This window comes from Oncorhynchus keta, chromosome 22, assembly GCF_023373465.1.
Source record: "Oncorhynchus keta strain PuntledgeMale-10-30-2019 chromosome 22, Oket_V2, whole genome shotgun sequence".
Lineage (NCBI taxonomy): Eukaryota > Metazoa > Chordata > Actinopteri > Salmoniformes > Salmonidae > Oncorhynchus > Oncorhynchus keta.
In genome coordinates, this window is record NC_068442.1 from 40,675,146 (window position 1) to 40,782,943 (window position 107,798).

The 107,798-nt window shown below is 42.4% G+C and overlaps 5 protein-coding genes, 1 long non-coding RNA gene and 1 other non-coding gene across 13 annotated transcripts; 4 read left to right on the top strand and 3 right to left on the bottom strand.

Annotated features, from left to right (window-relative positions):
- Window positions 1-5,786: 5,786 nt before the first annotated feature.
- LOC118401487 (thimet oligopeptidase-like) lies at window positions 5,787-18,378 on the bottom strand. Its single transcript, XM_035799036.2, has 14 exons — window positions 18,246-18,378; window positions 17,048-17,254; window positions 15,448-15,596; window positions 14,825-14,932; window positions 14,487-14,589; window positions 14,012-14,169; window positions 13,549-13,684; window positions 12,737-12,879; window positions 9,313-9,536; window positions 7,780-7,981; window positions 7,230-7,416; window positions 6,928-7,056; window positions 6,641-6,777; window positions 5,787-6,382 (listed from the first exon to the last, which is right to left on the bottom strand). The coding sequence occupies exons 1-14, from the start codon at window positions 18,256-18,258 to the stop codon at window positions 6,221-6,223; spliced, it is 2,058 nt and encodes a 685-aa protein (XP_035654929.1). The 5' UTR covers window positions 18,259-18,378; the 3' UTR covers window positions 5,787-6,220.
- Window positions 14,317-14,442, bottom strand: LOC118401611 (small nucleolar RNA SNORA16B/SNORA16A family). The gene has a single exon (XR_004829303.1). It is a non-coding gene; the product is annotated as a small nucleolar RNA SNORA16B/SNORA16A family (small nucleolar RNA).
- Window positions 18,371-28,019, top strand: LOC118401488 (small glutamine-rich tetratricopeptide repeat-containing protein alpha-like). Its single transcript, XM_035799037.2, has 12 exons — window positions 18,371-18,530; window positions 19,156-19,304; window positions 19,430-19,533; window positions 19,616-19,706; window positions 20,447-20,546; window positions 20,713-20,817; window positions 20,932-21,067; window positions 24,792-24,854; window positions 26,507-26,544; window positions 26,706-26,906; window positions 27,083-27,205; window positions 27,348-28,019. Exons 2-11 carry the CDS (start codon window positions 19,205-19,207, stop codon window positions 27,192-27,194), a joined length of 1,050 nt encoding a protein of 349 aa, XP_035654930.1. The 5' UTR covers window positions 18,371-18,530; window positions 19,156-19,204; the 3' UTR covers window positions 27,195-27,205; window positions 27,348-28,019.
- Window positions 28,020-29,662: 1,643 nt separating this feature from the next.
- LOC118401489 (zinc transporter ZIP3-like) lies at window positions 29,663-37,367 on the top strand. 3 transcript variants are annotated; one of them, XM_035799039.2, is made up of 3 exons: window positions 29,663-29,738; window positions 34,543-34,874; window positions 35,253-37,367. In XM_035799039.2, exons 2-3 carry the CDS (start codon window positions 34,665-34,667, stop codon window positions 35,988-35,990), a joined length of 948 nt encoding a protein of 315 aa, XP_035654932.1. In that variant the 5' UTR covers window positions 29,663-29,738; window positions 34,543-34,664; the 3' UTR covers window positions 35,991-37,367. The 3 variants fall into 3 exon arrangements, with proteins under 3 accessions (XP_035654932.1, XP_035654933.1, XP_035654934.1); XM_035799040.1 differs by having other exon boundaries at window positions 29,707-29,750; XM_035799041.2 differs by lacking the exon at window positions 29,663-29,738 and adding an exon at window positions 32,009-32,193.
- A 1,498-nt stretch (window positions 37,368-38,865) lies between these two features.
- Window positions 38,866-59,381, top strand: LOC118401490 (excitatory amino acid transporter 5-like). Its single transcript, XM_035799042.1, has 11 exons — window positions 38,866-39,449; window positions 41,484-41,563; window positions 42,231-42,446; window positions 51,201-51,243; window positions 51,387-51,594; window positions 53,092-53,191; window positions 54,147-54,380; window positions 55,699-55,893; window positions 56,877-57,011; window positions 57,284-57,386; window positions 57,699-59,381. The coding sequence occupies exons 1-11, from the start codon at window positions 39,204-39,206 to the stop codon at window positions 57,861-57,863; spliced, it is 1,725 nt and encodes a 574-aa protein (XP_035654935.1). The 5' UTR covers window positions 38,866-39,203; the 3' UTR covers window positions 57,864-59,381.
- Window positions 59,382-69,726: 10,345 nt separating this feature from the next.
- LOC118401491 (multidrug and toxin extrusion protein 1-like) lies at window positions 69,727-95,520 on the top strand. 5 transcript variants are annotated; one of them, XM_035799043.2, is made up of 17 exons: window positions 69,729-70,058; window positions 70,288-70,389; window positions 70,640-70,708; window positions 70,913-71,061; window positions 84,107-84,149; window positions 84,249-84,293; window positions 85,984-86,081; window positions 86,184-86,281; window positions 87,860-87,973; window positions 91,522-91,589; window positions 92,123-92,231; window positions 92,576-92,651; window positions 92,814-92,883; window positions 93,748-93,880; window positions 93,975-94,069; window positions 94,214-94,277; window positions 94,400-95,520. In XM_035799043.2, the coding sequence occupies exons 1-17, from the start codon at window positions 69,885-69,887 to the stop codon at window positions 94,612-94,614; spliced, it is 1,722 nt and encodes a 573-aa protein (XP_035654936.1). In that variant the 5' UTR covers window positions 69,729-69,884; the 3' UTR covers window positions 94,615-95,520. The 5 variants fall into 5 exon arrangements, with proteins under 5 accessions (XP_052331207.1, XP_035654939.1, XP_035654936.1 ...); XM_035799045.2 differs by having other exon boundaries at window positions 69,735-69,930; XM_052475247.1 differs by lacking the exon at window positions 70,288-70,389 and having other exon boundaries at window positions 69,727-69,930; window positions 84,238-84,293.
- Window positions 95,521-97,889: 2,369 nt separating this feature from the next.
- Window positions 97,890-104,542, bottom strand: LOC118400793 (uncharacterized). The gene is made up of 2 exons (XR_008075592.1): window positions 104,293-104,542; window positions 97,890-98,335 (listed from the first exon to the last, which is right to left on the bottom strand). It is a non-coding gene; the product is annotated as an uncharacterized LOC118400793 (long non-coding RNA).
- Window positions 104,543-107,798: the final 3,256 nt, after the last annotated feature.

Sequence of the window (107,798 nt, forward strand, 5' to 3'; positions counted from 1 at the left end):
GTAGAGGTCCTGGATGGCAGGCAGCTTAGCCCCAGTGATGTACTGGGCCGTACACATGACCCTTTATAGTGCCTTGCGGTCGGAGGCCGAGCAGTTACCGTACCAGGCAGTGACGCAACCAGTCAGTATGCTCTCGATGTTGCAGCTGTAGAACCTTTTGAGGATCTGAGGACCCATGCCAAATCTTTTTCATTTCCTGAGGGGGAATAGGTTGTCATCTTTTTATTATTAAAAATAAATGTTAACCTTTATTTAACTAGGCAAGTCAGTTAAAAACAAATTCTTATTTTCAATGACGGCCTAGGAACAGTGGGTTAACTGCCTGTTCAGGGGCAGAACAACAGATTTGTACCTTGTCAGCTCGGGGATTTGAACTTGCAACCTTCCAGTTACTAATCCAAGGCTCTAACCACTAGGCTACCCTGCAGGTTGCCGTTGTGTTCTTAGACACAGGGACTATGGTGGTCTGCTTGAAACATGTTGGTATTACATACTCAATCAGGGACATGTTGAAAATGTCAGTGAAGACACCTGCCAGTTGGTCAGCACATGCCCCGAGCACACATCCTGGTAATCTATCTGGTCGCGCAGCCTTGTGAATGTTGACCTGTTAAAAGGTCTTACTCACGTTGGCTACAGAGAATGTGATCACACAGTCGTCCGGAACAGCTGATGCATGCATCTCATGCATGCCTCAGTTTTGCTTGCCTCGAGAAGAGCATAGAAGTGATTTAGCTCGTCTGGTAGGCTCGTGTCACCGGGCAGCTCGCGGCTGTGCTTCCCTTTGTAGTCTGTAATAGTTTGCAAGCCCTGCCACATAATACGAGCGTCGGGGGGTGTAGTACGATTCAGCTGGCGGTGGAATTGCAGCTGAGGCTCACCTTTAATGACATGGGGGACAAGGGACATTTTAATATGTACTATCATTGTTTCCAGCTTTCGCCAATTCCTTTTAGGAGCTGATGGGCTTGATGCCACTAGTCAAATCAATTATCAGAGATCTCGGAAACTGAGCTTTCCCTTTACCATGTGATAGGGATGAACATTTTCCTGAAAATCTACCAAGTTTCTATGCTAGGAGATATTCATATCTATCCGAAGGGTCTGGGGAAATACAGCAAAATCAGAAGTGCCCATTTAAAACATTTAAAACTAAGATATGGTCACTATGCCAGAATTCTCCCCGGCTTGACTGTGCCAAAGATTTCAGAGCAAATAAAACTGATATGTAATAATGGAGCCCCACTCGTCTGAAGTCAGTAACGTGGATGTGCCAACTTCTGTCTGTAGCGTGGAAACATTTGGGCTACAAAATAATGACCAGTATGGAAAGATGAGATTCTCATGAACATGGTGGTGTTCTCTGTTTTCTACATCTCCCACAAGTGTCACAGGACTCGTCTGATGGTTGTAACGCCAGATTTCCTCCTCTTCGTCTGAAGAGGAGTAAGGATCGGACCAAGATGCGGCATGGTAAGTGTTCATGACGATTTTAATAAGAAAAGCACTGAACACTATGAAATACAAAAACAATAAACGAATGTGAAATAACCAGACCGAAATAGTACCATGTGGCGAAAAACACACACACAGAAACAAACACCCACAAACCAACAGTGAAACCCAGGCTACCTAAATATGGTGCTCAATCAGGGACAACGATAAACAGCTGCCACTGATTGAGAACCATATCAGGCCAAAAACAGAAATAGAAAAAACATAGAAACACAAACATAGACTGCCCACCCCAACTCACGCCCTGACCATACTAAATAAAGACAAAACAAAGGAAATAAATGTCAGAACGTGACAGAACCCCCCCCCCCCCCAAAGGTGCGGACTGTGGCCGCAAAATCTGAACCTATAGGGGAGGGTCTGGGTGGACTTCTGTCCGCGGTGGCGGTTCTGGCGCGGGACGTGGACCCCACTTCCCCATAGTTCTAGTGCGCCTCTTCGCCCGCCTCCGTGGCCTCTTTAAAGCGGCGACCCTCGCCACCGACCTTTGACTGGGGACCTTAGAAATGGGTCCCGAATAGACGGGAGACTCCGGCAGCGCCAGACAGGCGTGAGACTCCTGCAGCGCCAGACAGGCGGGAGACTCCTGCAGCGCCAGACAGGCGGGAGACTCCTGCAGCGCCAGACAGGCGGGAGACTCCTGCAGCGCCAGACAGGCGGGAGACTCCTGCAGCGCCAGACAGGCGGGAGACTCCTGCAGCGCCAGACAGGCGGGAGACTCCGGCAGCGCCAGACAGGCGGGAGACTCCGGCAGCGCCAGACAGGCGGGAGACTCCGGCAGCGCCAGACAGGCGGGAGACTCCGGCAGCTCTGGAGTGAAGGGCGATTCTGGCATCGCCTGGCTGGCTGACGGCTCTGGCAGATCCTGGCTGACTGGCGGCTCCGGACAGACGGGAGACTCTGGCAGCGCCGGACAGACGGGAGACTCTGGCAGCGCCGGACAGACGGGAGACTCTGGCAGCGCCGGACAGACGGGAGACTCTGGCAGCGCCGGACAGACGGGAGACTCAGACGGGAGACTCTACCGTGCAGGCGCACTGGAGCTCTTGAGCACAGAGCCTGCCCAACCTTACCTGGTTGAATGCTCCCCGTAGCCCGACCAGTGCGGCGAGGTGGAATAGGCCGCACTGGGCTGTGCTGGCGAACCGGGGACAGCATGCGTAAAGCTGGTGCCATGTATGCCGGCCCAAGGATACGCACTGGAGACGAGATGCGTAGAGCCGGCTTCATGGCACCTGGCTCAATGCCCACTCTAGCCCGGCCAATACGACATAACACGGTGCCTGCCCGGTCCCCCTCGCTCTCCGGTAAGCACATACTAAATAAAGACAAAACAAAATAAGTCATAATACACATAAAACCTAGCAATCAAATAGGGAAATGGTTCCAATCGTTTTTCCACCATTCATTGTTCCCATAGGGGATTTTAGAAACACTTGAAATAAGGGCTGTGTTTCATGTAGGCCTACCCTGGCATGACGTTTCATGTAGGCCTACCCTGGCATGACGTTTTGATAATCATATTGTATATCTCTCTATGTGGGGCTCTATGGGACAGACACTTCAACATCTTATTCCTTATACTTTTGAATTGTGTGTTTTGCCATTTATGAATGTGTTATTCAATGTAAACTGAAAAATGGGCTTCAATCAAGGCCATCAGACTGTTAAACAGCCATCACTAACACAGTGGCTGCTGCCAACATACAGACTCAAACCTCTTGCCACTTTAATAAATGGATTTAACAAAAGGTATCACTAGTCACTTTAAATAATGACTCTTTAATAATGTCTACATATCCTACATTACTCATCTCATATGCATAAACTGCATTCTATACCATCTGCTGCATCTTGCATATGCCGCACGGCCATGGCTCATCCATATATGTTTTTTGTACATATTCTTATTGATCCCTTTACATTTATGTGTATACGGTAGTTGTTGTGAATTTGTTAGATTACTTGTTAGATATTACTGCACTGACATAACTAGAAGAACACATTTCTATGGGCTACAGTAGTAAATGCCAAATTCAATATTTAATAAAATATTTTGTTTAAAAAATATATATATATACCTACAGGGATCCAACAATTCTAAATCCAATATCTAAATGATCCACATGGTCTGACCATCTTAAAACTATTCCATAAAACTCTTCTTTAGAAATACCCATATCTACTCTCATGCTGTTGCTGATCACACATTCTTTACAGAAGCTCTTATATGGGCGAAAAGTATGAGACAGGACAGAGAAGCAGGGGAAATGTTATAGCGGTATTTTGACATGCATAGTCGAGAGACGTGCTTTGATAATCCAACCTATGGATTCTGAAGGCCGACCTTCAAACTCAGTGCCTCTTTGCTTGACATCATGGGAAAATCAGAAGAAATCAGCCAAGGCCTCAGAAAATAATTTGTAGGCCACAAGTTTGGTTCATCCTTGGGAGCAATTTCCCAACACCTGAAGGTACCATGTTCATCTGTACAAAAAATAGTACGCAAGTATAAACACCATGGGACAACGCAGCGATCATAGCGCTCAGGAAGGAGACACGTTCTGTCTCCTAGAGATTAACTTACTTTGGTGGGAAAAGTGCAAATCAATCCCAGAACAACAGCAAAGGACCTTGTGAAGATGCTGGAGGAAACAGGTAGAAAGTATTTATATCCACAATAAAGCGAGTCCTATATCGACATAACCTGAAAGGCCGCTCAGCAAGGAAGAAGCCACTGCTCCAAAACCGCCATAAAAAAGCCAGACTACGGTTGGCAACTGCACATAGAGACATGTCCCCTGGTCTGATGAAACAAATATAGAACTGTTTGGCCATAATGACCACTGTTATGTTTGGAGGAAAAAAGGGGAGGCTTGCAAGCAACAGAACACCATCCCAACCATGAAGCACGGGGGTGGTAGCATCATATTGTGGGGGTGCTTTGCTGTGCAGGAGGGACTGGTGCACTTCACAAAATAGATGGCATCATGAGGTAGGAAAAGTATGTGGATATATTGAAGCAACATATCAAGACATCAGACAGGAAGTTAAAGCTTGGTCGCAAATGGGTCTTCCCAATGGACAATGACCCCAAGCATACTTCCAAAGTTGTGGCAAAATGGCTTAAGGACAACAAAGTCAAGGTATTGGAGTGGCCATAACAAAGCCCTGACCTCAATCCCATAGAAAATGTGTTGGCAGATTTGAAAAAGCATGTGCGAGCAAAGAGGCCTACAAACCTGATACAGTTACACCAGCTCGGTCAGGATGAATGGGCCAAAATTCACCCGAACTTATTGTGGGAAGCTTGTGGAAGGCTACCCAAAACATTTGACCCAAGTTAAACAATTTAAAGGAAATGCTACCAAATACTAATTGAGTGTATGTAAGTAGGCTAGTCCCCTTAGTTCATGTGAAGGGAAATCTTAAAGCTACAGCATACAATAACATCCTAGACGATTCTGTGCTTACAACATTGTGGCAACAGTTTGGGGAAGGCCCTTTCTTGTTTCAGCATGACAATGCCCGTGTATAAAGCGAGGTCCATACAGAAATGGTTTGTCGAGAGCTGTGTGGAAGAACTTGACTGGCCTGTACAGAGCGCTGACCTCAACTCCATCGAACACCTTTGGGAGGAATTGGAACGCCGACTATGAGCCAGGCCTAATGACCAAACATCAGTGCCCAACCTCACTAATGCTTGTGGCTAAATGGAAGCAAGTCCCCACAGCAATGTTCCAACATCTAGTGTAAAGCCTTCCCAGAAGAGTGGAGGCTGTTATAGCAGCAAAGGTGGACCAACTCCATATTAATGCCCATGATTTCAAATTGGATATCCAACGAGCAGGTGTCCACATACTTTTGGTCATGTAGTGGACACTCAATGGTTTCTCTAACGTGGCTCGACTGATCAATCCTCAGAGATATGTTAAGATTATAATTATAACACAGTCTTAGGACAGTGTGTTGTAACAGCTTTACGGTAGCGAGTGTAACAGTTGTGTTCTTAGGACAGTGTGTTGTAACAGCTTTATGGTAGCGATTGTAACAGTTGTGTTCTTAGGACAGTGTGTTGTAGCAGCTTTATGGTAGCAAGTGTACTTCAAGTGAAAGTCTAGAGCCTCCTTTTACCAGACTTTTACCAGACCAGAATGAGTTTGAGGTCCCATGCTCAAGGTACGGTACATATTGCAGCTCTGCAGAAACTGGAGAGCTACTTCTTCTGAGAAAACTGACAGAAGTCAACAAATGCAGACAAAAGGGTCAAGTCAATTCTTTGTTAGTGTATTTTGCTCTTCCTTACTTGAATACAATTGCAGTTTAAAATATACCTCCAAACTCAAAACACAGCACAAAAGGGGGGAAACTGGCTGATATTGCATGCAGAGCAATCTTTCCCAAACCTGGTCAGTACACATTTTTAATGTAACCCTGGACAAGCACATCTGATTCAACTCATTGAGGGCTTGATGATGAGTTGACAAGTTGAACGAGGTGTGCTTAATAAAACTGTGTACTGTTGGGGTACTGGAGGACCAGGGTTGGGGAACACTGCTGTAGAGCAGCAGAAACGGGAAATTCTTCTCTTTATCAATTCTTGTCTTCGTCTGGGTTTTTTGTAGTTGAAAATGTAGGTCACTTGTGCCTGTGTCTTAAGTGTATGATTGGTTGGGGATGTTTACACTGAGCTGGCTGTGATTGGTCAACAGGCACATGGAGTGTCCGCCTCCAGCTCAACCGTTAGTCCTTTGCTCAGAAGGAAAGCTTCTTGCTTTGGCTCCCGCCCTAGGAAGTTCTTCAGCATCAGTTCAGCATCCTCCGAGCCTCCGGGCTTCAGGATAAAGTTTCTGTAGTCAAGCCCCACCTGGGAGAGATGGAAAAAGATCTCGGCATTAAACTGGAGGCCATTTTAGTCAAAAAACAATTACATTTATGTGATGGTGAAATCTTTGGAGCTCAAAAACCAAAGTCAGATGACATGACTCCAGACCTGGAGGGATGCAGGCAGTCACTGCTCACTAGCATCAAGAACCAATGACCGCTGATATAAATTACTAGATAATAGCTGAAGATGGTCAAGTGTAAAAACAGCATTGTAAATAACTAGCTCAGCTGTGCCAACCTTTGGGTTCATGATGCCCTCCTGCTTGAAGCGGGCGTAGAACATGTCCATGGAGTAGACCTCGCTCCAGAGGTAACCGTAGTACTGGGCGTCATAACCACCTGCCAGGTGGCCAAACGTGGCAGGCATGTTGGTTCCTATGGGCACAATGGCAAAGAGAAAGGATTGTTTAAAAGCAGTGACAATGACCATAGGAGTTGGCAAGATGGCACAAACATATCTGGGACCAGGCTACCAAACTACAGCTGTGATGGTGGTCTGGCTCATTAGTTGAGGTTGTCTCTGACCTGAGGATGCGGGCACACCCAGGATCTCCAGGCACAGCCGGGCATACTCCTCAGCTGGGTCCAGGCCATTCTTGGTGTGGAGTGCCTGGTCCACCTTGGCCAGGACAATCTGACGCAGGTTAAACAGACCTGCATGGGAGGGAGAGAGTTAACACAACACACTGATGATACCTGTAAACCAGGTAGTTCATCAGGAGTCTGGTTGGTAACCACAGCCCAATAACCCAACCTCCAGCACTGGTGTACAACGTGTTAAGGGGTGTTCTATTAAGGAACCAGGACATTTTTTCGTGGTGACCCACCCGTGTTAGCCAGCCGGGACTTCATGAGTTTATCCAGCAGGTCGTCGGGGATAGGGGCGCCCGTCTTGTAGTGTTTGGACATGCGCTGCAGGGGCTCTTTCTCCCACACCCAGTTCTCCAGCATCTGGGAGGGCGCCTCCACAAAGTCCCGCTCCACGTGAGTCCCGCTGAACATGGCAAAGTCCGCCTGGTAGCAGCAGAGACAGAAGAGAGATGGGTATCTGTTAATAAACTAATCCTGAGGTGTAGTAGGTTTTAGTAGTTCATATCAGTCTGAATAAAAAACATCATGCATGTATAATATGAAATAGATATTTTAGATTGAATGATCAGAGGAGGACAATGCCCTCTCAGGCATTAAAGTGACATGTAAGAAGTCCTTGTTACAAAGTCATTCAGGTGGATTTGACAGGAAATGAACAGCCAGAGAGGGAAATATATTAACCATCACACTAAAATGCCTTTATTCAGACAAACATTAATTTCAGTGCACAGGAACCGAACAATGCTGTATACTAGTAATGACACACACACAAGCACACACACACACCTGAGCGCAGAGCTGGTGCATGACATGGCCAAACTCGTGGAAGTAGGTCTCCACCTCGTCATGCTGCAACAGGGAGGGGGCATCGGCCGTGGGCTTGCTGAAGTTGGCCACCATGGCTGCCACCGCCATTTGGCGGGTCCCGTCCGACAGCAGACAGCCGGGCTGCAGGCCGAAGCAGGCAGCGTGGCCGTACTTCCCTTCTCTGGGGGGAGGGGGGGGAATTAAACACAATCACCATGACTGTTAAACATGACTGGCTAAATCTTTTTTTCATTTTTTTATTGTCTCCCTCATTATGTTGATGAGCAAAAGGTGAGTCTGTGACGGCCCTGAATGTTTCTGAACCGTCTCAGTGCAGCTCCTTCCAATCGGGCGCTTTCCAATTAATTCCCAATTAAATAGCCAGCATCAGCTGCGCAAAAGTGGGGTTGTGATGGAGACGTGAATGAGGATGTGTTCAACCCTCAGTTCCAAAGCTTCTCTATTCGGTTTGTTTTGTTGCCATTTAAACATGTGTTTTGTAGCCTAAGAGAGTTTACCCAGGATCGGATCCACTCTTTGCGTCCGTGGACTACACCTCTCTGTTCTTCGTGGCCTTTCTCAGCTGGAGATCTGTTGGCGGATTGGATTGTCTGACTACAACCTTTTTGTATACGGTATTTCATTTGTTTTGATGTGATGTATACTGTGATTTATGTAGTTAGTTCTGTGGTAAAATTATTGTTATATTGATTGTATGATTAATACTGGGTTTACGCTACACTGAATGAACGGACAAACATTGCGTGACAGAAGTCACTTGAGTTCCCTGAACTCTACCGGGCAGGACTCTTTTTAGGCCCGAGGTACAGGACATTTCTGGAGGAACCAGAACTCATTGTGTTATATTATTATATGTGTGTGTAATCATTGTTGTTGCTAATACAACCCACGCAAAAGAATATAGTTTTTTTTTAAGTTCTTTCCAATGCTTTAAGGGTTTATGAAAAGTTTATTTCCATCCTGACTTTTACATAAGTCCTTTGTATTGGTGTAGACTTGACGGACCAGATGGGACTCATTCCCTCCCAAACCAAAAGGAGAAACCAATGTTTTCTCTGGTAGGCACAACCTACCTGGCACCCCTATAAATAATAACCTCAAGTCAAAACCGTTACAAGCTCCTTCTCTAATTTAATTGCAGTTGAACTTAATTTACAAAATGAAACCGTAACTCTGCAGAGCAATGAAATACAGATTTCTTCCCTCCAAAACAAATGACAAAATCCTTATAAAAGATCGACATATCAAAACAACCGTACAAAACACATTACTTTGCTTTTCATGTATTGATGTGAATATTGATGTGCACATTGTTGTGTATGTATATTGATGTGTATAGTGTTTGATGTGTATACAGGGGGCACATGTTAAAGAGACCTTGGTCTCAGCATGAATCCCTGTTAAAATAAAGGCTAAATAAAAGAAAATAGTAAACCAAAGGCAGCCATCTTTAAAATCCTTTTCTATCTCCTCTGCTTTCCTTCGACTCACCTTGGGAAGAGGTCCAGGTAGAACTGGCCCACCACCGTGCCCGAGGTGCGGTCCTTGACGCAGTAGAGGGTGACGTCGTCGTGCCAAACTGGGGCGCCCTCCACCAGATCAAAGGTGAGGTTGAGCAGCTCCTGGTAGATGTCCAACAGGCCCCGGGTCACCACCTCCATCGGGAAGTACTCTTTCAGCTGGTTCTGGTCCACCGCGTACTGGGTCTCCTCCACCTAAAGGGGGGCAGAGCAGAGGAAATGGATTTAATTAAACACTTCAACTTTATTTATACCCCCAGGGGCAAATATAAATCACATAGCCGAGAGGGTCAGCTCCAGCGCCGCAGTAAAAAAATACAACAATGTTTAAACACACACACACACACACACACACACACACACACACACACACACACACACACACACACACACACACACACACACACACACACACACTGGGGAGAACAAGTATTTGATACACTGCCGATTTAGCAGGTTTTCCTACTTACAAAGCATGTAGAGATCTGTCATTTTTATCATAGGTACATTTCAACTGTGAGAGACGGAATCTAAAACAAAAATCCAGAAAATCACATTGCGTGATTTTTAAGTAATTTAAAAAAATGTTATTTATTTTACTAGGCAAGTCAGTTAAGAACAAATTCTTATTTTCAATGACAGCCTAGGAAGTGGGTTAACTGCCTGTTCAGGGGCAAAACGACAGATTTTGTACCTTGTCAGCTCGGGGATTTGAACTTGCAACCTTTCAGTTACTAGCTACCCCTAATTTGCATTTTATTGCATGACATAAGTATTTGATACAACAGAAAAGCAGAAATTAATATTTGGTACAGAAACCTTTGCTAGCAATTACAGAGATCATACGTTTTCTGTAGTTCTTGACCAGATTTGCACACACTGCAGCAGGGATTTTGACCCACTCCTCCATACAGACCTTTTCCAGATCCTTCAGGTTTCGGCGCTGTCGCTGGGCAATATGGACTTTCAGCTCCCCCCAAAGATTTTCTATTGGGTTCAGGTCTGGAGACTGGCTAGGCCACTCCAGGACCTTGAGATGCTTCTTACGGAGCCACTCCTTAGTTGCCCTGGCTGTGTATTTCGGGTCTTTGTCATGCTGGAAGACCCAGCCACGACCCATCTTTAATGCTCTTACTGAGGGAAGGAGGTTGTTGGCCAAGATCTCGCGATACATGGCCCCATCCATCCTCCCCTCAATAAGGTGCAGTCGTCCTGTCCCCTTTGCAGAAAAGCATCCCCAAAGAATGATGTTTCCACCTCCATGCTTCACGGTTGGGATGATGTCATTGGGGTTGTACTCATCCTTCTTCTTCCTCCAAACACGGCAAGTGGAGTTTAGACCAAAAAGCTCTATTTTTGTCTCATCAGACCACATGACCTTCTCCCGTTCCTCCTCTGGATCATCCAGATGGTCATTGGCAAACTTCAGACGGGCCTGGACATGCACTGGCTTGAGCAGGGGGACCTTGCGTGCGCTGCAGGATTTTAATCCATGACGGCGTAGTGTTTTACTAATGGTTTTCTTTGAGACTGTGGTCCCAGCTCTCCTCTCTTCAGGTCATTGACCAGGTCCTGCCGTGTAGTTCTGGGCTGATCCCTCACCTTCCTCATGATCATTGATGCCCCACGAGGTGAGATCTTGCATGGAGCCACAGACCGAGGGTGATTGACCGTCATCTTGAACTTCTTCCATTTTCTAATAATTGCGCCAACAGTTGTTGCCTTCTCACCAAGCTGCTTGCCTATTGTCCTGAAGCCCACCCCAGCCTTGTGCAGGTCTACAATTTTATCCCTGATGTCCTTACACAGCTCTTTGGTCTTGGCCATTGTGGATGCACACATATATGTATATATATATACATACACTGCTCAAAAAAATAAAGGGAACACTTAAAAAACACAATGTAACTCCAAGTCAATCACACTTCTGTGAAATCAAACTGTCCACTTAGGAAGCAACATATGCTGGTGCGGTTGACCTGGCCTCCAGAATCACCCGACCTCAACCCAATTTAGATGGTTTGGGATGAGCTGGACTGCAAAGTGAAGGAAGAGTAACCAACAAGTGCTCAGCATATGTGGGAACTCCTTCAAGACTGTTGGAAAAGCATTCCTCATGAAGCTGGTTGAGAGAATGCAAAGAGTGTGCAAATCTGAAATCAAGGCAAAGGGTGGCTACTCTGCAGAATGTAAAATGTACAGTCGTGGCCAAAAGTTGAGAATGACACAACTATTAATTTTCACAACTATTAATTTTCACAAAGTCTGCTGCCTCAGTTTGTATGATGGCAATTTGCATATACTCCAGAATTTTATGAAGAGTGATCAGAGAGAAACTTCCCCCTTAACCATCCCGGAACAGTTTGGTGACGAACAATGCCTTTTCCTGCATGATGGAGCACCTTGCCATAAGGCAAAAGTGATAACTAAGTGGCTCTGGGAACCAAACAGCGATATTTTGGGTCCATGGCCAGGAAACTCCCCAGACCTTAATCCCATTGAGAACTTGTGGTCAATCCTCAAGAGGCGGGTGGACAAACAAAACCCCACAAATTCTGACAAACTCCAAGCATTGATTATGCAAGAATGGGCTGCCATCAGTCAGGATGTGGCCCAGAAGTTAATTGACAGCATGACAGGGCAGATTGCAGAGGTCTTGAAAAAGAAGTGTCAACACTGCAAATATCGACTCTTTGCACCAACTTCATGTAATTGTCAATAAAAGCCTTTGACACGTATGAAATGCTTGTAATTATACTCCAGTATTCCATAGTAACATCTGACAAAAATATCTAAAGACACTGAAGCAGCAAACTTTGTGGAAATTAATATTTGTGTCATTCTCAAAACTTTTGGCCACGACTGTATTTTGATTTGTTTAACACTTGTTGGGTTATTACATGATTCCAAATGTTTTATTCAATCGTTTATGTCTTTACTATTATTCTACAATGTAGAAAACGGTAAAAAGTAAAAAATAAAGAAACCTTGAATGAGTAGGTATATCCAAACCTCTGACTGGTACTGTGTGTGTATATATGGTGAAGCAACTATTTAATAGTTTCAAGTTTTATTAGTCATATGTAGGGGATACACATGGTTCCTTCTCAACAATGCAACAATAATAAATAATACAAAAATAAGAATATGAACATAAAGTAAATGGCTCTGAATATAATAAACATTTTAGCATGAGTATAATACAGGAAATCACAATTTATAGTCCAATAATTACACGGGGGATTGGGGGGAAATACAACAGAACAATAATCTTTGCATCCTGCAACTCTGATATCATCCCACACCGATGTATTGATGTGTTAAATAAATCGCTGTTGTGTCACTGAGCATAACAGAGTTGTAGACATTTGTCTTTTTTCCCTCCTCTGCCCTACCTGGGTCATGAAGTAGCGCGTGTCCCAGGCTTGCAGCTCGCCATTGAAAGGCAGGCTCCTCTTCTGGCACTCCTTCTCCTTCAGCGCGAGGATGACCTTGCGCTCCTCTTCCCCCAGGGGCTTCAGCTTACGGGCCAGCTCCTCTGTAAAATAGAAACATTACCTTATTGTCAAAGGTACACAAAGGATATGTGTATCCTCCGAAAGACAGACAGACGTTGGAGCAAAGTGGTGGTAACTAGTGTGTGTGTGTGTATTGTTTTTTGCAATGTGAAACATTTTGTGTTGTAGCAGTTGTGTTTGTTAATGCATAGTTGAGTGTGAGCAGTGCCCTTAACAAATACAATATGACATCAAAACTTTGACTAAAATGGAACAGGGTGGTTACGGCCTCTGGGGTCAGGGGAGTATAGGGAAGCAGCTGCAGCACACACACTTCTACATTTTTTATTGTCACATACACAGGATAGGTGCAGTGAAATGTGTTGTTTTACATGGTCAGCCAGAGCATTACAGTGCCACTGGAGCAACTTAGGGTTAATTATTACATATTTTTCACATTGTCGGCACAGATATTCAAATCTGTGACCTTTCGGTTAGTGGCGCAACACTTTAACTGGTAGGCTACCCGCCTTCCCAATACTTTGTTTCTGATAGAACTGACAGCAGCCTCTGCAGCTAACAATAGTAAAACATAAACAACTAGCCAAATTGTACACTGGTCAGTTGAAAATGGAATCGCGGACCATAACAACCTTTCAATGAGTTGTACGAACTGAACTCCTTTCTCAACCCCTCTCATCTCGACCCACCTAGGAAGCCAGCCACCTTCTTGCCAGACTTGGCCATGTTCATCTCCAGGACAAAGTCAGTGTGGGTGGTGAAGCCCAGCAGGGAGCTCTTCTGAGCCCTCAGCTGCACCAGCTCTTTCAGGATGGCAGAGTTTTCCTACACCAGGAGAAAATTACAGAGGTTGGAATCTGAAATGAATTCGAGGGGACCATTTTTCGGGTTATACTTGGTGCTCAGAGAAAATAAAAAATGTGGAGCTGAAACGCACCTTTGTTGTCTATCATACATTTTGGCTGAAATAAACTTAATGGCACATTTCCGTGCAGCAGTTTGACTTTATCTGAGAGGGCTCAGAAATGTTCTTGCTTCGAATACTTTCTCTGGCCATTGCCGTGTTTAAAAAAAAACATTACAGTAGGGTACCCAATTCTCTTCCAATACCGGATAGTATCTCTGTCTCACAGAGAACAGACAACGGCTTACCTCTTTGCAGCGAGAGTTGAAGGCCTCCTCCAGCTTCCTACGGGTCTCAGGGATGAAGCACTTCTTCATGGTGGGGAAGTAGTGAGGGTACTTGAGGGTGATCTTCAGCTTGTCCCCGTCCTTCTCCAGCGAGCTCAGGAAGTCCTCGGGGAGACCGCCTAAAGTGCATCGTCATACATGTCAAAAGTCATATTTCTGGATTTGCTTTCAATGATAGAGCGCTTGTTGCTTCTTTTTTAAGCAATTCAATTTGAAACCTGAAAACTGGACTAGAAACAGATATCATTTTCCTGAGTACAATTTACAGGTATCTTTCCCCTGAATCAGTTATTGCCGAACTGCACTGCCACCGTCGGTGAAAGTTATGTTTTTGGCATTCTTTTGACCGTGACTTCTACAAAAGAACAGGGACCGCTTTGATAGGTGTCTGACCAAAGATCAAAAATCAGACCAAATCTATATCCTGTGAACTCACCCAGCTCCTCTCTGGTGAAAACCAGACTGGTGGTGTCCTCGTTCAGGTGTTTGTTGAAGTCAATGCACAGGTTGCTAAGCTTCTTCTTAATCCTTTTGACTTCCTGTTTTGAGACCGAAGTAAAACAATGGGTTGACAATGACCCTAATGATCAGAGGTAGAGCTGGGTTCAAATACTATTAGAAATAATTTCAGATACTCTAGCTGTGCTTGTCTGAAGCACTACAGGCAGGCTAAAGCAATCGCTCAGTATTGGAAAGATAGCAAATAGTATTTGAACCCAGGCCTGATCAGAGTATGAGCTTTGGAATTTAAAACCTTTCAGTAAAGTCCCTTACATCCTGTGTCTCTTTGGTCAGGTGGAGGCCATTCCTTTGGCCCAGCTTGATCAGCCTCTCCATGTACCTCTTGGATTCATCAGTGAGCGTGTCAGCGTCAAGCTTCCCCTGTGAGAGGACAAAAAGCAGAACTCAGCTTTGCATAGCCATAGGATAATTCTAAAGACAACATGATGAGGCAATAACATATGAAAACATACAGGTCTCACCTACTGAGATCCTATCGGTACATTGCAACATTTTCCCCTTCTTTATTAGTCCTGATCCCTCAACAATGTATTTATCAGCTGTACTGATCTGATGAAGTGGGCAGATGAAAGCACATCTACTGAGTGTGTTTTCAGATCCGTTTTCATCAGTCAGACTGCAGATGAAGAATAAATAAAGAATAAATCAAATGTTTTTCTTCCCCTTAATAGCTTGTACCTCACAGATAACTTCTTTATTGAGGAAAAATGTACTCACTACGACTGATATGTGGTTGTCTCAGAAGAATGCACTAACTAAGTCGCTCTGGATAAGAGTGTCTGCTAAATGACTAAATGTCAATATAAAGAGATGAAGACAGGAAGCCACTTCAGACTATTGAGATGGACCTCCTTTATTGACCTCTTCCTCCTCACCTCCAGTGCCACGATCCTCTGGTAGACGTCCTCCCTCATGCTCATCTCCACGTCAAACTCGGACAGCTTCTTGTCGGCGTCGGTGCTGGCCGTGCGTACGTCCTTGGAGGAGGACACGTGCTGAGGGAAGTCCAGCATATTGCGCTCAACTGGAATAACATGTCAAAATGCAAGAGTGAGTAGGTATTATGAGTGTCATTTTCTTTGCAAGTGATTTTTATTATTATTTAAAACAGGGAATCGCCCTGAGACCAAGGCTTCTTTATTATTTAAACAGGGAATCGCCCTGAGACCAAGGCTTCTTTATTATTTAAACAGGGAATCGCCCTGAGACCAAGGCTTCTTTATTATTTAAACAGGGAATCACCCTGAGACAAGGCTTCTTTATTATTTAAACAGGGAATCGCCATGAGACCAAGGCTTCTTTATTATTTAAACAGGGAATCACCCTGAGACCATGGCTTCTTTATTATTTAAACAGGGCACACAATAATACAAATTCACAATTCCAATGCAATAAAAACATGCAACATTTAAAAGCAATTTTTAAAAAGTAACTTACAAAGCAAGATCATGAAAAAAACATTCCTCACTAATAAAGTAATCAACTGTATCATGACGATGATTATATTTGGGGCTTTTTCAGTGCTCAAAGTGCTTTCGTTACTGAAAGAGGGGGACTCACCTCATCCTTTACCAATGTGTAGCACCCACCTGTAGTTTATAAATCCAGTCTAATGTGACAATTTTCAGCTTGAAACAAACTCAGGTTTTGGGAAATGTGCATTGTGATTAAACAGTTAATAAAGGGCCTAAAATGATGAGAGGCAGGATAGTGATAACAAAAACATGCTCTTTTGTACGAGATATTTTGCTGCACCGGGTTTATAAAAGACTACAACTGCATGATGTAACATGTAGAGCCCAGTGTCCACTGCCTGTGCCCTGGTTTCAAAACAATGCCAAAAACACTATTGTGGTGAGCCTAGGCTGGTCAGCTATTCTTTATGTAAAAAGTGCTGATTTGTCTATAACATTGCATACCTCTTTCCTGCCAACTCAGACATTTCCCCATCGCTTACAATGGCAGTGGAGTAGACGCTAGGTGTGGTTGCTATGAACTGCTGGACCGAACTGATTATATATCTTTTGTTTTGTTTTTGTGAAACCTGCCCATCAGCTACCAACAAAGTGCATGGACTTGTTCTTTGCCCTCTTCACACAAGTATATTGGTTCTAAGAACAAATTCTTAATTACAATGACGACTTACCGGGGAACAGTGGGTTAACTGCCTAGTTCAGGAGCAGTTACTGGCCCAATGCTCTAACCACTAGGCTACCTGCCGCCCCAAACATATAGGTTCCTACATAGAGGAAATTATAGGGGAAACCTGTTGGCTGTTGGGAAGCACTTGTCAAGTCACATACACTACCATCTAATTATTTCCTTGATGGCAGACAACTCTTTAAATAACTGGAGAGGTTGACACCATATTTTCACCGCACTGCTGTCACCTTAATTCAGTCATTTCAATTCACTGTCACAATAGAGGAAAGAGATTAAAGAAAGGTGTCTTTTTGGAGTATGAGTCTCACCCACCTGTGTACTCCACCTCTACATCAGCGAGGGATTTCAGGGTGTTCTCATAGGAAACACTGGCCAGGTCCAGGGCCCCAACACAGTCATACACCTTTTTGGTCTTGTCAATAAGCTCATCTGAGAGCTGATGGATTTGCTCGGGGGTCAGGTCCCAGCGCAGGCGGTTGTCAGCACACACTCGCGCACCACTGCCAGACGCCACCTCTCCTGTGGGGTGAAATAAGGAATGGTCACGAGTTGGATGGTTCGTCTTGGAAAAGGCCTAACTGCTGAACTGTGAGGAAGTGTACAGGTTATAAGGAAATAGCTTTTTTCCCACTATGGCGGCAATCAATGGCATTTGCTATAAACTATGCCTAGTTTCAGCATCAGCACTGCTCACGTGGTCAGAAGATACTGTGGCTGATGTACAATCAACACTACTGTGACCGTTTTTACACCCCATAAAATACTAGCTAGCAACAGTTCAGTGCTGCCCTTAAAACACTAGCAACCAATTGGCAGTATGCAAATGACAACCCATGATAGTAATAATAGTGTTGACATTTCTACTATTTAATCTATGGAAACTATGTGGATGTTCATTGTAGTAGCTAATCCAGTGATACTTTGGGGTTCAACACTGATTATCTAACACAATTAGCTAACGCTAGCAAACTATCGTTTAATTAATACATTAGGCGGTTGTCATCCTCCCTACTGAAATATATATATAGCTAGCAAATGTAAGAGGGCATTGTCAGTACAGCTTACTTTGTACTTCACAAAGATTGTAACATTTGGCAGGTTCCGGTTCATTATCAAAACGCGCCAGTGGGATTCTTGCCAATTTGTAATCACGCCTGGCTTTTGATCCAGTTGGCTAAGTAGCTAACTGAATGGGACGGATGCATGCTGTATTGTAACTAACTAACTATCAATCGTGTTAGTGCGTGGCTAAACTGGTTATTTAGCGAGATGCGATGAACCTGCAGGGATATGCTTGCTTGCTACAAACAACATTTTAATAGCATGCAATACATTTTCTGTTAAATAAGGTTAACGTTAGCTAACTAACGTAAAGCGTTAGTAACCAGAAAGCGTTATCAAGTCCAGCACAGACTGACGATTGAATATGCAAAACGTTGATCTTATTAATTTGACAAATACCTGTTACAAAATACCCAATGTAATATTAATGAATTTCGTAAAGACTCACCTGTCGGTGCCATATTTCAGAAATCTGAGAAGCAACGTTCGCGGTGAGTTTTACAGCCTGTGGTTGACGATGCCAATTCAGCGATTAGGGGTTTTGACCACTGTTGTTTCCCTTAGTTACCACAGCCACAAAGTCTAAATTTGAGGCACGCACACTGACGTAAGGACGCATGCTTCAGCCAACGCAGATATGACGCGTCACACATGCGACGAAAATCAACACATTTTTTCCCCCATCACCACCAGCTAACGTTAGTGCAAGGAACGTCTGAAGCAAAGGCAACTGGTAAGAGTAATTATTGCTAGTTAACACATTTGTATATGTGTTATATTGTGTGGCATAGCTGAACGTTCTTTAAACTACTTAGCTATCTGTCAGTTGAGTAAATCGGGGTAAAGTGCTCAGAATGCAATGTTATTGCCGTCATGTCAGTAATGCTAAGCTAGATAGCTACAATCAAGATACTAGTTAGCTGTAGTTAAGCTATCCACGTAAGTTTAAACAACTCCCTACACGTAAACAAAATTAGCTTGTCTGTTTATGTGGCAATACACCGAGTGCTTTCACATGGCAGGCCAACTGCTAGCTGTGTTAGCCGTATTAGCTAGCAGCCGACCGTAAGCAACTTACTAGAACAGTCTAGTTAGCAACGTCACCTGCCAAGTAAACTAGCTTGATTGTTAGCATGTTTGTTGTTAGTTTCGTTTCTTAATCCTAGACTATCTAGTCACTAGCGGACTAAACTCCACGTTGAACTTAAGTCCGCTATCGAAACAGATGGTAACGTATAGGCTTTTTTGTTATGTAGCTATAATAGAAATGTAAGAGACAATTAATCCCAACCAGTTGCCAGTTATTTACAGTGGATGTTTTTTTTATACATATACATCTCATTAACTTTCTTCTTCAGGGTCCCTCGTAATACACATTCTACAGAGAGGTTTGGACCTCAATCCAAAATGACAGACACAAAGCGTCTTGCCATCTCCATCATTCAGTTTCTTCATGATCAACTGGGCTCTGGGAGTCTATCGTCAGATGCTCAGGAAAGTTTAGAAGGTAAGTTGGAGTAAGGAAGCCAAGAGTCAGTCTGAGGAGATGGGTTCTCAGCCTACGTTGGACGATGGCCAGGGACTCAACTGTGTCCAGTCATTGCCATTCCTAAAGATTTGATTATTTTCCAGTTGCAGTCCAATGCCTGGAGACTGCCTTTGAGGTCTCGACCGATGACCAGACCCTATCTGTCACTCAAACATTACCAGAGATTTTTGCCTCTGCGACACAGAAGGTAGACTCAAGACATCCACTTAATATGAAGGTGATTGTGGCCAATAGGCCTTTGTCTCAGATGTGTTGACTGTCTGTTGCAGCATCCCGAAACCTCCCAGGTGAAAATAAACACAGCCACAGATTCCCCTACTGGGGAGGAAGTAGCAGAGGCAGAGAGACTCAAAACTGACGGTAGGACCTCCCCGTAATAGTTTGTGCATTACTCAGTCTTCACGATCAGCTTTAGTATTTTATTAGGATCCCCATTAGCTAAAGCAGCAGCTACTCTTCCTGGGGTCCACATAAAACATGACTTTATGGAACATTAATAGACAAGGACAGTACTATGTTCTTTAAAATAAGATTGTATGAAAATGTGCACTTATGCCTTGACATTCCATGCATTGTGTACTCATAATCATCATCAATGCTAACGGCTATACTGCTGCAATTCATTTCTCCCATGCATGCTCTAGTGCTACAACTGCTTTCTCTAAGCCGGCCCTGATATCCTTATTTCACAACACCAGAAAGAATCTCACAACATCAGGGGGAAAAACAGAAACAATCCCTGTACTTATACCTTTAGCAGTCTGACTCTAATATTATCAACGGATATGAACATTTGAGTCTAACATCCTCAACTTAGTACAAACACACTGGCAGAATCATGTGTTTACCATATGTGTCCTTCCATCTGACTTCATTGCTAAGCATAATCATGTGATGCAAAGATGCTATTGAATGTTAACACAACACATGGAAAAAGTTCAAAGTCATTTAATCCTGCTCAGTTCCCCTGATGTGAATAGATCCACATACCACACTGAACGTTGCACTCCCTCTAAAGTTCCCATGACGTGTACTTAGCTCTCTTCAAATCTAAAGAGCTGTTTGTAAGGCCTATAATATTTGTATTTTCTTTATGGCAGGCAATGATCAAATGAAGGTTGAGAAATTTGGGGCAGCTGTGGAATTCTACTCAAAGGCTATTGCCATAAACCCCCAGAATGCAGTCTACTACTGCAACAGGTATTGACCAACAAACTCCTGAACTTGGAGGACTCTGACAATTAGTCACACATTGTATGTCCAAATGCACATTTTGATGATTTTCACTCATGTATGCAGCTTTAGTCAAGCAATAAATCAAAGTTTTTGTGAAGTACTGCTAATTGTATGGAATTGTTTTTGCTAGGGCTGCTGCATACAGCAAACTAGGCAACTACGCTGGAGCAGTTCAGGACTGTGAACTTGCCATTGGGATTGACCCAAACTACAGCAAAGCATATGGAAGAATGGGGTAGGTTAGACACTAGCATTCAATATTACCGTGGACATGGGCTAGTGTGTTGCTGCATTGTTATTGACTGATGATTGTGAACATACCTTGACTTCAAACGTCCCATGCTTCCAGGTTGGCTCTAGCCAGTTTAAACAAACACACAGAAGCTGTAGGTTATTACAAGAAAGCCCTAGAGTTGGACCCAGAGAACGACACCTACAAATCCAACCTGAAAATAGCAGAGCAGAAAATGGAGACTCCAAGCCCAGTAAGTTGGTAACATCTCAAGCACAATGGAGAATATACAGTGCCTTGCGAAAGTATTCGGCCCCCTTGAACTTTGCGACCTTTTGCCACATTTCAGGCTTCAAACATAAAGATATAAAACTGTATTTTTTTTGTGAAGAATCAACAAGTGGGACACAATCATGAAGTGGAACGACATTTATTGGATATTTCAAACTTTTTTAACAAATCAAAAACTGAAATTGGGTGTGCAAAATTATTCAGCCGCCTTAAGTTAATACTTTGTAGCGCCACCTTTTGCTGCGATTACAGCTGTAAGTCGCTTGGGGTATGTCTCTATCAGTTTTGCACATCGAGAGACTGGAATGTTTTCCCATTCCTCCTTGCAAAAACAGCTCGAGCTCAGAGAGGTTGGATGGAGAGCATTTGTGAACAGCAGTTTTCAGTTCTTTCCACAGATTCTCGATTGGATTCAGGTCTGGACTTTGACTTGGCCATTCTAACACCTGGATATGTTTATTTTTGAACCATTCCATTGTAGATTTTGCTTTATGTTTTGGATCATTGTCTTGTTGGAAGACAAATCTCCGTCTCAGGTCTTTTGCAGACTCCATCAGGTTTTCTTCCAGAATGGTCCTGTATTTGGCTCCATCCATCTTCCCATCAATTTTAACCATCTTCCCAGTCCCTGCTGAAGAAAAGCAGGCCCAAACCATGATGCTGCCACCACCATGTTTGACAGTGGGGATGGTGTGTTCAGGGTGATGGGCTGTGTTGCTTTTACGCCAAACATAACGTTTTGCATTGTTGCCAAAAAGTTACATTTTGGTTTCATCTGACCAGAGCACCTTCTTCCACATGTTTGGTGTGTCTCCCAGGTGGCTTGTGGCAAATTTTAAACAACACTTTTTATGGATATCTTTAAGAAATGGCTTTCTTCTTGCCACTCTTCCATAAAGGCCAGATTTGTGCAATATACGACTGATGTTGTCCTATGGACAGAGTCTCTCACCTCAGCTGTAGATCTCAGCAGTTCATCCAGAGTGATCATGGGCCTCTTGGCTGCATCTCTGATCAGTCTTCTCCTTGTATGAGCTGAAAGTTTAGAGGGACGGCCAGGTCTTGGTAGATTTGCAGTGGTCTGATACTCCTTCCATTTCAATATTATCGCTTGCACAGTGCTCCTTGGGATGTTTAAAGCTTGGGAAATCTTTTTGTATCCAAATCCGGCTTTAAACTTCTTCACAACAGTGTCTTGGACCTGCCTGGTGTGTTCCTTGTTCTTCATGATGCTCTCTGCGCTTTTAACGGACCTCTGAGACTATCACAGTGCAGGTGCATTTATACGGAGACTTGATTACACACAGGTGGATTGTATTTATCATCATTAGTCATTTAGGTCAACATTGGATCATTCAGAGATCCTCACTGAACAGGGCTCCGGGCAGCCGAGCGGAAATGGAGGAAAACTCGCCTCCCTGCGGACCTGGCATCCTTTCACTCCCTCCTCTCTACATTTTCCTCCTCTGTCTCTGCTGCTAAAGCCACTTTCTACCACTCTAAATTCCAAGCATCTGCCTCTAACCCTAGGAAGCTCTTTGCCACCTTCTCCTCCCTCCTGAATCCTCCTCCCTCTCTGCAGATGACTTCGTCAACCATTTTGAAAAGAAGGTCGACGACATCCGATCCTCGTTTGCTAAGTCAAACGACACCGCTGGTTCTGCTCACACTGCCCTACCCTGTGCTCTGACCTCTTTCTCCCCTCTCTCTCCAGATGAAATCTCGCGTTTTGTGACGGCCGGCCGCCTAACAACCTGCCCGCTTGACCCTATCCCCTCCTCTCTTCTCCAGACCATTTCCGGAGACCTTATCCCTTACCTCACCTCGCTCATCAACTCATCCCTGACCGCTGGCTACGTCCCTTCCGTCTTCAAGAGAGCGAGAGTTGCACCCCTTCTGAAAAAACCTACACTCGATCCCTCCGATGTCAACAACTACAGACCAGTATCCCTTCTTTCTTTTCTCTCAAACTCTTGAGTGTGCTGTCCTTGGCCAGCTCTACCGCTATCTCTCTCAGAATGACCTTCTTGATCCAAATCAGTCAGGTTTCAAGACTAGTCATTCAACTGAGACTGCTCTTCTCTGCATCACGGAGGCGCTCCGCACTGCTAAAGCTAACTCTCTCTCCTCTGCTCTCATCCTTCTAGACCTATCGGCTGCCTTCGATACTGTGAACCATCAGATCCTCCTCTCCACCCTCTCCGAGTTGGGCATCTCCGGCGCGGCCCACGCTTGGATTGCGTCCTACCTGACAGGTCGCTCCTACCAGGTGGCGTGGCGAGAATCTGTCTCCTCACCACGCGCTCTCACCACTGGTGTCCCCCAGGGCTCTGTTCTAGGCCCTCTCCTATTCTCGCTATACACCAAGTCACTTGGCTCTGTCATAACCTCACATGGTCTCTCCTATCATTGCTATGCAGACGACACACAATTAATCTTCTCCTTTCCCCCTTCTGATGACCAGGTGGCGAATCGCATCTCTGCATGTCTGGCAGACATATCAGTGTGGATGACGGATCACCACCTCAAGCTGAACCTCGGCAAGACGGAGCTGCTCTTCCTCCCGGGAAGGACTGCCCGTTCCATGATCTCGCCATCACGGTTGACAACTCCATTGTGTCCTCCTCCCAGAGCGCTAAGAACCTTGGCGTGATCCTGGACAACACCCTGTCGTTCTCAACTAACATCAAGGCAGTGGCCCGTTCCTGTAGGTTCATGCTCTACAACATCCGCAGAGTACGACCCTGCCTCACACAGGAAGCGGCGCAGGTCCTAATCCAGGCACTTGTCATCTCCCGTCTGGATTACTGCAACTCGCTGTTGGCTGGGCTCCCTGCCTGTGCCATTAAACCCCTACAACTCATCCAGAACGCCGCAGCCCGTCTGGTGTTCAACCTTCCCAAGTTCTCTCACGTCACCCCGCTCCTCCGCTCTCTCCACTGGCTTCCAGTTGAAGCTCGCATCCGCTACAAGACCATGGTGCTTGCCTACGGAGCTGTGAGGGGAACGGCACCTCAGTACCTCCAGGCTCTGATCAGGCCCTACACCCAAACAAGGGCACTGCGTTCATCCACCTCTGGCCTGCTCGCCTCCCTACCACTGAGGAAGTACAGTTCCCGCTCAGCCCAGTCAAAACTGTTCGCTGCTCTGGCCCCCAATGGTGGAACAAACTCCCTCACGACGCCAGGACAGCGGAGTCAATCACCACCTTCCGGAGACACCTGAAACCCCACCTCTTTAAGGAATACCTAGGATAGGATAAAGTAATCCTTCTCACCCCCCCCCCTAAAAGATTTAGATGCACTATTGTAAAGTGGCTGTTCCACTGGATGTCATAAGGTGAATGCACCAATTTGTAAGTCGCTCTGGATAAGAGCGTCTGCTAAATGACTTAAATGTAAATGTAAACTTCTGGAGAGTTTGCTGCACTGAAAGTAAAGGGGCTTAATAATTTTGCACGCCCAATTTTTCAGTTTTTGATTTGTTAAAGTTTGAAATATCCAATAAATATCGTTCCACTTCATGATTGTGTCCCACTTGTTGTTGATTCTTCACAAAAAAATACAGTTTTGTATCTTTATGTTTGAAACCTGAAATGTGGCAAAAGGTCGCAAAGTTCAAGGGGGGCGAATACTTTCGCAAGGCACTGTATATAATTGTTGATCATGTTATTTTTTTTTCTTCAGACAGGAGGAATGGGAGGAGTTGATCTGGCTGGTTTGCTCAGTAACCCTGGTTTCATGAACATGGTGAGTTCCATGAAAGCTGAAATGTGTAACTTTTTGGGTGACCTGACCAAATACACATAGAGATAGGAGTTATAGATCTGTCATTGTCTTTGAAAGCCTAAGACGCAGTAGATATGTTGTGTGCTATCTCTGTGCTTCCCATTCTTACATTTCATTTTTGTATCTTTTAGGTTTTGTACACAAGCTCAAAATACAATATTTTTGGTTATGGGAAATATGTATTTCACAGCGGTTTAGATAGTGTAGAGAATCATTGTACCATCTTGTTTTGTCACACAAACTGAAATTAGGCACCCCCCCCCATAAAATGGCGGCGTGATTTCTGCGTAGTGCACCTTTAACTAAACTGGCCTTTTTCAAATGGAAAATACTAGGAATGACAAGAGAACATTAATTGGCTAATGGCAATCAAGCTGCGTCAACCATAAACAGAAAGTACAGCCATCATGCTCGTAAAACAATTTATAGTGTTTAAAAGCCATATAAAATGCCTTCAGAAATTATTCACACCCCTCAACTTTTTCTACATTTTGTTACAGCCAGAATGTAAAATGGATTAGATTGCGATTTATCTTGTCACTGATCTATGCACAATACCCTTTTTTTGTCAGAGTGGAATTCCATTTTTCTTTTAAACTTGTACAAATTAATAAAAAATGAAAAGCTGAAATGTACACATTGGATGTTGTATCAATACACCCAGTCACTACAAAGATATGGTCGTCCTTCCTAACTCAGTTTTCAGAGAGGAAGGAAACTGCTCAGATTTCACCATGAGGCCAATGGTTACTTTAAAACAGTTAGAGTTCAATGGCAGTGGTAGAACTGAGGATGGATCAACAACATTGTAGTTACTCCACAATACTAACCTAAATGACAGTGAAAAGAAGGAAGCCTGTACAGAAACATGCATCCTGTTTGTAACAAGGCACTAAAGTAATGCTGCAATAAATGTGATAAAGCAATTAGCTTTTTTTATCCTGAATACAAAGTGTTATGTTGGGGGCAAATCCAATACAACACATTACGGAGTACAACTCCATATTTTCAAGCATAGTGGTGGCTGCATCATGTTATGGGTGTGCTTGTAATCATGGTTCATTCTGCTATCCACCAGACACTGGGGGATTAATTCGCCTTTCAGCAGGACAATAACTTTAAAATACAAGGTCAAATCTACACTGGAGTTGCGTATCAAGAAGACTGTGAATGCTCCTGAGTGGCCGAGTTAAAGTTTTAACTTAAATCTATGGCAAGACCTGAAAATGGTTGTCGAGCAATGATCAACAACCAATTTGACAGAGCCTGAATTTCTTTTTTTATTTATTTTAATTTAAAGGATGATAGGCAAAAGTTGCACAATCCAGGTGTGGAAAGCTCTTTACCCAGAAAGACTCTCTGCTGTATTCACTGTCAAAGGTGCTTTTACAAAGTATTGACTCAGGGGTGTGAATACTAATGTCAATTAGATATTTCTGTATTTCATTTTCAATAACATGCTTTTAATGAGTTTCCCACTAGTTGGAGAGGCGTTCAACTGGATCTCTTCCCCCCCCCAGTCGTATTTATGGGATGTCATGAATGCAGCATATGTAGAGAAGGTTTACTGAATTAGAAATCATATTGACATTGTTAGGGCTGCTTTGTCCTAGGCGTCCGGTTTGATGAACAACCCACAAGTACAGCAAATGTAAGTTATCCATTAATTGTCTATCAAATACATTTTTATTTTTTTTAGATGTAGCACAAGGACTTTGTAAATTCACTCTGAGATTCCACAATTAGTTGTGAAATGTAGGGTGCTTTTAAAGTAAATGCATGTAGACCACCTTTCTTGTCTGTATTGTACAGGATGTCGGGGATGATGTCAGGGGCTTATGGGCCAATGGGAGCTCCAGCAGTGCCTGGGTTAGGAGCAGGGTCAGGGTTAGGAGCTGGACCAGGGTTAGGAGCCGGACCATTAGGAGCTGGACCAGGGTTAGGAGCCGGACCGGCAGCAGGAGTTGGAGTAGTGGGAGCTGGTCCAGGTGACATCTCTGGTCTCATCCAAGCGTAAGTCTACCACCAGCTCTACTCACTCTGTGCCAAATATTACTTGTCTATTATACCTGTAGCATCAGTGATAAAGACATACCATTTTAATGTGAGTATTAATAAAATGCATTGTTTTTGAGACTTGTACTTGGTAACTGCCATTCTATCACCTCGCTGTGTCCATGTCCATTTAGGGGCCAACAATTTGCGCAGCAAATGCAACAGCAGAACCCAGAGCTAATTGAACAGCTGAGGAGTCAAATTCACAGCCGGACACCTAGTGGTAGCAACGAAGAACAACCTTGACCCTCAGACGGGTAAGATTAACATTTTTAAATGGTTATGGGTTGGTCCATGTATTGTAGATTTGTACTGGGTTTTTGCAATGTCTTTATTCCCCTTTACAAATCGCACATGTAGAGCTAATCATAAAATTGTCTGCTCTCCCTTTTCTGACAGAGGAAGATTTGTGTGGAAGACATGTATTTTTTTTTCTATGTATGATTTGTATTATCTCCCAACTCTATGGACAAAAAGCTTTTCATCACTGAGTAATTATTGTATGTGTGCTCCACCCCCCTGTTTTTAAGGAAACTGATCAGCAAAACATTGCGGGAATGATGAAATTTGATAAACCTGCTGTCAACAGATATCTAGTCCGAAGTGTCTGCAATGTCACACCAGTTTAGCTCTTGGTTTAGCTGTTTAATGTTACTATTCCTTGCCAGTGAACTGTTGTCGGAACTGAACACCCCCCTCCTCCTCCTCCGTGAACTACATGCAGCTGCATCACTTGAGCTTTATCATTTCAGGTACACAGAAACACCTTGAGATTATGCGATGATACAGTTTAGCAGTCATATACATTTGAGAAGCATCTATTTGTACAATGAAATACTGGTTGGCAGGGATGGTATCTAGAGTACTGTCAATATTATGGGAATTTCAAATTAGCATATCAAATAGGACCTATTGGTGTCCTCCGTAATCCAGGAGTTGTTTAAGCATGATACACTGTTTTTTGTTATTCTATAATACGAATGTCAGTGTTACACTGTTTGGGTTTTTTTCTAACGTGGGTGGCTGTCTGTTTTTGTTCACAATCTTTGATTAAATCATACTAATAAATTACCCTAACATGTTTGCTTTTTTTTTTTTTTTTTTTTTTTTTTTTTCTCCCAAATGTGTTATTTCAATTTAGGAAATTTAAATTAAATTCCATTTAGAAAATATATTCATTCATTAGTTTTAACTTGATTGCATTGATATTGATCCATTTTGTACAAGACTAAACTCAGGAGTTTAGATTTAATTTACAGTAGAGAAACCTCAGTCATCTGGAGACCTCTGTTTACAAAAGCCCTTTCATTGAAACGGCATCACTTAGCTCATTGCAAGCTTTTGCTGCGCTCAACTTGTAAATTTCCAACTTCAGTGTGTTCAAAACAACTGGGAACTTCAGTAAAATAACGAGCCTTTGCTGGGAAAAGCGTTTTCACTGGTCATCCAACTTGGAATTCCAAGTCGGAAACTTGGAATCTTTATAAAACCAAAGATTATGGATGTACTATAAAGATGCATGTTTTGTTCTTCAAATTCGACACTCATTGCTCTCCATAAAAAAACACCCCAAATACAATAGGATTTTTAGAGTTCTTTGTCAGAGGCCATATTGTAGAATGGAAATGTTAAATGTACTGTAGAAGAAAAAATATTCTGGAATGATTTCAATTGTCTACAGTATGGGCTGGTTTCCCAGACTCCAGTCACACCTAGGCTTAAGACGGGAGAGGACGGAAGAGGGTGAGTTGGAATATACAATATTTAGCTTGTGTACAAGCATGCTAGGGGTTGGAATATACAATATTTAGCTTGGGTACAAGCATGCTAGGGGTATACCAGATGAGACGAGCTGACCGTGGCCCCTATTGCAGCATAAACACAGGGGTATCGAGAGACTGGCGCCGTCCAACGCCAACCCTGAGTGCAACAAGCCAGGGTCTCAGCCCCCTGTAATAGTAAGTGGTATGGAATCCCAGTTGAGATTGGGGAGTCGACCAAGCAGAGACCGCAAGGATGGTTCATCAGTCCAGTACCTTGGGACCTGATGCTTCTGCTTGGCTCTCAGCATTAGGGAACTAGCGTCCTCTCCAGAAGGTAGAGGATACTAGTACATCAAACTGCCTTACGTGACATAAACAGGAGAGGCTTCTGCCCATATGGGCCGCACAGACCAGGATTATTTATCCAAGGCTTAGCTACGTAATGTAATTTACTTGAATTTACAAGACTGAAATCAAGCCTGAGTCTCACATAAGAGGAGCTTTGTAGGAGAAAGCCCTGTATCCATTTGTTTTCTAAAATATTGGAGGAACAAGAAGTCCTGCATCTTGTGGTTCTCTTCTGCTTTCCCTTTAACACATACTCTATTGCAAGTTTTGACGATGCGAGATATGAGAAGTTAAACAAATGACAAGTTAGAATAGCAGTTAATTTTTATTGTTAGCTTGATGGATGATCTAACATAGATTAGCACACGTCTGTCTACTTATTGTAGCTATCTAACGTTAGTCATCAGAGTTAACTAGTTTACTAACGACCTTGACTAATATCACTCCTTTCTGTCCAGACGCTTTATCAATTTTTTTTACAACAAATGTGGTCCTTCTGTTTATAATGGTTCAGATTGTCTTCAAGAGGCTAGTAAAATACTTCTGCAGACGGGGCTATGACGTATCGTTTACAAAATCGATATCCATTCTAGCCAGTTGTCTTGAAATCATCTCCGCCAATCAGAAACGTTTTCGTCATGTGAACAGGAAGTGTTACGGGGTGGAAAAGCTGTGAAAGGTCAGTGTAGAGGTATTTCATATTTCTCGTCAAAATGCCCGATAGAAATTATTATGTACGTTTCATCTGCTGGGAAAGCTTGCAACGTGACGCAAATTAATATTAATGATAACTAGCACCCACTTAAAGCTTTGTTTTGTGAACTGGTCGACCCGATAATTTGCCAACGTTATGTTGACATGCGTGCTATTTTGGCTAGAATAGCTATAGGGGTCTTCTCATAAACTAGGGAAACGTTACCAGTGCGCTGGACAACTTTGTTACAGCTGTTGCTAAATCATTGATAATCTGCTTATTATTTTCATGTCATTACATTAAGATATGAGGGGCTATATAACTATAGCTATATAACGTTATATTCAATAATATTCACGAGTTTATTTAAAACCGACGTTTAACCCATTATCATTTACATTTAAGTCATTTAGCAGACGCTCTTATCCAGAGCGACTTACAAATTGGTGCATTCACCTTAAGACATCCAGTGGAACAGCCACTTCACAATAGTGCATCTAAATCTTTTAAGGGGGGGGGGGTGAGAAGGATTACCTTATCCTATCCTAGGTATTCCTTAAAGAGGTGGGGTTTCAGGTGTCTCCGGAAGGTGGTGATTGACTCCGCTGTCCTGGCGTCGTGAGGGAGTTTGTTCCACCATTGGGGGGGCCAGAGCAGCGAACAGTTTTGACTGGGCTGAGCGGGAACTGTACTTCCTCAGTGGTAGGGAGGCGAGCAGGCCAGAGGTGGATGAACGCAGTGCCCTTGTTTGGGTGTAGGGCCTGATCAGAGCCTGGAGGTACTGAGGTGCCGTTCCCCTCACAGCTCCGTAGGCAAGCACCATGGTCTTGTAGCGGATGCGAGCTTCAACTGGAAGCCAGTGGAGAGAGCGGAGGAGCGGGGTGACGTGAGAGAACTTGGGAAGGTTGCACACCAGACGGGCTGCGGCGTTCTGGATGAGTTGTAGGGGTTTAATGGCACAGGCAGGGAGCCCAGCCAACAGCGAGTTGCAGTAATCCAGACGGGAGATGACAAGTGCCTGGATTAGGACCTGCGCCGCTTCCTGTGTGAGGCAGGGTCGTACTCTGCGGATGTTGTAGAGCATGAACCTACAGGAACGGGCCACCGCCTTGATGTTAGTTGAGAACGACAGGGTGTTGTCCAGGATCACGCCAAGGTTCTTAGCGCTCTGGGAGGAGGACACAATGGAGTTGTCAACCGTGATGGCGAGATCATGGAACGGGCAGTCCTTCCCGGGAGGAAGAGCAGCTCCGTCTTGCCGAGGTTCAGCTTGAGGTGGTGATCCGTCATCCACACTGATATGTCTGCCAGACATGCAGAGATGCGATTCGCCACCTGGTCATCAGAAGGGGGAAAGGAGAAGATTAATTGTGTCGTCTGCATAGCAATGATAGGAGAGACCATGTGAGGTTATGACAGAGCCAAGTGACTTGGTGTATAGCGAGAATAGGAGAGGGCCTAGAACAGAGCCCTGGGGACACCAGTGGTGAGAGTGCGTGGTGAGGAGACAGATTCTCGCCACGCCACCTGGTAGGAGCGACCTGTCAGGTAGGACGCAATCCAAGCGTGGGCCGCGCCGGAGATGCCCAACTCGGAGAGGGTGGAGAGGAGGATCTGATGGTTCACAGTATCAAAGGCAGCCGATAGGTCTAGAAGGATGAGAGCAGAGGAGAGAGAGTTAGCTTTAGCAGTGCGGAGCGCCTCCGTGATACAGAGAAGAGCAGTCTCAGTTGAATGACTAGTCCTGAAACCTGACTGATTTGGATCAAGAAGGTCATTCTGAGAGAGATAGCGGGAGAGCTGGCCAAGGACGGCACGTTCAAGAGTTTTGGAGAGAAAAGAAAGAAGGGATACTGGTCTGTAGTTGTTGACATCGGAGGGATCGAGTGTAGGTTTTTTCAGAAGGGGTGCAACTCTCGCTCTCTTGAAGACGGAAGGGACGTAGCCAGCGGTCAGGGATGAGTTGATGAGCGAGGTGAGGTAAGGGAGAAGGTCTCCGGAAATGGTCTGGAGAAGAGAGGAGGGGATAGGGTCAAGCGGGCAGGTTGTTGGGCGGCCGGCCGTCACAAAACGCGAGATTTCATCTGGAGAGAGAGGGGAGAAAGAGGTCAGAGCATAGGGTAGGGCAGTGTGAGCAGAACCAGCGGTGTCGTTTGACTTAGCAAACGAGGATCGGATGTCGTCAACCTTCTTTTCAAAATGGTTGACGAAGTCATCTGCAGAGAGGGAGGAGGGGGAGGAGGATTCAGGAGGGAGGAGAAGGTGGCAAAGAGCTTCCTAGGGTTAGAGGCAGATGCTTGGAATTTAGAGTGGTAGAAAGTGGCTTTAGCAGCAGAGACAGAGGAGGAAAATGTAGAGAGGAGGGAGTGAAAGGATGCCAGGTCCGCAGGGAGGCGAGTTTTCCTCCATTTCCGCTCGGCTGCCCGGAGCCCTGTTCATGGTTGGTGTCTTAAAAACATTACTTTTCTGTCCTTGCATTTACGGCAGTGTAAATTGTAGTTGTATCAAATATTAAGCATGAATCAGTTAAATTAGACATTCAACTTGAACCTTGTAAGAATCCTGGATCTAGCTGTCGGAATGTTTTTTTTTTTTTTGTATAGAGATCACTGAAATATTTCATGTGATTGTAAAATCGAATGCTTCTAACCGAAAGTAACTTTACCCTGATACTTAACCCAAATCCTTACTGTCATTAACATGGTTCTTCAACAATTTAGCATAATACTTGTCAGATGTGCATTTGGTGTCAAGCTGTTTAATTACGTGGTAATAGTCTATCCTATTTTACACGTCATCATTTGATCCAGGAAGGAATTTTCTGAATGACAGTCAAGTGACGAACAGCTGTTGTGATGGTGCATACGATGCACCAGCAGACACAGCCTAAGTGCTTGAAAGAAGGTATTCGCGAGGAATGTCCAGAATATATTGGTTTATTCATTAAGCTGATGAAGACAGTTGTGCCTGGATCCCCATTGAATCTAATATCCTTAGGGAATTGATTTTGATCATGTGATTTACAGCGTTAGATTTAACAGAGAGTGCATCAAGGCAATGAGTTGGTAATGTTTTCGTGCTTCGGATTGGACACGGGATCTATTGTGCGCAATTGTGTAAAATAGACTATTGTGCAACACCCCACACTTATCAATTTTTCTGGATCTAATGACAAATGACATAGCCCAGTGGGCTTCTTCACCGCATGATTTGGTAATGAAATAACATGACAAATACATTTTGGTTTCCATGTTACACCTTAAATTTTAAACAATAGGCCTACAAGGGGCTTGAAGTAGCCTACTTGAACTTTAATTTGGAGCTCAGAAATTGAAGTACTAGTATAGGCGCATTGGCAATTTTAGCATGTACATTTTGGTGGGGCAACCCCCCCCACACACACACAAACAAACTAAATGTCACTACACAACGCTAAACAATACATTGATTGCACTATAACAGTGGCAAGCGGTACCTACAAACTGTTAGGTCCTACATAAAGCTGTCCCAACAGCAAAGCTTTCTTTCCAGCACAATGGAGTGAATCCTTACCACCACTACCCCTGGCTATCAGCGTAGCCTTGTCTGGCAGCGAAACAATTCATCCTGCCTTGTTTACTGCCTTTTTTTTAAACAGCTGATATGGCTGACCATATCTCCCTGGCATATTACATCATTTATGCAGCAGCTTATAAGACATTTTTGGACTCACCTTGTGTCCGGCAGTCCTTCGCTTGCAAATTTTGTCATCGAAGGAAGAGAGATTTACAATTCTGAGTCGGATGACAAAGCGTATTTTCCCAGTCTGACTTTCCAGTTGCAATGCTTGCGGTTTGCCACTGTCACCGATTCCTTCCAAACAACTCATTGTTGAATTTGCGATGGCTGATGAGCACCGATATGTTTTATCTATAATTTCTCATTATTTCTCTTCATATGACAAAGATTAAAAAGGATTTGCCAGTAGATTGTCTACTTGATTTATGATGACTGCAAGCTAAGCTTTTGAAATTAAGATGTTGACATGATCAGTCCAATCAAAGCTACTGTAGATATGTGATTTGACGTCATTTTATCTGTGGCCAATGACCTTCTTGGAAGGGCACTTCTAATCTAAGTCTATGGCTGAACCCAACGGGCTCACATTTTTTATATCTACCCTTACTAAAGGTGGGTTAAGTAGTGTCCACATGGTTGACAGAACACTGAGCCAATCACGGTGCAATGCTCCTATTTTCTGCTGGCCTGCCCCAGCACAAACAGCGCTGAGTTAGGCTGAAACACCTGCATTTTGGAGCTGCCTGTTTTGTATGTGGCTTTATTAACTTTTTTTAACATTGTCTGCAAACTGATATGTGACACGTATTAATTCCAAAATAACATGCAGAACAGGCAAGCCCCCCACATTTATTTTTTTGCAAAAAATCTGGGTCTCAAAATCTGGGTTTTGGTCGCTTAATCATTATGAAAAGAGTGATGGTACGATTCAAATGGTGAGATTAATTCTACCGCTATTCACAACCTTATTATGTGTGCCTGCAATATGGATTTTTGTCCATATTGACCAGCTCTAAATTATGCTTTGCAACATTCCAGATTGCATATCTAGCTATCACTGCTGTTATCATGTTGAATCAAACCAGTCAACAAGGTGGCCATATTAGCTTAGTTAAATGATAGCTAGCTAGCTGTTCTAGTTTCTGACTGATTGTCATGACAAATAAAGCTATAAAAGTTTGCTTGCACATCTTTGACATTTTTCTTTTTTCATTTGTTGTTCATGTCACAGCTGGAATTGTCTCTGGGACCATGATGACGAGACTCTCTGTGACCTGACAGAGAAAAGGAGCAGAAGAGGCTTTGAGGGTTATGTGCCACTCATATTACTGAGCAATACCATATCTGGACATCATGGAGCTTGTAGTGGCCAAGGTCCTTTGCCTTCTGGGAGTATTTGCCCTCATGTTGGCTGGGATTCTTGTCCCAGTGCGCCTAATGATGCAGGTGGATTATGAAAAATCCCAAAACTACAGGAAGGCTCTTGCACTCTGCAATTCTTTTGGGGGTGGTGTATTTCTGGCCACTTGCTTCAATGCTCTTTTGCCAGCAGTAAAAAACAAGGTAGGTAGCCATGTCTTATCAAAAGGGAACCATGGGGCTCTCTCTGAAGCTTGGCTGATGTGTAAAACCCATGAATTCAGACAAAGGAGTGTAATGAAGTTCGTACTCAAAAAGATGTCGCGTAAAGCTTACTTCATTATTCAATGTTTTTCATTATTTTCACTGCATCAGGGATAGCGTACACAGACGTCTCGGCTTTACAGCTTTCTTCGGTGTGTGTAGGTCTTGAAAACATGGTGTTTTACAGAGTAAAATGTATTTTAAATTAAAAATATTATCTTTTTAATTATGTTCCGATAATCTGTCGAAACCGCAACCATTTTGCTGTTGCAGAATGTTTATATGCTGATGTTAATTTATTGAGTTTCTTTTCTTTAGGTGGATGAGGTCCTAAAGCTGGTGAATATAACCACAGACTACCCCCTGGCAGAGACCATGATGATGCTGGGCTTCTTCCTCACCGTCTTTGTGGAGCAGGCAGTGCTCACCTTCAAGAAGGAGAAGCCATCTTTCATCAACCTGGAGACCTTTAACGCAGGGGTCTCCGAGGCTGGGAGTGACTCTGAGTATGACACTCCATTCATTTCACCCACCCGGGGCTCCCCTGTGGGCCACCACCATGGGCATCACCACGGACACCTCAGCCCCACTGAGCTAGCCAGAGCTGGGCCTCTACGGCTGGCCAGCCTGGTCCTGGCTCTTTCTGCCCATTCTGTGTTCGAGGGGCTGGCCCTGGGCCTCCAGGAGGACGGGGCCAAGCTGGGAAGCCTCTTCCTGGGGGTGGGCATCCATGAGACCCTGGCTGCCGTAGCTCTGGGGGTGAGTGTGGCCAAAGCTGCTTTGCCCATGAGGGATGCCATCAAACTGGGTGTGACGGTCAGCCTCATGATACCCATTGGCATCGGACTGGGCATGGGCATCAATAGTGCCCAGAACCTGGCAGGCAGTATTGCCTCTGTGGTGCTCCAAGGCCTGGCTGCTGGTACTTTCCTCTTTGTCACCTTCTTTGAGATCCTGTCTCGGGAGCTGGAGGATAAACATGACAGACTGCTGAAGGTGCTCTTTCTCATACTGGGCTATGGGGTACTAGCAGGCCTAATGTTCATCAAGTGGTGATGGGCAGAAGAGGCCTTTTTAATGCACTGAGATGTCTATGAGTATCTTACTGGCCACACTTTGCATTGTGTGCACACCTGCACTACCACAGTAAACTTTTTTTGTTTTGATAAAGGGGTAAGGTAAATCAAGTTTAATTTTTTTTTTTCTTTGCATTTACACGGGGACATGTTTGCTTACTAAGTAAGGCTACGTTACTGTTTTAGTTTCTGCCATAGTGAATACTCCCATGTTCCTGCCATTGAGTAGCAATAGTAAAGTCAGTCACTTTGACAGTATGCTTTTGCATGTGTTGCCAGACACATGATTACATCTCATGTAGAGATATCAGGAAAAGTACTCTATAGCATTTCAAGTAAAGACACTGTTGTCTTATTGGCATTTTGCAAGATCAGTGAAGTGACATACAACTTTATGTTATAAGTAGGTTAACTACTGTATCCCTAATCAAATATAAGAACCAGTTCCCTGGAAACCTTTTGAGTAGCCTGTTGTATGGTCCTGATATCTATCGTCCGAGATGAAATCCATGGTCTACTTTTCAATTGTTTTTGTATTTTAAACATTATACATTTTAACAGGGAGTCACATTGAGAACCATGTATCTTTTTATAAATTATGAGGTACAGGTTTTATGGGTAGTAGAAGGTCTATTATATTTCATATTTTGTTTTAATGATCATGAAGGATGGGAAGACCAATGTGGTCTCTACTGTACATTGTTGTCACATTCGTGCTGTTTGCAAATAATGGGATCCCTGTGACTGAAACCTTCAGACTTGGAGCTCTTGTTTGTATTAAGTGTTAGGTGTCTTTACTGCAGTTCGCTATGACAGATACATTTTATACAGCTTCTTAGATGTAATTTAGCCATTTTCAACTAAACACTCCTATTTCAAATACTGCCCAGGAGTATCCTTGTTTGTTTAATATATTTTTTTTCTCCTAATGTGAATGTGTAGAACTTGTTTTGCAGAAGCCACTTACTGAAGGAAGCCTACAGATAAAGGTACATTTATCAAGTTCAGAACTTGCTGCACTCTCTAAAATCTACATAAGATCAATTCAATTGTTGTTGGTCACATACACATATTTAGCAGATGTTATTGCGGGTGTAGCAAAATGCTTGTGATTATATAAACATATAGTAGGCTAGGTCAGTTTGAATTTGTCCATGTCAAATTGTGCTTTTAGGGACTTTAAACAAAAGGAAACATTAATTGCTATTTTAATGCTGTATTCCAAAATAAATTGTACTGCTAAATTATTCAGTGGCAACCAGATTTCCTTATATAATGAGCAGTGGAAATGCACATAAGTTATGACTTGTATTGCAACATGGTAATGGTTAAATAAACTACTTTATGTTAGATGAAATAGTAATCCTTCAAGGAAAACTGTTTGCAATGTTATGACAATTAATTTATTTTCCTTTGTTGAAACTATACCATGTTTTGGCAGTAAAAGTTTCCAGAAATTTGAATTCGATTGATTTTAGCACTAAAGACAAACCTTACCCACTCCTTGGCCAGATAAGTCTTTGCCTGAGGACTAGAATTGGCAGTACTAGAGTAGTATCCTGTTAAATACATCTAGAGGGTCAGAGGAGACATGGTTTTGACTCAATGCCCTGTTCAGCATGTTAAAAGTTAAACTTGTAGCTAATTACTGAGTGGGTATTACTGAAGGTTCTGAGTATTCCCCTACCAAAATAATTCCTATCAAAGTAAATGAACCATGGGAACAGTCAACAGTGATTCAAATCTACTACTGTAATAAATATGTTTCACATTCTCAAACATGATGGGATATAAAAACCAAGGGTATAGGGGGAATTCAACCTAATTACAAATTCACCTCACCATATTAATACCCAGAAAGACAGCAAATCATCATTCACTGACTCCAGGACCATGCTAGGTATCCATGAGATGTTAGCTCCGGCCCTCATAACTCAATGCAAATGGGTCCGTATAGATCAGAAACCTTTGGTGGCAACAGGAAATATTACTGCTGTCCTGTGCTGGACAAAAGTATACCAAAATGCTTAGGTTGTTATATGTTAATGGAATGTTATAATATGTTAATTATTATGTAGCAAAGTACGTCAATAGTTAAATGTAAATCCACAGAAAAGACATTCAGTGGCACATTAAGAAGATCTTGAATTAATTGAAGACCTTTTGGCACACACATCTAGGTCAAAATGTGGCACAACCTCTTCCCAAGCCTCTCAAACTAGTTGCATTAACCATTGCTTAACTGTTGGCTCACCTTTCCACCTACGCATCTTATATAGCCTGTGCGGGGTTAGGATTTGATTGGATTGCAGCCATCCCTTTGTTTTGTTATCTAGATAACAATGACGATCAAACTTTATAAGATTGACCTTAATGGGGATTAATCTACTGATTCTTAGATATTCGAGATGGGATCAGTTTAATTGGGATTCATTTAATCTCAGTTCATAAATTCAATTTGAAAGCACATTTTAAAAAATAATCAAGGATGCGAATGCAAACGTTTCTGAATGTATAATTTAATTGTGCAATGCTGAAAAAAAAATTGGCCTACAGGCGGCCATATTAGTCAGCTAATAAAGGACTAGTAAAAGCACAGTGCACTACTTTGTTATTTAATAATTTAAAAATATATATTTTTTATTATTCTATTTTTCAGGGGGTGCTGCAGCATCCTCAGCACCCCTACTTCCCACAGCTATGCCCTCAGTAGCCTATAACGTGTCCAAGAAAGTTAAAGGTCCTGCGAAAAGCAAGGTTGTTGCAGATTGCCTGTTACACCTAGAAGAGGATGGACCTTATGTTCTTAGCTTTGTTCCTCTCTAGGTTTTTCTCTAGGCCTCTAGGGAGTTTTTCCTGGCCACTGTGCTTCTGCTTCCACTTCTGCTTGCTCTTTGAGTTCTGCTGATGTCAAAAGAGCTTTATAAATGTGATGATTGATTGAGATGACAAGACATCAACAATGAAGAAGTACATAATCATGGCAGACGCCTAACAAGAGAGACTTGTTAGATTTTATTACACACTTTTAAGCCTCTTAGTCCCGCTAATTCTCCCTGACTGTGGGCTGTGGCTGGCAGGTGTTTACTCTACACAGCAATGATGGCTTAATCCCCATGTAGGCTATGTGGTTCCTCAGAATCGCACCACTCCAGAAGAATTTGACGGTCTTCCCAGTGAAGGAATTGGAACTATGGAGGAGCTACTACTGCCCACTGAACGCGAGGAGACGCGCTCCAACAATAGCTCATATTCTCCAAGAGGAGAAACCATGTACCAACGTGTCAATAGATTTCTCCATGGGGCTTTTGTTGATGACTTGAAACAGTGGTTAAGGGGCTACGTGAAGCGCAACGGCTTGCTGACGCTCTCGGTTTTTGCCGTGGTGACGGGCTGTGTCCTGGGGGCTGTGTTAAGAGGGAGCCATCTCTCTACCCAGGTAAGTTGCTCGTTATCACAGTCAGATGCATGTGCAAATTCTGTTTGATTATTTGATGTGCCAGCCTTCCAGGTCCATATGTCTCTTGGTTTGAAAGTCTCTTAGCAGTGCATACATACACTGAGTGTACAAAATATTAAGAACACCTTCCTAATATTGAGTTGCCCTCCCCTCAGAACAGCCTGAATTTGTCGGGGTATGGACTCTACAAGGTGTCAAAAGCGTTCTACAGGGATGCTGGTGCATGTTGAACCCAATGCTTCCAACTGTTGTGTCAGGTTGACTGGATGTCCTTTGGATGGTGGACGATTCTTGATACACACAGGAAACTTGAGTGTGAAAAACCCATCAGCGTTGCAGTTCTTGACACAAACCGGTGTACCGAGCACCTACTACCATATCCTGTTCAAAGGCACTTAAGTCTACACATACACAATCCATGTCTCAATTGTCTCAAGGCTTAAAAATGCTTCTTTAACCTGTCTCCTCCCCTTCATCTTCACTGATTTAAAATGGATTTAACAAGTGACCTCAATAAGGGATCATAGCTTTCACCTGGATTCACCTGGTCAGTCTATGTCATAGAAAGAGTAGGTGTTCTTAATGTTTTATACATTGGGCACTTTTCTGTTTGACCACCTCGCCCTCTTTTCGTGACGGTGTTCCACTTAAACGCCTACAGAGCTCCTGTTTGCATTGCCTTGATGCACTGGAGCATTTAGTTGTTGGGTTGTAGAAAACCAAAGGATATCATCAGCAGCCAGACCTAATGAACCATTGAGAGAAGCTTCAAGTGCACAACACTATCAGCAAAGGATGGGAATGGAACCCTGTAAAGTGTTGTGTGTTACAGTTGTTATAGGAACAGCGAGCCAGTGCACAGCTATAAGAGCAGCCTGCATTCATCCTCTTGATTGAAAAAAGTGGTTGTTGGGAAGGAGATAATGACCTCTAGTAAGCAAAATGTTTCTGAGAGGAAAGCACTCCGTTGACGCACATGTAGCAGTCTCAATGCATTTTGTGGAGGAAGAAATTGTCATCTAGACCATAGATGATGAATCGATGAATGGCTTCAGAAAAGGAATTGCAGCATATTCTTGGAAAGCAACAGGAGATACCTAGATGGTTATAGGCCATCTTTTGGGACTCATAAGTTTAGGAAGGAAATGTATCATCTGCCCACATTATCACCCCCTTCCAGTTCACTTGTACGTGAAAGATGAAAGAAAACCGATGTTCAGAACAGGTCAATCCAAGCTCAGTCGTGTCAGGAGAGGAGAGGGGATTATTTGATCTCAGACTGAGAATTGGCTTGCCAAAGCAAACATGGCCTTAAGTGTGCTCGATAATCACAGGTGACGTGTGACCCATGGCTGATGTTTAAAAGTGAGCAAAGGTTTAACTGGAGGGAATTACTGTGCGTGTTACAACTAAGAACTGTGTCACTCATCAGGGTTGTGGTCAATTCCATTCCAATTCTCTTCAATGTATACTTTCTGAATTTAAATTAAATTGACCCCAACCCTGTCACCTACAGCAAGTCATCTATGGCTCTGAGACCTACAGTATCAACGCCATCCAAACATTTGAAACCACATCGATTTTATATTTGATCAATGACTAATGTAAATTATAAAGATTCTATTCCTATGAACCTGATCGAATCAACCAAGATTATTCCACTTTTTTTGTACTAATTTGAAAACCAAGAACAACCTTTTCACAAGGGGTGAATCTGAAAAGCAAAAGGCATTTGAGATTCACCCAAGTGTGTGCTGATGGAAACTTTTTCCTATTGGAATGGAATACTTGAAACAAAAATATCTGTCCAACCTTTGAAAAGGGTCTCCTGTGGAAAGAGTTTGAAGTCAGGAACACTGCTTGGGTTTCTTAAGTTTTGTAATATGTTTGAAGATGCATCCTTTTCCTCAAATTAAGTCACCAGCTGCCACTGCTTTGGAGGGGTTCATGTCTAATTATAATGTATAATAATTGTTTTTATGTAACTTATGTTTCTTCTGATTTCCCCTCCAGGCTAAGATATATTTCTCGTTCCCTGGAGAGCTTCTCATGAGAATGCTCAAAATGCTTATCCTCCCCCTCATCACATCCAGGTAAACATCTGTGATGTCAGCCTCTGTCCCATAATATGGTTTTATATTTCATCAGCAACAGCGGAATACAAATATTTGATGTTCACTCAACACAAAAGATATTCAGCCTCAAAAATGACTTTTAAAATGCTTTTGAGAAAATTGCATAACTGGACAAGGGATTTTGACTAATTTTGCTGCTGTTATCACACTACACCCAATGAAAGTAGCTTACCCCCTACAGAATGTTAATTTTGCTGCTGTTATCACACTACACCCAATGAAAGTAGCTTACCCCCTACAGAATGGTAATTTTGCTGCTGTTATCACACTACACCCAATGAAAGTAGCTTACCCCCTACAGAATGGTAATTTTTGGAAACCAAATGTCAATAGATTCCATATTGTCTACATAACATGACTGGTTCCAGTTATATCACACCTGTCCAATGGTATAAGAAGTAGTAGTACTTACAACAAACATTTGAAACGGGGTCCCCACTTCATTCGAAATTTGAATTAGATCTCGCTTAGGTCCACACTCCTAGTCATTCTCCATAGCTTCATTTAACAGGTCAGTAGATTGGAACCATATTTGAGTACAAATTTAGGCACCAGAGCAATTATTGGGACATTTTTTATTGTATATTTCCATTATTTGATGCTCTCTCTCTTTTCCCTTTTACAGTTTAATGTCAGGCCTGTCATCCATGGAGCCCAAATCCTGTTGTCGTGTGGGTGTTCTCACTGTGACCTACTACCTGTGGACCACCTTCATTGCGGTGGTGGTGGGTATCCTGCTGGTGATCATCATCAAGCCTGGGGTGGGCACTGAGATGGACAGCATCAGGCTAGGAGGAGGGCCCGTCATGACTTCTGCTGATGCCTTGCTAGATCTCATCAGGTGAGTGACCAATGAAGATAAACCTGAAGCTCGACAAGCAATATCTACAAACAATCAACACTGTCTAAGGCAGGGGTAGGCAACTAGATTCAGCCGTGGGTTGATTTTTGTCAGAGAGGATGGTCAGGGGACCGGAACATATTTATAATAATTTGCACACTACAAATTGACCACAACTAAGCCCAAAAATGTATTTTATTCTAAAATAACAATAATTTCATAGCTTGATTACATTGAGACACGATCACATACACTCCATGGTCAAAAACATGTGGACACCCCTTCAAATTTGTGAATTCGGCCATTCCAGCCACACCCGTTGCTGACAGGTGTATATTTATGCCCTGCTAGAGCTGCCCCGGTCAACTGTTATAAGTGCTGTTATTGTGAAGGACAAACATTTAGGAGCAACGATGGCCCAGCCGCGAAGTGGTAGGTCATATAAGCTCAAAGCGTATAGTGTGTAAAAATGTACTGTCCTCAGTTGCAATACTTACTACCGAGTTCCAAACTGCCTCTGGAAGCAACGTCAGCACAAGAACTGTTGGTCGGGAGCTTCATGAAATGGGTTTCCATGGCCGAGCAGCCGCATGCACACAAGCCTAAGATCACCTAGCGCAATGCCAACGGTCAGCTAGAGGGGTGTAAAGCTCGCCCCCATTAGACTCTGGAGCAGTGGAAACACGTTCTCCGGAGTGATGAATCATGCTTCACCATCTGGCAGTCCGACGGCCTAGTCTAGGTTTGGTGGATGCTAGGAGAACGCTATTTGCCCCAATGCATAGCGACAACTATAAAGTTCGGTGGGGGAGGAATAATGGTCTGGGGCTGTTTTTCATGGGTCGGGTTAGGCCCCTGAGTTCCAGTGAAGGGAAATCTTAATGCTACATTATACAATGACATTCTAGATGATTCTGTGATTCTAACTTTGTGGCAACAGTCTGGGGAAGGCCCTTTCCTGTTTCAGCATGCAATGCCCCAGTGCAGAAAGTGAGGTCCATAAAAAAAATGGTTTGTCAAGATCGGTGTGGAAGACCTTGACTGGCCTGCATGGAGCCCTGACCTCAACCCCATCGAAAACCTTTGGGATGAATTGGAACGCTGACTGTGAGCCAGGCCTAATCACCCAACATCACTGCCCAACCTCACTAATGCTCTTGTGGCTGAATAGAAGCAAGTCCCTGCAGCATTGTTCCACCATCTGGTGGTAAGCCTTCCCAGAAGAGTGGAGGCTGTTATAGCGGCAAAGGGGTGGCCAACTCCATATTAATGCCCATCATTTAGGAATGAGATGTTCGACAAGTAGGTGTCCACATACTTTTGTACATACTCATGTAGTGTGTGTCTCTTTCCTAAATTACTTTTTTTTTGCTGAATTACTGGTGATTTTAGACTCTTCTTTTTTTAAATGGGGTTTACTTGGAGGGGGGCAATATCTACAGCAATCAATATACGTCTAGGGCCTAGGTGCTGGGACAAGCAATATTACAAAATACCTATATTTTATGGACAACCAATATCTACAACAATACTTTCAGTCTAGGGACAAACAATATGGTCATTTTCATGTTAAAGGAAACATAAGCACCAACATGTGAAGATCATAGGAGCATGTCAATTTGGGTGTCAAATGAAAGCTAAGAGTATATATATATATTTTTTATGATGGTAAAAGGGTCTTAGAAAACATCCTAACAGAAAACGTCTCAAGGTATTAGAAATACATCAAAAGTAAAGACCCCTGCCAACTAATATCAACATTTATATTAAGTTTAGGATAATTTTTTGCCTTGTGCCTTGAAATTCTGTTACCAAAAACCCACATATCTTGAAGATGTTTTCTAATTTCTCTCCCTCATGAGGAGGATAATGAAAGTTCACAGAAGTAACAGGTCATGGTAGACATATTAACTAGTTGTGTTTTTTATCAATTTTATTTATGAATTATTACATTTAAAAAATATATATATATTTGACCTTTATTTAACTAGGCAAGTCATTTAAGAAAAAATTCTTATTTTCAATGATGGCCTAGGAACAGTGATTCAAAATCGAAATTCTGTTACCAAATCGGTAATGGAATTTCAGAAAAATATGAATTGCTGCAATTTAATTAGCTACAATCATGGTAGTTACAAACCCCAGTTGGGTCACCTGCTATTGTCTTCCCTTCCACTGGCATACTGTTATGTTCAGCTGATGTTCAACTGTTTTCTCTCTCTTTCTGTCACCCCTCCTCTCTCTCGCTCCAATTAATGTCACCTCTCCCGGCACTTACTGACCGGACCAAATCCGAACCAGTCATAGACGTCTATGTTTCACAAATTCGGACATCCCAGTACAGTACATTACAGTAGAGCACACTACTGTACACTAAAGAAAAGTGTAGTACAGTAGTGTAGAATAGAGTGGAGTAGAGTTGAGTACACTATAATGTACTATACTCTACTCTTCTTTACTATACTGAACTCTACTATACTTTACTTGTATATACTCTACTGTACTGAACTCTACTGTACTGAACTCTACTATACTCTACTTGTATATACTCTACTGTACTGAACTCTACTCTACTTGTATATACTCTACTGTACTGAACTCTACTATACTCTACTTGTATATACTCTACTGTACTGAGAACTCTACTGTACTGAACTATACTCTACTTGTATATACTCTACTGAACTCTACTGTACTGAACTCTACTCTACTTGTATATACTCTACTGTACTGAACTCTACTGTACTGAACTCTACTCTACTTGTATATACTCTACTGTACTGAACTCTACTATACTCTACTTGTATATACTCTACTGTACTGAACTCTACTATACTCCACTTGTATATACTCTACTGTACTGAACTCTACTGTACTGAACTCTACTATACTCTACTTGTATATACTCTACTGTACTGAACTCTACTGTACTGAACTATACTCTACTTGTATATACTCTACTGAACTGAACTCTACTGTAATGTACTGAACTATGTTCTATGTTGTACTGTACTGTACTGAACTCTACTGTACTGAACTATACTCTACTTGTATATACTGTACTGTACTGTACTGAACTATGTTCTATGTTGTACTGTACTGTACTGAACTCTACTGTACTGAACTATACTCTACTTGTATATACTGTACTGTACTGTACTGTACTGTACTGAACTATGTTCTATGTTGTACTGTACTGAACTCTACTGTAATGTACTGAACTATGTTCTATGTTGTACTGTACTGTACTGAACTCTACTGTACTGAACTATACTCTACTTGTATATACTGTACTGTACTGTACTGAACTATGTTCTATGTTGTACTGTACTGTACTGAACTCTACTGTACTGAACTATACTCTACTTGTATATACTGTACTGTACTGTACTGTACTGTACTGAACTATGTTCTATGTTGTACTGTACTGAACTCTACTGTAATGTACTGAACTATGTTCTATGTTGTACTGTACTGTACTGAACTCTACTGTACTGAACTATACTCTACTTGTATATACTCTACTGTACTGTACTGTACTGAACTATGTTCTATGTTGTACTGTACTGTACTGTACTGAACTCTACTGTAATGTACTGAACTATGTTCTATGTTGTACTGTACTGTACTGTCCAAACTTGTAAAACCTAGACGTCTATGATTGGTTCAGATCCGGGCCAACCAAATTTGGTCTTGTTTGGTGGCAGAGCTTATTAAAATAATAGCCAGGGTATAGAATAAATTAAAAATATGCAATATCCTCATCTTTATGTACCTATTTAGAATACATCACCTTGAAGAGAATGGCATTCATAGTTCATTATTATGCATTTCTGTGTAGTACAGATCAGGGACCCATGATGAAATTCCTTTGACACAATTCTGTTACCGGTTATAAATCCACCTAATTTACTCTAGTTCAATAACCAAAATATTGTTTTTCATAGTCAATGTGCCATGTCATAGCTGACACCTCATTCTTAATTCAGAGCAGATATTTACATTTTTGGAAAATGTGATCACATAAAAAACACAGGGAGATTTTACTGTTTCCAAACTTCGCATCTGCACAGTTCTTCCAGTAAATGTGTTTTTGTAAACATTTCTTTGTAAATTGTAAAAAGTAGTCCTTGTGCATAGAGTTGTATGGTTTGTTCAACTTTGAAATCAATGGTTTTTATGATGCATATATTTTAAGTGAAAAATATTAGTGTCAGCACAATTCCGTTAGCGTGGAATTGCCCATATACAATACTTACAATGTAGGGACCAACACAGCGGCCTTGTGGTTAGTGTCTCCGCTCTGAGATTGGAAGGTTAGGAGTTTTATCACTGGCTGAGTCAGGACTCTAAAAATGGGACCCGATGCGTCTCTGTTTGGCACTCAGCATTAAGGAGATTGATTGGGGGTAAGGTCCTGCGATCGACTAGTGTCCTGTCCAGGGGGTCTACTTGAACATCAAGCTGCCTCACGGTACAATTATAGACTCCTGGCACTAGATTTAGGGACTCTCAGTCCTGTAGCATGACACTTCAGTGCTGATGACAAATCAGGCTGAGAAGTCATCCAGCACCCACAATATCAAGTGTCCACTCCCTTCATAGGACTTCTTTCTGTGCAAATCAAACACACGTTTGCTAACTGGGAATCCACTGTCTACAGTTGATTAAATACTGGACTCAGTCTAGTTACAACCTTCACCTGTCTCACAGAAACTAGCATTCTCACACAAACTAGTATCTGTAGTTTCAAAACAGCCTATATATCCAGTCTAACAACGATCAATTACCAGAATCTCACATCAAACTCCTATCTAATATCAGTCCCAATCACATTGGGCGTTGTATGTTTTTAAATGGCAAAAAATAGGGAGCTGCATATTGGCTTTTAATGTAATACAAGACATGCTAACGTGTCAAGCCTATGTCTTAATAAAGTCATCTCTAATATTTGGGTGTTAATCCATATGTTTTTCTCCCCTCAAATGAAGAGCATAAATAGACATTCCAGTCAAAATGACTACTTCTGGGAATAATTAAATTGATAAAACATACAAATAAATAAATATGTGAATTGTTAGATACTACTTCACTGTTGGAGCAAGGAACACAAGCGTTTCGCTACACCAGCAATAACATCTGCTAAATAATATGGGTTTGTGACCAATTTGATTTGATATGATGAAAACTTGTCCTCTAGCAAATGTTGCAACTTGACTTTGCAAAAAGAAAAAACACTTGCCACTCGATATCGACTTGAATTTTGTCATCTCACACACTATATTATCCTATATGTCCTTTGTCGTGTCTTTGGCATCATTAAACTGAAGACTTATTTTTATCAAATAAATTCTCTGTAATTATTTTTACGTGATTAAACTAACTTAATCATGTAAGTGTAATTAACTAGGAAGTTGGGGCACCAAGGAAAATATTCAGATTACAAAAATATTCCTAATACAACTTTTCAGATATTTTAACATCTGATCAATTAGTCTTCTAATGAATGAATTATTCTTTACCTCACATTAGTCTCATTCCAAACGTCCTAAATTGCTGGTTATCTGCACGAACCCAGTCTTCACTATGAATCCTCCATACATCAATTGTCTCAATAACTTATTTATTAACTAACTAAATCACAGAAATGCACACACAAACAGAGTAAATATGGTTACAAGGAAATTATATGAGATGTGCCCTAGTGGGCTAAACCGGTATGGCGGCTTGGTAGACAAAGGGACTGAGAAGGGCGCGAAAGATAAAAGACACTACAAAGTTGATGATTATAACAATTGAAATGCTAATCCTTTGCACATGAGCGCTCACTCGTTCGGGAATAATTGCAATCAATATATATATTTAAGCTCAGTGTATATCGTCTTGATCTGTTTGTTTCTGTTGGAGAGTTTGTCCACCCTCTCTCTCTCTGCCGTGGTTATAATGGATAGTTCTGAGTAACATTCAGCAATGTTGTTATAGATAGATGTTTCGGCGGTTGTCGGCCTTCGCATTCACGAGTACACAATTTCTAGCTGCAGACTAGTAATTAGTATCTAAGAGTAGTTCTTATTCTGTCGGATCGATAGTTTCAGAGTTTAACCACGTGGTATGGTTAAAAGATTCAACAATCAACTCAAACCTTAACTCCCTCTGTGATGAGGTACTGGTCTGAAACCTTAGCCCTCTCATGGTTATCGAGGTAAATTGGTCTTGAAGATAAATCCCCAAGGTGGGGGTTATATTCGGAAGAGCAGAAAAAGGCTGTCCCATGACGCCAGATCAATGTCTGTGCTCATGGGGCGGGCCAATGACTTACTTAACTTTAAAGGGAATTGGGTTCCCTTGCATTAAACAGTTTAAAATCAAATTACATAATTTCACAAATAGTTTCATCATTACTCATTCATTTTATACAACAATTAGATGCAAGCCTCATAACTGAGACTCTTGTATAAACAGAGTTATGGTAATGTGGCTGTATTGTCTCTCATGAGTTTCAGAAACATTAAACAAAATGGATCAGTCGTAGCTGGATTCTTCCCCGACTGTGTACACCTTCTCCAAAACATGTACATTATTCAGTTCTCCAGTTCTATGCTGGAGAAGAGGTTCCTTTGTTCTCATGTGAATCCTTCTCTCTCTATATACTGTCTGGCCATGAGGAAGAGAGTCTCCTCCAGGAATTTACGACCTGAGATAACAGCAGCCTGGGTGTAGGCGAGAAAGAGAAGGGGAAGGAGGGCCAAAGAGGGCCACGTCATGACTCCTTTATAACGGAGTGCTGCAGGTTATATGCTTTCTGTTCTGTGTCTTGAACACTCAGAGTCACTTAAATCACCGGTTGCACAGGCCAGACACAAACTATGTAATCTAACGCACACAGCCCCATTGTCCTCCAGTGTTTATTTACTAGCAAACGTGATAACACATCACTCCCAACATACACAAGCAATAACTCTTCACAGAAATGTTGCAGCACCCTACACCTAAACTGTATGGGAAGAAAACGAGACAATTTTTCAGTCTGATGTAAAGGGAAGGACATTTTTAAAATAAAATGTTCTATAAGTAAATGTTAAATAAAAAGGTTGCTGCAGTTTGACAGGGTTTTCATCCTCCCTGGGGCCAGGAGTTTTTCCAGAATTAATTTAAAACCATGTGTCCTGTTTAGAAAATACTGTATCTGTATACCTAGGTGAGTAGGTGGAAGGTAACCTAGTGGTTAAGAGCATTGGGCCAGTAACAGAAAGGTCAATGGTTCACATCCCTGAGCTGACTAGGTGAAAATCTGTCAGTGTGCCCTTGAGCAAGGCACTTAACCCTAATTGCTCCTTTAATTTGCTGTAAATGTTAATCTGGTCCCACTCCCATAAAAATACCTTTTTACAACTACTAATTAATCACTGTCAGACCCTAGGGTCCTAATTTATACCTGGTTAGGTTACCAGATTAGGAAAATCTCCAGGCCCCAGGGGAAACAATTTGCCCCACCACGCTGGGACCTGTGGGGCAACCTCTGCATCAGGGCATCATCAGTCCCAAAAATGGTTGCATTCAGTTTCAAAGACTGTGGTAGTGGGGGGAAAAGGGATGCAGTTTGTAAAACATGTGGGTTCAAAATCACTGATGTATTGCAACTGCATTGAAATTGGCATAAAACACAGTGACTTGAGGACTCTAAACCCCAAATTAGTGACTTGACCTGAGCCGTGGAACTTGGAATTTTACTTGAGACTTGCCCATTATTACTTGGGAATTGACTCGAGACTCAAAGATTAAGACTTGAGACTTGCTTAAGACGTCCAAATTGTGACTTGGTCCCATCTCTGGTACTAGATACAGGCCTAACATGCATGCTACTACCGATTGTTGTCAATGCTTGCGTAGTCCTGTGCAGTAGCAATGACTGTCTCACAATCCAGTTAAATCACAGGGGTGATTAGGGTATTTTTAGTCATCCATAAGGGATGATTTACAGATTAACTCAATCATGAACGGTGGGGATACAATGATCTCGGTGGAGGATCTCTTCGCCAGCACACGTCAGGAGGGAGTCTGGCTCATGTCTGTCTGATCGTACCTCCCTCTTTTAAGGGCCCTCATGGGAGTGGTCTGCCCACTTTATCTAATTATTAAGTTAAGGAAAGACCGGAAGAGAGGAGAGCCCGAGTTAAACTGATCAAATTAATTTCCATTTTTATTTAACTAGGCAAGTCAGTTAAGAACAAATTCTTATTTACAGTGATGGCCTGTAGGGGGCCTATAACATACTGTGGGGGGCCTATAACATACTGTAGGGGGCCTTATAACATAGGGGGGGAAATGGCCTCTATTGTGTTCACAACTGAGACACTTCACAAGTTCTTACTTTCTTTGCAAATACATCAAATTACTTGTTTGGCCCATGCAAATACTTTAAACACATCAAATATTTTATGCAGACATATCTCAAAATGTGTATTCATCACTGAATATATACATTCTGTCGAATACACCAGATCAATTCTCAGAGTGCAGGGGACCACTTTCCTTTGTATGGTTCACAACTTCCTGTAACAATTCAAAAGGAAGCTATTTGTGATAATCATACTCATCAAGTTGGAATAATTATAACGTATTATGACTCTCTCTAGTGCTGTATTGATTACACCTTACTGACACTGATCATTAATGATGAACGACCATGTGTTTCACCCTTAATGCATACACCAACATATCAACATGCTAAATTATAACATTATCTTTTTACAGGAATATGGTTCCTTCCAATCTTATTGAGGCAACATTTCAGCAGGTGAGTAACACTAGACCAATGATACATTACCATTGTTCCTAATAAGTCAGATGTTCCATTGGTTGTGATTAACAAATCCCTACAGCTGATGGGTATTGTAGTTTATATTGCCTTACTCATCTGCAATGTTCTTATTGTTCCAGTACAAAACAGATCTGGTTCCTATCCTGAAAGTCTCCAGGGTCACAGTGCAGCCCAACTTTGTGTACGCCATACCTGATGAAAGTGACCCCAGTGGTCAGACGGTGTCCCTGGAGCTCACTCCACCCCCTGAGATCCACTACAAGACCAGACCTGGCAACAGCCAACAGATGAATGTGCTAGGGATCGTCATCTTCTCTGCCACTATGGGTAAGACCAGCAGTGGTGTAAAGTACTTAAGTAAAAATACTTTAAAATACTACTTTACTGTACTATTTATATTTTTGACAACTTTTACTTTTACTTCACCACATTCCTAAAGAAAATTATGTACCTTTTACTCCATACATTTTCCCTGACACTCAAAGGTACTCGTTACATTTTGAATGATTTGCAGGACAGGAAAATGGTACAATATGCTCACTTATCAAGAGAACATCCCTGGTCAACCCTACTGCCTCTGATCTTCTGGACTCACTAAACATATGATTTGTTGCAGGGTGCCCCTGGCTATCCGTAAATGGTTTGCTTAATATAAGGAATCTGAAGCGATTTGCTGTGCCTTCAGAAAGTATTCATTCCCCTTGATTTATTCCACGTTGTTTTGTTAAAGCCTGAGTTCAAAATGAATTAAATAGTTTTTTTTCTCTCACCCATCTACACCCATCTGCACACAATACCCCATAATGACAAAGTGAAAACATGTTATTACATTTTTTTTTGTTGCAAATTTATTGAAAATTAAATACAGAAATATCTTATTTACATCAGTATTCACACCCTTGAGTCTGCATGTTAGAATCACCTTTGGCAGTGATTACAGCTGTGTGTCTTTCTGGGTAAGTCTCTAAGAGCTTTACACACCTGAATTGTATAATATCTGCCCATTATTCTTTTAAAATATTCTTCAAGCTCTGTCAAGTTGGTTGTTAATCATAGCTAGTAAGCCATTTTCAAGTCTTGCCATAGATTTTCAAGACAATTTAAGTCAAAACTGTAACTAGGCCACTCAGGAACATTCAATGTAATCTTGGTAACCAACTCCAGTGTATATGTGGCCTTGTGTTTTAGGTTATTGTCCTGCTGAAAGGCGAATTTTTCTCCCAGTGTATGTTAGAATGCAGACTGAAACAGGTTTTTCTCTAGGATTTTGCCTGTGCTTAGCTCTATTTCATTTATTTTTATCCTAAAAAACTCCCTTGTCCTTACTCATGACAATAATAACCATAACATGAAGCAGCTACCACCATGCTTGAAAATATGAGGAGTGGTACTCAGGGATGTGTTGGATATGCTCCAAACATACCACTTAGTATTGTAGACATAAAGTACATTTCTTTGCCACATTTTTTTGCAGTTAAGTATATTTTAGCAATTACATTTTGTTTTGATAGTTAAGTATATCAAAACTTTTAGACTTTTACTCAAGTAGTATTTTACTGGGTGACTTTCACTTTTACTTGAGTCATTTTCTATTAAGGTATGTTTACTTTCACTCAAGTATGACAATTGGATACTTTTTCCACAACTGACTGTATTCTGAAGGCCAGGCTTTTCTGTTTCCTTCTTTTGTCTGTTTATATTAAGTCTGTTTACGTTATACATCTGCAGCTGTCTATCCCTCTAGTATCAATATTATATGTATCCATCTCGACTAGACTGAGAAGATAGAGCCAGATATATATATTTTTCATTTTGTTCCTTCAGGGCTGTTACTGGGGAAAATGGGCGAAAGAGGAGCACCACTAGTCAACGTGTGTCAGTGCGTCAACGAATGTGTCATGAAAATCACCAACACTGCTGTTTGGTAAGCGGGGTACCAGCTTTATAAGTACCAGCATCTGTGTCCGTTACCATATTTATCATTAGTTTAAATGATAAAGGTTCTAATTTACTGGCTCAGTGGGTTAGAGGATGGTACCGGCAACACCAGGTTTGTGGGTGTGATTCCCACACTGTATACTGAATACTGTACACTGTATACTGAATGCGTGTCACTATAAACTGTCACTTTGGATACAAGCATCTGCTAAATTACCCAAGAAATATCATAAGTCTGTTGCATTTGATGGCAACCTAGCCTTTTGGCTTTCTGCTATGAACAGCATAACCCATGAACATTCAAACTAGTGGGATCTAAAGAAACAGTCTGCTACCCAGATGTGTGTTCCGTGTTACTTTCTGAGGCTACGGCCTGTACACGGGCATGTGGTGAGAACGTGGTCATCGACTTGTGGTCAAGATGTGGTGGAGACGTTAGGCAATCATCTTGACTCGCTCCACCCAGCAGTGAACTGCACATGCCGAGGATTAGTCGACCAGGAGTAGCACACTCTGTGCTCAGGGTCAACAGTGACTAATCCCAGGGAACTTTGGCACCACCCATGCAGCTCAGGTTTACCTCAAACGGCCTGGCCAAATTGTTCAAACGGCCTTACCATAGAAGTTCAATTGCTAATAGGATTTACCTCAAAGCCTTGAATGACTCTTGGCCTTGAATCAACTCAGGTGGCACAACACAGCAATTTTCTTCTTATGATTTTTTATGAATAAAGTAGTTGTCTAGTTTTCACAATACATAATGTAATAGAAAATAACAATTTATTTAGTTTTATTCTATTCCACTGGGTGGAAACTGCTCATTAGGAAAAACACATTGACATTTCACCTAGTACAGACAGTCTTTGAAGGTGTGTATTTTACAAACGTGAAACACAGTTGTATATATACAGTAGGTCATTCGTTCTTCCTTTTTCTTTCAGGTATTTTCCATTTGGGATCATATTCCTCGTAGCTGGAAAAATCCTGGACATGCAGGACCCATCTAATCTTGGGAAGAAGCTGGGCTGGTACACCATCACTGTTCTGGCCGGGCTGTTTGTTCACGGCCTCATCCTCCTCCCCTTCTTCTACCTTGTCCTGACTCAGAAAAACCCCTTCACTTATATCAGAGGCCTGCTACAAGCCTTGGTCATAGCACTGGCCACCTCCTCAAGGTAAGCAGTTGTTTCTCTGAGCCCATTTTTCTCATCGAACAATTATGTTCATTGTCCTGAAGGTCTGCAGTATGCAACCAGGGTTGGGGTCATTTCCTTTCTTAATTCAGTTAGTTCAGCATGAAATGAATTAGCATTCAACTCATGTTGAATTGGAAATTGAGCTTTGCTTTTTATGAGGAATTGAATTTCAGCTCACCCCCTGAATAGAAAAGTAACTGCCCCCCATTCAACAAAGTTCCATAACACCTGATTCATCAGATGTGTTAAGGCATCAGCATGCTTCAGTTTGGCTGGCGCTGAACCAAACCTGTGTGCTCGCATATTCCCTTAAAAGACCTTCACTTGAAAAATAAGAAAAAAGCGACAATAGTACTGTTTGTCCATTTTGAGATGCCGTAGCCAGTATGCATTTCCCCAGAATAGTCCGAATGAATCTAAGATAACTCAAGAAATCTGTAATTTATTTTGGCGTTTTTGCAGAGATCTTAGTTGCGTCGTTTCACATCTAACTATACTGCTTGGTGCAGTATTTTTCAATACAAAAAATGTGCAGGAAAACGAGTCATCTCTGGTTGAATGACAGCTAAGACTTTATTGAAAAATCCTTACTGTTGACCAATCACAGACGAAGGGGCGTAGACTTTGGCTCCAAACTTCGGTGTCCCCCCAGCAAAAATATAATATGCCAGAACAGTCGAAAAAACGCTCATTGAAGTCTAGTGTTGGGCAGGGACAAATGCACTGTGGCCCTCCAGGACCAGATGTGAATAAAACTGTCAGAGGATTGAGCTGAATGCGTGAAAAAGGTTCCTTTATTATTTTTACCTTTATTTAACCAGGCAAGTCAGTTAAGAACACATTTTCAATGACAGCCTGGGAACAGTGGGTTAACTTCCTGTTCAGGGGCAGAACGACAGCTCGGGGGTTTGAACTCACAACCTTCTGGTTACAAGTCCAACGCTCTAACCACTAGGCTACCCTGCTGCCATTGTAATGGTGAGTTTGATTGATAAGCTTCAAACAAAACAAAACCTTTACCGTAGGCAAATTCATCTGTATCATGTTGCAATTGATCCCCAGTATGGTGAGTTTCAAGAGAAGGACAGAAATGTATTAAGATAATAACTTAAATGTCAAAAAGTATGTTTAAAAATTAACTTTAAATAGCTTTAAAGCTCAGTGTTGCAATTGTTGTAAGTAAGGAGTGCAAACAGAAGGATGCGAAAAGGAGGAAAACTGACAATATTCTATCCAGAGGATATCAGTTCATAATGGTAGAAGCTCCTTAGTCAACGATCTCTCTCTCTCTCTCAAGTTCTGCCACTCTACCCATCACTATGAAGTGCTTGCTGGAGAACTGCAATGTGGATCGGCAGATAGCACGCTTTGTGCTGCCTGTGGGGGCCACCATCAACATGGACGGAACGGCTCTTTATGAGGCCGTGGCGGCCATCTTTATTGCCCAGGTCAACGATTATGAGCTGGACTTTGGCCAGCTGGTCACCATTAGGTATGTACAGTGGTGGAGAAAGTACCCAATTTTCGTACTTGAGTAAAAGTAAAGATACCTTAATAGTAAATTACTCACGTAAAAGTGAGTCACCTAGTAAAATACTACTTGAATAAAAGTCTAAAAGTATTTGGTTTTAAATATATTTAAGTATCAAAAGTAAATGTACTTGCTAAAATGTACTTTAGTATCAAAAGTGAAAGTATAAATAATTTTAAGTTCCTTATATTAAGCAAGCCAGATGACACCATCTTCTTGTTTTATTTATATATTTACGCATAGCTTGGGGCACACTCCAACACTCAGACATAATTTACAAACCAAGCATTTGTGTTTAGTGAATCTGCCAGATCAGTTAGTAGGGATGACCAAGATAAGTGTGTGAATTGGACCATTTTCATGTCCTGCTAAGCATTCAAAATGAGTACTTTTGGGTGTAAAAAGAAACGGTATGGTGTAAAAAGTACATTATTTTAGGAACCTAGTGAAGTAAAAGTAAGTTGTTAAAAATATAAATAGTAAAGTACAGATACCAAAAACACTACTTAAGTAGTACTTGAAAGTATTTTTACTTAACTACTTTACACCACTGGGTATGTATTGGGTTTCAAATCATAAAGCTACCATTGCATCTGCAGGGTGACACTTTGAGTCCAAACTCAAAAGCAGTAAGCACCCGGTGTAGTCTGCCATGACAGCCTTGGTCCTGGGTGCTGAGATTATAACTGGTGTGACAAAAAGTAACATTCCTCCTGATATTGCTTTTGATTCACACAACATTAGTACATGTGAATGTGCATTATCGCTGTACTGAGTAAATATAATTATTTTCATGATGAGATTCAATCACTGTGTTTGATTTAATAAAAAATCCTTACAAGCAAGGCTGTCAAAAGGTATTGCTCATATCAGTGTTACCATGGCAGAATAGTATTGTAATGCACCTTCTTAGCTTTGTAATTGATTGTTTTGGTCTCTAACAGTATAACAGCTACAGCTGCCAGCATAGGTGCTGCTGGGATTCCCCAGGCTGGCCTCGTTACCATGGTCATTGTCCTGACATCAGTGGGTCTGCCGCCTGATGACATCACCCTTATTGTGGCCATCGACTGGGTGCTGTAAGTTCACTATGACATAAATTAGTAATATTCAATATCTACAGTAGGCCTACAACATATTAGAACATATGCTACACATGTAGGTAATAGTGACTTAAACGGCTGACAATGATTTAGAATGGTTGTCAAGGGAAACCTTAAATTGTTTACTAACTTCATGGCATAGGAGAGACTGGTTGTTATGGGGAAGTATTTTGGTGCATTCGGAGACAATGTTTGTGGTTGGAGTGGGAGGCTGATCTCTGGAGCTTTTGTATTCCCTGTCTTTTCAGGGACCGATTCCGAACCATGATCAACGTGCTTGGAGACGCCCTGGCAGCAGGAATCATCGGCCACTTATGTCGGAAAGACTTTCCTCGCGGTGGTACTTGCAAGGTAGGCAGCTGTCACTGTCTAGCTGCAACCATATCATATCATCCACCTATAGTCCTGAGTTTCTGTAAAACTGTTTTAATGTGAGGTATAAGAGACCCTGCACAAAAAGAATTACTGAGGTCTTAGATTAATGTAATGTGTGTGCTGGCCAGGGTTCAAGAAAACCAATATTAAAGCAACATGTCATGTGAATATAGACCTCTGAACATCTGAACAGTTTTTGTCACTTATCACAGAGATACTGATCAGTGTGTGTGTGTGTGTGTGTGTGTGTGTGTGTGTGTGTGTGTGTGTGTGTGTGTTCCTTCCCAGTCTCAGCCTTCATACGGCACACAGAACAAACACAACTTGCACGACATGCAGAATGGCATGCCACTGACCGAGTTGCCTTTGCACAAGCAAGACTGTTGTTATGAGGTGATGGAAGACACAGTCAACGAGAGCCCCACTATATACTACAATATCTGTCAAGTTTAACTCCTGGGAACAAGCTAACCTCAAATGCTGGACATTTTTGGAGCGCTTTTCCCCCACCTCTGCCATGAAACAGTATTAAACTGCTGTCATCTACTCCTTTTTTTGTGACTTAACTTTATGTGACTGAACATTTTGTTCCACTTTGATGGTGACACTGCAAGGGTCAAATCAGTGTTTTCCACAAATATTTTTTTAAATATATTTTTTAACAGTGATGAGTTAGGAATTGCCCCATTCTACCACTACCATCTTATGTGGTATTGACTATGGCTATTAACTCGGCTCATCCAACATCAAGTGGATTCCCTGGATGTTTTTATTTGATTTATTATTGTTCTCTACTGAACTGTTCCTCATCATGATCCATGAGTTTATAATTTCATCCATTTTGAACAACTTTATTGGGAGTTGTAGTCTATGTGCGTTGTTGATTTGTTTGACAAGCACAGGAAGTATTGTATGGTCATATTGTACATTCTGGGTCAATTGCAATGAACTCATATTTAACTCAACTAAATCTTCCTTTTAATGTACCTAACATTTAGTGGCAGTTTCAACCATCTCTAAATGCAATAAAGTACAGGGGAAAATGCTGTAAAATTCAAAACACCTCCTCTGATTATCTTTGTATATGAGCCCACTTTATTAATATTCATAGACTTTCAAAAAACAAAATGTAGTGTTGCCTTAAATAAAATATTTAATTTATCATCTACAGAGACACCAACCATTTCGTCTGCCAACACATAAGAAAACTAACATACCATTCCTCCCTTAATCCTAGCAACATATTACTTTAGGAATAACATTGTTTCTTCAGATTAATTTATAGTACATATTTTGATAAACATATTTCTGATGTTGATATTAAGTGATTTCTGGTCTATTTATATTTTGCTATAAAATGCAACATCAACATGGACTTGAGTTCCTTCCCACTGGGCACAAACTGAATTAATCAACATTGTTTCAACATCATTTGTCAACATATTTAGACATGGAATCTCCATGTAAAATACATTTCATTTGAAAAAAGTCAACGTAAACTGTTTTGAGGGTGAAATTTCAATTACAAGATTATGTCATCATGGGAACCAATTTTCAACCTTGTATAGAATTTGTACCTTTGAACAATGTCAGATCGTCATCGTTATATCCACTATCAGAGAGAAAAAACAATAGGCTGGGCAGCACCTCCTACTGGATAGTTGATCTATCTACAGCTATCCATTTGGTCTCCCATCCAGGGTTTTAACTAAAACCAGCCCTGCTTAGCATTGATATTGTTTACTGACTACTACCAATGTGCTATCTTGAGAATTATTTTTGATACCTCTTTATATCTGGTTCTATCGAAGTCATACCGAAGGATTGATTTAGCAGAGCAAATTAAATGTAACCATACTTTATAAGTCGAATATAATCAACGATACTAAACTGAACAAGAAATATCAACGCAAAATGTAAAGTGTAGGTCCCATGTTTCATGAGCTGAAATAAACTATCCCAGAAATTGTCTATATGCACAAGAGTTTATTTACCTCAAATGTGGTGCACAAATGTGTTTAAATGCCTGGTTACACACACATTTGTTTTCATTGAATGTTCATTTCTCTACCATATGTCGTTTTAGAGAATTTGTCAGTATGTCCAATCGGCCTCACAACAGCAGACCACGTGTAACCACACCAGCCCAGGACCTCCACATCCAGCTTCTTCACCTGCAGGATCGCCTGAGACCAGCCACCCGGACAGCTGATGAAACTGTGGGTTTGCGCAACCAAAGAATTTCTGCACAAACAGTCAGAAACCGTCTCAGGGAAGCTGGAGAAGTGTGCTCTTTACGGATGAGTCCCAGTTTCAATTGGACCGGGCAGATGGCAGACAGCATGTATGGCGTCATGTGGACGAGCAGTTTGCTGACGTTGTGAACAGAGTGCCCCATGGTGGCGGTGGGGTTATGGTATGGGCAGGCATAAGCTATGAACAACGAACACAACTATAACCCCATGCTGTGGAGCAACAGGTAGCCTAGTGGTTAGAATGTTGGACTTGTAACCGAAAGGTTGCAAGATTGAATCCCAGAGCTGACAAGGTAAAAATCTGTTCTGCCCCTGAACAAGGTTAGTTAACTCACTGTTATTAGGCTGCCATTGAAAATAAGAATTTGTTCTTAACTGACTAGCCTAGTTAAAAAATACTACATGCCTCAAAAGAATAGTTTGGATTTCTCAAACTCAGATCTTTTCATTTCTGAATGTATATTAAAACTACATTGTATCCATGTGTTTAGCCCCTTGAAAAAGTATTCAAATCAAATCAAATCAAATGTATTTATATAGCCCTTCGTACATCAGCTGATATCTCAAAGTGCTGTACAGAAACCCAGCCTAAAACCCCAAACAGCAAGCAATGCAGGTGTAGAATGAATTGTTTTGCCTTTCCTCCATCTCACTGCTGGCACTACATTGCTCCTGCCCTGGACTGGTGTATCCAGGTCTTAAGTGTGAAATGCACATTTAACACAATATATCCATGGACTTAGTTATGTCTTTTTCAAAACAAATTTTGTACAGTTTTATCGATGGCAATTTTAATGCACAGAGATACCGTGACGAGACCCTGAGGCGCATTGTTGTGCCATTCATCTGCCGCCATCACCTCAAGTTTCAGCATGATAATGCCTGGACCCATGTTGTAAGGATCTGTACACAATCCCTGGAAGCTGAAAATGTCCCAGTTCTTACATGGCCTGCATACTCATCAGACATGTCACAAATGTAAGCATGTTTGGGATGCTCTGGATCACCGTGTACAACAGCGTATTCCAGTTCCTGCCAATATCCAGCAACTTCGCACAGCCATTGAAGAGGAGTGGGACAACATTCTGCGTTCATCCACCTCTGGCCTGCTCGCCTCCCTACCACTGAGGAAGTACAGTTCCCGCTCAGCCCAGTCAAAACTGTTCGCTGCTCTGGCCCCCCAATGGTGGAACAAACTCCCAACACGACGCCAGGACAGCGGAGTCAATCACCACCTTCCGGAGACACCTGAAACCCCACCTCTTTAAGGAATACCTAGGATAGGATAAGTAATCCTTCCCACCCCCCTTTAAGATTTAGATGCACTATTTTAAAGTGACTATTCTACTGGATGTCATAAGGTGAATGCACCAATTTGTAAGTCGCTCTGGATAAGAGCGTCTGCTAAATGACTTAAATGTAAATGTTAAATGTAATTCCACAGGCCACAATTAACAACCTGATCGACTATACTCAAAGGAGATGTGTCGCACTGCATGAGGCAAATGGTGATCACACCAGATATTGACTGGTTTTCTGATCCACACCCCTACCTTTTTAAGGTATCTGGGACCTACAGGTCGATCACCACATTCTTTTGGAGAGATTGGAAACCCAAATTGGTCTACACGGACATGTTTTGGCCTGGTTTAGATCTTATCTGTCAGAAAGATATCAGTTTGTCTCTGTGAATGGTTTGTCCTCTGACAAATCAACTGTAAATTTCGGTGTTCCTCAAGGTTCCGTTTTAGGACCACTATTGTTTTCACTATATATTTTACCTCTTGGGGTAAAATAATGTTAACTTTCACTGCTATGCGGATGACACACAGCTGTACATTTCAATGAAACATGGTGAAGCCCCAAAATTGCCCTCGCTAGAAGCATGTGTTTCAGACATAAGGAAGTGGATGGCTGCAAACTTTCTACTATTAAACTCGGACAAAACAGAGATGCTTGTTCTAGGTCCCAAGAAACAAAGAGATCTTCTGTTGAATCTGACAATTAATCTTAATGGTTGTACAGTCGTCTCAAATAAAACTGTGAAGGACCTCGGCGTTACTCTGGACCCTGAGCTCTCTTTTGAAGAACATATCAAGACCATTTCAAAGACAGCTTTTTTCTATCTACGTAACATTGCAAAAATCAGAAACTTTCTGTCCAAAAATTATGCAGAAAAATTAATCCATGCTTTTGTCACTTCTAGGTTAGACTACTGCAATGCTCTACTTTCCGGCTACCCGGATAAAGCACTAAATAAACTTCAGTTAGTGCTAAATACGGCTGCTAGAATCCTGACTAGAACCAAAAAAATGTATCATATTACTCCAGTGCTAGCCTCTCTACACTGGCTTCCTGTCAAAGCAAGGGCTGATTTCAAGGTTTTACTGCTAACCTACAAAGCATTACATGGGCTTTCTCCTACCTATCTCTCTGATTTGGTCCTGCCGTACATACCTACACGTACGCTACGGTCCTAATTGTCCCTAGAATTTCTAAGCAAACAGCTGGATGCAGGGCTTTCTCCTATAGGGCTCAATTTTTATGGAACGGTCTGCATACCCATGTCAGAGACGCAAACTCGGTCTCAACCTTTAAGTCTTTACTGAAGACTCATCTCTTCAGTGGGTCATATGATTGAGTGTAGTCTGGCCCAGGAGTGGAAAGGTGAACGGAAAGGCTCTGGAGCAACGAACCGCCCTTGCTGTCTCTGCCTGGCCGGTTCCCCTCTTTCCACTGGGATTCTCTGCCTCTAACCCTATTACAGGGGCTGAGTCACTGGCTTACTGGGGCTCTCTCATGCCGTCCCTGGAGGGGGTGAGTCACCTGAGTGGGTTGATTCACTGTTGTGGTCATCCTGTCTGGGTTTGCGCCCCGGCGGAGATCTTTGTGGGCTATACTCAGCCTTGTCTCAGGATGGTAAGTTGGTGGTTGAAGATATCCCTCTAGTGGTGTGGGAGCTGTGCTTTGGCAAAGTGGGTGGGGTTATATCCTTCCTGTTTGGACACATTTACATTTACATTTAAGTCATTTAGCAGACGCTCTTATCCAGAGCGACTTACAAATTGGTGCATTCACCTTATGACATCCAGTGGAACAGCCACTTTACAATAGTGCATCTAAATCTTTTAAGGGAAGGGGGGGGTGAGAAGGATTACTTTATCCTATCCTAGGTATTCCTTAAAGAGGTGGGGTTTCAGGTGTCTCCGGAAGGTGGTGATTGACTCCGCTGTCCTGGCGTCGTGAGGAGTTTGTTCCACCATTGGGGGCCAGAGCAGCGAACAGTTTTGACTGGGCTGAGCGGGAACTGTACTTCCTCAGTGGTAGGGAGGCGAGCAGGCCAGAGGTGGATGAACGCAGTGCCCTTGTTTGGGTGTAGGGCCTGATCAGAGCCTGGAGGTACTGAGGTGCCATTCCCCTCACAGCTCCGTAAGCAAGCACCATGGTCTTGTAGCGGATGCGAGCTTCAACTGGAAGCCAGTGGAGAGAGCGGAGGAGCGGGGTGACGTGAGAGAACTTGGGAAGGTTGAACACCAGACGGGCTGCGGCGTTCTGGATGAGTTGTAGGGGTTTAATGGCACAGGCAGGAGCCCAGCCAACAGCGAGTTGCAGTAATCCAGACGGGAGATGACAAGTGCCTGGATTAGGACCTGCGCCGCTTCCTGTGTGAGGCAGGGTCGTACTCTGCGGATGTTGTAGAGCATGAACCTACAGGAACGGGCCACCGCCTTGATGTTAGTTGAGAACGACAGGGTGTTGTCCAGGATCACGCCAAGGTTCTTAGCGCTCTGGGAGGAGGACACAATGGAGTTGTCAACCGTGATGGCGAGATCATGGAACGGGCAGTCCTTCCCCGGGAGGAAGAGCAGCTCCGTCTTGCCGAGGTTCAGCTTGAGGTGGTGATCCGTCATCCACACTGATATGTCTGCCAGACATGCAGAGATGCGATTCGCCACCTGGTCATCAGAAGGGGAAAGGAGAAGATTAATTGTGTGTCGTCTGCATAGCAATGATAGGAGAGACCATGTGAGGTTATGACAGAGCCAAGTGACTTGGTGTATAGCGAGAATAGGAGAGGGCCTAGAACAGAGCCCTGGGGACACCAGTGGTGAGAGCGCGTGGTGAGGAGACAGATTCTCGCCACGCCACCTGGTACGAGCGACCTGTCAGGTAGGACGCAATCAAGCGTGGGCCGCGCCGGAGATGCCCAACTCGGAGAGGGTGGAGAGGAGGATCTGATGGTTCACAGTATCGAAGGCAGCCGATAGGTCTAGAAGGATGAGAGCAGAGGAGAGAGTTAGCTTTAGCAGTGCGGAGCGCCTCCGTGATACAGAGAAGAGCAGTCTCAGTTGAGTGACTAGTCTTGAAACCTGACTGATTTGGATCAAGAAGGTCATTCTGAGAGAGATAGCGGGAGAGCTGGCCAAGGACGGCACGTTCAAGAGTTTTGGAGAGAAAAGAAAGAAGGGATACTGGTCTGTAGTTGTTGACATCGGAGGGATCGAGTGTAGGTTTTTTCAGAAGGGGTGCAACTCTCGCTCTCTTGAAGACGGAAGGGACGTAGCCAGCGGTCAGGGATGAGTTGATGAGCGAGGTGAGGTAAGGGAGAAGGTCTCCGGAAATGGTCTGGAGAAGAGAGGAGGGGATAGGGTCAAGCGGGCAGGTTGTTGGGCAGCCGGCCGTCACAAGACGCAAGATTTCATCCGGAGAGAGAGGGGAGAAAGAGTTCAGAGCACAGGGTAGGGCAGTGTGAGCAGAACCAGCGGTGTCGTTTGACTTAGCAAACGAGGATCGGATGTCGTCGACCTTCTTTTCAAAATGGTTGACGAAGTCATCTGCAGCGAGGAGGGGGGGGAGGATTCAGGAGGGAGGAGAAGGTGGCAAAGAGCTTCCTAGGGTTAGAGGCAGATGCTTGGAATTTAGAGTGGTAGAAAGTGGCTTTAGCAGCAGAGACAGAGGAGGAAAATGTAGAGAGGAGGGAGTGAAAGGATGCCAGGTCCGCAGGGAGGCGGGTTTTCCTCCATTTCCGCTCGGCTGCCCGGAGCCCTGTTCTGTGAGCTCGCAATGAGTCGTCGAGCCACGGAGCGAGAGGGAGGACCGAGCCGGCCTGGAGGATAGGGGACATAGAGAGTCAAAGGATGCAGAAAGGGAGGAGAGGAGGGTTGAGGAGGCAGAATCAGGAGATAGGTTGGAGAAGGTTTGAGCAGAGGGAAGAGATGATAGGATGGAAGAGGAGAGAGTAGCGGGGAGAGAGAGCGAAGGTTGGGACGGCGCGATACCATCCGAGTAGGGGCAGTGTGGGAAGTGTTGGATGAGAGCGAGAGGAAAAGGATACAAGGTAGTGGTCGGAGACTTGGTGGGGAGTTGCAATGAGGTTAGTGGAAGAACAGCATCTAGTAAAGATGAGGTCGAGCGTATTGCCTGCCTTGTGAGTAGGGGGAAGGTGAGAGGGTGAGGTCAAAAGAGGAGAGGAGGAGGGGAAAGAAGGAGGCAGAGAGGAATGAGTCAAAGGTAGACGTGGGAAGGTTAAAGTCGCCCAGAACTGTGAGAGGTGAGCCGTCCTCAGGAAAGGAGCTTATCAAGGCATCAAGCTCATTGATGAACTCTCCGAGGGGACCTGGAGGGCGATAAATGATAAGGATGTTAAGCTTGAAAGGGCTCCTTTGAATTCCATGCTGTCACAGTTACCAGCCCTTTCAAGCTTAACATCCTTATCATTTATCGCCCTCCAGGTTCCCTCGGAGAGTGAGGTGCATATCTATATTCACTGTCATGTGCAATCCATAGATTAGGGCCTAATGAATTTATTTAAATTGACTGATTTCCTTATATGAACTGTAACTCTGTAAAATCTTAGAAATCGTTGCATGTTGCATTTATATTTTTGTCAGGCCTATATAGTTTTTGCGAAGTCATCAACAGCTGTTGTTTCAATTCAAACAGGCGTTCAACTAAAAATCGACAATACATATAGGCCTAGGGTTCAAAGATTTGGTTGACATCAAATGTAATCTTCAAATTAATAATTAATATGTTGGATTCACGTCTCCATCTCAACCAAATATTAGATATTATAACCAGATACTTGGTTGCTTTGTCAACCAAACAATTCAATATTACTTTAGTAATACAGTAATTAGTCTAAAGTTAAGGCTATCTTACAAACTACTGTAACAGCATTTATTGTAAAATGAGTAACACATCCATGGCCACATTTTGAAGTTACTGTAACTATTTTTGTCTTATGTAATCATAGAAAGTGTGCATGTTCAAGATGGCATGAAAGGTCACAGGTCAGTGGAGGTCTTCACAATTGCTATACTAATCTGTACAGAATCTCGAACTGCATTGATCACTTGCACCATGTACTTTTAATGTAATCTCAACTGCAATCCAGGTCATTTGGTTCTGCTATTAGATGAAGCACAGAGATAACACGTGAAGTTATTGTATAAATACAAATATCTGACATTGTATTCCCATTTGAACTTTGTTTTGCTTTTAAATGGTTGAAAGCGTAACAAAGATTGGAATTTGGTTGTGCTTTTCAGATGGTTCAAAGCATAGTGATAATGCATTGGGAAACTTCTGGCTTATTTTTTGAAGTGGGCGGATAAAGGTTGAAATCTCATTGATCAACGTCTCAACCAAAAATTACCCAAATTCCACATTTAAATGATGTGGTGTGCCCAGTGGGTTCCAGTAATTAATCCAGTTAGTTAGGACATGAGGAAGACACGAGGCTGAAGCCCTCGGGCGGCATGCAGGTGCAGGTGCCGCCGTGTTAGCCAGAGATTAAATCATGATGAAGTCTTGGACAAACGACAAGGATTACGGAAGAGGGTCTTGAAATAAACTAGCTCTTTGGGTAAATGTGGGTGTGGAAGATACAATTGTTGTTAATGGCATGCTTTTGGCTAGTTTGTAAATCTTGTTTAGTTGTCTAATAAGGCTGAGTGTTGCCTAATGCTGTCTGTGAGATGTACCTATCATGTAGGCATATAACCTTTTCTGTTACCTTCTAATTTCAGATGATCATAGTCTGGTGGCTGTTTAGTTCAGTGGATAGGACTGTCTGGTGTTTTCCCCTCAAGATCAGGATTGGAACACAGAAAGAGGTATCTGTCATTCTGCATCAGGGGTGGCTGGAACTTCCTGAACTCAAAAGCCCGAGAGAGAAAATGAAAATGAAAAAATATGTTACACCAACTTTCCAGTGGAAGATTTTCTCAGAGACTTGTATTGGTGTAATATGTTTTACAGTACTGAAACAGTACCTGTTTCCACTTCCTGATAAATACTGACCCCAATACCTCATGCAGATCATTACACTGGTCTCCCTCCTCTGAAGGCAGGATAGGTGAAAACAACAGTATGTAATGGAACAAAGAAAGTTGTTTTATGCAGTGGAGGTTGCTGAGGGGAGGATGGCACATATTAAAATGGCTGTAACGGTGTGAATGAAATGGCATAAAATACATGGAAACCATGTGTTTGATGTATTTGATACCATTTCATTAATTCTGCTCCAGCCATTACCAAGAGCTTGTCCTCCCCAATTAAGGTGCCACTAACCTCCTGTGGTTTTATGTTAAAAGTATTCCATTGTTGACAAGATGACATATCTACCCTAGTATTGTTCACCAGCTGTCTGTCTGGTAGAGGCGAGGCCAGTGCATATAAGTGTTTCCCACTGGAGTACAGGAGCTGTGTGTCCAGCAGATGTCCCTGTGGTGCAGCGGATGAGGCTTAGCTGTCTTTCACCAGCCATGAACACTACATGGACAAAAGTATGTGGACACCTGCTTGTCGAACACCTCATTCCAAAATTTACATTTACATTTAAGTCATTTAGCAGACTCTCTTATCCAGAGCGACTTACAAATTGGAAATCATGGGCATTAATATGGAGTTTGTCCCCCCCTTTCGTGCCATAACAGCCTCCACTCTTCTGGGAAGGCTTTCCACCAGATGTTGGAGATTTCTGAGGGGACTTGTTTCCATTCAGCCACAAGAGCATTAGTGAAGCCAGTTACTGATGTTGGCCAAGTAGGCCTGGTTCGCAGTCGGTGTTCCAATTCATCCCAAAGGTGTTCAATGGGGTTGAAGTCAGGGCTCTGTGCAGGCCAGTAAAGTTCTTCCACACTGATCTCAAAAAACATTTCTGTATGGACCTTGGTTTGTGTACGAGGGCATTGTCATGCTGGAACAGGAAAGGATCTTCCCCAAACTGTTGCCACAAAGTTGGAAGCACAGAATCGTCTAGAATGTAATTGTATGCTGTAGCGTTAAGATTTCCCTTCTGGAACTAAGGGGCCTAGGCAGAACCATGAAAAACAGCCCCAGACCATTATTCCTCCTCCACCCAACATTATAGTTGTCACTATGCATTCAGGCAGGTAGCATTCTCCTGGAATCCGCCAAACCCAAATTCATCCGTTGGACTACCAAATGGTGATTCATCACTACAGAGAACGCATTTACTCTGTTTCAGAGTCCAATTGCAGCGAACTTTATACCACTCCAGCCAATTAGGCTTGCTTGTGGCTGCTCGGCCATGGAATCCCATTTCATGAAGCTCCTGATGAACAGTTCTTGTGCTGACGTTGCTTCCAGAGATAGTTTGGAACTCGGTAGTGAGTGTTGTAACCGTGGACACTACACGCTTCAGTCCCATTCTGTGAGCTTGTGCGGCCTACCACTTCGCAGCTGAGCCGTTGTTGCTCCAAGACGTTTCCACTTCACAATAACAGCACTGCTCTAGCAGGGCAGAAATTTGACGAACTGACTTGTTGGAAAGGTGGCATCCTGTGACGATGCCACGTTGAAAGTTACTGAGCTCTTCTGTAATGCCATTATACTACCACTGTTTGTCTATGGAGATTGCATGGCACTGTGATCAATTTTATACACTTGTCAGCAACGGGTGTGTCTGAAATAGCCGAATCCACTAAGGTATCTGCCTTGCCTGGCTACCCAGACTCCTTGCTCCGGCCAAACGCTACGCCACGCCCACAAGTTTCTTCTCCACAATCGAGAGCAATAGCAATGGCGTCTTTTTGTAGGCACTAACTCCGCCATGGTTCGTCGGGAAAATGTATGGAGTTTTTGTAGGATTTTTCAATAAACTCAGGAAATAAGGTCTATGGTAAAACACAGGCTTAGGAGATCTTATACGTTTTGTTCTATGACATAATCGCCATCAGCTAACGTCACTCATTCTGAATTGTTAAGCATTTAGGTAATAATAAAAAACACATAAAGCAGAGATAAAAGCTTCATAATGGCCAAGGTCCATGCTCCTTACCAGATTGATGAGGAGGATCATGACAGCAAACCATTGTTTTCGAACTGTCTGTCACTCAATCTTTACTTTGAGTGATAATGTAACATTCAACAGATAATGTAACACCCCCCTAGAAAAAGTAATTACAGGATTCCTGCAGAATTTTGCCATTGTGAAGGAATTGCGGTGACTTGCAGGAGTCCTGTAGGGCTTTATTGTAAGAGTTTCAACGCATAGTTATAACGCCCTACATAAGTATATCCTCATTCATTTAGCATACAAGTGTTTTTGTAGCAAATTGTCTTGACATAACACACACTCAGCAGATCGCTCACTCAGTCTTGACAGTCTTGGCCCAACAGGTAATCGACCTCTTCTGAGAGTCCCCTCATCAAGCTTCAGCCAGCAACTAAGGATTCTGGCGCGTTTGGTCGGTTTACGGATGTGTGAACAGACCAATGTCCCTTTCTGGTCGACGCTGCTACTCTTTCGAGTTCGAGCATTAAAAAAAAACAAGCAGGAACAAGGCAATCTTCATATAATTAAAATACCTTTATTTTAATGGCATGTTCAATGGAACAACGATTTCAAAACTCCGGCGCGTTTCGGCAGCACGGCCTTCGTCATAGGGCTACAAAGACACAATTATGTCTTGTTTTTGAACAAACCATGTTCCGACCGTTTATAGCTCCAGTAAAATGTCACACACACGCATTAGCGAACAGATGAAACTGGGGGAAAATAGGGGTGTATTCTAGGAAGGAAAATGGGAGGGACCTAGATGCATTTAAATGGAACTTGTTTCCGTTGCAAAACGCAAATGTTTGGACAAATGATTGCACCCCTGTTTTTGTTGGTACCAACGGCAACAATAATTTGAACTCAGCTAAATTATCTAAACGTGTTCACTTCATAGGCTGTGGTCAGTGCGGTATGGAAGAAATTACAACATGTATCCCAGTGGACCCTGCCTCGAACGGTAATCCACTCATTTATGGCTCCATATCTAAATTGCCTGCAGAAGGTGGCTCTTTCAGTCGAGCAAGGAGATGGATGTCAATCGAAATAGAAGAGATGGTTGAAATTCTAAAACTGGCTTTACCAGTGGTAAGCTTAATACTTCTAGAAAAACGTGTTAAAATGCACTTCGTATACTTTTTCTAGGCTACAGTTTTTTTATTGGTATTATATGATATTGAGTACCATAGTACTTTTACAACGTTTCCTTTTGATAATGACAACACGGATTATGTATCTGTTGTTGAACGTGATTGGGACTTGATTTAAAAACCAGGGAGCGTATAAATAAAGTGATACTACAACTCTTTTTCCTCAGTTCATCTCCATGCTGATGCTCATGCTAATCAGTTTTGTTAGCACGGTGTTCTGTGGACACTTAGGCAAAACGGAGCTGGCAGCTGTGACTCTGGCCACTTCGGTAAACGCAGCTCTTTGACTACTTTGAACTGAACAGTGTGTAGCCAATAGCCATGGCTTGCTTTGAGATCACTGTCTTCCTGAAAAAGCAATTCATACAAGTCACAAGAAACATCACCATTTACCTGCAATCACTCAAAGTCCCTTGTGTGGTGAACAGCTAGGAGCTCATGAATAAAACAATTCTGTGCCTTCTGACCAGCGTGCATGTAATCTTAACTCATGACAGAATCTCGCCCCTATGTCAACAGGTGGTCAATATTACAGGCATATCCATCGGCACCGGGCTGGCATCAGCCTTCGACACACTGATTTCTCAGGTAAGGTGACTGACTGACTGATGAATTTGGGGGTGTTAAGAATATTGGAATTTCAAAGGAGCTTCCCGAATTGACTGCAATTCAAATGGAATTAACCCCAAATATGTTAACTTTGTACCTAAAATGATAACATATCATTAGGGATGATCCTTGAGATCAGCAGCACCTTCATCCTGTCAATCCATCTCTGCTGTGTGACTGTAGATTTTCGGAAGCAACAATCTGAAGTATGTGGGTGTGATCGTGCAGAGAGGGATTCTGATCCTGCTCCTGTCCTGCTTCCCCTGCTGGGCTCTCCTCATCAACACAGAGCCCATCCTACTGGCCTTCCATCAGAACCCGGAGGTCTCCAGGTCAGCCCCACTATCACATACTACTACTACAAACATTTCTGAAACTGGAAACACTTATCTCCCTCACTAGCTTTAAGCACCAACTGTCAGAGCAGCTCACAGATGACTGCACCTGTACATAGCCCACCTATAATTTAGCCCAAACAACTACCTCTTTTCCAACTGTATTTAATTAATTTATTTTGCTCCTTTGCACCCCATTATTTATATTTCTACTTTGCACATTCTTCCACTGCAAATCTACCATTCCAGTGTTTTATTTGCTATATTGTATTTACTTTGCCATCATGGCCTTTTTTTTGCCTTTACCTCATCTCACCTCATTTGCTCACATCGTGTGTATATAGACTTGTTTATACTGTATTATTGACTGTTTGTTTTACTCCATGTGTAACTCTGTCGTTGTATCTGTCGAACTGCTTTGCTTTATCTCGGCCAGGTCGCAATTGTAAATGAGAACTTGTTCTCAACTTGCCTACCTGGTTAAATAAAGGTGAAATTTAAAAAATTAAACAAATACTATGTCACATCCCATACCTGGTTTATGTTTCAAGTAGGTGTGAAATGGGAGAAACAGTTTTAATTAGAAGAATTTGGTACTGGCTGAGCCCAGAGGTCTCCAGGTCGTGCTCACTGTCACAGTCATATCTTGGTCAAGTTTCTAGTAGGAACGAAACTGGATATTATAATTAAAACATTTAGTAGAAGGATGAGGTTCTGGCTGAATTTAGAATGCTCATTTAAAAAAAAAAAATTGATTAGGAGAACCTGAGATCACATTTTAATATAGGGCGTTCTGAAGCCGTCAGACCTGACCTCCATTAATGCCTTGTTCTTTATAATTGAATGATTGATGACAGGTCTAGACAACACGTACCAACTCCACGAGAGGGCTAAAGAGGGCTCAGTCCCCTAAGCTCAAACTTGAGCCCCCTCAGTTTTAGATGCATCTCCCTATATAACCAGAGCAAAAAATAAGCAAATGATTGAGTGACTGGTTGTCGCAAAACAATATTCTATCTGCACTGTCAAATCAAATTTTCTTAGTTACATGTACCGAAGACAACGTGAAATGCTTACTTACGAGCCCCTAACCATCAATGCAATTTTTAAAAAATACAGATAAGAGTAAGTGATAAAAATAACAAGTAATTAAAAGAGCACCAGTAAAATAACAATAGTGAGACTATACAGGGGGGCACTGGTACAGAGTCAATGTGAGGTGGCACCGGTTAGTTGAGGTAATATGTACATGTAGGTAGAGGTATTAAAGTGACTATGTATAGATGACAACAGAGTAGCAGCGGTGGAGAAGAGGGGGGCATGCATATAGTCTGGGTAGTAATTTTGATTAGGTGTTAAGGAGTCTTATGGCTTGGGGGTAGAAGCTGTTTTGAAGCCTCTTGGACCTAGACTTTGCGCTCCACTACTGCTTGTCGTGCGGTAGCATAGAGAAGTCTGACTAGGGTGGCTGGAGTCTTTGACAATTTTTAGGGCCTTCCTCTGACACCGTCTGGTATGGGTCCTGGGTGGCAGGAAGCTTGGCCCCAGTGATTTACTGGGCCGTACGCACTACCCTCTGTTGTGCGTTGTTGTCTGAGGCCGAGCAGTTGCCATACCAGGCAGTGGTGCAACTTGTCAGGATGCTCTTGATGGTGCAGCTGTAGAACCTTTTGAGGATCTGAGGACCCATGCCAAATATTTTCAGTCTCCTGGGGGGGAATAGGTTTTGTCATTCTCTTCACGACTGTCTTGGTGTGTTTGGACCATGATCGTTTGTTGGTGATGTGGACACCAAGGAACTTGAAGCTCTCAACCTGCTCCACTGCAGCCTCGTTGATGAGAATGGGGGTGTGCTCAATCCTCTTTTTATTCCTGTAGTCCACAATCCTCTCCTTTTTCTTGATCACGTTGAGGGAGAGGTTGTTGTCCTGGCACCACACGGCCAGGTCTCTGACCTCGCTGGCTCGTCGTTTTCGGTGATCAGGCCTACCGCTGTTGTCATCTGCAAACTTAATGATGGTGTTGGAGGCCTGTCTGGCCGTGCAGTCATGAGTGAACGGAGAGTACAGGAGGGGACTGAGCACGCACCCCTGAGGGGCCCCTTTGTTGAGGATCAGCGTAGCGGATGTGTTGTTACCTACCCTTAATACCTGGGGGCGGCTCGTGTTACGCCCCTGAAAACAGGGGAGAAATAATCACGAGAGTGATACGGTGTTGTATTCTCAAGTCAACATTTAGTTCAATCATTTCACAAAAGTAACACATTACATAACAGAAAACCCATTATACAAATAACACAGCAAAATATCTTATTAACAACACGCATGTTCATTCACAATCGACATAAAATGGCAGCTACTCTCAGTACGACGCTATCCTTCACTTCAACCGAGCAGCTAATATTACTCTCTTCAAACTTTAACTTCCTCAAGACGTTACTAAAACACACCTTAAACACTTTTGACATGTTCGCTAGTTATAACATTTAAATTACTATTTTTATCATCAATAAAGTACCTGAGAACAGGGGAGAAATAATCACGAGAGTGATACGGTGTTGTATTCTCAAGTCAACATTTAGTTCAATGAGAAAAGACCGCGAATTTCCCCAGGAATATGCGTGGAGACCAGAGCAATCGATCTCCGGCTCATAGATTAAGAGCATTTCGTAGATCACAGATTAACACTTTTAGGCACCACAAAATAAAGTAATCAATATAACGTTTACACATTACTCTCACAATTTGTACCCTTTGACAGATTTGAACTTTAACACAATTATATGAATGTTATCAATCTCTATCAACTAATACTGAATGCATCTTTTTAACCTTAGATGTTTTAAGATCCTCACATGCTATGAACTTACTAATACTTTTCAATGTATAACAGGCTATGAATATGTCCTTTAACCTGTCACACTCGTCAGGAAGTCCAGGATCCAGTTGCAGAGGGAGGTGTTTAGTCCCAGGGTCCTTAGCTTATTGATGAGCTTTGAGACACTATGGTATTGAATGCTGAGCTGGAGACAATTAATAGCATTCTCACATAGGTGTTCCTTTTGTCCAGGTGGGAAAGGGCAGTGTGAAGCGCAATAGAGATTGCATTATCTGTGGATCTGTTGGGGCGGTATGCAAATTGGAGTGGGTCTAGGGTTCCGGAACAGCTGGTGCTCTCATGCATGTTTCAGTGTTATTTGCTTCGAAGGCGAGCAATGAAATAGTTTAGCTCGCCTGGTAGGCTCGTGTCACTGGGCAGCTCTCGGCTGTGCTTCCATTTGTAGTCTGTAATGGTTTGCAAGCCCTGCCACATTTTACATTTTTTTTTTTTTCACCTTTATTTAACCAGGTAGGCTAGTTGAGAACATGTTCTCATTTGCAACTGCGACCTGGCCAAGATAAAGCATAGCAGTGTGAACAGACAACACAGAGTTACACATGGAGTAAACAATTAACAAGTCAATAACACAGTATAAAAAAAGGGGAGTCTATATACATTGTGTGCAAAAGGCATGAGGAGGTAGGTGAATAATTACAATTTTGCAGATTGACACTGGAGTGATAAATGATCAGATGGTCATGTACAGGTAGAGATATTTATTGGTGTGCAGAGAACTGGAACTTAAGGCGGCCAAATGAGGTGTTGGCTTTAGGGATGATCAGTGAGATACACCTGCTGGAGCGCGTTCTACGGATGGGTGTTGCCATCGTGACCAGTGAACTGAGATAAGGCGGAGCTTTACCTAGCATGGACTTGTGGATGACCTGGAGCCAGTGGGTCTGGCGACGAATATGTAGTGAGGGCCAGCCGACTAGAGCATACAAGTCGCAGTGGTGGGTGGTATAAGGTGCTTTAGTGACAAAACGAATGGCACTGTGATAAACTGCATCCAGTTTGCTGAGTAGAGTGTTGGAAGCAATTTTGTAGATGACATCGCCGAAGTCGAGGATCCGTAGGATAGTCAGTTTTACTAGGGTAAGTTTGGCGGCGTGAGTGAAGGAGGCTTTGTTGCGGAATAGAAAGCCGACTCTTGATTTGATTTTCGATTGGAGATGTTTGATATGGGTCTGGAAGGAGAGTTTACAATCTAGCCAGACACCTAGGTACTTATGGATGTCCACATATTCAAGGTCGGAACCATTCAGGGTGGTGATGCTGGTCAGGCGTGCGGGTGCAGGCAGCGAACGGTTGAAAAGCATGCATTTGGTTTTACTAGTGTTTAAGAGCAGTTGGAGGCCACGGAAGGAGTGTTGTATGGCATTGAAGCTCGTTTGGAGGTTAGATAGCACAGTGTCGAAGGACGGGCCGGAAGTATATAGAATGGTGTCGTCTGCGTAGAGGTGGATCAGGGAATCGCCCGCAGCAGGAGCAACATCATTGATATATACAGAGAAATTAGTCGGCCCAAGAATTGAACCCTGTGGCACCCCCATAGAGACTGCCAGAGGACCGGACAGCATGCCCTCCTCTGACACACTGAACTCTGTCTGCAAAGTAATTGGTGAACCAGGCAAGGCAGTCATCTGAAAAACTGAGGCTACTGATTCTGCCGATAAGAAGATGGTGATTGACAGAGTCGAAAGCCTTGGCAAGGTCGATGAAGACGGCTGCACAGTACTGTCTTTTATCGATGGCGGTTATGATATCGTTTAGTACCTTGAGCGTGGCTGAGGTGCACCCGTGACCGGCTCGGAAACCAGATTGCACAGCGGAGAAGGTACGGTGGGATTCGAGATGGTCAGTGACCTGTTTGTTGACTTGGCTTTCGAAGACCTTAGATAGGCAGGGCAGGATGGATATAGGTCTGTAACAGTTTGGGTCCAGGGTGTCTCCCCCTTTGAAGAGGGGGATGACTGCGGCAGCTTTCCAATCCTTGGGGATCTCAGATCCCCAAGGAAAGAGGTTGAACAGGCTGGTAATAGGGGTTGCGACAATGGCGGCGGATAGTTTCAGAAATGGAGGGTCCAGATTGTCAAACACAACTGATTTGTACGGGTCCAGGTGTTGCAGATCTTTCAGAACATCTGCTATCTGGATTTGGGTAAAGGAGAACCTGGAGATGCTTGGGGGAGTAGCTGCGGGGGGCGGAGCTGTTGGCCGAGGTTGGAGTAGCCAGGCGGAAGGCATGGCTAGCCGTTGAGAAATGCTTGTTGAAGTTTTCGATAATCATGGGTTTATCGGTGGTGACCGTGTTACCTAGCCTCAGTGCAGTGGGCAGCTGGGAGGAGGTGCTCTTGTTCTCCATGGACTTCAGTGTCCCAGAACTTTTTGGAGTTGGAGCTACAGGATGCAAACTTCTGCCTGAAGAAGCTGGCCTTAGCTTTCCTGACTGACTGCGTGTATTGGTTCCTGACTTCCCTGAACAGTTGCATATCGCAGGGACTATTCGATGCTATTGCAGTCCGCCACAGGATGTTTTTGTGCTGGTCGAGGGAAGTCAGGTCTGGAGTGAACCAAGGGCTATATCTGTTCTTAGTTCTGCATTTTTTGAACGGATCATGCTCATCTAAAATGGTGAGGTTACTCTTAAAGAATGACCAGGCATCCTCAACTGACGGGATGAGGTCAATGTCCTTCCAGGATACCCGGGCCAGGTCGATTAGAAAGGCCTGCTCACAGAAGTGTTTTAGGGAGCGTTTGACAGTGATGAGGGGTGGTCGTTTGACTGCGGATCCGTAGCGGATACAGGCAATGAGGCAGTGATCGCTGAGATCCTGGTTGAAGACAGCGGAGGTGTATTTGGAAGGCCAGTTGGTCAGGATGACGTCTATGAGGGTGCCCTTGTTTACAGATTTAGGGTTGTACCTGTTGGGTTCCTTGATGATTTGTGTGAGATTGAGGGCATCTAGCTTAGATTGTAGGACTGCCGGGGTGTTAAGCATATTCCAGTTTAGGTCACCTAACAGAACAAACTCTGAAGCTAGATGGGGGGGCGATCAATTCACAAATGGTGTCCAGGGCACAGCTGGGAGCTGAGGGGGGTCGTTAGCAAGCGGCAACAGTGAGAGACTTATTTCTGGAGAGAGTAATTTTCAAAATTAGTAGTTCGAACTGTTTGTGTATGGACCTGGAAAGTATGACATTTCTTTGCAGGCTATCTCTGCAGTAGACTGCAACTCCTCCCCCTTTGGCAGTTCTATCTTGACGGAAGATGTTATAGTTGGGTATGGAAATCTCAGAATTTTTGGTGGCCTTCCTGAGCCAGGATTCAGACACTGCAAGGACATCAGGGTTAGCAGAGTGTGCTGAAGCAGTGAGTAAAACAAACTTAGGGAGGAGGCTTCTGATGTTGACATGCATGAAACCAAGGCTTTTTCGATCACAGAAGTCAACAAATGAGGGTGCCTGGGTTTACCTCCACATCACCCGCGGAACAGAGGAGGAGTAGAATGAGGGTGTGGCTAAAGGCTATCAAAACTGGTCGCCTAGAGCGTTGGTGACAGAGAATAAAAGGAGCAGATTTCTGGGCATGGTAGAATATATTCAGGGCATAATGCGCAGACCGGGGTGCGGGTACAGCGGAGGTAAGCCCAGGCACTGGGTGATGATGAGAGGTTGTCACTGGACATGCTGGTTGTAATGGGTGAGGTCACCTCATGTGTGGGAGGTGGGACAAAGGAGGTATCAGGGGTATGGAGAGTGGAACTAGGGGCTCCATTGTAAACTGAAACAATGATAACTAACCTGAACAACAGTATACAAGGCATATTGACATTTGAGACATACAGCGAGGCATACAGTAATCACAGGTGTTGAATTGGGAGAGCTAGCTAAAACAGTAGCTAAAACAGTAGGTGAGACAACAACAGCTAATCAGCTAGCACAACAACAGCAGGTAAAATGGTGTTGACTAGGCAGGGAGGGTCGGATTAACTACACACAGAGCCTGAGTGCGGCTGGGGCCGACAGATAAGACATGAACAAGCAGAATGGAGTACCGTGATTAATGGACAGTCCAGCATGCATCAGCTATGTAGCCAAGTGATCAGTGTCCAGGGGGCAGCGGTGGATGGGGCAGGAAAGCTGGACTGGCGAGTGTTATCCGGGTTAAAAAAACTAACAATGACTAAATAGCTTGTAGCTGGTTAGCTTCTGGAGGTTCTTGAGTGTGTTCTAAAAATGAAAAGTAATAGGTAATACGGTAATTCACATTGGGTGAGGCAGGTTACCGGAAGGTATAAACAAATTAAAAATCGAAAGAGATAGAAAGTAAATATGGGTCCAGTGAGTGTTTGGGACGCGGTGATTCAGACTGTTAGCAGGCCTGTGCTAACAAGCTAACAGTTAGTATGCCGGGGCTAAACAAGGTAGCAGTTAGCGGACCGGGGCTAAACAAGCTAGCAGTTAGCAGGCCGAATTAGCAAGCAAGGAGATAGCAAGGGCTAGAAAGTTAGCCTTTGGGGGGCGTCGCGATGGGGTGAGTCTGTTTATGCCTCTTCATGCGGTGACATCGATAGACCGGTCGTGGGTCCGGATATTGTAGCCCAGGAGTATGCTTCGGTGGTAGCACAGGAGCTCTGGCCGGGCTAGCTTCAAGCTAAGTGGGTGGAAACGCTAGCCAGGAGTAATCATCCGGGGTTGCGGTTAGCTAGTTAGCTAGTTGTGAAGATCCAGCTGAAGATGTTCCGTTTGCAGTGGGAATCCGGGGATAAAAAAAATAATAGGTCCGTTATGCTCTGGTTAGAGTCGCGTTGTTCGAACTGGCGAGAGCTTTCCGAGCTAAAGGTTAGCTGATGACCGGTTAGCTGAAGACCGCTAGCAATGGTTTGCTGACTGATAGCTGGTAGTGATGGCTGGTAGTTAGCTGGCTAGCTTCAGTTGAGGGATTCCGGATCCGAAGTAAATATAAATACTTTAGAAAAAATAGCTACATTGGGTGAGGCGGGTTGCAGGAGAGTATTTAGAAGTTGAGGTTTAGCAAAATGTTTTAAAAGATATGCGAAGAAAAATATGCAAAAAAAAACTATATATACAAGGGACACGACAAGACGTCTGACTGCTACGCCATCTTGGATTCACATCCGACGAGCGTCAGAGCTGGTGTAGTACAATTCAAACTTAGTCCTGTATTGATGCTTTGCCTTTTTAATGGTTCATCAGAGGGCATAGTAGGATTTCTTATAAGCTTCCGGGTTATTAGAGTTCCCCTCCTTAGAAGCGGCAGCTCTAGCCTTTAGCTCAGTGCGAATGTTGCCTGTCATCTATGGCTTCTGGTTGGGGTATGTACGTACGGTCACTGTGGGGACAACGTTATTGATGAAGCCAATGACTGATGTGGTGTACTCCTCAATGCCATTGGAGGAATCCCAGAACATATTCCAGTATGTGCTAGCAAAACAGTCCTGTAGCTTAGCATCTGCTTCATCTGACCACTTCTTTATTTATCTGGAATATATAGGTCACTGGTGCTTCCTGCTTTAATTTTTGTTTGTAAGCAGGAATCCGGTGGATAGAATTATGGTCAGATTTGCCAAATGGAGAGCTTTGTATGTGTCTCTGTGTGTGGAGTAAAGTTGGTCCAGAGTTTTCCCTCTGGTTGCACATTTGACATGCTGATAGAAATTTGGCAAAACAGATTTAAGTTTCCCTGCATTAAAGTCCCTGGCTACTGGTTGAGTGTTTTCTTGTTTGCTTATGGTGGAATACAGCTCATTCAATGCTGTCTTGGTGCCAGCCTCTGACTGTGGTGGTATGTATACAGCTATGATAAATACACATGAACACTCTCTAGGTAGATTGTGTGGTCTTCAGCTAATCATGAGATGCTCTACCTCAGGCGAGCAATAGCTTGATACTTCCTTAGATATCGTGCACCAGCTATTATTTACAAAAATACATAGTCCGCCTCCCCTTTTCTTACCAGATGCCGCTGTTCTATCCTGCCGGTCAGGGTATAACCAGCCAGCTGTATGTTGATGGTGTCCGTGAAGCACAAAATATGCTGTGTCGGCACAGTTGGGTATGACTCCTTTGGGTTCCCATAAAAAGCAGGGGGTAAAACGCTTCTAACCTTTGTGATAGGGTAAGTTAATAATGTGATACTACTCCACCTGTAACTTTATTTATTAGGGTGGGTTAAGTTTACTACTTGGGCACTGGTGAGGACACCATGTTGGATGAAATCTTTCCTGCTGTTCCTACAGGGGCCTGCCCGATCATGGGGTGTGAGGTTTTCATTCTGACATTGACTGACATTGAATTGATAATGCCCGAGCAGTGGCGTATATTCATGGAAGTCAAGGGACCCGCCCCACAAAAAAAAAGTTGCCAATGTATTTTGTTCAATTCGCAGAAGATGCTCAATGTATATAATATACATTCATACCATTCTCCAAGTGGAAAGTTTGTTTGGAGAGCTCACAAACGGCATAACACTCATGATAAAGAACTTTTGGTTAACTTAATTGCATTTACTAGTTTACTGTCAAGTTCTTTGGCGAGCATGTGTCCGGTTTCTCCATGTTTAATGTTGTGGTTGCAGAGACAAAGACTGTGTTAGAGTTTTTGATTTTAATTAGGGCCAATTTCAAGTTTTCATAACAATTGGAAATCTGTATTTTTGGGTGCCGATTTGAATTTTTTAATACCTTTTTTATTTAACTAGGCAAGTCAGTTAAGAACACATTCTTATTTTCAATGACGGCCTAGGAACGGTGGGTTTAACTGCCTTGTTCAGGGGCAGAACGACAGATTTTCACCTTATCAGCTCGGGGGATCCAACGCTCTAACCCCCTGCCTCTCATTGCACTCCACGAGGAGCCTGCTTGTTACGCGAATGCGGTAGAAGGTAAGTTGCTAGCTAGCATTAAACTTATCTTATAAAAAAACAATCAATCAATCATAATCACTAGTTCTAACTACACATGGTTGATGATACTACTAGTTTATCTAGCGTGTCCTGTGTTGCATATAATCGATGCAACGCTGGGGGATGATTTTTAACAATAGCGCGTCGTTGGACGACTGTACCTAACCATTAACACCAATGCCTTTATTAAACTCAATACACAGAAGTATATATTTTTAAACCTGCATATTTAGCTAAAAGAAATCCAGGTTAGCAGGCAATAATAAACAGGTGAAATTGTGTCATTTGAGTCAGGGAATATGCAACAGTTTGGGCAGCCTGGCTCATTGTGAACTAATTTGCCAGAATTGTACGTAATTATGACATAGCATTGAAGGTTGTACAATGTAACAATAATATTTAGACTTAGGGATGCCACCCGTTAGATAAAATACAGAACGGTTCTGTATTTCACTGAAATAATAAATTTTCTGTTTTCTAAATGATAGTTTCCGGATTCGACCATATTAATGACCAAAGGCTCGTATTTCTGTGAGTTATAATTAAGTCTGATTTGATAGAGCAGTCTGACTGAGCGATGGCAGGCAGCAGCAGGCTCATAAGCATTCATTCAAACAGCACTTTTGTGCCTTTTGCCAGCAGCTCTTCGCAAGCACAGTGCTGTTTATGACTTCAAGCCTATCAGCCTGATGGCTGGTGTAACCGATGTGAAATGACTAGCTAGTTAGCTCGGTGTGCGCTAATAGTGTTTCAAACGTCACTCGCTCTGAGACTTGGAGTAGTTATTCCCCTTGCTCTGCAAGGGCTGCGGCTTTTGTGGAGCGATGGGTAACCCGGCTTTTGTGGAGCGATGGGTAACGCTGCTTCGAGTGTGGCTGTCGACGTGTTCCTGGTTCGAGCCCAGGTAGGGGCGAGGAGAGGGACGGAAGCTATACCGTTACACTGGCAATACTATAGTGCCTATAAGAACATCCAATAGTCAAAGGTTAATGAAATACAAATGGTATAGAGAGAAATAGTCCTATAATTCCTATAATAACTAAAACCTGTTACCTTGGCATATTGAAATCTCATGTTAAAAGGAACCACCAACTTTCATATGTTCTGAGCAAGGAACTACAACGTTAGCTTTTTTACATGGCACATATTGCACTTTTACTTCTCCAACACTTTGTTATTGCATTATTTAAACCAAGTTGAACGTGTTTCATTATTTATTTGAGGCTAAATGGATTTTTATTGCTGTATTAAAATAAGTGTTCATTCAGTATTGTTGTAATTGTCATTATTACAAATAAAAAAATAAAAGTTGGCCGATTTTTAAATCGGTAGCATCTTTTTTGGTCCTCCAATAATCGGTATCGGCGTTGAAAAATCATAATCAGTCGACCTCTAGTTTTAACAGCAATGTATCATAGGTGAATTGTGACTGACTGATATACCAGTAATGAGTCCTTATATTAGGATGCAAGGTGATTTTGTAGCTCAGTCGGTCGGAAGTCGACCTACTGTCATTTTGATCCTCTCATGCGCCAATATTTTCCTGATTTCCTGCAACCCTACACATTTTGTCAAGGGTCTGAGATAAAACAATTTCAGTTTTAAAGCTAATTTCTTACAATTCTAGACATTTTGCCATGGCTTATACCATATTTTTTTATGCTCTGAGTGACTAAAATGTTATTACAAAATCAGTGGGGGTCCCATGCCATTTATGGATTTTTTTTTTTATTCTGTCTAGTTTTCATTTTGGTTGTTATTTGTCAAATATGATCTTATACAGTTGAAGTCGAAAGTTTACATACACCTTAGCCAAAAACATTTAAACTCCGTTTTTCACAATTCCTAACATTTAATCCTAGTAAAAAAATTAAAAATCCCATTCTTAGGTCAGTTAGGATCACCACTTTATTTTCAGAATGTGAAATGTCAGAATAATAGCAGAGAAAATGATTTCAGCTTATTTCTTTCATCACATTCCCAGTGGGTCAGAAGTTTACATGCGCTCAATTAGTATTTGATGGCATTCCCTTTAAATTGTTTAACTTGGGTCAAATGTTATGGGTAGCCTTTCACAAGCTTTCCACAATAAGTTGGGTGAATGTTGGCCAATTGCTCCTGACAGAGCTGGTGTAACGGAGTCAGGTTTGTAGGCCTCTTTGCTCGCACACGCCTTTTCAGTTCTGCCCACAATTTTTCATTTTCATCAACGTTACTATGGCCAAACAATTCTATTTCTGTTTCATCAGACCAGTGGACAAACCGTAGTCTGTTTTTTTATTTTTTATGGTGGTTTTGGAGCATTGGCTTCTTCCTTGCTGAGTGGCCTTTCAGGTTATGTCGATATAGGACTCGCTTTACTATGGATATAGATACTTTTGTACCCATTTCCTCCAGCATCTTCACAAGGTCCTTTGCTGTTCTGGGATTGATTTGCACTTTTCACACCACAGTACGTTCATCTCTAGGAGACAGAATGCGTCTCCTTCCTCAGTGGTATGGCTGCTGCGTGGTCCCATGGTGTTTATACTTGCGTACTATTGTTTGTACAGATGAACCTGGTACCTTCAGGTGTTTGGAAATTGCTCCCAAGGATAAACCAGACTTGTGGAGGTCTACAAAAATTTTTTTGGGAGGTCTTTGGGATGATTTTCTTTTGATTTTCCCATGATGTCAAGCAAAGAGGCACTGCGTTTGAAGGTAGGCCTTGAAATACATCCACAGGTACACATCCAATAGGCTAATTGACATCATGAGTCAATCAGAAGCTTCGAGAGCCATGACATCATTTTGTGGAATTTTCCAAGCTTAAACAGCTTAGACAACTTTGTGCATGTAAACTTCTGACCCACTGGAATTGTGATTTAAGTGACATAATCTGTCTGTAAACAATTGTTGGAAAAATTACATGTGTCATGCACAAAGTACTTAGTTTGTTGACAAGAAATTTGTGGAGTTGTTGAAAAAAGTTAATGACTCCAATCTAAGTGGAAGTAAATTTCCAACTTAAATTGTAAATACTGTATGTAGCGCCATTTTATGTTATCAACATACAGCATTTTATCTGGTTTAAGTTTACACTGAACATGTTTTGCAATCCCAAACATTCTATTCATATGCGTATATTTTTTGGAGTGGCGACACTGCTGCTAAATGAATATAGGGAAAACACTGAGATGACGGTTTGCTCCTGCATGTTCATTAGATGGTATTTATTTTGTGTGTGTCCTTCAGGCTTACTCAACTCTATGTGAGGATCTTCATGCCTGCTCTGCCAGTGAGTTAACAAAGCCCGTAGTTCTTACAGAATTCTACAAAGTGTTGGCTCATCCTACTGATTTAAGATCTGCATCTCATGGCTGCAGTGTCTCCACAGGCATGTTTCATGTATCAGCTACAAGGAAGATACCTTCAAAACCAGGTGCTGTATGCGTTTCAATAGAACTTGTTTGTCATTGTGGTTGCGACTGGGACCCAACAGACCAATCAGTGGGTGAGGTTAGGCCACCGTTTTCCCATTCCATCCTCATTGTCTAGTATATATGCTTGTGTGTATTACTCACAACAATTGACAGCAATTTTTCTATGAAGTTAAAATAAATGGCACCAAAATGCGTTGTACTTGATGCACTCGCGAGCGGAAGTATTCCTTACTTGTTTTGGATTACATGATGTCTATTTTAAATGTTATGGTTATTTTACATCCTTTTGAGGGGGAAATTAAATGGGAACACCGTGTGCCCACCCTCTGAGCTTATGAGATCTGAGGGGTATACTACAAAGCAGAACCAAATCAAATTTGATTGGTCACATACATGGTTAGCAGATGTTAATGCAAGTGTAGCGAATAACAATCCCCAACAACTACCTAATACACACATCTAAAGGGGTGAATGAGAATATGTACATAAGTATACGGCATAGGCAAGGTGCAGTAGATGGTATGAAATACATGTGATATGAGTAATGTAAGATATGTAAGCATTATTTAGGGTGGCATTGTTTAAAGTGACTAGTGATCCATATTTTAAGGAGTTGGCCTTAACAAATGTTGCCTGAATATTCTGTAATAACTTTTTTGATTTTTAATTTTACCTTTTATTTAACCAGGCAAGTCAGTTAAGAACACATTCTTATTTTCAATGATGCCCTGGGAACAGTGGGGGTTTGAACTCGCAACCTTCCGGTTACTAGTCCAACGCTCTAACCACTAGGCTACGCTGCCACCCCAGTAAGATAAGCTTGAAATGGGCATGGTCTCTATCTGTTAACATTGTCCAGTGCTTATTTAATTTATTTTGTCGACATTTAGAAGGTTTGCATAGAAAATAGATGCGACAATTGCCTGCTAGGATTTGTTTGTTTTGCACTAGCTTGTGTTGATTTAAAAACAGCTGGACGTAATGTCGCACACACGCACACAAAAAAATAAAACATCTTGTAGTAGTTAGTGTTTCCATTATCCATTTGGGCAAATTGCGCGTTCCAACCTATCTGTTTCATGTCTCAGGTATCCTGCGAAAGCCAGCATGGATAGAATGCAATAATTAACAAAAATTTGCCATATCCTATGTGCCAACGTATCGCCAGTCTGCTATGGTGAAATTCCCGTAGATCTGAAATAATTGTATGGTGAAACTTGCCAGCAAGGCAAAGCAATTCAGGCATTCTTGAAAGTCAGGACAATCTTTATGGGAAAAAAATGTATTTAGCAAGCGGTAGGCATTTAGAATTAAATGTGGTGACATCATGTTCCCCCGCATTCCTTCAGAACTATTCAGCAATCATCATTCATTTGAATAACACTGTTTCCAGTTGTTGCAAAAAAGAACGTTTATTCTATATCTGACATTTCCATTACACATGTCGCAAAGATTTTTTTTGTTCCATTTCTTTTGTGGAATAAACCTGGGTCAATGGAAACGTGCCTCAACTGACTCAACAACCAAAACCACTTATCTGTTTGGCTTACTTAATGATCCAGAAAATGAACTGTTTTATAAGTTCTGGCTGATTGATTATACTTTGTAGAATACCCCTCTGTTCCAACGCCCACTGTGACATTGTAAGAACAATGTTGTCCTGCCGTTGAGACTGTATTTTTCCGACAGGGTATCATATGGCCCCAGGTGATAACTGGAGTGGTGGGGAACCTTCTAAATGCGATCACTAACTACACCTTCCTCTATCAACTCAATTTGGGCGTGGCGTGAGTTACATTTATAAAAAACAACGTTGTCATACAGCCATATCAACAAAAAAAACATGAGAGATGGCGGTCACCCCTCAACTTTCATCCTCTCCATCACAGGGGCTCTGCAGCTGCTAACACCATCTCCCAGTACACCTTGGCTATAGTCATCTATGTGTACATCCTATGGAGAGGGCTGCACAAAGCCACCTGGGACGGTGAGTCCCTGACCTCTGAATTCAGTTTGTATTGATGTGATGAAAGTCAATATATTGCTTTGCACAATAGCCAGGGGACAAGGTTGATATTGATGTGGTTAGTTTTAGATCATGTCATATAGATGGGGAACCATCTTACCAACTGTAGTCAAACATTGCTAATTGCTGAAGTGAGTGATGCATACATGCATGCATACATACATACATACATACATACATACATACACACACACACACACAGTGGGGCAAAAAAGTATTTAGTCAGCCACCAATTGTGCAAGTTCTCACACTTAAAAAGATGAGAGGCCTGTAATTTTCATCATAGGTACACTTCAACTATGACAGACAAAATGAAGAAAAAAAAACTCCAGAAAATCACATTGTAGGATTTTTATTGAATTTATTTGCAAATTCTGGTAGAAAATAAGTATTTGGTCAATAGCAAAAGTTTATCTCAATACTTTGTTATGTACCCTTTGTTGGCAATGAGAGGTAAAACGTTTTCTGTAAGTCTTCACAAGGTTTTCACACACTTGCTGGTATTTTGGCCCATTCCTCCATGCAGATCTCCTCTAGAGCAGTGATGTTTTGGGGCTGTTGCTGGGCAACACGGACTTTCAACTCCCTCCAAAGATTTTCTATGGGGTTGAGATCTGGAGACTGGCTAGGCCACTCCAGGACCTTGAAATGCTTCTTACGAAGCCACTCCTTCGTTGCCCGGGCGGTGTGTTTGGGATCATTGTCATGCTGAAAGACCCAGCCACGTTTCATCTTCAATGCTCTTGCTGATGGTAGGCTTTGTTACTTTGGTCCCAGCTCTCTGCAGGTCATTCACTAGGTCCCCCCGTGTGGTTCTGGGATTTTTGCTCACCGTTCTTGTGATCATTTTGACCCCACGGGGTGAGATCTTGCGTGGAGCCCCAGAACGAGGGAGATTATCAGTGGTCTTATATGTCTTCCATTTCCTAATAATTGCTCCCACAGTTGATTTCTTCAAACCAAGCTGCTTACCTATTGCAGATTCAGACTTCCCAGCCTGGTGCAGGTCTACAATTTTGTTTCTGGTGTCCTTTGACAGCTCTTTGGTCTTGGCCATAGTGAAGTTTGGAGTGTGACTGAGGCTGTGGACAGTTGTCTTTTATACTGATAACAAGTTCAAACAGGTGCCATTAATACAGGTAATGAGTGGAGGACAGAGGAGCCTCTTAAAGAAGTTAAAGGTCTGTGAGAGACAGACATCTTGCTTGTTTGTAGGTGACCAAATATGTATATTCCACCATATTTAAATTAATAAAAAATCCTACAATGTGATTTTTCTGGATTTTTCTTTTCTTATTTTGTCTGTCATAGTTGAAGTGTACCTATGATGAAAATTACAGGCCTCATATATTTTTAACTTAAGTGGGAGGACTTGCACAATTGGTGGCTGACTAAACACTTTTTTGCCCCACTAAGTGTACTTGTGAATAAAAATGATTCAAATGTATCTTCTCTTGGTCACTTGGAATTTTCATGATTACAGGAGCTGTTTAACACTGTCAACTAAATGTCACCGTACCCTGTCCCTTTGACCCCCAGGCTGGTCACGTGACTGCCTGCAAGAGTGGGGGCCTTTCCTCTACCTGGCTGTTCCCAGCATGCTCATGATGTGTCTGGAGTGGTGGACCTATGAGATTGGAGTATTCATGGCAGGTCAGGGGTGAAATTAGGGCATTTACCTTCAGAACTACCATGTTTTGTTTAAAAAATATATGCATACACAGCACACCTATTCATTCCAGGTTGGGTTTTTTGTACTATTTTCTACATTGTAGAATAGTAGTGAAGACATCAACTAGGAAATAAAACATTGAATCATGTAGTAACCAAAAAAGTGATAAACAAATAAATTATATTCGAGGTTCTTCAAAGTAGCTACTCTTTGCCTTGATGACAGCTTTGCACACTCTTGGCATTATCTCAACCAGCTTCATGAGGTGGTCCCCTGGAATTAATTTCAATTAACAGGTATGCCTTAAGTTCATTTGTGGATTACTTTCCTTCTGAATGCATTTGAGCCAATTAGTTGTGTTGTGACAAGCTAGGGTTGGTGTATAGAAGATAGCCCTATTTGGTAAAATACCAAGTACATATTACGGCAAGAACAGCTCAAATAAGCAAAGAGAAACGACAGTCCATTACTTTAAGACGTGAACGTCGGTCGATACAGAACATTTAGAATGTTGAAAGTTTCTTCAAGTGCATTTGCAAAAACCATCCAGCGCTATGATGACTGGTTCTCATGAGGACCGCCACAGGAAAGGGAGACCCAGAGTTACCTCTGCTGCAAAGGATAAGTTCATAGTTATCAGCCTCAGAAATTGCAGCTTAAATAAATGCTTCAGAGTTCAAGTAACAGACACATCTCATCAACTGTGTGAATCGGGCTTTCATGGTTGAATTGCTGCAAAGAAACCATTACTAAAGCACACTGAGAGCAATGGACATCATTCTGGTGGAAATGTGTCCTTTGTTCTGGATTCCAAATTGGTGATTTTTGGTTCCAGTCACTGTCTTTGAGACGCAGTGTGGGTGAACGGATCTCTGCATGTGTATTTCCCACCATAAAGCATGAAGAAGGTGTTATGTTGTGGGGGTGCTTTGCTGGTGACACTGTCTGACTTTATTTAGATTTCAAGGCACACTTAACCAGCATGGCTACCATAGCATTCTGCAGCAATACACCATCCCATCTGGTTTGCGCTTAGTGGGACTAGCATTTGATTTTCAACAGGACAATGACCAACACACCTCCAGGCTGTGTAAGGGCTATTTGACCAAGGAGAGTGATGGAGTGCTGCATCAAATGATCTGGTCTCCACAATCCCCTGACCTCAACCCAATTGAGATGGTTTGGGATGAGTCTGACCGGAGAGTGAAGGAAAAGCAGTCAACGAGTGCGCAGCATATGTAGGAACTCCTTCAAGACAGTTGGAAAAGCATTCCAGGTGAAGCTGGTTGAGAGAATGCCAAGAGTGTGCAAATCTGTCAAGGGAAAGGGTGGCTATTTGAAGAATCTCAAATATAAAATATATTTTGATTTATTTAACACTTTAACGTGTGTATGTGTATGTGTGTGTGTGTACACACACAGTGCCTTTGGAAAGTATTCAGACCACTTGACCTTTTCCTCATTTGGTTAGGTTACAGCCTTATTCTAAAATCGATTTAAATTGTTTTTTTTCCCCTCATCAATTTACACACAATCCCCCATAATGACAAAACAAAAACGGGTTTTTAGAAATGTTTGTTAATTTATCAAATGAACTTGAATATTATATTTAAGTATTCAGACCCTTTAATCAGTACTTTGTTGAAGCACCTTTGACAGCGATTACAGCCTTGTCTTCTTGGGTATGAAGCTACAAGCTTGGCACACCTGTTTCTCACATTCTTCTCTGCAGATCCTCTCAAGCTCTGTCGGGTTGGATGGGGAGCGTTGCTGCACAGCTATTGTCAGGTCTCTCCACAGATGTTTGATCGGATTCAAGTCTGTGCTCTGTGCTGGGCCAATCGAGGACATTCAGAGACTTGTTCCGAAGCCACTCCTGCGTTGTCTTGACTGTGCTTAGGATCATTGTCCTGTTGGAAGTTGAACCTTTGCCCCAGTCTGCGGACCTGAGTGCTCTAGAGCAGGTTTTCATCAAGGATCTCTCTGTACTTTGCTCTGTTCATCTTTGCCTTGATCCTGACTAGTCTCTCAGTCCCTGCTGCTGAAAAACATCCCCAAAACATGATTCTGCCGCCACCATATTTCACCGTAGGGATGGTGCCAAGTTTCTTCCAGACAGGACGCTTGACATTCAGGCCAAAGAGTTTCATCAGAGCAGATGTCTCTTACTAAGGGGCTTCTGTCTGGCCACTCACCATAAAGACCTAATTGGTGGAGGGCTACAGAGATGGCTGTCCTTCTGAAAGGTTCACCCATCTCCACAGAGGAACTCTGGAGCTCTGTCAGATTGCCATCGGGTTATTGGTCACCTGCCTGACCAAGGCCTTTCTCCCCTGATTGCTCAGCTCTAGGAAGAGTCTTGGTGGTTCCAAACTTCTTCCATTGAAGAATGATGGATGCCACTGTTCTTGGGATCTTCAATACTGCAGAATGTTTTTTTGGTACCCTTCCCATGATATTTGCCTCGACACAATCCTGTCTAGGAGTTCTACGGACAATTCCTTCGACCTCGTGGCTTGGTTTTTGCTCTGATATACACTGTCAATTGTGGGACCTTTTTTATATAGACAGCTGTGTGTGCGTCTTTCCAAATCATATCCAATCAATTGAATGTACCACAGGACTCCAACCAAATTGTAGAAACATCTCAAGGATGATCAATGGAAGCAGGAGCTCAATTGAGTCTCGTAGCAAAGGGTCTGAATACTTATGTAAATGTATTTTTGTTTTATTTTTAATACATTTGCAAAATTTTCTAAACTTGTTTTCACCTTGTCATTATGCGGTATTGTGTGTAGATTGCTGAGAATTGTTTTATTTAATCAATTTTATAATAAGGCTGTAATGTACAAAATGTGGAAAACGTCAAGGGGTCTGAATACTTTCCGACGGGAACTATGTGTGTATGTTTTTATATGAACGCACCTAAAAGGGAGGGAGAGAAACAAACAGGAATTTTCACAGAACCAGTCACAGCAACATTTAGTTATGTTCAGAAAGTATTAAATTATAACTGTCCAGTGAATCATACTTTTTAAGTTAATTTTCTGTTAACCCAAATGTTGCTGACTTTTCCCTTTAATTGTATTTGTGGACAAAGCATGAATTGAAAAGGGAACACTTCAAAAACTTGTCTCAAACAGATTGAGGAAATAGCAAGCATTTTTGAAACCTAGAATGTCAAACTGCTGAGGAGAATGAGTTTGCAAATCGGGGTCTACTCATTTAATATTTCGATTGACTGGTATACGCCCACACCATAACTTAGTTTTCCTTCAATTTTTTTTATTTATTTCACACACATTGTAATTGGTCATATTTCATAGTCTGGAAACACACTTTTTAAGATGACTGTTTATTTAAAGATAAAAGTGGTGTCAACCCTTGTCGGCATAAACCGGTAAAGTATATTAGTGCTTCAAATGCATTTAAGTTTTTTGTGAGCGTTTCCTGTATTTCACTTTCAACTTTTAGCATATTGAAAATATACTAGTTATGTTGACAATTCCTCACATTCAGATTTCTCCAGGTTTTATCGGTGAAGCTGAGCTGGGAGCTATGTCAGCCCTCTACCAGGTGTCCAGCGTCACATTTATGGTAAACTTAAAGGGATGCTCCGTAATTTCAGCCAGTAGTTTTGAAAGTAGTGCTCATTAACCAAAACGGGTCCCTGAAAAATGGTGTTCGACATCATCCATTTCGTATGATATGTTACGAATTCGTAAGTGCTTAAGATCTCGGACTGCACCTTTTTTAAACGGATACTTCGGGATTCTGGCAATGAGGCCCTTTCTCTACTCACCAGAGTTGGATGAACTAGTGGATACCATTTTTATATCTGCGTATGATGTGAGTTCGAGGTAGTTTTGCGAGCCAATACATGGAAGTCTGTATATGCTAGCAGATACCCATAAATTTCCAGTCATTGCGCTAGCTCTAGTTGGCAACTTCTTTCAAATAGCAAGCTGAGACATTAAAAATGCTATCCACAATTTTAATCTGACTGGGGAAGTAGAAAAAAGGCCTCATTTATTGCCACTTTCATGCTATCATGTCAACTTATTTACATTTACAACTGGTTGAGAGTTGCATGAATTAAATCATTTAAAAAAATCTCTTTCTCTCTCAAGTTTCCTCTAGGGTTTGCTGTTGCTGCCAATGTGCGGATGGGGAATGCTCTGGGTGCTGGGAACACAGAGCAGGCCAAACTGTCTGGCAAGGTCTCCTTCATCTGTGCATGTAAGAGCCCACCCCTGCTCCCTGGCTACACACAAACTTCTACTAACTAACGATAACTAAGGCCAACGGCAATTAACCACCTCACACATTTTCAGTAAAAAAAAAACAAGGATAGTTTGATAATCTTTTGCCTGATTAGTAACTTCTTTAACTCGGACACACTCTTCTTGTTGTAACTTCATTGTCAGCTGAATCGCAATTGTTAGGTAGTTTGTCAGATTTGGTGTTCGTCTCGCCCTTGATGCTATATTCTAACCAGCTGGTGTAAAAGTTCAACTAAACATCCCAGCCATAAACGTTTTATTTTCTAAATAAGCCTGTTTGCTACTTGTGCTCTGTCCCAGTCACAGTTTCCCTTGTCATTGCCATTATCCTTGGGTTGACTAAAGACGTGCTAGGATACATCTTCACCCAGGACCAGTGAGTAGAGCTGGGGGCTGCCGCTGGGCCAATGACGGATGACGTAGTCCTGCAAGGTCTTCAGCTGTGGCTATGTTACTGTGTATTGATAAATGTGTGTAATGGGATCTGGGTATTCTTATTCACTAACTGTCCCCCTCTCTCTCTCTCTCTCTCTCTCAGGGATGTTATTAAAAAGGCAGCTCCGCTTTTACTGTTGTATGCCTTCCACCATGTATTCGATGCCATAGCGGTGAGGGCAGCACTGCTTCAGCTATAAGCCAATTGTACATCTTTACACTCATTGACTTGCTTGGTTGGTGACTGAATCATTACTCCAATTAGGATGTAAGTCCACGATTATCACCTCCCATTGCATGTCGTGGTGGATAGGCTTGAGGTGTACAGTATATTGATGCAATCAACTACAGCCTAGAAAATAACTGGTCTAATAACCTCAGTGATTCAGAGGACTCATCATTTTGTGCACATGATCATTGAGCTTTGAAACCCCTTCATCTCCATGTGTTACTCCACAACCCCCCTATTTTTTTTTTTTTAATGGTTAGACAAATCTAAAGGTAATTGCCAAAATAAAGGAAACCCTTGAGTAGGTCCACTCAACCCCTCAAGGTGAATGCCAATAATTACACAGCCATCCTGAGTGATCACCTTCGACCTATGGTGAATAATTTCTATCCTGATGGGAGTGGACAAAATGTTCATTCCCCCCTCCTATCCACAGGGCACAAGTGATCACTGAATGGTTTGATGAGCATGAAAATGATGTAATCCATATGCCATGGCTGTCTCAATCACCAGATCTCAACCCAATTGAACACTTATGGAAGATTCTGGAGCGGCGCCCGTGACAGCATTTTACACCACCATCAACAAAACTTAAAATGATGGAATTTCTCCTGGAATAATGGTGTCGTATCCCTCCAATGGCGTTCCAGACCCTTGTAGAAGCTATGCTAAGGCGCTTTGAAGCTCTTTTGGCAGCTCGTGGTGGCCCAATGTTTTTATTATTTTGGCAGTTACCCTGTGTATGCACATATAACAGGGCCTTTTCCTCCTTGGGAAGCGAAGTAAAGCCTTCTGGGTGTTTCTACAGGTGTTGATGGGTGGCGTTGTAAGGGTAGCAGGAAAACAGATGGTTGGTGCTGTGTCCTACCTGGTTGGTTACTACATTATAGGCCTGCCCATTGCAGTGTCTCTCATGTTTCCCTTCAAAATGTGCATATTAGGTAAGGCATTAGACATTTGGAGACTGCAATAACCCATCATTGTGATGTACAGTGTAACCTTTTCTCACATGGTCATATTGCCCATTTCTCTCAGGATTTAGGATCGGGTTCTTCCTATGTAGCATCCTGCAGTCTATTTTCCTTATTGTCTACATATGTAAACTCAACTGGAAACAAACCACCTATGAAGTAAGCAGACCCTCTTCTAACCTTTGTTCTTTTCATCCTGTTTTGAAATTGTTTTACCATCTTTACTGAACCAATGTTATACTTCTGACAATAATACATGTGGATTGTTTGTCAGTGATGCATACTGAATATTTTTTTTGTCAGGCACTGGTGAGGGCAGGAGTGCAGAGCCTTAAAGAGAACGCTCCCTGTCTGGATAAGACTCGGGGTATTTACAGGAACACTTTAACTTGTGCATAGTCAACCATGGACACCAGCCCTTAAAGAAACAATGAAGCAGCATTTCCTTGTCTTCTAACCCAATCTTTCCATTCCCCTATCTCCTCATAGGCTCGTACCAGACCCTTTTGACCAATGAGCTGAGTACGGTGGGTGTAGTTCTGTCTGTCAGGCATCTGGTTCTTCGGCGTGGCTTGGCTGTGGTCATCATGCTGCTCATCCTCGCCATTGGAATCGTCACCAACCAGCTGCTGACTGTTACGCTGCCCCCCAAGCCCACATTACCCATTTTATTCCCTAATGCAACAAACGCACAACTTGCATAGACATACTCACACAAGCTTTAAACCTAGTTGGCCTTTATTATTTCAACCACATTTCTTGTGTGCTATCATTTACATTTAAGTCATTTAGCAGATGCTCTTATCCAGAGTGAGTAACCTGGCAGTAATAATCAGCCAGAAATGTGCCTTTTAATATAAAACCTGAAACTAATCCAACATTATTGCATGTTTCAGGGAGATTTCCACACACGTAATGTTTATAAAGGTTATTGATATCGTTCAGCTTAATAATGGTCTGCTACGACAGCTTGGTTAGTCGGCTATGTTATGCATTGTGTCCACAGACAAGCGGTGGGGTCTGTCTCCACTCTTATTTCTCTCACCAGATTGTGGCCCTGCTGTGAAGTTGATTCATGAAAATAAAATAAAAACATAAAATGCAATGTTTGTTTGTCCCTGGCAAAAGACCAAACATCAGCGCTGGTCACTGTGGTCAGTCACCGTTGTCATGTGATTGCCTTGAAGAAATGGACCCGGGCCATACAGTTTGTCCACTTAGTTGTGGGCTGTAGTACATATTTGCATATTGAGCGATGTACATTTGCAAAAAAAAATATATATATATATATATAAGCGCCTCATCAAAAACATAATTGTTGAGTGTACTGTAAACTGATTGATTACATCAGAAAATGTCATTTTGATTAATTTGTTTGCATTCTTTAACAGATCTAAATACACATGAATTACTATCAATTGTTTCAAATATTAAAGTGATTCTTACAAAATATTGTTTGCAAGCTATGCTGCATGTTACACGACTTCGTTATAATTGACACATTCTATAACATTGACGCATAGCATAGGAATGTGTACTATGTATTTAAAGTTGAAGTTGGAAGGTTATGTACACTTAGGTCGGAGTCATTCAAACTTCTTTTTTTTTTTCAACCACTCCACAAATGTCTTGTTAACAAACTATAGTTTTGGCAAATTGTTTTGGGCATAACACAAGTAATTTTTCCAACAATTGTTTACAAATTATTTCACTATCACAATTCCAGTGGGTCAGAAATGTACATGCACATGCACGAATTTATGTCACGGCTTTAGAAGCTTCTGATAGGCTAATTGTCTTTTTCTTTAACTAGGCAAGTCAGTTAACAAATTCTTATTTTCATGACGGCCTTGGAACAGGTGGGTTAACTGCCTGTTCAGGGGCAGAACGACAGATTTGTATCTTGTCAGCTCGGGGATTTGAACTTGCAATCTTCCAGTTACTAGTCCAACGCTCTAACCACTAGGCTACCCTGCCGTGTACCTGTGGATGTATTTAAAGGCCTACTTTCAAACTCTGCATCTTTGTTTGATATCATGGGAAAATCAAAAGAAATCAGCCAAGACCTCAGAAAAGAAATTGTAAACCACAAGTCTGGTTCATCATTGGAAGCAACTTCCAAAAACCTGAAGGTACCATGTTCATCTGTACAAACAATAGTATGCAAGTGTAAACACCATGGGACCACGCAGCCGTCATACCTCAGGAAGGCGAAGCGTTCTGTCTCCTAGATTGAACGTACTTTGGTGCGAAAAGTGCAAATCAATCTCAGAACAACAGCAACGGTGAAGATGCTGGAGGAAACGGGTACAAAAGTATCTATCCACAGTAAAACGAGTCCTACATCGACATATCTTGAAGGCCGCTCAGCAAGGAAGAAGCCACTGCTCCAAAACCACCATAAAAAAGCCAGACTTACAGTTTGCAACTGCACATGGGGACAAAGATCGTAGTTTTTGGAGAAATGTCCTCTGGTCTGATGAAATCTAAAATAGAACCGTTTGGCCATAATGACCATCGTTATGTTTGGAGCAAACGGGGATGCTTGCAAGCTGAAGAACACCATCCCAACCATGAAGCACGGGGGTGGCAGCATCATGTTGTGGGGGTGCTTTGCTGCAGGAGGGACTGGTGCACTTCACAAAATAGATGGCATCATGAGGCCTGAAAATTGTGGATATATTGAAGCAACATCTCAAGACATCCGTCAGGAAGTTAAATCTTTGTCGCAAATGGGTCTTCCAAATGGACAATGACCCCAAGCATACTTCCAAAGTTGTGGCAAAATGGCTTAAGGACAACAAAGTCAAGGTATTGGAGTGGCCATTGTAACAGTATAACTTTAGCCCATCCCCTCGCCCATACCCGGGTGCGAACCAGAGTCCCTCTGCACACATCAACAACAGTCACCAAACTAAGCATCGTTACCCATCGCTCCACAAAAGCCGCGGCCCTTGCAGAGCAAGGGAAACCACTACTTCAAGGTCTCAGAGCAAGTGACGTCACCGATTGAAACACTATTTAGCGCGAACCACCGCTAACTAGCTAGCCATTTCACATCCGTTACACCATCACAAAGCCCTGACCTCAATCCTAACGAGCATTCGTGGGCAGAATTGAACAAACGTGTGCAAGCAAGGAGGCCTACAAACCTGACTCGGTTACACCAGCTCTGTCAAGAGGAATGGGCCAACATTCACCCAACTTATTGTGGGAAGCTTGTGGAAGGCTGAAACTTTTGACCAAAGTTAAACAATTTAAAGGCAATTCTATCAAATACGAATTGAGTATGTAAACTTCTGACTCACTGGGAATGTGATGAAAGAAATAAAAGCTGAAATCATTTTCGCTACTATAATTCTGACATTTCACATTCTTAAAATAAAGTGGTGATCCAAACTGACCTAAAACAGGGACTATTTACTTGGATTAAATATCAGGAATTGTGAAAAACTGAGTTTAAATGTATTTGGCTAAGGTGTATGTAAACTTCTGACTTCAACTGTACATTTTAATATTGATCTCTGTTGGTCTCTTATTAGACACCAGTGCCTTACTCAAGGGCATATCAACACGTTTTTAATCTAGACTAAAGCAGCATTCACCTAAAGCTGTCATTTGAAGACATTGAATTGATGTTAATCTGTGTGACAGCCCATCTAGGTCTTTCTTTAATGTTTCTGTGACATACAGTAGAATTTACCCATACTCAAGTTCATTTTTCTAAATGAAACAGAAAAATCAAGGAAAATACTTGAAAGGTTAGCTGGGTAATTTAATGATCCTGCTTTATGGCACAGCCAACAGGTTGGTAACTGATTTCCTGTACAGTAGACATAAAAACAACTCCACTCCATGGTTCTGAAAGCTAGGCTGTAGTAAAAAGCAAGAAGCAAATAAAGATTGTGTGTTGTATGGGAGGGCAGTTAACGAAAAGGAACGAGATGCAGGTTTCACTGTACAAAGACAGACAAAAAGGTAAAATGACCCAAAAAGGCTTTATTCAACTTTGATTAGAAACATTCAAAGCTCTCCACAAGCATGCAAATCATGTTCTCCATGGTAATAAAAAAAACAAGCAACCTTCACAATGGTAAAATATAGCAACAGTGCATTATGAAATGTATTCAACCTCACGTTTGCCTTGAATTGTAAAAATGCATTTTCATTGATGTACACAACTAGCAAAAATACATTTTTGGGGCTGCCTCTCGTCCCTGTTGCGCTGCCGTGCCAACTCCTCAAAATGCTACTGCTCTGCTTTGGCTGCCTCCAACTCTTCCCTGTGGCGGCGATAATCCCCAGCCTGTGCCCAGGGTACCTCTCTGTCCAAAATCTCCTCCAAAGTCCAGGAGTCCAGAACTCGCTGCTGCCAGATACCACGCTGCTTCGTCCTTGGTTGGTGGGTGATTCTGTAACGATCATCTGTGGTGGAAGAAGGTGAGGACCAATGCGCAGCGTCGTAAGTGTTCATATTTTTTTATAAAATAACTGAACACTGAACAAAACAACAAACGAACAGTCCCGTAAGGTGAATGGGGAAAAAAAAACACTAAACAGGAAATAATCATCCACAAAACACAGGTGGGAAAAGGCTACCTAAGTATGATTCTCAATCAGAGACAACAAACGACACCTGCCTCTGACATAGAAACATAGAAAAAAGAACATAGACTACCCACCCCAACTCACGCCAACTCACGCCCTGACCAAACTAAAACAAAGACATAACAAAGGAACTAAGGTCAGAACGTGACAGGAAGTAAGCATTTCACTGTAAGGTTTACACCTGTTGTATTTGGCGCACGTAAAAAATAAACTTTGATTTGGAAATCACCCTCTAGTGGCCTCATGGGTGGAATGTAAATATTTTTCATTATTTTCTCATTGATAAACTTAAGTGCAGAAAATCCGATGTTTCTGTGTCAAACGGTTTTGTTATATATAAAGTGTAATATTGGGATGCAAACTCAAAATGGAATACATTTCAACTCTATATCTGACACAATACAGGTCCCTTCTTTTTTAAAGCCCATAACCATGTGTGTGAGGTGTATACTTTTGTTACAAAATATATTTGTTTAAGACGATCAAGAACACTATGTGACTCTGATTTAGCCCACTGTAGTAAAATGTTAGCATGAACAATATATACACCGAAAATATTGAGTAACGCTAACAAATGGCTAATCACTAACAGGCATGCTAAATACGAATTCATTCTGAATGGAAATGCTAATGTTAGCAATAACATTAGCGGGGGCACGAGTTCGCTAACACGCTCAACATAAATGGCGATTACAACAATAGGCAATTTTGAGCCCCGTAAACCACAAGACAAACATCTTAAGGCACTTACTTTTAGATGCACATACAATAAAATATCCGATAACGCAGGTATTGTGACCACATCGGACCTGACAGAGCTAGTGACATGGAGCCTGATTGAGCTACAGACTGAGCTAGGGGATGTTAGGGTTATCAGGACGGAAAGCTCTGGGCCTACTGGGATAGACAACTGGAGACCTCGCATAGCAGGTGACTGAAGACACTAGGTGATCAGGGAACTGAGGGTTAAGATGCTCTGGACCTACTGGGAATATAGAGACTTTAGACTGAGGACCTAATAGGAGAGAGGGTGAGGTGTCACCTACGACAGGATAGTGAACACCTCGGTGAGGTTGGTCCTCAAAGGGGACGTCAGGCGAGTCTTCCACTGCGACGTCAGGAGGGTATCCCAAAGCTGGAACTAGCACAACATAGTACAGAGGGGCTAGCATAAACCCCAAGACTTGGACAGGCAGGTCCCACCAGGCCGGGGCTGACAGGGCCTGGAGAGCAGACATGGACCGCAGAGACTGGAGGGGGCTCCCAGGTCTTCTTTGGACAACAGCAGGCTGGATGTCAAAGGATGGAGGAGGGAAACATCTTAGGACAGCAGAAGGCTGGATGTCAAAGATGGACTAGGCAGTTCCCTAGGCGGTTCCCTAGTCCAAAACAGACTATAGCACTGATACTATATGCATGACATGACTAACAAGCTAACACAGGCTTGTATATACACAGGCAGTTAGAAAAGCCAAGGCTAGCTTTTTCAAGCAGAAATTTGCTTCCTGCATCACAAACTCAAAAAAGTTCTGGGACACTAAAGTCCATGGAGAATAAGAACACCTCTCAGCTGCCCACTGCACTGAGGATAGGAAACTCTGTCACCACCGATAAATCCACTATATTTGAGAATTTCAATAAGCATTTTCCAACGGCTGACCATGCTTTCCACCTGGCTACCCCTACCCCGGTCAACAGCACTCACCCAAGCCTTCCCCATTTCCCCTTCTCCCAAATCCAGTCAGCTGATGTTCCGAAAGAGCTGCAAAACCTGGACCCCTACAAATCAGCCGGGCTAGACAATCTGGACCCTTTCTTTCTAAAATTATCTGCCGAAATTGTTGCAACCCCTATTACTAGCATGTTCAACCTTTCTTTCGTGCCGTCTGAGATTCCCAAAGATTGGAAAGCAGCTGCGGTCATCCCCTTCTTCAAAGGGGGGGACAGTCTTGACCCAAACTGCTACAGACCTATATCTATCCTACCTTGCCTTTCTAATGTCTTCGAAAGCCAAGTCAACAAACAGATTACCGACCATTTCCAATCCCACCCCAACTTCTCTGCTATGCAATCTGGTTGCAAAGCTGGTCATGCGTGCAACTCAGCCACGCTCAAGGTCCTAAACTATATCTTAACCGCCATCGATAAGAAACAATACTGTGCAGCCGTATTAATCGACCTGCCCAAGGATTTGGACTCTGTCAATCACCACATTCTTATCTGCAGACTCGATAGCCTTGGTCTCTCAAATGATTGCCTCGCCTGGTTCACCAACTACTTCTCTGATAGTTCAGTGTGTCAAATCGGAGGGCCTGTTGTCCAGGCCTCTGGCAGTCTCTATGGGGGTGCCACAGGGTTCAATTCTTGGGCAGACTCTTCTCTGTATACACCAATGATGTCACTGTCAAGACCCGGTTACGAACTCAGGTCTCCGGTGTGAGAAAGTCACTTAGCAAACTGAGCCACTAATAGTCGGCAGAGCCCAGAAGATGAGGCAGACACAGCATTACTTGAGACAGTGTTTTAATAAAGTAAAAAGGAAAGTTCAGGCAAAAATATAAATCCACAACATCAAACGTAATTCCAAGAGAAAAAGGTCATCCAAGTCAAAAGGTAAATCCACAAGGTGGTAGGTACAGCAGGAAAAAGCCTCAAAAGATAATCAAAAATAAATGAGAACAAAAACAGCATACCACAAGAGCGTACAACTGGAGCAACAAATGTTCACAGCATCGCTGGGTGCTAACATTCAAATAAAGAGCAAAGAACTGAGGAAAACTAAGGGTTTAAATACAATCAAGGGAAACGAGGCACAGGTGCAAATAATAACTGGAAACAAGGGAAAACAAAAGAGTCAAAAAAGCACCATGGGGACATCTAGTGGCCAAAACCAGAACAATCCTGGCCAAATCCTGACAGTCGCTCTTGCTGCTGGTGAATCTCTGATCCACCTCTACGCAGACGACACAATTCTGTATACTTCTGGCCCTTCTTTGGACACTGTGTTAACAACCCGAGCTTCAATGCCATACAACTCTCCTTCCGTGGGCTCCAACTGCTCTTAAATACAAGTAAAACTAAATGCATGCTCTTCAACCGATGGCTGCCTGCACCGACCCGCCCGTCCAGCATCACGACTCTAGACGGTTCTGACTTATGTGGACAACTACAAATACCTAGGTGTCTGGTTAGACTGTAAACTCTCCTTCCAGACTCACATCAAACATCTCCAATCCAAAGTTAAATCTAGAATTGGCTTCCTATTTCGCAACAAAGCATCCTTCACATACCCTCTTAAAACTGACCATCCTACCGATCCTCGACTTCGCCGATGTCATGTACAAAATAGCCTCCAATACCCTACTCAATAAATTGGATGCAATCTATCACAGTGCCATCCGTTCTGTCACCAAAGCCCCATATTCTACCCACCACTGCTACCTGTATGCTCTCGTTGGCTGGCCCTCGCTTCATACTCGTCACCAAACCCACTGGCTCCAGGTCATCTACAAGACCCTGCTAGGTAAAGTCCCCCCTTATCTCAGCTCACTGGTCACCATAGCAGTATATCTCTCTGGTCACCTCCAAAACCAATTCTTCCTTTGGCCGCCTCTCCTTCCAGTTCTCTGCTGCCAATGTCTGGAACGAACTACAAAAATCTCTGAAACTGGAAACACTTATCCCCCTCACTAGCTGTAAGCACCAGCTGTCAGAGCTGCTCACAGATTACTGCACCTGTACATAGCCCATCTATAATTTAGCCCAAACAACTACCTCTTCCCCTACTGTATTTATTTATTTTTCTCCTTTGTACCCCATTATTTCTCTCTACTTTGCACATTCTTCCATTGCAAATCTACCATTCCAGTGTTTTATTTGCTATATTGTATTTACTTCGCCACATGGCCTTTTTTGCCTTTACCTCCCTTATCTCACCTCATTTGCTCACATTGTATATAGACTTATTTTTCTACTGTATTATTGACTGTATGTTTGTTCTACTTCATGTGTAACTCTGTGTTGAACTGCTTTGCTTTCTCTTGGCCAGGTCGCAGTTGTAAATGAGAACTTGTTCTCAACTTGCCTACCTGGTTAAATAAAGGTGAAATAATAAATAAATAAAAAAATATACAGCATGGGCTGCACCACTGTAGCAGGAAATGTGTGTTCACATGACAAGCTACACAGGCTATGGAACTTGTAGAAAATGGTAAATATACAAATGTAAACAATGCAGTATTGTAAGTACGTCTTCACAACATGAACACATTTACCATGAGCGGTGTACACAGAATATAGCCTAGCAGCACTCGTGAGAACTGTGGTTTATCGCTAACAGGAATGCTAAATAATAACGCATTCTGATTGGATATTCTAACACTAGCGAGCTAGCTAACAATCCCCACATACATGTTGATTACAACAATAGGCAATCTTATACTCCGACATCAACATATTAAGGCACTTATTTTTAGATGTACGCACAGTAAAATATCAGACAGCTAAGGTGTGTGACCACAGGAGGAAGAGTAGTAGGAGTGCTCGTCATGGTAGGGAAAGCACGTCCCGGAAATGTCCCGGGAATTCTATTGTTGATAGGCTGATATAAACTGATTGGTGTGACATTGACCAATAGGAACTAAAAGAATGGTGAATAATGTTTTGTGCAATTTTGGAGTCAATTTTATTCTAAGTAAGAATAGAAAATGTTTATGAACACGTGTACTTTTATGTGGATGCTACCATGATTATGGATAATTATGAATGAACTGTGAATTAAAAGTTTACAGAGGCACAAGGATCATACCCCCTAAAAAACTGTTGAACTGACAGTCACTGGAGGCCATCGGGGTGTGTACATGTGAGGAACTTGATTTAGAGAAGCATGGGGACACACTCTTGAAGGAAGGGGGTAGTTCAGCACATTAATCAGCTTTATAACCAGTGTTGAGCCTAACCGGCATACATAGGCTGCGTGTGAGTTTTACATTTGGGGTAAGCATTTTCACCATTAAAATGCTAACCTCCCCCGTTATTGGTAATGATAAGATTTTAGAATGTTTGTTGTAGCCTCTGAAAGGCATCTTACTCATCATTATTCATGATTTATTCATGATTTTTCTTAATCATGGTATTATCAGGATTTATTTTGAAATGTTCAGAAACATCTTAGAAGGAAATTATTCAAGTCACCATTCACCGTTTAGTTCCTATTCTGCAAAACATAACATGAAAACACCAAAAACAAACTGCAAATGCATCCAAGATTAGAGTCTCAAACTTGATGTAGTCATTGCATGCAAGGAATATGGGACCAAATACTAAACCTTTGACTGCTTTTAAAGACTATAAGAGAATTTGTCCAAATATTTATGACTTACTAACATGGGGGGGACTAGATAAATAAAGTGCTTTCATTTCTAAACTGTAAAACAGATATGTATAAAAGAAAAAAACTCAAATAATAGGTGACATTCTGTACTGTCGCCTCATCTGACACATTTGATCTCAAGTCCAAGATGCTGTAGAATAGAGCCAAATTTAAATTTTAGCTTCAATGTCCAAAAACAAATTGAGGGGATTGTACTTCACCTGTCATGTCAAAGCGGTACAGAAAATGATATCATATGCATGCATCTTTATATTTATAAATGTTGTAGAGTATATAAGCACTTGTGTACCCACATTCAGAAAATATTTAATTTCTTGATTTTACTTTGTAGTAAACATTAAAATATAGACCTATTCATTAGTCAAATTTAACCAGAGCTCACCCAGATCAAGAAGATGGTGATGTCATATGCCATCGGTCGGAATACTAGTCATTTCAACAACTGATTAATATTAAAACCGTGACAAAATAACTCAATTCGGCTAAAGCGACACTTATCATCAACCAATTTTACATTCAATGTCAGTTTGCCACAACTTCCTGATGGAAACGAAAAGTGACACTTCAAAAGACCACATGGTTATGAATAGTTGCATGGACTGAAATATATTGCAAAACTATCACTACTACAGTATTGAAAACTACTTAAGTTTTACAAACAAGGCCTCAGATCTATAAACTAATGACTGGACAAGTAATCAGATGAAGGGCCACGATCAGTAGGGCACAACAATGTTTTGAAACGAAAAGCAGAAATGACACCGTCTTGCAGTCTTGGTAAAAAAACAAATGACCAAGAGAGTGTGTTGTGCATGTTTGCAGATTCAAGGGTTGTGTGGTAGCCACAGGCCACTGGGTACAACACATAAATACGAATTTGTTCTTAACTGGCTTGTCAGTTAAATAATGGTCACATAAATAAAATCAAATATAATTACAACAGGGATAATTGGGAAATATTTGGTTGAGATGATCAATGCGATTACAACCTATATTCACCCACTCAAAAAGACAGTTGAATTTCCAATGTTACGCTTTTAACCATTTAAAAGTATAGAAAAATTCAAATGGGAATACAATGTCAGATATTTTGTATATTTATACAACAGATTCATGTGTTGTCACTGTGCTTCATCTAATAGCAGAACCAAATGACCTGGATTGCAGATGAGATTACATTAAAAGTACATGGTGCAAGTGATCAGTGCCATTCAAGATTCTGCACAGATTATTATAGCCATTGTGAAGACCTCCACAGACCTGCAACCATGGCATGCTATCTTGAACATGTTTAATCCCATTTTTTAATTTAGATTTTTGGTTGAGTTGGAGTCAGAGAGGTGAATCCAACATATGTTAACTTGTCCACGAGTAGTTAATAGGCTATTTATTGCATTTCAAAAGTAATATTCACATCTCCATCTCATCCTAATTCACTACATTGGTGTCAAAAAGAGAGATGGCGTCCGTGAGGCCATCGGAGTGGCATGTACAAGTGAGGGATTTGGCAAAGAGAAATTACTGAACACTGTAGCGACATTAATCCAACACCTAACCACCTTGTCAAGAGTTTCGGGCCTCCTTTCATGGTGATTCCAGGCAGCCGCTCAAGAGTAAAATGTGTACAATGTTTGAAATAATTGTGTTTGTTGTTGTGTCGCACTGCTCCCTGCTTTTAAATGGATTAAGCATTGCTTTGACAACGATGGATTGATTGTACAAATGTTGTGGAAAACTCAAATTTTCTACAGATTTACAAAAAACATGCACCTCCACTGGCACTGCATATCCGAGACAAACTTCAGTGCTTCGGGATAATGCGGCAAGAAGCTGGGTGAGAGGGAACACAGCTAGTAAGGGCACACAGGACAATACTGACAATAGAAGGTAACAGACCTAAAATGCATCAAAAACACAAATCGCTCACGTCAATGCAGAGCTTCAACTGAATTATGTGATGTCGCAAATACGTCCCAGAATGCCCCAGAGACTCCAAATGTGCTTGTTTGTAATTCAAGATCATTGATAAACAAAGTGGATGCATTTGAACTGCTTCTTCAATTAGTAAATGCAGACATTGGGTGTGTCACTGAAACTTGGGCCCACGAAAACATCCCAGATTAATCTCTTTTCATATATAACTATCAGATGTTCAGAAATGACAGGTCCCGAGAGGGGATGAGAGGAGGGTGTCTGGCTAAGTATGTGAACCACAGTATGCAGTCAAAGAGAAGAACTGACCTAGAGAAAGAGGAATGTGAGTGTATGTGGCTTCAGTTCCGTCCTAAACGACTCCCCAGCTCAGTTTCAACTCTGTTCGTGGGATTACTCTACCATCCACCATGGGCAAATGAGAAAACACTGTGGATGTGATCAGGATGTCCTATCTCCAAATGGGTCTGTATGGAGACTTTAATCACCTGCCTATCAAGATGCTGACAAACTCCCATCCAGACATGAAACAAGTGGTCAAAGACAAGACCAGAGGGGACGCCATCCTAGATCTGATCATTACATATATGAAGAATCACTACAACACCCCCATCGTACTTGCTCCTCTCAGATCCAGTGATCACAAATGTCTGCTGTTCTCCCCAAACACAACATCTACAGCCCCACACAATAGTGCGCATGAGCATTTCCTATTAGGTGTAGTAACGTAACACTGCCGTAATACATTACTGCTTAGTAAAAGCATAGTAACTAATATAAACAGATGTAGATCACAGATACTACAAAGGGTTCTGAAGACAAAGATGCAGCTGATGTTTTTAATGTATTTTTGCTGAAGAATGGACAAGCACCACACCTCTTGCCACCTTCCCCCTGCCTATGCCTACAAGGCAGGGTGAGCTGTGCAGCATTGGCCAGATAAAGCAAGCTCTGGCCAGACTGAGCCCATGTAAAGTGTGTGGGGCATTCCAGCCTGGCTACTAAAAGAGAATGCAGAAGATCTAGCCCCTGTCATCACACACATTGTTACACCTCCTACTGGCAGGGGACTGTTCCTGCTGCCTGGAAGATTGCCAATGTGTATCCCATACCTAAAGTGTCAAACCCATGTACAACGAGTGACTGGAGGCACATCTCTCTAACATCATGCCTTCGAAAAATCCAGGAGAGGTTTATAAAAAAAAAACACCTCATGCCAACAACATGCTCCTGTACAGGAAAAAGTCTGGAAATTCTGATATGTTTTTCTAGAGACCACCCACAACCTGCACCACTAATCCTAGGAGGACAGGAAGTACCAGTGGTAACAACTACTAAGTATCTTGGTTTTCATCTAGACTTTTAACTCAGTGGTGACACACATGTGGAGCAGCCAGTGAGGAAGGCCTCAAAACACCTGCACTTTGAATGCTATTGACAGAAATGGCCCACCCACTGAATATCTGGTCACAGTCTATACTACACTGGTCAGGCATTGTCTGGAATACGGTTGAGTGCTGTTAGTTAGATGCAGTAAAAAGCAGCAGGCCCAACTAGACAGGGGGCAGGAGAGGGCCTTGAGGATCATCTCCAGAGGTGGAGCAGTCCGACCACAGCTCCCCTCACTGCAGAGCAGGCGAGAGCAGGCTGCAGTGCATCTGGTGAAGGACATGCACACTCTTGACCATCCACTGAATGACCTGCTCCCTCCAAAAAGAGGTAAATGCACCACCAGGCTCCTGAGAAACAGCCACCAACTGTCCTGTATAACTGCCTGTATGAACCGCCTGCGAAATGCCACTCTACCCACTGTTATCAGATTGTATAATAACTCTAGCTCTTAAATGGTTCTCCCAAAAATTATATTTTTTAATCTCACATTAATATTTAAATTTCCATCATGAAAAATGTCCTGTAATGTTTACAATTGTTCAATATTCTATTTATGTCACGTAT

Excerpts from the sequence above, each read along its gene's own strand:
- LOC118401487 (XM_035799036.2), bottom strand. Across the intron at positions 14,170-14,486 it reads TTTCACCAGAGAGGAGCTGG|GCGGTCTCCCCGAGGACTTC; the intron begins GTGAGTTCACAG and ends GATGCACTTTAG. Across the intron at positions 12,880-13,548 it reads GAAGGTGGCTGGCTTCCTAG|AGGAGCTGGCCCGTAAGCTG; the intron begins GTGGGTCGAGAT and ends TCTATTTTACAG.
- LOC118401488 (XM_035799037.2), top strand. The coding sequence starts at position 19,205 with ATGACAGACACAAAGCGTCTTGCCATCTCCATCATTCAGTTTCTTCAT. Across the intron at positions 19,305-19,429 it reads TGCTCAGGAAAGTTTAGAAG|TTGCAGTCCAATGCCTGGAG; the intron begins GTAAGTTGGAGT and ends ATTATTTTCCAG. Across the intron at positions 26,545-26,705 it reads AACCCACAAGTACAGCAAAT|GATGTCGGGGATGATGTCAG; the intron begins GTAAGTTATCCA and ends TGTATTGTACAG.
- LOC118401489 (XM_035799039.2), top strand. The coding sequence starts at position 34,665 with ATGGAGCTTGTAGTGGCCAAGGTCCTTTGCCTTCTGGGAGTATTTGCC. Across the intron at positions 34,875-35,252 it reads TGCCAGCAGTAAAAAACAAG|GTGGATGAGGTCCTAAAGCT; the intron begins GTAGGTAGCCAT and ends TCTTTTCTTTAG.
- LOC118401490 (XM_035799042.1), top strand. The coding sequence starts at position 39,204 with ATGGAGGAGCTACTACTGCCCACTGAACGCGAGGAGACGCGCTCCAAC. Across the intron at positions 39,450-41,483 it reads GGAGCCATCTCTCTACCCAG|GCTAAGATATATTTCTCGTT; the intron begins GTAAGTTGCTCG and ends TTTCCCCTCCAG. Across the intron at positions 51,244-51,386 it reads TTGAGGCAACATTTCAGCAG|TACAAAACAGATCTGGTTCC; the intron begins GTGAGTAACACT and ends TTATTGTTCCAG.
- LOC118401491 (XM_035799043.2), top strand. The coding sequence starts at position 69,885 with ATGGAAGAAATTACAACATGTATCCCAGTGGACCCTGCCTCGAACGGT. Across the intron at positions 70,709-70,912 it reads TCGACACACTGATTTCTCAG|ATTTTCGGAAGCAACAATCT; the intron begins GTAAGGTGACTG and ends GTGTGACTGTAG. Across the intron at positions 93,881-93,974 it reads CTTCAAAATGTGCATATTAG|GATTTAGGATCGGGTTCTTC; the intron begins GTAAGGCATTAG and ends CATTTCTCTCAG.